This window comes from Sceloporus occidentalis, unplaced genomic scaffold (genome assembly GCF_023333645.1).
Source record: "Sceloporus occidentalis isolate IW3139 unplaced genomic scaffold, rSceOcc1.0.p SCAF_2, whole genome shotgun sequence".
NCBI classification, from domain to species: Eukaryota; Metazoa; Chordata; class Lepidosauria; order Squamata; family Phrynosomatidae; genus Sceloporus; species Sceloporus occidentalis.
This window is the reverse complement of record NW_028316982.1, coordinates 272900939-273041874: the sequence shown is the minus strand read 5'-3', so window position 1 is coordinate 273041874 and position 140936 is coordinate 272900939. Positions and strand designations below refer to the sequence as shown.

At 49.3% G+C, this 140936-nt stretch overlaps 6 protein-coding genes across 13 annotated transcripts in view; 2 read left to right on the top strand and 4 right to left on the bottom strand.

The window, feature by feature from the left end:
* The first annotated feature begins 34563 nt into the window (after positions 1-34563).
* Positions 34564-52771, top strand: SMPD1 (sphingomyelin phosphodiesterase 1). The gene is made up of 6 exons (XM_089508487.1): positions 34564-34776; positions 44983-45755; positions 48302-48473; positions 48707-48783; positions 49471-49616; positions 49820-52771. Exons 1-6 carry the CDS (start codon positions 34564-34566, stop codon positions 50227-50229), a joined length of 1791 nt encoding a protein of 596 aa, XP_089364613.1. The 3' UTR covers positions 50230-52771.
* Positions 52772-52896: 125 nt separating this feature from the next.
* On the bottom strand, positions 52897-70214 carry APBB1 (amyloid beta precursor protein binding family B member 1). Its single transcript, XM_089513152.1, has 14 exons — positions 70170-70214; positions 67198-67881; positions 64770-64945; positions 63564-63620; positions 61767-61858; positions 61085-61145; positions 60604-60741; positions 59911-60038; positions 58554-58668; positions 57294-57378; positions 56888-56971; positions 56223-56338; positions 54752-54928; positions 52897-53579 (listed from the first exon to the last, which is right to left on the bottom strand). The coding sequence occupies exons 2-14, from the start codon at positions 67853-67855 to the stop codon at positions 53412-53414; spliced, it is 2055 nt and encodes a 684-aa protein (XP_089369278.1). The 5' UTR covers positions 67856-67881; positions 70170-70214; the 3' UTR covers positions 52897-53411.
* A 4005-nt stretch (positions 70215-74219) lies between these two features.
* Positions 74220-82970, top strand: LOC149320211 (uncharacterized). Its single transcript, XM_089513151.1, has 2 exons — positions 74220-74246; positions 81004-82970. Exon 2 carries the CDS (start codon positions 81012-81014, stop codon positions 82170-82172), a length of 1161 nt encoding a protein of 386 aa, XP_089369277.1. The 5' UTR covers positions 74220-74246; positions 81004-81011; the 3' UTR covers positions 82173-82970.
* Positions 82971-83258: 288 nt separating this feature from the next.
* Positions 83259-90819, bottom strand: HPX (hemopexin). Of its 2 annotated transcripts, none has more exons than XM_089513149.1 (10): positions 90716-90819; positions 89562-89641; positions 88529-88606; positions 88126-88268; positions 87690-87843; positions 86152-86364; positions 85597-85713; positions 84548-84678; positions 83920-84064; positions 83259-83614 (listed from the first exon to the last, which is right to left on the bottom strand). In XM_089513149.1, the coding sequence occupies exons 1-10, from the start codon at positions 90769-90771 to the stop codon at positions 83340-83342; spliced, it is 1392 nt and encodes a 463-aa protein (XP_089369275.1). In that variant the 5' UTR covers positions 90772-90819; the 3' UTR covers positions 83259-83339. The 2 variants fall into 2 exon arrangements, with proteins under 2 accessions (XP_089369275.1, XP_089369276.1); XM_089513150.1 differs by lacking the exon at positions 90716-90819 and adding an exon at positions 90451-90602.
* Positions 90820-104781: 13962 nt separating this feature from the next.
* On the bottom strand, positions 104782-133392 carry TRIM3 (tripartite motif containing 3). 5 transcript variants are annotated; one of them, XM_089513146.1, is made up of 12 exons: positions 133322-133392; positions 130909-131111; positions 120095-120338; positions 119526-119677; positions 119203-119383; positions 113598-114321; positions 113183-113286; positions 112916-113083; positions 111695-111875; positions 109937-110007; positions 106965-107105; positions 104782-106359 (listed from the first exon to the last, which is right to left on the bottom strand). In XM_089513146.1, the coding sequence occupies exons 2-12, from the start codon at positions 131037-131039 to the stop codon at positions 106207-106209; spliced, it is 2250 nt and encodes a 749-aa protein (XP_089369272.1). In that variant the 5' UTR covers positions 131040-131111; positions 133322-133392; the 3' UTR covers positions 104782-106206. The 5 variants fall into 5 exon arrangements, with proteins under 5 accessions (XP_089369272.1, XP_089369270.1, XP_089369273.1 ...); XM_089513144.1 differs by lacking the exon at positions 133322-133392 and adding an exon at positions 132694-132760; XM_089513147.1 differs by lacking the exon at positions 133322-133392 and adding an exon at positions 132694-132760 and having other exon boundaries at positions 111707-111875.
* A 2561-nt stretch (positions 133393-135953) lies between these two features.
* Positions 135954-140936, bottom strand: part of LOC149320208 (FH2 domain-containing protein 1-like) — an 11064-nt gene continuing 6081 nt past the window's right edge. For 2 of the 3 annotated variants that reach the window (XM_089513140.1, XM_089513141.1), the window contains exons 8-11: positions 140763-140870; positions 138795-138865; positions 138271-138574; positions 135954-136964 (exon numbers count right to left, since the gene is read on the bottom strand). In XM_089513140.1, coding sequence (XP_089369266.1) covers positions 136263-136964; positions 138271-138574; positions 138795-138865; positions 140763-140870 — 1185 coding nt within the window. In that variant the 3' untranslated portion in view covers positions 135954-136262. The remainder of the gene's footprint in view (positions 136965-138270; positions 138575-138794; positions 138866-140762; positions 140871-140936) is intronic. The other variant, XM_089513142.1, reaches the window with a different exon arrangement.

Sequence of the window (140936 nt, the reverse complement as noted above, 5' to 3'; positions counted from 1 at the left end):
CAAGGAGGACTTTGATGGTGTCTTCCTACAAGGCAGAAAAGAGTTAGACTGGATGGCCCTTGGGATTCCTTTCAACTCTATGATTCTATGATTCTAACTGTAGTCCAACACTGCTGTGAAGGCAGCAATGGAGGGATGGATGGAGCAAGCTTGTTTTCTGCTGCTCCAGAGAACAGGACCCGGAACAACGGATGCAAGCTCCAGGAAAAGAGATTCCAGCTCAACATTAGGAGGAACTTCCTGACAGTAAGGGCTGTTCAACAGTGGAACAGACTTCTTCCTCGGAGTGGAGTGGAGTCTCCTTCTTTGGAGGTCTTTAAGCAGAGGCTGGATGGCCATCTGTCAGTGGGGATGCTTTGATTGAGAGTTCCTGCATGGCAGAATGGGGTTGGACTGGATGGCCATTCTTGGGGTCTCTTCCAACTCTATGATTCCATGATTCTATGAATCTATGAAGGAGGTCAGTTTTCCCCACAAAAGAGCCTAGCACCATGGACAGCTGTCACAACCCTACCAAGCAACAAACTCCTCTGTTCAACACCATGGACAGCAACCGAAAGCTCTACTCCTCCCAGGCAGGAAATAGGAAAGGAAACATTTAACGAACCCCCAATTCCCAAAAACAGATGGGACGAGTGGCTTGAAGAAGTGCCTAGTCTATCAAGGGAAGTCATAATGCCGCTCTGTTCTACTTTGGTCAGGCCTCACCTGGAATGATATTGTGTCCAGTTCTGGGCACTACAATTCATAAAGGACATTGAGAAACTGGAGCCATATGTCCAAAGGAGGGCGACCAAAATGGTGAAGGGTCTGGAAAGCATGCATTATGAGGAAAGACTTAGAGAGGGAGGTATGTTTAGCCTGGAGAAGAGAGGGTTAAGAGGTGACATAATAGCCATGTTTAAAAGGATGTCATAGTGAGAGGATGGAGTGAACTTGTTTTCTGCTGCTCCGGAGAACAGGACAATGGATTCAAATGACAGAAAAAGAGATTCTGCCTCAACATCAGGAAGAATGTTCTGACAGTAAGAGCTGCTCGACATGGGAAGACGCTGCTTCCTTGGAGTGTGGTGGAGTCTCCTTCTTTGGAGGTTTTTAAACAGAGGCTGGATACCCATCTGTCACAAGGAGGGCTTCGACTGTGTGTTCCCGCATGGCAGAATAGGGTTGGATTGGATGGCCCCTTGAGCTCTCTTCCAACTCTATGATTCTATGATTCTATGAAAAGGGGCAGCAGGTGAGGGCAGTGGGTTGACCATGGGGAGAGTAGGAAGTTTCAGGGGGGCTGGAGGTCTACGGGGGGAGCAGTGTGATTTTGGGGTGCAGAGTCCTGGGGGACTTTGGAAGGAACCTTGCGGGATGGACGAGAAGGAGGAGTGCTGGGAGGGAAAGTGAGAGAAGGGGTTGAAGTGGGGGCATCCATGGAAATGAAAGTAGAAAGGGCAAGAAAAAGTGATATTGAGAGGAACAATCCTGGAAGAGAAAGGGTGTGAGTGGTTGGAAATGCACACACACATCCACACACGTGGATATATGTGTTCTACTCACATTTCAAAGCATGAGAGCAACAAAGGACCAGGCAGCTGGATGTCTTGGCCATAAGACAGTAGATCAAGCCTGAACTCCCCTTGGAAGCCAGGATGACTCAACTGAGGCTGCAGAGGGGCCTTGTAGCACCACTGAGGCTGAGAGAAAGGATGACGTTAGTAGCAGAAGCTTTCGTAGACTTGAAGAAGTTGACTTAAGTCTACAAAGGCTTATGCTACCAACATCTTTCTTTCTCTCATTCTGTATCAAAGCTGTTACACAATCCTTTTGCATCCTGATCCAGACTAAAAAGGCTATGTCTCTGAAATCAACATGGACTGTCATTTTTTAGCCATATCATGAGATGGCATGGGAAAAGATTATATTGTCTGGCAAGGTAGAAGAAGGCAGTAGGAAAAAAGGATGAGGACTTGACCTGTGGATGCTCTCCATGAATGAATCACAAAATCCATAGAGATGGAAGGGAACCCAAGGGCCACCCAGTCCAACCCCATTCTGCCTTGCAGGAAGACACACTCCAAGACCTGCCTGTGATAGATGGCCATCCAGTCTCTGTTTGAAAACCCACAAGGAAGGAGACTCCACCACATTCCAAGGCAGCATTTTCTGCTTGTGAACAGCTCTTACTGTCAGGAAGTTCCTCCTAATGTTGAGCTGGAATCTCTTTTCCTGCAGCTTGCATCCATTGCTCTGGGTCCTAGTCTCTGGAGCAGCAGAAAACAAGCTTGCTCCATCCTCAATATAATATCCCCTCAAATACTTCAACAGAGCTATCCCCCCTTAATCTTCTCTTCCCCAGGCTAAACATACCCAGCTCCCTAAGTATCTCCTCAAAGGTCTTGGCAGTTTCCAGACCTCATTTTGATTGTCCTCCTCTGGATCCGCTCCAGCTTGTCCTCATCCTTCTTGAATCCTGGTGACCAGATGGCTGGACATAATCAGGGAGGTCACCGACCTGAGTCTACAAGACCTAAGCAGAGCAGTGAGGGATAGGAAGTCTTGGAGATGTCTCCCCTGCATGGTCACCATGAATCAGGGTACACGCAAAGGCAGTTAACAACAATAACTTCAAACAGAATTCGGATGAGTATCTCTCAGGAGTGCTGTACTTGTGCATTCCTGCCTGGGGGAGTTGGACTATATAGCCCCAGAGGGTCCTTTCCAGCTCCAGGATCCTGTAGATCAGAGCCAAGTTCCACTCAGGCGAAATCTCAGCTAAGGCACCCACCTTTGGGTATGGTCTGACTCTGAATGCCCACCTCTTGGGCCGCATCCCCACTTTGATTTAAAGTGAATAGTTGATCAGGTTATATGACCATCGTTTCCATTTGAAACTGGTTCCGCTCCTACTGTGATTGGTTTCAATCGCCATGAAGCGAGGCAAACGCAAAACTCCCATTCTTTCCTGACACTAGTTCTTTGGCGGTTCTTTTGAAAAGAATCGATTCCGGAGCATGTTCAACAAGTGGGAATGACAGATCTGAATTGCATTGTTCTGAAGGGAAGAGACTGATGGCAGAGGGGTGTTTACCATCCCTCCTTGGTTTTTGAGAGATCTACTACCCCCCCCCCTGCCCCACTTTGTGCTTCTGGTGTGACTTATGGATGCATACTTTTTTAAAAAAAAAAATAAAATTGATAGAAGATTCGATTCATTGGTTTTGCAACTACTTGCAATTACCATGGAAATCCAATGGAGCTCATAGCGAGGCAAATAGCTGCAAAACCAATGAATCAAATCTTCTATCAATTTTATACACACACACACACATATATTTCCCAAGCTGGGCTGCCTGGATTGCCGCTTATATCACTGATGATGCACAGATGATTGACATGCATTTTGAAGTGGTGCAAACTAATGGGGATGACAATTGTGCCAAAAAAGAAGTGATGAGAAGGGGATAATGAAAAGATCCGCTTTCATAGTGGGAATGACAGACATTTTGGAATCGATTTACCAACACGGAGCGAAGGCAAATCGCAAACCGGTTTAAATGTAAGTGGGAATGAGCTCCTTGGGATTGCTGGAGCAGTATGTTCCTGCCTGGTGGGCAGGGGTTGAACTAGATGTCCCTTGGGGGTCCCCTTGTACTTCCCTTGAGTTTCTGTACGTTCTCTTCTCCATGGCACCTTCCCTCCTGGCATCTCCCACGGTGCCTTTTGAGGGCCACCGGTTGCTATAGCTCCAGTTTAGTCTCCATGGAGCCTCTGCGCACCGACCTTGGGCTCAAATGTGCTCTGGTTCTGGCTGGGGAGGGAGGGGGAGAGCTGAGGGGGCGATACAGGACCCCTCCCAGGGGGAGGAGGGAAGGGCTTCCATCCCTCCATCCCTCCATCCCTCCATCTCTCCCTCTGTACTGCACCCCCAGGACCAAGAAGACAGGGGCCCGCCACCATCCTTGCAGGGAGACCAGCTCCCTACATGTGCATGGGCATGTGCTGTGGGAGGGGGGCACCTGGGAACTGGGTGAGCCTCATCTCTCCAGGCCCACCCTCTTCATCCACTCCGTATGGAGCCATGGAGGACAAGCTCCCCTTTAACAAAGGGGGCTATGACTGTGAAGTCGAAGGCATTCTCTGAAGATGCCAGCCACAGATGCTGGCGAAAGGTCAGAAACAAACTCTTCTAGAACAAGGCCATGTAGCCCAAAAAACCCACAAAAACTATGGGGCTATGACTGTTGGAATGAGGCAGAAACTTGGCATTTTGTATGTTAAGCATAGCAGCAGCAGCATGTGATCCAACAGTATATAGAATCATAGAATGACAGAGTTGGAAGAGACCCCAAGAAGGGCCATCCAGTCCAACCCCCTTCTGCCATGCAGGAACTCACAATCAAAGCACCCCTGACAGAGGGCCATCCAGCCTCTGTTTAAAGACCTCCAAAGACCTACATTCCAATGCAGCAGCTTCTTCCACTGCCAAAAAGCTTTTATTGCCTGGAAGTTTTTCCTAATGCTGAGGTGGAATTTCTTTTTCTGAATCCATGGCTCCTGGTCCTGTTCTCTGGAGCAGCAGAAAACAAGCTCTCTCCATCCTCAACGTGACATCCCTTCAAATATTTAAATGGTGATACCATATCACCTCTTAACCGTCTCTTTTCCAGCCTAAACATACCCAGTTCACTAAGTCTCTCCTCAGAGGGCTTTATGGGTTTCACCATTTTAGTCACCCTCCTTCAAACACAGTCCAGTTTGTCAACATCCTTTTTGAATTGTGGTTCCCAGAACTGGACACAGGATTATTCCAGGTGAGGCCTGACCAAAGCAGAATAGAGGGGCACTATTACTATGCAAGCCTATGACTAACACTGTCATTTTATCATTCTTTTCTCCTGGGTGATTCTTAACACCTTTGCCTGATGCAGAAGTCATTGGAGCTTTGAAAGCTTGCATCATGCATTTTGTGCATTTTGGTTGGCCCGATAAAGGCATCCCTGTTTTGTGGATTTTGGATGTTATTGCACTTCCCCTTTTACTTAGGAATCCATGGCTCCATGAGCACATCACTCCCTCCTTCCCTGCAAGCATTTGTCTCACTGACCACCACTGCCCCCCAAAAATTCCACCTAGTTCTCCACTCCACAAGGATGCTTGTTGTTGTTGTTGTTGTTGTTGTCTGTCTGTCTGTCTTTGGGCTGTTCCCGATTTATGGCAACATGAAGGTGAACCTATCATAGGGTTTTCTTGGCAAGATTTCTTCCGAGGGGGTTTGCCATTGCCATCCTCTGAGGCTGAGAGAGTGTGACTTGCCCAAGATCACCCAGTGGGTTTCATGCCCAAGCCAGGATTCGAACCCTGGTATCCCAGTGTCCTGGTGCAACATTCAACCATTATACCTTGCGGCCCAGGATGCACTTGGTTTTAATGGGGGGTGGAGTGTCCAGGGACTGCCATGACTTTGGGCAAGTCACATGCTCTCAGCCTCAGGGGAAGGCAATGGCAAACCACCTCTGAACAAATCTTGCCATTAGAGCAAAGTGACCAGACACCCTCCTTTTCCAGGAAGCACCCTCCATTTCAACCTTCTGTCCGAGATGTTTATCACACTATACTCTTAAAGTGCTACTATTCCACTTTGACTCCTCTAGCTGCCTCCTGTTGCATTCTGGGATTGGCAGTTTTAAGGGGGGGTATTTAGAAGCCTGAGAATTCTAAATACCCCTCCTTAAAACTGCCAATCCCAGAATGCAACAGGAGGCAGCTAGAGGAGTCAAAGTGGAATAGTAGTACTTTAAGAGTATAGTGTGATAAACATCCAAGAGGCATTCCAAAATGTCCTCCATTTTGAGCATTGAGCCCATTGAATAGCCCCACATTTGCTATTCCCCTTTGAGAAATGCATCTACTTGGGAGCCTGTCCTGGCTGCAAATAGATGGATAGGATGGATGCTTCTGAAGTTCCTTTTTTCCTAGCAGCAGTAGCGGCCAGCAGCATTCGCACTCAGGGCTCAGGGCAAGTTTGTTTCTCTGGAGGGGAAAGGACAGCAAACATGTTAAGCAATGGGCTGCTTGAGGGCACAATGCAAGTACTGAAAGGGGTTCCCCCCTTCATTTCAGCACAAAAGGCAAATGAAAGGCACAATTTAAATGTAGGCTCTGCCAAAGGGTTGGTTGCTATTTTTTAAGCATTTGCCTTGCTGGGTTCTGTCTGTATACATAGCAAGCCAGCAAGGTGTTTTAATAGGGCTGAGCACATCATAAAAGCCAGGATAGGTAATGTAGCTGTAAAGAAGCCATAGGAAAGGAACTGGTATTTATAGGAGTGTTTTGGGCATTCATTTTGGAATGACCTACATTTCTCTTGCTGGTCCTACATTTTGCAGGGCCTTGTCCTCCTTTGCGCTTAGGAGGACATTTGGTCACCCTCCATGAGGGTCCTAACAAGTCAGAAAGGACTAGAAGGCACACAACAACGAAAGGGTCGGGGGAGCCAGTGGGCCTAGTGGTTTCAGCGTGGACTATGAATCTGGAGAGCAGGGGTCGACTCCCCACTGGGTGACCTTGGGCGAGTGACACTCTCTCAGCCCTAGAAAGCCCACTGATAGAGTTGCTTTAGGGATCCACAAGTCAGAAATGGCTTGAAGGTACACCGCCACAACTAAAAGGGTGCTGGCCGGCCGCCAAAGCCCCAAGGATGCCTCTGGCACCCCTGCCCTGCCAGTGTCCGGCCAGCAGACAATGGCCGGAGTGGCCGGAGTGGCCGAAGCCTGGCCGGCCAGCAAGAAAACACCCAGCCAGCCCTGAGACGGCGCTGCCATCTGGTGGACGGAACGGGCATTGCAAGCAGGTGGGCCTCCTCTGCTGGGTTCCCCAAAGGAAAGAGAGGAAGGAGCCCCAGCCGTCCTCCTTTTTTCCATACATAGCCACCTTTTCAGCAGTCTGTCCAGGAGGAATGCCAAAATGTCCTATTTCTTTCATATAATGTACATATACATATACATATACTCTGTGTGTGTGTGTGTGTTGTTGTTGTTGTTGTTGTTCTTGCCTTCCAGTCAATCTGGACTCATGCCGGCTCTATGGATGAGTCTGTCCTCTATTGCTCTGCTTAATTCCTGAAACCCCATAAAACCCATAGTGACCTCCTTCATAGAGTCCATCCTCCATCTGGCCTGTGGCCTTCCTCTCTCCCTCCTTCCCTCCCTCTTTCCCAGCATTGTGCTCTTTTCCAATGAGTCCTTCCTTCTCGTGATGTGTCTGAAGTACAACAGCCTCAGTTTGGTCATCTTGGCTTCCAGGGAGAGTTCAGGCTTGATTTGTTCTAGGACCCAACTGTTTGTCTTCTTGACCATCCATGGTATCCTCAGTATCCTCAGTACTCACCTCCAGCACCACATCTCAGGGGAATTCGTTTTCTTCCTATCTGCATGAGTCAACAGTGTGATGCGGCAGCTAACAAGGCCAATGCGATTTTAGGCTGCATCAGTAGAAGTATAGTGTCTAAATCAAGGAAAGTAATAGTGCCACTCTACTCTGCTTTGATCTTCTTCTGATTTCCTGACTGCAGCCCCCATTTCTATCAATATTTGCTCCCAGGGATGGGAATTCTTTTACTATTTCTAGTTCTTCTTTGTCTCGGTTGAACTTTTGTAAATTCTCCATGGTCATTATTTTGGTTTTCTTTAGGTTCAACATTAAGCCTGCCTTTGCACTTTCCTCTTTCATCTTCCTTAGTCCTTGTTCCAGGTCTTTGTGCTTTTCTACTAGTATGAAGGTGTCATCTGCGTATCTCAGATATTCCTTCCTCCTATTTTCACTCCTCCTTCTTCTGTGTCCAAGCCTGCTTTTCTTACAATGCGTTCTGCATATAAATTGAACAAGTCGGGTGAGAGGATGCAGCCTTGTTTGAGCCCTTTCCCAATTAGGACCCATTCTGTTTCTCTGTCTTCTCTTCTGACAGTAGCAGCCTCTTGTCCTGAGTTCAGATTCCTCCTTAGGACTATCAGATGTGTTGGCACTCCCATCATATCTTTAAGAGCCTCCCATAGCATTATCATGATCTATGCAATCAAAGGCCTTGCTATAGTCTATAAAGCAGAGGCTGGTTTTCTTTTGGAGCTCCCTGGTGCGCTCCATTAGCCATTGTATGTTTGCAAGGTGGTCCCTGGTGCCTCTTCCTTTTCTGAATCCTGCTCAAACCTCTGGGATTTCTCTCTCCATTTATGGATGAGGTCTATGTTGCAGAATTTTGAGCATGATTTTGCTTGCATGGGAGATCAGTGCTATGGTCCTATAGTTGCTGCAGTCTCTTGTGTCTCCCTTTTTGTGGATGGGGATGTATACTGATTGCTTCTAATCTGTTGGCCACCGTTTATTATTATTATTATTATTATTATTATTAAGAACAATTCTATACAAAGATAAAAATAATATACAGTTTTTATTACCAACTGCATCTGTGGAAGTAGACTTCAGTCTAGGAAAGCTCATGCTGCCAACTTCTTTCTTTCATTTAGCCCCATACTAGGTCTTTCTACATAGTTTTTATTATGTTACCTTATAACATTTCTTTCATCCCCCCCCCCATTTCCCCCATATCAATTGCAGACCTAATCTTGTGGTCTTCATTGAAATGATGCCTGTTCTAAAATAAAAGCATTACGAAATTATGATTTCTTTTTGGTAAACAGCATTGTGCCTTCTTCCGCTCAATTTATTACTGACAGCTTTGTGTAGATCTATTAATATAATGTACCCATAAACGTCTATGTATTCTGCTATGTGTTCTAATCGCAACACGTCCTCCCTTTTGAGCATGACTAAGAAGCACGTGTTTACATTTAATATGAGTGTTTTAGCTCTTATTTGGTCTTGTCCAACATTTTTCTTAAAGGACCTACTTTTTGCAGTGTCTTGTCCTCCTTTGCAGTTAGGACAACTGGAGATCTTGCATCCCTTGGCAGTGATCCTATCTCCTGGGCATAAAGCCAGACTGTACCCATTGGGAACGGGGCAACTGGACAAAAGGCAAAAGTTTTGGAAGGGTCCATCTTCCCAAAAGGCCTTGTGGGGGGCCCTTCTGCAACCCCTCCAGCCCCTCTACAATGGTAAGACCAGCAGACAGGGAAATTGGGAAGGGGGTCTTAGCCAATGCACCAGCCACTCCCTCGGAGTGGAGTGGAGTCTTCTTCCTTAGAGAGCTTTAAACAGAGATTGGATGGCCATCTGTCAATGGGGATGCTATGATTTAGATTTTCTGCATGGCAGAAGAAGGGGGTTGGACTGGATGGCCCTTGGTGTATCTTCCATCTCTAGAAATCTATGATTCTATGTAAGACAGGCCAGGAAAATGGAGGACATGAACAAATAAAAGCTGAAACCACTCATATGAATGTAAAGTCATGCTTCTTAGTCATGCTCCAAAGGGAAAACATTTCGGATAGCCTTGTTTAAATATTTGAAGGGATGTCGCATTGAGGATGGAGCAAGCTTGTTTTCTGCTACTCCAGAGAATAGGACCCAGAGCAATGGATGCAAGCTACATGAAAAGAGATTCCAGCTCAACATTAGGAAGAACCTCATAAAGCGCTGTAAATTTACACAGCGCTGTATATACAATCTTTTAGTCAGATGGTTCCCTGCCCTCAGGCTTACAATCTAAAAAGACACAACACAAAAGGAGAAGGGAGTGGTGGTGGGGAATAGGATCAGGTCCAGCAGATCTTCTCCACCTCCGAGGCCTGGACCAAGGCAGATGGACTAGAGGAAGGGCTTGGCTTCTTAATGGATGGTTAAAAGGAGGCTTCCTGGGTCAGAGAGGGGCTCACCTCTGGGAATGCTTCTCTAAACCTCATGACATTAAAAGCTGTTTGACAGTGGTACACACTCCCTCAATGGAGAGTGGTCTCCTTCTTTGAAGGTCTTTAAGCAGAGGCTGGATGGCCATCTGTCTCAGGGGTGCTTTGATTGAGAGTTCCTGCATGGCAGAATGGGATTGGACTGGATGGGCCTTCTTGGGGTCTCTTCCAACTCTAGGATTCTAGGATTCTATGAATTCCTCCTGGGCAAAAGGGTGAAATGTAGGGCATGTCCTGAAAAGGGAGGATGTCTGGTCATCCTTTCCCCAGGGTGCCAGAATTAAAGTGGAAATAGGAGATGGGGTGTGTTTGACTGCGTACATCTCTTCCTACTGGAAGGGTCAAGGGACCTAGGTGCATGTTTGGCCAGGGGCAGAGATACCAGCATGCTTAGTGGTTTGAGTGCTGCTGTTGTTGTTGTTGTATTTATATCCTGCTCTTTTTCCAAACCTGGGACTCAGGGCAGCTCACAACATTATAAAACAGTACATAGTTCAAACAGTGTTGGAGTATGAGTCTAGAGACCAGGGCTCGAATCCTGGCTTGGCCACGGAAACCCATTGGGCGACTGGGCATGTCACACCCTCTCAGCTTCAGAGGATGGCAATGGCAAACCCCTCTTATGAAACCTGACAAGAAAACCCCATGAATAGGGTCACCAGAAGTTGGAAACAATTTGAAGGCACACACCAAAACAGCGACAACAAAGAGTCTTCAATGCTGGAGGTGACCCATGTGCCAAGGAGCTGGGGGTTGGGTTGGGTGGCCCCTGAGGTTCCCTCCGCCCCCTTCTTCTCCCTTGGGGGCCACTGAAGGCTAGCGCTGGCCTCTCCCCGGCTGAATCACATCATAGCAGCTTGTGCTCTGGGGCCTCCATGAGCAAGTCACACTGGGGGCTCTAGGGATAGGTTCCTCATTGACGGCTTCAGCAGCTTTTTGAGTCACCTCACCTCATGCTCCACCAGTCAGAGAAAGCAATGTGTGTGTGTGTGGGGGGGGCACATGCATGGGGGGCAATTTGAAATGGCCCCAAATAGAATAGGAAACCAATTCAGGAGAGCAAAGTAAGGTGAGTAATAGACCAGTGCTTGGCCAGCAGCCAGAGAGCAAAACAGAGAAGTAAGAAGGGAAAAACTGCAGGGATGCTAACACCACTACACCAGGCAAGCCAGCTCTTCCTTCCTTCCTTCCTTCCTTCCTTCCTTCCTTCCTTCCTTCCTTCCTTCTTTCCTTCCTTCCTTCCTTCCTTCCTTCCTTCCTTCCTTCCTCCCTCACAGGGTGCCATTCTTTGTTGTTGTTAACTGCCCTCAAGCCCACTTCGACTCATGGTGACCCTATGAATAAGACATCTCCAAGACCCCCCTCTGTCCTCCCCTGCTCTGCTTAATCCCTGCAAGCCCAAAAAAACCATTGTGACCTCCTTGATCGAGTCCGTCCTCCATCTGGTCTTTGGCCTTCCTCTTTTCCTCCTTCCCTCTACCTTTCCCAGCGTTATCATCTTTTCCAAGGAGTCCCTCCTTCTCACAATGTGGCCAAAGTATGACAGCCTCGGTTTGGTCATCTTGGCTTCCAGGGAGAGTTCAGGCTTGATTTGTTCTAGGACCCAATTGTTTGTCTTCTTGGCCATCCATGATATCCTAAGTACTCACCTCCAGCACCACATCTCAGGGGAATTTGTTTTCTTCCTATCTGCTTTCTTTACTGTCCAGATCGCACATCCGTACGCGGTGATGGAGGATGCAATGGCTTAGACACGTCTAGTGTTCAGTTGTATACATTTTAGGGTCTCATCTAGTTCTTTCACAGCTACCATTCCCATTCCTAGTGTTCTTCAGATTTCTTGACTGCAGTCTCCATTCTGAACAATGTCTGATCCAAGGTACAGGAACCCTTTCACTATTGGGTTCAGTGACAGGCAGGTTGCAGAGTCCCAGAGGGGCCACTCAGGCCATGGACAGTAAGCCACAAAAGATTTAAAATCTCCCCTTCCTCTTCCCTGCCCACCTCAGTCCCTCCCCGGCCATCAGCCACTTTGCAGGGCTGCATCCTGAGACACCATGCAGACCAGTCACGGAACAGCACTGGGAGCCACCCAGCACCCAGCAAAGGGCCGCGCCGCTTGGGCAAAACAGAGGCCATGAAGAGGCCACACTGCCAGCCAGGCAGGAGGATCCTGGGGAGTGAAAGGAGGTCTTTGAGCAGAGGCTGGATGGCCATCTGTCGGGGTGCTTGGATTGTGAGTTCCTGCATGGCAGAAGAAAGGGGTTGGACTGGATGGCCCTTCTTGGGGTCTCTTCCAACTCTAGGGTTCTATTCTAGTCTATTCTATTCTATTCTGTGGTGGAGAAGAGCTGGTTGAGAGGTGATATAGCAGCTCTGTTTAAGTATCTGAAGGGGTGTCAGATTGAGGATGGCGTGAAACTGTTTTCTCCTGCTCCAGAGAATAAGAGACAATGGAGCAATGGATGCCAGCTCCAGGAGAGAGATTCCAGCTCAGCCTTCATTCACTCCGTCCGCGTCAATCGGGTGAAGAACGTAATGGAAAAAATGTTCTGCATCGCAAACACAGAGGCACACACAGACAGGTGCACACACACTCACACACACACACACACACCCCTGGGAGAGAGGGGGAGCCCCCCTTCGCTTGGCTCCAAGGCAGAGTCAGGAGTGGGGGGGGAGGGTGTGTTTTGGGTGAGGGGGAGCCTTGGTTCCCCCCCCCCCTTTGAGGGTGGGAAGAGGCCCCTTCCTGCAGCTGCCCCCTCCTCCCTGGGCTGCCTGGATGCAATGGCTCCTGGGCCAGGGTCACCCTGACCTTCTTTCTCTCTGCTGGCAAGAGGAGGAGGCACAGGAGGCGGAGAGGGAGAAGGGGAAGAGGCTTAGAGCCATAGGATCCTAGAGTTGGAAGAGACCCCAAGGGCCCTGATCCAGTCCAACCCCCGTCTTCTGCCATGCAGGAACTCTTCATCAAAGCATCCCCATTGACAGCCTCTGCTTCAAGACCTCCAAGGAAGGAGACTCCACTCCACTCCGAGGAAGGAGTGTGTTCCACTGTGGAACAGCCCTTACTCTCAGGAGGTTCCTCCTAATGTTTAAATGGAATCTCTTTCCTGTGTCCATTGCTCCATTGTGTCCTATGCTCTGAAGCATCCCTTCAGAGAATAATCTTCTCTTCTCAAGGCTAAACGTACCCAGTTCATAGAATCATAGAATCAGTTGGAAGAGGCCACAAGGGAGAGGTTTGCAATCATCAGTTCCTTCTCCTGTTTGTCTGATGAAGAAGAAGCCAGTGTGACTCTGAAAGCTTGCAACATGTAATTGTGCATTTCGGTTCGTCCAATAAAGGTATCGCTGGATTTGCTATATGGCCAACACAGTTCCCTATAGATGTTTTTTGTAAAACAAATGGCAGTCCTTGCCTATAGGGAAACTTTGGGGACTATTTGCCTGTAGGAAAATATTGGACGATACTCGCCCATAGCAAAACATTGAATACACATTCCCTCGAAGTTGCAAAGAGTTCCAAAAAGGAAAGTCATAGGAGTTTATCACCTTGGGGACGATTTCGACATTAAAAAGAGATTAAAGCACATTTAAAGCATCCTGCAAATGAAGCCAAACTGGCGAGTAATTGTGCAAATGATTATCACATGGAATTGCACAAATAAAGTGATATCAGAAATGCATTGTTGTTGGAATCCCAAAAATAAAAAGATGCAAGTGAATGCTTCTTTGTGACCACTTTAATGGCTGGTTTTGTGCGACGTCATGTGAAATCGTTAGGAGTAATTGCGGGATTTTTCTGAGATATTCGTGGGATAACCCCCCAATCTCCTTCGTGTGATAAACTCTCGTATAGTTCATTCTGTTGCAGTCAGATGGTCAGTGTCCAAGACATCCTTCCAAAAACCAGCTTAACCTTAGTCTGTTCACCCACATCCAGTTCTTTACTACATCCAGACAATAATTCAGTATTATCACAGCTGCTCTGACATTCATTGTAAAGGAGAAATAGAGCTGGGTATCATCAGCATACTGATGACACCCAACTCCAAAGCTTCTGATGACTTCTCTCAGCTTCATGAAAATGTTGAAAAGAATAGGGGACAGCATTGACCCTTGTGGAGCACCATTGGCCAATGACCAAAAGGCCGAACAACAGTCCCCCAGCACCACCCTCTGAGAATGTTTAGTACTGTATATAAAGACTAGAATCGCTGCAGAGCAATGCTCCCAAGTCCCATATCAGCCAGACAATCCAGAACGATACCATCAGATATCAGTTATTGCTATCAGATGCCGCAGAATGATCCAAGAGGACCAATAGGGACCCACTCTCCCTGTCCAACTCCTGGTGTAGGTTATGTACCAAGGCAACTAAAGCTGTTTCCATCCCATACCCAAGCCTGAACCCAGACAGGAATAGGTCCTGGTAATTGGTTTCATCCAGGCAAGCCTGGAATTGTGTTTCCACCACTCATTCTAGGACCTTCCTTAGAAAGAGGAGATTAGTGACTAGCTGATAGTTACTAGGGAGGTCTAATGAAGGGTTTTTTCCCCACTAAAAGTCAACAATTACTTTTTACACTGCCCCCTCCCAAATTCGTCCCTTCTCGCTTGCTGCCCCTTACTCCTGGAACCTTCTTCCCCCACATGCACACCTCATCACTTCTCTACCCAGTTTCAAAACTGAGTTAAAGACTATATTGTTTAGAGAAGCATTCCCAGAGGTGAGCCCCTCTCTGACCCAGGAAGCCTCCTTTTAACCATCCATCAAGAAGCCAAGCCCTTCCTCCAGTCCATCTGCCTTGGTCCAGGCCTCGGAGGTGGAGACGATCTGCTGGACCTGATCCTATTCCCCACCACCACCCCCTTCTCCTTTTGTGTTGTGTCTTTTTAGATTGTAAGCCTGAGGGCAGGGAACCGTCTGACTAAAAGATTGTATGTACAGCGCTGTGTAAATTTACAGCTTTATAAATAAAGGTTAATAATAAATTAACAACAACAACAACAATAATAAAATATTTATTTGTGTCCTGCCCCTCCCGTTTGAGGATCGAGGCGGGTAACAGCAAGGAAAATCTCAAATACAAAAGCGCAGCAAAAATAACGAAACAGTCTCCAAAACCCCAGCCTTCTGCCCTCCCTCCCTCCCATCAATACAAAATAATAACAATAAAAACATTTCACTGAAATAACATCAGTTAAAACAAGCTTCTCCCTCCTCAATATGATGTGAAGGTGGAACAAAAGGAACCAAATTGGTGTTGACATAATCAATAAGGACAGAGCAATCCTCAATTAATGTGTGTGTCTTTTTTGGTCCAGATCTGTACTTGAAGGAACAAGAAAGGTTTTCTGGCAACCGTGTCTCCCAGACCTTTCCCCACCAATTATCAAGGAGCAAATCTCCCATCTTCCAGCATCTCGCAATTTCCTTTCTAGCTGCAGAGATTAGGAGTATGATAAGTCTCTGGTGATGAATATTGACTGTGCTGAAGATCGATAACAATAATAGGGCGGATGAAATTTCACTGGTTGTTTTGTAGTGTACAATATCTCACTATTGCATTCCAAAAAGCATTGATCCTAGGACATTCTAGGGAACTAATAGTGCCACTATATTCTGCTTCAGTCAGGCCTCACCTGGAATAATCCTGTGTCCAGTTCTGGGCATCACAATCCAAAAATGATGTCTGTGTCCAGTCAGAGGAGGGCAACCAAAATGGCAGAGGGTCTGGGAACCATGGAGCCCAATGAGGAGAGACTTAGGAAGGTGAGTATGTTTAGCCTGGAAAAGAGACGGTTAAGGGGTGATATGATAGCCCTGTTTTAAGTATTTGAAGGGGTGTCACGTTGAAGAAGGAGCAAGCTTGTTTTCTGCTGCTCCAGAGAATAGGACCCAATGGAGCAATGGATGCAAACTGCAGGAAAAGAGATTCCAGCTCAACATTAGGAAGAAGGTCCTGATAGTAAGGGCTGTTTGACAGTGGAACACACTCCTTCCTCGGAGAATGGTGGAGCCCCCTTCTTTGGAGGTCTTTAAACAGAGGCTGGATGGCCATCTGTCAATGGGGATGCTTTGACTGAGAGTTCCTGCATGGCAGAAGAGGGTGGGAATGGATGGCTCTTGGTGTCTCTTCCAACTCTATGCTCCTGATCCTGGGCTTGTCATCCAGGGGACATCAGTCCTCCACTTCTTTGGTCACCCCACCTTCACCTCCACCCCCCAAAAAAACCCCCAATCTGCTTTCTCCTAGACTTTGGACATGAAACAGCTAGTAATCTCCAGCATGCTGCCCATGAGACCTCTGGGGCTGATGAGCCACATGTTGGGAAATACAGCCCTTTGTGTGTTTTGCCCCCCAGGCCTTTGAATTCTGTGCTGTATCTGTTTCTGTGCTGTACCTGTTTTTTTTCTGTGAACACCTTAGTTCACTCAGTGCACCAGAAAACATTCACCTAGGTTTCCCCACAGTGCCTTGAACTCCCCCCCAAAACACACACACACACGGGAATGGTCAGGTAATGCTCCCACCTGAACTCTGGCACCATGTAGGGCAAGGCTGTGCCCCCAGGCCTGTTCAGAGTTTAAAATGGGTGGTGAGCAGAGGCAGCCTCTTCCCCCCACACACACACACCAGTGCCTACCAGATTGATGGCACTATAACACTACAACAAAAGAGGGCTCAGCCATCCCTTCACCCAAGTCCCTCTCCAAATATCCCCCATTCCTCCTCCAGCTCATAACTGGCTTTGGGTGGGAAGGGAAGTGGGGAGGAAGCACGCTTGGCCCATTTCTGCCAATTCAGGAGCAAAGCAAGTGGCCTACATAAAGGCAGCCCTGGCAGAAGGGTCCTCCCACGTTAGTACTGCCCACTCTGAGTGGCAGCAGCAATGATTCTCCCTGGTGATGATGGCAGTTGATGGGCATCTCTCAGTGGTACTTTGGCTGTGTAGTCCTGCGTGGCTTAAGGGGTCCTAGTAGACTACAAGTTGAACATGAGTCAGCAGTGTGATGTGGCAGCTAAAAAAACCAACGCAGTTCTAGGCTGCATCAATAGAAGTATAGTGTCTAGATCACTGGTTTCCAAATTTGGATCCCCAGACACTTTGGACTTCAAGTCCCAGAACTCCTGGCTGTTGGCCAAGCTGGCTAGGGCTTCTGGGAAATGACGCCATTGCTATTCTGGAGGGCTAAAGTTTGGGAACCACTAATCTAGATCCAGGGAAGTAATGGTACCACTCTATTCAGCTCAGCCTCTAAAAGCAGAGAAGCCATCAAGGTGTGATGCTGCTCATAGTGGCACAAGGGCCCACCACCAGCAGGAGGGCACCTGTGGGAAGCATTATCCCTCCCTTTGGTTCTTTCCTACAAGTCTACACCACTTACACACACCCTACAAGTCACCACCTCTCAGAGGCCACAGGGAATCCTGAGTCAGTGGCACCCACATCCTGCGCAGCCTATCCTGGGTGGTGCCAGGTGCTTCCTGTACCAACTGCATGGAATTTGGCTTCAGATCATAGGCACCCCACTCCTTGTGCAAAGAGGAAACACAATTGCACAGGGCAATTCTCAGGAACAGAACGAAATTGGTGAGGCATCCGCAGGAGGAAATGTTGTGGTTTCGAGTGACAGCAATTAGCCTTAAGGAGGCTGGGTAAATGGATGTTCCCATCACACGGGAGAAGTAAAATGGGATTGGGAAATGTGAGAGATTATAGTAAACAAGCTGAGAAAGGGGCTGTACAGATGGGCAGCAAGACGCCACCCTTTTTCGCCCCGGATTGAGGCCATGGCCTCCGCAGTGAGCAAAAAGAAGCCATGGAAAGGGCCTTCTTTTTAGCTCCCTGGAAGGAGTGTATAGCCGCAAAGGGTGGCATGATGACGCCCCTTCTGCGCTGTGCCATTTGGAAGGAATGTCTTCTGCTATCAAATAGATGTCACTGTCAGGGTGTTCCTCCTAATGTTCAGCTGGAATCTCTTTTCCTATAGCTTGCATCCAATGTTCTGTGAGAACAGGACCCGGAACAATGGATGCAAGCTCCAGGAAAAGAGATTCCAGCTCAACATTAGGAGGAACTTCCTGAGAGTAAGGGCTGTTCAACAGTGGAACACACTCCCTCAATGGAGAGTGGTGGGGTCTCCTTCCTTAGAGGTCTTTAAACAGAGGTTGGATGGCCATCTGTCGGGTGCTTTGATTGAGAGTTCCTGCATGGCAAAATGGGGTTGGACTGGATGGCCCTTCTTGGGGTCTCTTCCAACTGTAGAATTCTATGATTCTATGATTCTATTCTCTGGAGCAGCAGAAAATAAGCTTGCTCCATCTTCAATGTGACACCCCTTCAAATGCTTAAACAGGGCTATCATCACCAGCCATCTCTTTTCCAGGCTGAAGATACCCAGCTCCCTAAGTCATTCCTCATAAGGCATGGTTTCTAGACCTTTCACCATCTTAGTCACCCTCCTCTGGACAAGCTCTAGTTTGTCAACATCCTTTTTGAATTGTGGTGCCCAGAACTGGGCAAAATATTCCAGGTGATCATGAAGTTTTCTTGGCAAGATTTATCCAGAGGAGGGTTGCATTGCCTTCTTTTCTTACGCTGAGAAAATGTGACATGGCTAAGTACGCATTTGAACCCTGGCTTCCTGGGCTCCTAGTCCAACACACAGACTACTACACCTCCCTGGTCCTTTCCCATGCTCTCACTGCACCCTTTTACAACCCTGCTCCTCACTGGTGGCAGAAGTTCATGTACAGAGGGACCAGGATCAGAAGTGAGATTAGATGACCTTCTATACCACTTTGCTTCCAGGCTGAAGGAGTGGTGCTTTGTCTAGCTGGCCATGGCTGCCACATGTATGTACACCAGCACAAACACATGCCAACACACACTTACACAGAGAGAGGCATTTCTTCCAAGGAATGAATATTTTGCAGCCTCCTTGCCAGAATACAGAGTGAGAGGCAGGGAGGAATCTGTTGCAAAATCTCAAGATCAGTTTGCTCTGCAGCTCTACAAACATCTTCTCTCATCTGCATCCTGATGAATATGTATGATCGGATTTGCATTTGCCATCTTAGTTATAATCAACAGGGATGCTTTTAAAAGAAAGAGAGAAAGAGATAGAGAAAGGAAGAAAGGCAAGGATATGTTTCCTTCCTGGCTGGAGGCTCCCAGCTCCTACAATCCTACCCTCAAAGAGTTAGGATTCCCAAAGGCTATCTGGTCCAACTCCTGTAACAGAGAGTGACCACATGTCCTCCTTTTCCAGGACATGTCCTACTTTTCAGCTTTCAGGAGGAATTCCAAAATGTCCTCCATTTTGAGCATGACTAAGAAGCATGGATTCATATTTATATTAGTGCTTCCAGCTTTTATTTTGGAACGTCCCACATTTTTCTTGAATGTCCCACATTTTACAGTGCCTCTTCTTCCTTTGTGGATATGACATCTGGCCACCCTGCCCTGTAGCAATGCAAGGAAACTATGGCTATAGCCTCTCTGGGAGGTGGCCATCCAGCACCACCAAAATGTGCTCCTACCGCCTTTGCAAGGCCAAGGGAAACTGGCCCCACTCCCTCCAGCACCTTGCTGAGGATCTATCCCATGTGTGCCAAGGGCCCTGGGTCCTCTTCTAGCTGTGACTCTGTTGTCCCAGGTGATCACTCTTGCCTCTCCCCCTAATAATAGGCAGGGTTGCTTAGTGCAGTAGCATGTCTAGGGGGGTGCAGTGGGGCAGAACGCACCATGTGAGCCCCTCAGAGGGGGTGTCACCTGGTGGGGTGGTACACTGGGGACTGGCTGGCTGGCTTTCAGCTCCTACGCTTGGAAGGCCTTGGAAGGCTTAGGGGCTACTGAAAGGGCTGAGTGCACCCCTCACCTTGCTGCTGTGGTGCCATTCTAGACACCATGGCAGCGAGGTGGGGAGAGTGCCCTTTTCATCCCATCCCCAGAGACCCTGCCCCAGAAGCCCCACCCTGAAAGTTTCCACCTGTCCACACTGGGTGACACCCCAGGCAAGGATGCCACTGGCTCAGTGGTCTTCGGGTGGAACCCCTCCTGCCTGCCTCCCACCTGATCCCCTTTGCAGAACAATGCAGAACAAGGCTGTTTTGGTGCTGTTGGTCCATGGCTGCCTACTGACTGAAGCAGTGAGCGTTCTCCCCATAGGCCACTGCAGGCACACTGAGAGTGCTGGAGAGTCCATCCTGTGACACCCCAACACACTCTCTCCATCCCTGCAAGGGTATCTACTTCTAGGGTTGCCATTTATCCCGGAATACCTGGAAAATCCCAGATTCAAGGTACTAAAAATGTCCTGGCTGGCTGGGCCAGTTGAAGCAGTAAATCTCAGATTTCATAGAATCATAGAATAGAATCATAGAATGATAGAGTTGGAAGAGACCTCAAGGGCCCTCCAGTCCCACCCCATTCTGCCATGCAGGAACTCTCAATCAAAGCATCCCCAATGACAGATGGCCATCCAGCCTCTGCTTAAAGACCTCTAAGGAGGGAGACTCCATCACTCCATTGAGGGAGTGTGTTCCACTTTCTAACAACTCTTGCTGTCAGGAAGTCCCTCCTAATGTTAAAGTGGAATTTCTTTTCCTGTAGCTTGCATCCATTGTTCTATGTCCTAGTTATCTGCAAATTGGATATCTCCTTCATCATAGGCCAGTGGGTAGGTTAAAATGCAACAGTAGGTGCTGAAGCAAAAAGCTATGCAATAAGACCAGTATATCCCACCCTACAGGCTCCGCTTGTTACTGGACTTGCCACCTTATTCTTCCATTCCTTTCCCACTTTCCCCAACAGGCTCTGAAGATGAGAAAAGAAAGGAGGCATGCAGAGATGGTGTTGTGTTGTGTTGTTGTGATGTGTTGTGATTGTGTTGGTGGGTTGAGCCTAGGACTAGGCAGCATGAGAGATTATAGAAAGTCCCTTTAATCTCTGGGGCTGCTTAGAAGCCTCCCTCTCTTCATACTAGTTAGGAGGGAAAGAAGAAGAAGAAGAAGAAGAAGAAGAAGAAGAAGAAGAAGAAGAAGAAGAAGAAGAAGAAGAAGGTGATGATGATGGTGATGATGATGGTGATGATGATGGTGATAATATAATAAATTTTATTTCTTTCCAGTCTCTTTTCAAGGCTCATCATGGGTTACAGCACGTTAAAATATGAAACACAATTAAAAATACATAAACCTACAGTTAAAACACAATACTATAAAATAATCTAAATCAACTCATAAAATTTCATATACAGATTAAAAAGTCGTGATGTTAAATTGACCGGATAGGCGTCCTGCAAGAGATATGTCTTTATTGCTGTTTTAAATGCACTTTTATGTTTAAATGTTTTCAAATGCGCTCTTGTCTTGGTACTGCTAGCAAGACTGAAACGTAATGGTAGAAAAAGTGGAATAATTAATGTGTTGAATTTGCACAATCAGAATGCAAATTAATAATATGCATAATGATTTACATAATATGCAAATGAGGTGCCTGGATAGGAGGAATATGGCAAACCTAGCAGCCGCCCAAAGCCTGGTGCTTCTGTGCAGCTGTCTGCAAAAAAGCCCAGGACAGGGACTCCATTCACCACCTTTTCGTTTATCTACAGGATTTATCAACAGCTCCAAGGCTGCATCTACACGGCAGAATTGAAGGAATGAACGAATGAATCTTTATTTGTATACCGCTATTCCCATGATCACAGTGGTTTACAACAGTAATAAAAACATACCGAAACTACAAAATCCAATAAAAAGAAATCCCCCCACATTAAACAATACAATACAGCAATAAAAATATCCATCATTCAATCACAGTTAAAAGCAGTTAAAAACCAAAGCACCAATTACATCCAATACAATACAGCAACACAAGGGGAGAAGAATGGAATTAGGGAACATGGGGGAAAGCTTGACGAAAGAGGTGAGCAGACCTTGGTTTTGACATCTCCTATAAAGGACACCATTTTACTAGGCCATTGCATTTAATAGGACTTGAGCATTGACACATTTTGGTATCCACAGTTTTGGAACCAGACCCCAAACTTTTTGGGTCTTGGAACCAAACCCCAGTGGATGTCAAGGGCCCACTGTACAGCATTTTGTTATCCTTTTATTATTTTTATTTTACTATATGTTGTGATCATGTCTTACTGCAAAAAGGAGGATAGGTCCTTGGAGCAGCAGTAGAGCTTTGGGTGCCTTTGTTTCTTAAAGGGGAAAAGGAGATCAATAGTGGTGCAATTCAGGTCTACTTGGCAGCCTGTCTGTGCTCAGTGGCGCCAGACTATGCGGTATGTCTGAGGAGCCTTGAAAACTATCTCTGGAGGGATTATCCTCTCCCTACAAGTAGCCCATTGTCTAATGTATTTGCCAATCCTTTTTCCTCCGAGGACTTTATCACACTGGGAAAATTGGAAGGTTAACCAAAGGTTAATCTGGGGTGATCCAAGGTATTTCATGTAATTTCGCAAAAGATTTTCAAACAACGTCGCATGCAGCAGAATGCAACCCAAACACAATTGTGAGACATCGCAGGAATGGCTGAATTTGGGGAAATATCAAATCTATAATTCCTTTTCCACTGCAAATTCGCAGTCAGTTTGCATTTGAGTTAGTATGAAATTCGACTTCAGTTCGGCCATGGGATTACTGTTGGCCATGGGATCCTGTCCTCCCTGCACATGCGCAAACATGCTAATTCGAAATCAGGAAGCCGATGGATACGTACTCATGTGATGAATTCATTCGCATTCTCACTGCTTTCTCTTTCGGATGGACGCTGTGTTTGTCTGTGCATGTGATAAGATACTATGTAATTTCTTGCATTTTGGGATTGCCCCCCCCCCCCACACACACACACCTTTCTTCTTCTTTTGGGACAGTGATACATTCCTCCCTGTGAAATGAGAAACCAACATGCCCCAGTCTCTGGCTGCAGTCTTATCTGCTGCTGCTCCTAAGAAAAAGAGAACTTGAGAAGGATCCCTCCTCCCTGCTCTTTCCAAAAAGGGAAGGCTGCCAAGTAGATGCATTTCTTGAAGGAGAACAGCAAACAAGGTGTTACTCAATGGGCTTCTTAGTCATGCTCAAGTTGCAGGACATTTTGGAACTCCTCCTGGACAGAAAGTTGAAATGTAGGACCTGCCTGGGAAAAGGAGGACCTCTGGTCACCCTGCCTGCAAAGCAAATCTGTTCTTGCAGGGGGCCTCACCGCCCCCCCTCCAAAAAAAGTCTAGCCTAAACTGGAGTGCTGTGGCCCAAGGGGGATACCCCCCCAAAGGTTTTCTGGCAAATGTGCTGGTTTTTCTTTGACTTCTTAAGTACTGCTGTCTTCCTCTCATCCATTTGATCCCCCGCTGTGACTTCCTGCTTTGATTTAAACATGTAAAAAAATTAATTGCAGGCAAAACCTTTTAAACACACACACACACACACACACACACACACACACGCCGCAACATATCCAGAGGCCAGAACAGGGTTATCTGGTCCACCATTTTGTTGCCACAGTGGCCATCCACACACCCCCTTAAAGGGGAACCCCACAAGCAGAACAGGAGGGCAACAGCCCTCTCCCCTTCATGACTGTACCCCACTTTTCACCCAAACCTACTGATATGATAGCCCTCTCCTTCTCCATGAATGTATCTAGGCCCCTTTAAAAATCTGCCCAGGCTGCTAGCCATCACTTTGTGTCCCCCTTCCTATATCTATGCATCTCATGTTTTCTGCCAAAGTACCTTACATTTCTCCCTGTTGAAGTTCATTTTGTTAGTTTGGGCCCACCTTTCTAATCTATTAAGGTCATTTTAAATTTTAATCTTCTTCTCTGGGACACTCCTCCTAATTTGGTGTCATCTGCAAGTTTGATAAGCATGCCCTCTTTTCCTTCATCCAAGTCATTGATAAAGATGTTGAAAAGCACTGGGCCCAGGAGGACGGACCCCAACTGGACACCCCACTGGTCACTTCTCTCTAGGATGAAGAAGGGGAGCCATCGCTGGGCACCAGTTACAAATCCATCTAACAGTTACCTTGCCTAGCCCACATTTTATTAGCTTGTTTGCAAGAATATCACAGGGGACCTTGTTAAAGGCCTTACTGAAATCAAGATATGCTATATCCACAGTATTTTCTTCACCTACCAAGTGTTTTATCAAAAGAGAGAGAGAGAGAGATCAGATTAGTCTGGAATGCCTTGTTTCTCAGAAATCCATGTTGACTTTTTGTGATTATGGCATTCCTCCTTTCTCAATGTCCACAGACTCTCTGTTTCATCATGTGCTGTAGGGCCTTGTGCCATTGAGTTCCCAAGCACAAAGTTTGCCTCATTTCTTTCTTTTCCTCTGTCCACACATACAAGACATTCCAGACCCCTAAGATGCGCCCAGAGGCCCTCCAGCATCCCCTTTCTTTCTGGGCCAGAAAGCCACTGGCAAAGCAAACCAAGATGGCAAAGGAGAGACCCTCACACATGCAGTTGCCCTTTGGGGGCTGTTCAGCAACAGGCCATAGTTCATGGTCCCACAAGGTCCTAAAACCTACTGTAGTCCCAGATAGAGGAGAGCCATTGAATCAATGGGATTTATCTACAGTGCATTGATTGGGTGCGTCTATTCTATTTGGAAGTAGCCCATAGAATCCCAGTCATGCCATCGATGGTATGCAGCCATTTGTCATTGCCTTCAGTGATCCACTTTGGTTCGCTATGATGGCACAGCAGCCCTTGGTCATGATTCCCAATGGCAGAAGGGAACAGCTGGCACAAGATCAGGGACCATGCCTTATGAGGAAAGACTTAGGAAGCTGGGTATGTTTAGCCTGGAGAAAAGATGATGAAGAGGTGAGATGATAGTCGTAGTCTAAATATTTGAAGGGATGTCATGTTGTGGATGGAGCAAGCTTGTTTTCTGGAGGTCTTGAAGCAGAGGCTAGATGGCCATCTATCACAGGGATGGCTTTGATGGTATCTTCCTACATGGCAGAATGGGATTTCACTGGATGGCCTTTCGCATCTCTTCCAACACTACGATTCTATGGTTTACACAGTAGAGTCCATCAAGAAACCTTGAGTTTGCAAGACCTGAGCAGTGTTGAGGGGGGAGGTTCATGGAGCTCTCTCACTCAGAGGGTCTCCATAAGTCAAAGCTGACTTGATGGTGCAGATCCAGAACAAGGAAAGCATGATGTGGGGTTGTTTTGCACTGTGACCCTGACTCACAACAAGGACTGAGAATACACTGTGGATACTGGGAGGGAAGAAGTCTAGGGTTGATTTGGACTGCCAGCCCATTCATTTGACGCTGGCCTTGATCCAGTTCTTTCAACCCAATGACCTCTTGGCAGCCACTGCCAGCCCCACAAGTGGGAACAACCCCATGGCAGGGGCAGAGGAATGGGTTGAATGCCTGGCCCAACACAGCTGCTGCCCAGAGTCCAAAAGTGGAGTGAGAGGAAGAGAAAGGCTGGGTGACTGGAAAAGCTGGCCAGGTTGCCATCTGCAGACTGAAACTGGCACTGGGCACCTGAGCATTGCAGATGTTTGTCAGGAAAAGGATGGGGTGAGGTGGAAAAAGGAAGGGCTTCTAAAGAGATGAGGCTATAATAATAATAATAATAATAATAAACTGTTTATTTATATCCCGCTTTTCCTGGGAGATCAAAGCGGGTTACAACAGAGTACTACACAATGTACAATTTACAAACAGTATTCATATAAAAACCACAACAATACATCAGATTAATTAAAAACAGAGTAAAAATTTACAAGATAAAACCGAACAAACTAGCATAAAGTGCTGGTGCAACGGGGAGAGAGCAGATCTCATAGCATCTGGGGAAAGCCTGTTGGAAGAGGAAAGTTTTAAACTTCTTCCTGAACAGGTCAAGGGAGGTAACCAAGCGGAGCTCACCGGGAAGAGAGTTCCAAAGCTGCGGGGCAGAGCTAGAAAACACCTTCTCTGCAGTCACGGAATATCTCATGTCAGGAACCCTCAAGAGTTGCTTCCCGGCCGACCTGAGTGTGCGGGGCGGATTATATGGGGAGCGGCGGTCCTCCAAGTACCCTGGGCCCAAGCCATTTAAGGCTTTATAGGTAATAACCAACACCTTGTATTGCGCCCGGAAGCGAATGGGCAACCAATGCAGATCGTATAAGACAGGCGTTATATGGCTGGTCCTGGAACATCCAGTGACCAACCTCGCTGCCATATTCTGCAACAATTGAAGCTTCCGGGTTTGGTACAAGGGTTGCCCCATGTAGAGTGTGTTACAGAAATCCAACCAAGAGGTCACCTATGCTAAGGGGGGACACGTTCCCCAGCCTCAACCTGGTTGTAGCTGGTGGGGAGAGATCATTGCTCAAGGGCAGGACTTTAGAATAATTCTCATTTGTGATGCCATGGCCAGATCTTCACCAGGGGTGAGGTTGGGGGCAAAAGCAGCACACTGGTCCTCAAGTCAGAATTCTGCCCCTCCAAAATAACAGTATCCCCTCAAGCTTCCCCCAAATTCTACCATTGCCATAACATCAAACTTCACTTGAGCATTTAGGAAGGCTGTTTAGGCCTCCAAAGAGGAAGGAAAAAAAGCAAATGTGGGGTTTGTTGTTTTTGTTATGTGCCTCCAAGTTGTTTTTTGACTTATGGCAACCCTCAGGTGAACCTATCATGGAGTTTTCTTGGCAACATTGGTTCAGAGGAGATTTACCATGGCCATCCTCTGAGGGCTGAGAGTGTGTGACAGGCCCAAGAATTTGGGGACTGGAGGAAAATGGAATGGGGTCGGAGGAACCTTGGATTTCTTTTGGTGGCCATTGCCCCGATTATTATAGCAGGGGACAATACATTAGCTACACATCCCAGGAAAGCACCGATGGGGCCCTGATGGCCACCACCAAGACCTGAGTAGCCAAGGTGAAGAGTGGATCCAAAAGACCCCTGCCTGCCTTTCAAAAACAAAACAACACTCCAAGCCCCACATGCTTTTGTTTTCAAAGGAGTGACAGCTGACTCTTTGGTCCCAGTTCTGCCCCATGGACCCAGACACTGCTTCCTGGGATCTCATCTGGATCTGATCCCCACCTCTGGCCAGATCCCATCTCCAGGCAACAGCTTCTTAGTCCACCTCTCCAGAAAGAGGTGGGAAGACGGGAGGAAGGGAGCTGGGTGCCATCCATGCACTGGCCACCCCAAGCCCCCAAACCAGTTTCATGGAGCTGTTTAGCATAGGGAGGGGGACCAAGGGGAAGCCTGGGGACCACCGCACTGACCAGGCTGCCCTCCAGCACCACCTGCTCAGAGAGGATGCCCAGGAAAGAGTGAAGGAGCTGCCTCAAAACCATGCTCCATGCCCACCATTACAACCCCCAACCCCAAAAGCCTGTTTTGAAGAACACAATAAGGCTGAAAGACACCCCTTGTCTTGTTCCCAGGCCCTCTTAGTCCCCAATGCATGTCTAAAAGCATCGTGTCCCAGAATTAAAGACTTGGAAGGGGTTCCCAAAGGCCATCTATTCCAGCCCTGCTGTCAGAGCAGGAAATCTAGAGACCTCAGATGCCCACCTAACCTCTGTTGAAGAACCTCTGATGAAGGCAGGTCCACCACTATCCACCCACTCAAACGACTCATATACAAAAAGTTATTTCCAATGTTCGGGGGAAACCTCTTTTTCCTGTAGTTTGCACCCATTGCTCTATGTCCTGGTTTCTGGAGAAGCAGAAAAAAAGCTTCCTTCCTCCTCAATATGACATCTCTTCAGATCACTGAATCATGTCATCTCTCTGTATTTTCCCCTCTTAGCTAAACATACCCAGCTCCACCAGCTGCTCTGAGTCAGAGGGCTTGGTGGTTTCCAGACATTTCACCATTTTGGTGGCCTTCCTTGGAACACGCTCCAGTTTCTCAACATCCTGTTTGAATTGTGGTGCCCAGAACTGGACGCAGTATTATTCCAGATGAGGCCTGACCAAAGCAGAATAGAGCGGCACTGTTACTTCCCTTGATCTAGACACTATACTTCTATTGATGCAGCCTAGAATTGCATTGGCTTTTTAGCTGCCACATCGCACTGTTGACTCATGTACAGCTTGGACTCCTAGATCCCTTTCACTTTGCTCTTATTAAGCCAGGTGTCCCCATAATCCTATATCTGTGCATTTCATTTTTTTACCTAAGTGTCGTACCTTACATTTCCCCCTATTGAAGTTCATTTTGGCCCAGCTTTCTAATCTCTTAAAGTCATTTGAATCCCAATGGGGGAGAAAGGCGGGACACAAATCCTTGAAATAAATAAATTCTGCATTCTGATCCTGTCCTCTGGAGGATAACTACCCCAGTGGTTTGCAAAACCTGTTGCCCTTGTGACTTCCTTTACACCGACATGCAGATGCCACTCCCAGGCTGCACTCAACATAGACTAAAAATATTTGTTTGTTTAGTGTGTGTAGTTTTGTTCACACATTCATGTACATATTTTAACAATTTATAAGGAAGGAAGGCTTGTTGCTAAACATAAAGAAAACAGAAATAATGACCATGGAGGATTTGAATAAATGCAACCTACACAAAGAGGAAACTGAAATCAAGATTTCCTGCGCCTTGGATCAAACATTGATCAGAATGGAGACTCCAGCCAAGAAATCAGAAGAAGACTAGGAATGGGAAGAGCAGCTATGAAAGAACTAAACAAGACCCTAAATAGTAAAGACATACAACTGAGAACTAAAGTTAGGATCGTCCAAGCTATTGTATTCCGCATCGCCATGGACAAACGCGAGAGCTGGACAGTGAAGAAAGCAGATAGGAAGTGTGTGTGTGTGTGTGTATATATAATCTTTATTGACAATATTGCAGAGTTACATTCCAGTACTTTCATAATCTTATTAATTATGACACATTCTGCCTTAAAGTGTCTTTGTAGTGTGTCTACTGAAATCGATCATTCACACCGTCATTCTTTTCTTCAATTAAATTGTCCCCATCCCTTGTCCTTATATGTTATTAAGCGTGATTTGGAACTTTTCTAAGCAGCGTATCTCTGTAATCCCTTAGAACATGTACTGCTGTAATTATTACGTACAAACATTATCTGCACCTTGCTTTTATAAGTGTTCGTGATTTCCCTTGACTAAACCTATATTTCTAACCTAAACATCATTACATTGCCACCGAGAACGGCATGAGGCTGAAAGAGTGTGACTTGCCTGAGAAGACAGGAAGAAAATGAACTCATTGGAGGTGTGGGGCTGGGGAGGAGTGCCGAGGATCCCATGGATGGCCAAAAAGACAAAACAAATGGGTCCTTGAGAAGATCAAGCCAGAAATCTCCCTGGGAGAAGCCAGGATGACAGAACTGAGGCTGTCGTCCTTTGGGCACATCATGAGAAGGAAGGTCTCACTGGAAAAGACAGTAATGCTGGGAAATGTAATGGGCAGCAGAAGGAGAGGAAGGCCCCATGCCAGAGGGATGGACTCCAGGGAGTTTTTGCACAAATAATTATCGCATGCAGTTGTGCAAATAAAGTGATATCGGAAATGCATTGTCGCTGAAATACCAAAACTAAAAAGATGTGCATTAATGTTCTTTGTGACCACTTTAATGGCAGGCTTTGTGTGACGTTGCGTGAAATCGATTTGTATAATTACGTGATTTTTCCGGGATATTCACAGGATAAACTCCCAATCTCCTTCGTGTGATAAACTCCAAAGATTCAGGGAGGTCACAGGCCTGAACCTACAAGACCAAAGCAGAGCAGTGATGGAGAAGGTCTTGAGAGGCCTTTTCACAGGGGGTCCTCATGGGTTGGAGTCCACTCAAGGCAGCTAACAACATCAACAAAGGAAATGGCTCTCCTCCTTTCCTTTCTCCTCTCTCAGGCAGAGGGGCCAAGCGTTTCCTTGCCTTTCTCTTCCCTTCCAGGAGGAAAAGGTTTGGGAGGCAGAGGAAGAGGAAAGATCAGGGCTTCCCAGTTCTGTCTTGTGCCCCCCTGGCACAACCCTTGCCCCACTGTTTGAGAGCCACTGAGCTGCCCTTTTCTATATTTGCGCATGTCAGGTTTCTTTCATTTATCCTTCTTGGAAATTCACTTTGGTTACTTTTGGTCCAGCTCTCCAGAAGAGGAGATCGCCTCGAATCCTGATTCGGTTCTCTGTCCTCCTAGTGACACTCTTCAATTTGATGTCATCGACAAGTTTAATAAAATCATAGAGTTAGAAGATATTACAATAATAATAATAATAATAATAATAATTTATTTTTATCCACCTCTCCGCACGATTGAGGCGGCTTATAACATCCATAAATTACAATATAAAATACATCATACATATAAAATACTTCCCCTTATTTCCTCCTTCCTTCCCAAAACAATACCATAATAAAATACAATTAAAACAATCAGAACAATCAAACAGTCAAAATCAAAACAATGAGCAGCAGAGAGACGGGCAATTTTGGGCATGTTCTGTGTCATAGTTCATATCCATGGGAGACCAAGTGGGTTATTCAGGGAAGGCCTGTCGGAAGAGATCCCTCTTGACTGCCTTTTTAAAGCTTAAAACAAGGGCCATCCAGGCCAAACCCATTCTGCCATGCAGGAACTCCCAGTCAAAGCATCTCAAAGCCCTTGATGAGAATGCCCTCAACATCTTCATCCTGGTCATTAACAAGATGGTTTGGGCGTAGGAACAGAATAGGGCTGTGCAATTGATTTGGTCAAATCCTGAACCACAAGGCAAATCAGGTTGATCCAGACTGGTTTGTGCAAGTGGAACAACACTCTCCAAAAACAAGTGAGAAAAGGCCAGACAGTGTGTCTCCAAGGTACAAAGAGGTCACAAAGGTGGTGCAATGCGCTGGGCGATGGCTATTGATGGCTCTGTTATGAAAACTAGGGCAAGAACCTCATTCGCCAGCAGACTTCGGAGCGGGACGATGCGTCATTCCAATCATATCATCAATTATCTCCTCCCAGCATCAATTCAGTCTGTGCAATAAGTCATGCCTGGGCTCTGGAGAAGGGAGGAAGTTGTTTGTTAACTGGGTCGATCCAAGATGAGTCTTTTAATTTCCTGCTGCCTAGACACGCCTAATCTTCTGCTTGCTTTGCTGTCTGCATTAGTCTTCCTGAAGCCTCTGTGTGCAAGACCTGTACAAAGGCTCCCTTGCTCCAACACAGTTGTCCCAAGTTGCTGTTGTTGTTACTTGGGTGAGACACATAGATTCTCTGACTCACCACAAAAAAGCACCTTTGGACCTGGGACCACTTTGATCTCGAGATTGCTATCTGCAGCAAGTAGACTGGTTTTGGAGGTCTTTTTCTTCTTTAGTTTCTAAAGCCATTGCGCAGCACTTGAAGAAGATTTCTGAACACCAGGCAGCAAAGGCAAGACCCATGATGGCGCAGGGTCACAACGGAGTGATGGCGAACACATGCTCCCGGCCAGAAGAAGCAACAACGGGGAAAGAAAAGGGGAGATTATGGAGCAGGTGAGGGAGGCTGCTCATACCCAGCCAGGTCACAAGACACCTTCCAAAGAAGCCTGCTTGGCTATTTCTTTATTAACTGCACTCTCTCCTAATAGGATCCAAGGCAGATAGTAATATTTCCAAAAAACGTCCAGCTAAAACTTAATGTACAGAAGTTAAAAAGGAATTAAACTACAGCATTATTGAAAACATAACTGGTGGTGTGTGTCTGTGGGTGTGTGTGTGTGTGCTTTCATGTCATTTCTGACTTATGGAAACCCTAAGGCAAATCCTATCAGAACCAGCATAGCACAGTGGTTTGAATGTTGGACTATGACTCTGGGGACCAGAGTTCAATTCCCAGTTCAGCCGTGGAAACACACTGGGTGACCTTGGGCAAGTCACACTCTCTCAGCCTCATGCCAAGAAAACTCCATCATGGGCTCACCTTAGGGTCGCCATAAGTCGGAAATGATTTGAAGGCACACATAGACAAGGCAACCCTATCACAAGGTTTTCTTGGCAAGTTTCTTGAGAGCGAGTTCGCCATTGCCATCCTCTGAGGCTGAGAAAGTGTGGCTTGGCCAAGGTCACCTAGAGGGTTTCCAGGGCTGTCCTGGGATTCGAACCCTGGTCTCCCAATGTCCTGATCCAATGCTCAAACCATTATACCACACTGGCCAAAACAGCTAAAATGCATTTAAAGCATATTTAAAACATCATTTCAAAGAAAAGTTTAGATAGATAGATAGATAGATAGATAGATAGATAGATAGTCAGCCCTCCATTTCCATGGATTTTTCTTAACCACCATTTGGAAATTATATATATATATATATAGTCGCCACTCCTTTTTTGTGGGGGCCCCGTTATGGACCCCCTCATGAAAATGGAGTTTCGCATATATTCAAGCCCCATTGGCTTGAATATAGGCACAGGTGCGTGCCCCATTCATTCTCTCTCCGTTCATCCCTCACGCATAAGCAAGGGATGCGAGTGTCTGAAGACTGCAAGAACAGAGGGAGGATTATACACACACACACACACACACACACACACACACACACACCCAAATGAGCAAACCTTGATTTTGCCATTTTATACAAGGGACACCATTTGACTGCCTCATTGCATGTAATGGGGCGTGAGCATCCATGGAGTTTGGTCTCCATGGGGGTGCTGGAACCAAACCCAGCTGATAGCAAGGGCCCAGTGCCTACGTCTCTCACACCATTTCACACACTGCAGCTGCAGAATCACAATTCAAAAGCAGGGGGACGACGAGGGTGATGCTGGTAGGAACCAATGCAGCACGCTGCCATCCTTATTCCTTCGGCTGCATTACTGGATCTCATCCGTCCATTTGGCGACAGCAGCATACAAAACAGCAGCCGCTCTGTCTGTCTTCAGGCCTGCGGTGGTGCCACTCTTGTTATCTCATCTTAGTTGAACTTTAACAGACTTGGATGACTGATGCGCTGAAGGGACAAGGCCAGGAGAAAAGCAGCATGAAATGAATCACCAAGACCCAGCCGTCAACAACCGCTTTTGAAAACAGGCCCACAAAGCCCACAGAGGCACGTGGCGGAGATTGGGACGTCTTTAGGCAAAGCGGCGTCCTCAGATGTTATGCAGATGGGTCTCCCTGATCCAAACTCCTTGGGCCCAAAAGGGTCTGGGATTCCTGAGTTTTTCGGAGTTTGGAATATTTGGATATCTATCCTGAGATTCCTTGGAGATGGGGCCCAAGTCTAAGCACGAAATTCATTTATGTTTTTAGACCCCTGATATATGTAGCCTGAAGATAGCTTTATTCACAATGTTTTAAATAATTGTGGGCATGAAACAAAATTTGTGTACAGTGTGCCCGCACCGTACGTGGGCATGTCATACACAGCTTCCAGCCAACATGGAAGCTGCGTGGGGAGGAAACATGCACACTGTGCTGTGGGCTTGTGCCCCAATACTTTCAATGGGGCATGAGCATATATGCTTTTTCCCTTACGTGGGGCTGGGGGTGCAGAACGTGTCCCCCGCGTAAGAGAAGGGTCCCTATATATTGAACCATCAGGAAGCAAAGGGGCCACTCTCTCTTCCTGCCATGTCTCCCTCCGTCCTTGCTGTCCATATCGGGGGCGGAGGACAGGATGGAGGACGGAGGACGGGAAAGCTGCTGCCAGTGGGACCCAAGGTGGATTAGTTCCAAACAAATCGGTTCAGCCCCCAAACACCCCATTTTACCACTGTCTTTTTGCCACAGGTTAAATGAGTAAAATGGGTAAAAACCATGGCCCCTTCCTGAATCACTCCTGGATCGCAAACTGTGATGTCCAGAACTGGGCCCAGCATTCTTCCAGCTGGTGAGGCCTGATGACACTATTTAGGCTTCCCTCGATCTGGAGACTATGCTTCTATGGATGCAGCCTAGAATAGGGCCTCCCTTCTATTGTGGCCAAAGGCTTCTTCGATGGGAGTGTCTTCGGGGATGGACTAAAACAAATGGCAGTACTTGCCCAGAAGGAAACCAGACTTGCCCCATAGGGAATCATTGGAGGACACTTGCCCCATAGGGAATCATTGGAGGACACTTGCCCCATAGGGAATCATTGGAGGACACTTGCCCCATAGGGAATCATTGGAGGACACTTGCCCCATAGGGAATCATCGGAGGACACTTGCCCCATAGGGAATCATCGGAGGACACTTGCCCCATAGGGAATCATTGGAGGACACTTGCCCCATAGGGAATCATTGGAGGACACTTGCCCCATAGGGAATCATTGGAGGACACTTGCCCCATAGGGAATCATCGGAGGACGCTTGCCCATAGGGAAGCATGGGGAATATTTGCCCATAGGGAATCATCGGAGGAGACTTGCCCATAGGGAAGGATGGGGATTTCAATCCCTGTGACTCTCTCTGGGCAAGTAACCTCCACGCTTTCTCTAGCCAAGCATCCCCCAGGCATCCCCCATGGCTCTCTGGCCCCGCCCCCGGTCACGTGCTTGTTGCCCCTGGGCCTGGCCCCTCCCTCCCTCCCTCTAGACTCCGCCCCGCGGAGGGAGGGAAGCCGGCGCGGCCATCTTGGAAGCGGGCGGGCGGGCGAGCGAGCGGGCGGGCCTCCTCCTCCTCCTCCTCCTCCTCCTCCTCCTCCTCGTCGTGAGGCTGCTGCAGCCCCAGAGGAAGGAAGGAAGGAGCAGACGGCGGGGCCGGCGCTGGGTCCGAGATGGGGGCTCTGTTCAGGGGCTGCTCGGTGGGGCTGGCGCTGGGGCTGGCGCTGGGGCTGGGCCTCTGGGGCTCCTCGGCGCTGCCCTCCAAGGCGGGGGTCCGGCTTTTGGAGGACGAGGAGCTGTCGGCCTCCGGGCTGCGCTTCGGATGGAGGAACCTCAGCTGCCCGGCCTGCAAGCTCCTCTTCGCCGCCATCGACCTCAGCGTCCAGGTGAGAGAGCCCTTCGGCCCCGGACGCGTCCTCCATAGCCATCCCCAGCCGCCCCGGAGGAAGACCCCGAAGGCTCCTGCCTCCCTCCCTTCCTTCTCAGCCTGGCCGACTAAGAAGCAGGAGCTGACATTGATCGGAGTGTCCTCCTTTTCCCGGACGCGTCCTCCTCCTCCTCCGAGGGCCTGGGCCTCTCTTGGGCCAGTGCCCCCTTTTGCTGGGCCGGAGCCTCCTTCCTCGGAGGCTGGGATGGAGAGTTCCTGCAGGGCAGAAGAGGGCTGGGCTCTATGGCCCTCCGTTGTCCAGTGGAGGCCCCTGGTCCCTCTGGAGCTGTCCGGACAGCAGCCGGACAGTTGACCAGGGAAAGCCAGGCCCCAGTTGCCAAGCCTTCTTGCCCTGCCAGGCTCTGTGCCAGCTGCAGGGAACAGCCCTCTCCCCCAGATGTCCTTTGGTTCAAGTGGAGAGAGGCAGGAAGGCCTAGTGGTCTGAGGGCTGGACACTGCCTTTGGCCGAGTCACACTCTCTCGGCCGCAGGGGATGCCATGGCAAAGCCCTCTGACCCCCATGATAGGGCCACCATAAGTCAGAAGCAAAGGGACCCGAGAGAGTGATTCCAAAATGGGACAGAGCTGGCCTTTGGAAATAGACAAGCTCTAATCAACGCTGGGACTGGTGCCCAGAGAAGGAGGCACATGGCTCCTCATGTGGCGGCTGTGCCCAGAATTAGAGATGCCCACAGCGACTGACAAGACATTTAGAACAGACGATCCACTGAGAGCGGAAATCCATTCACTCAATGGGCCAAATAGGGTCCCATCTCATATAATGGGAAGGAAACACCGGGGAGGGTCTTCGCTTATTTGTAGGATCACAGCGGCAAAAATCATGAAGCGCCTACAATCGATGATTGGCTCTGAAATGATCAGAAAGGATGGGAACAGCTTCCGGTCAAAGAGTTTTGCAAGAAGAGATGGAACTAAACTCCAGGGAATAGGATGAAATAGGATGGAGGGGAAGGAAAACCCCTTCCGCCACCAATGAGAGATAGATGGGAATACCTCATAAAAGAATAAAAGGGCCATAAATCCTAATAGACTGCTCAGGAAGGAAGGATGCCTTGCAAGAGGCACCCGGGAAGTAGCCTTTTAGGGGCAGTGTTTTACGTCAATGAAGTAAAATACTAGGTGCATTATTTGCCAAGTAAATAATTCTATGCATGAATCAAAGCCTAGGGTATGTTACTGGACAGATATGCTTATGTTTGAAGGAAAACAAAGTATTAAAACAATAAAACAACAACAATAATGAAAAGAAATTCAACTCCCCCCCAATAAAGTCAGAATCAAGGTGACCAGACGCGTCCTCCTTTTCCAGGACACGTCCTGCATGTCTGCCTTCTGCCCAGGAGGAATGCCAAAGCGTCCTCCATTTTGAGCGTGACCAAGAAGTGACCATTTCATTTTTACACAGGGTGCTTTTAGCTTTTGTTTTGGAACGGTCAATATTTTTTCCTCCGCTGTCCTACATTTTGCAGTGCCTTGTCCTCCTTTGCAGCAAAGACATCCGGTCAGAAAGGACTCGAAGGCACACAAGAACAAGAACAAGAACAACCAGGTCCAGCGTGTGTTCCTAACACAAAACAAAAGGAGCACACAGTAACATTTATTGAAAGACGGGGATGAACTTGGCAACAAAATACTTAATGACTAAAGGGCAGGGAAAGATTAAAGAATAACAGTTGAAAAGAGGCAAACGTGCCACAAAATGATTGCACTTTACTCTTTTTGTGAGTGATGCTCTTTGATACGAAGCTGGGATAATTCTATTTTATAATTCCATTTCTGGTATATTTTTAACAGTATTGCTTCTTTAATTTGTAAGGCATTTGCATCCCAATTTTGGGGATATTCATCATCTTCATACATATCCATGAATTCTCTATCCACAAACATCCATGGCTTGAAAATACTCCAAAAATATGTAAATTCTAAGAAGCAAACCTTGATTTTGCCCATTTAATAGAAGGGACACCATTTTGTTACTAGGCCATTGTATATAAAATGGTATTTGAGCATCCATGGATTTTGGAATCCACAGTAGTTCCTAGAACCAAACCCCAGCAGAAAGCAAGGGCCCACTATGATGATGATGATGATGATGATGATGATGATGATGATGATGGCTGGGTGGCCATCTGTCAGGGATGCTTTGACTGTGAGTTCCTGCATGGCATGGGGTTGGACTGGTTGGCCATTGTGGTCTCTTCCAATTCTATGATTCTAATAATAATAATAATAATAACAGGAATACCCCATTGTATGTAATAGGACTTGAGCATTCACAGATTTTGGTATCCATGGGGGTCCTGGAACCAAAGCCCAGCAGATACCAAGAGCCCACAACAACAACAACAACAACAATCCTGAGGCAGTCACCAAGTAGGCCCCATCTCTCAAGACAGCGGCATTACTAGGGTTGGGGTCATCCAGTGTGGATACCCATGACACCTTCCCACCATTGACCTTAACCCATTCCACGCCATGCAGAAACCATCAATAATGGGATTTTTTTATTTGTCCTAATGTTTCACTGAATTGTCAAGGCAATAGTTGTGACATACAACAGTGAGCAAAACTGAAATGATACCTTTAAATTGCAATATCATACCCAGAGCCTAAATGTTTTTGCATGTACAGTCAGCCCTCCAGATCCATGGATTTTATTATTCACAAATCCAAGCATCCATGACTTGAAAATAGTCTAAAAATATATAAGGGATACCATTTAACTATGTATTTACTGCAACGTGAGCATCTACGGATTTTGGTATCCATGGGGGGCGTGGGAGTCTTGGAACCAAACCCCAGCAAATAACAAGGGTCATCTATAGTAATAGTAGTAGTAGTAGTAGTAGTAGAATCATAGAATCGTAGAGTTGGAAGAGACCACTAGGGCCATCCAGTCCAACCCCATTCTGCCATGCAGGAAATCCAAATCAAAGCATCCCCAAAAGATGGCCATCCAGCCTCTGTTTAAAGACCTCCAAGGGAGGAGACTCTATCACCCTCCGAGGAAGGAGTGCATTCCACTGCCGAACAGCCCTTACTGTCAGGAAGTTCCTCCTAATGTTCAGGTGGAATCTCTTTTCCTGTAGCTTGCATCCATTGTTCCGGGTCCTGTTCTCTGGAGCAGCAGAAAACAAGCTTGCTCCCTCCTCAATATGACATCCTTTCAAATATTTAAACAGGGCTATCATATCCCCTCTTAACCTTCTCTTCTCCAGGCTAAACATCCTCAGCTCCCTAAGTCGTTCCTCATAGGGCAAGGTTTCCAGACCTTTCACCATTTTTGTCGCCCTCCTTTGGACACACTCCAGTTTCTCAATGTCCTTTCTGAATTGTGGCGCCCAGAACTGGACACAATATTCTAGGTGGGGCCTGACCAAAGCAGAATACAGTGGCACTATTACTTCTCTTGATCTAGACACTATACTTCTATTGATGCAGCCTAAAATAGCATTGGCCTTTTTAGCTGCCGCATCACACTGTTCACTCATGTTCAACTTGTGGTCTACTTGGACTCCTAGATCCCTTTCACACGTAGTTTCATTCAGCCAGGTGTCACCCATCCTATATCTGTGCATTTTATTTTTCCGCCCTAAGTGCAATACCTTACATTTCTCTGTGTTGAATTTCATTTTGTTAGCTTTGGCCCAGCTTTCTAGTCTATTCAGGTCATTTTGAATCTTGATCCTGTCCTCTGGAGTATTAGCTATTCCTCCTAATTTGGTGTCATCTGCAAATTTGATAAGTATGCTCCCAATTCTGTCATCCAGGTCATTGATAAAGATGTTGAATAGCACTGGGCCCAGGACAGAGCCCTGTGGGACCCCACTGGTCACTTCTCTCCAGGATGAAAAGGAGCCATTGTTGAGCACCCTTTGGGTTCGGCCGGTCAACCAATTACAGATCCATGTAACAGTTCCTTTGTCTAGCCCACATTTTACAAGCTTGTTTGCAAGAATGTCATGGGAAACCTTGTCAAAGGCCTTACTGAAATCAAGATCTACTATATCCACAGCATTCACTTCATCTACCAAAATGGTCATTTTGTCAAAGAAAGAGATTAGGTTTGTCTGGCATGACTTCTTTCTCTGAAACCCATGTTGACTTTTTGTGATTATGGCATTGCCTTCTAGATGTTCACAGACTCTCTGTTTAATGATCTGCTCTAGAATCTTTCCTAGAACTGATGTCAGACTAACTGGAGGATAATTGTTGGGATCCTCTTTTTTCCCCTTTTTGAAGATGGGGACAACGTTTGCCCTTCGCCAGTCTGCTGGGATCTCTCCTGTTCTCCAGGAGTTTTCAAATATGATTGCCAATGGCTCCGATATTACTTTTGCCAGTTCTTTTAAGTAGTAGTAGTAATACCCCATTGTACATAATGGGACTTGGACATCCACAGATTTTGGTATGCATGGGGGGAGATATGTGTCTTGGAACCAAATCCCAGCAGGTACCAAGGGCCCACTTTAGTAATAATAATAATAATAATAATGATAATAATAATAATAATAATATCCTGGGGCAGCTACCGAAAAGGCCTATCTCTCTAAACAATGGCATCATTAGGGTTGGCATTGTCCGGTATGCTAACCCATGGCGTCACCCCACCATTGGCCTCCTCCCATACCACACCATGCAGAATGCTAAATCATGGGGGGGGGGGGGTGTTGTTTTTTGTTACTAATGTTACTTCTAAATCATAATCCTTATATATATCATTGGATTGTCATGGCAGTAGTTGTGACATAAAACAGTGAATAAAATTAAGAATTATACCTCTGAATTGCAACATCATGCACACAGGCGCATGGTTGCATGCGGTTAAACTGCAAAATTTGGTAGGAGCCAATATTTAAAGAAAATGTTTAAACGATGACATTTTTTTAAAAAATTAAAATTTACAATTTGTTTTTTTAAAAAGCAACAACGCTGAGGCCTCTCCTTTCTCCTTCCACCAAGTCTAGCCCCGTTCACATACTAGCATGAGCATTTTAAAGGGGCGCAGGTGAATGCCACAGCCTGGCAGATGTTTGGGGAGCAGTGGTCACCTGGTGCAATGTGTACCTCCTGCACCCCCTCAATGATGCCTCTGTGTCTGCAAAGTTGGTATGGGGCATGAGAGAAGCCTCTCCCCTGAACATCTGGGACTCAGACAGGCGCAGGGCAAGAAGGCGCCATAGTCTGTCCCTTGGCATTAGATTTAAGCAGCCCGGTGGGGTCACACCTATTATTATTATTATTATTATTATTAACCTTTATTTATAAAGCGCTGTAAATTTACACAGCGCTGTACCTGCAATCTTTTTAATTGGACAGTTCCCTGCCCTCAGGCTTACAATCTAGAAAGACACGACACAAAAGGAGAAGGGAAAGGTGGTGGGGAAGGGGCCTTTCTAGTAGGATAATACATATAAAATACATAGAAATACAGGAAATGATTCAATAAGACAGACAACAAAAGAGCATCAAATAGCAAGTGACAATTATGCAATGCCTGGGAATGCCTAGATAATTCCAGCCCAGATCCAGGAATGGTGTGCGTGTTTGAGGGTGAGGGTTGTTGGGCTGCGCGACCTGAGGGTCCTTTGGGTGGTCCTGCAAGATGGTTGCAGTCCTTCTTTTCTGTTCTGCTGTTGCAGGGTATGGACTTTTGCGGCAGCTAAAAAGGCCAATGCGATTTTAGCCTGCATCGATAGAAGAATAGTGACTCTCTAGAAAAAAGAAAGTAATAGCGCTACTCTGTTCTGCTTTGGTGAGGCCTCACCTGGAATATTGTGTCCAGTTCTGGGCACTACAGTTGACAGTGGAAGATGCTCCCTTGGAGTGTAGTGGAGTCTCCTTCCTTGGAGGTCTTTAAACCGCGGCTGGGTGGCCATCTGTCAAGAGTGCTTTGAGTCTGTGTTCCTGCATGGCAGAATAGAGTTGGACTGGATGGCCCTTGTGGTCTCGTCCAACTCAATGATACTATGCTTTTATTTTACTATGACTGGTTGGCCGGGGTTGTAGGGTTCTCTTTCCGCTTAACCACCAGTGACTGGCCACATCCTTCCGCTTCCCTGGAACTTCCCTCTGGCTCCTTCTGCTTCTCGGTCCTTCAGTTCCTTTGCAGGAACTGAAAGGGGGACTTTTCTCGCCACAGTCCCCCCACAATATTAATGGGCTCAAAGGGGACAGTTCCCCCTTGGGTCCTCCAACTGAAGTTTGGGCAAAAGTGGAGGGGACCTTGTGGGGAGGGAGCAGTGCCATGTGCACAAGGAGTGGGCTAAGCATGAATGCTTCTTATCAGGTTGGTTGCCAAGCGGGGGCCAAGTGTTGTGGTCTTGTTGTTGTTGTGTGCCTTCAAGTCGTTTCTGACTTACATCAACCCTAAGGCAACCCTATCATGGGTTTCCTTGGCAAGATCTGTTCAGAGGAGGCTTGCCATTGCCTTCCCCTGAGGCTGAGAAGATGTGACTTGCCCAAAGTCATACAGTGGGTTTCTATGACTGAGGGGGATTGAGCCAGTCTGCCCCACCTAAAAAGCAAGACCTCTCCTCTTCATTCCTCTTCAGGCCCAGAGGAAAGGGGCATGGGGGGGGGGGGAATGAGGGTCCCATTTCCCTTCTTCCAGCCTCCCCAAAACTCTCCTTGCAGTGCTTTCCAAATCCACCCCCTCAGATGTTGTTGTGTTCTGAATTCATGTATGTGTGTTGTATGCCTTCATGTTACCTTTGACTTAGGATGACACTAAGGCAAACCTATCCTTGAGTTTTGTTTGTTTTGGCAAGATTTGTTCAGAGGAGGTTTGCTGTGGCCTTCCCCTGAGGCTGAGAGTGTGCGACTTGCCCAAGGGGCTTTCATGGCAGCGCCCTGTAAATAAATGTCAGTAGTAGTAGTAATAATAATAATGGCTGAGTTATGGTGACTCTCAGGCAAACTTATCCTGGGGTTTTCTTGGCAAGATTTGTTCAGAGGAGGTTTGCCATTGCCTTCCCCTGAAGCTGAGATAGTGTCACTGGTCTCCGGAGCCATAAGCCAACATTCAAACCACTACACTGCCCATAGCTGGAAAATACTTCGAAATGAGGGCTGCTTGTGTCCCCTGCAACCCACTTTCCTTCCAGAAGTCCTCTCATGACTGCAGGCGGATGTAGAATGGGCAGGCTGCCTGCCTCAGGCACCAAAGATGGGCACTACCCACCCCTGGCATTGCAGATGTTGTGGCAAGGTGTGCCCACCCCATCTGCCCTGTCTGTCAGTCTTGACAGCATTTGCCAGCAGTGCCAGGCTCTGTGTTAAGAGCCCTCTTAGTTACTTCCCGTCCTTTTTCTCCTTTGTGTGCCCACCCATGCATCCACTCTGGCCTTTGTCCCCCCCCCCCCCAGCAGCCTCAGCCTGGCACATTCCACTGCAATGGGGCAATGTCCCTCTGCCGTCATCCCTCTTCCCCACCCTGCATATTGTGACGCTGGCATGGCATGCAACCATGGAGCCAGCCTGAGCCCCAGCTGCTGTTTTTAATCTCTGGCCTCGAGGGAGTCATGGGACTCTAAGCTCCCCGCCCCAAGGACCTCGAGGAGAGGCTTGGCCAGATCCAGGGTGGGGAGGTTCCACCCGTTCTCACTCGCCCTCATCCCAGGCCTCCTCTGGGCATTCTAGGCAGCTCACCCTGTGCTGCCTTCTGGGGATGATGGGAGTTGTCCTGCAGTTCACTGGGCTGGTACAGGGCTGCCCAGAAGGAGGGCCCCTTCCATGGGACTGGCTAAAGAAAAAGAATGGCCACTGGTCATCGTGCTGTGGCTTAATGTTACTAGCCCCAATAGCCCCAGTTTCTCGGAACCAGTAGATACAAGCAGAGGACCCCTTCTTTTTAGAGTTACTGAAAAGCCTTCTTCCTGTTCCCTTGAGCTAATTGATTAATTCCCCTATCAAAAATATATTTCCACCTTCTGTCCGGAAGGCATTTTGAAATGTCCTCCAGTCGGGATGACCAGACATCTTCCTTTTCCAGGACATTTCTTACATTTCAGTCTTCTGTCCAGAAGGTATTTCAAAATGCCTTCCATTTGGAGCACGACAGCGAAGCATGCATTGATCTTTCCATTAGTGTTTTGAGCTTTTCTTGGGTCCTGTCCTACATTTTTCTAGAAGGTTCCAACACTTTGCAATGCCTTGTCCTCCTTTGTGGTTATTAGGACATGTGGTCTCTCTGGCCTTGCGGGTGCTGCTCTGGGGGTGCATTGGCTGAAGGAAGGGCTGCTTCATCCCTCCACTGTTCTCTGTCCCCTTTGCTGGGGAGAAGAGGGGGTCAGGTCCCTCTCCCCAACCCTCCGAGATTGAGAGGCTTCTCTCTCTCTCTCTACTTTTGTGAGTGGGGGGTTGCTCCTGGCTGCCCAGGAAGGCCTCCTTCTGGTCACTGCCAGCTGATTCCTCTCTCCAGCCACATGGCAGGAGTCTCTCTGCCTCCCTTCTGGAACCGCTTGGCTTCCAAGGCTGCCAGGGCCCCAGGCACATGCCTGACACTATTTGCATGTGTCCCTCCCCAGAGTGTCCTTGAACACCCAGACTCCAGTGTCCAAGCTTTGGCCCTGGCTGGCTGGAAATGTTTGCTTTTGCATCCAGGTGAAGGAGCCTCAAGGACAGTGACCCCCAAAATAAGACACACACTGAGCTTCTGCTGCTCCAGAGAATAGGACCTGGAGCAATGGGTGCAAAATACAGTAAAAGAGATTCCACCTCAACATTAGGAGGAACAAACATCCTGACAGTAAGAGCTGTTTGACAGTGGAAAGCACTGCCTTGGAATGTAATGGAGTCTCCTTCTTTGCAGGTTTTGAAATAGAGGCTGGACAGCAATATTTCTGGGGTGCTTTGGTTGTGTGTTCCTGCATTGCAGAATGGGATTGGGTTGGATGACCCTTGGGGTCTTTTCCAACTCTATGATTCTTCTGGAGGCTGGAGTGGGAAATGGGGGACCAAGGCCAGAGAGGGTCTGGGGTTTCTGGAAATGGAGGAATCATATAAACATGGAAGAGGCCCAAAAGGCCATCCAGTCCAACCCTCTTCTGCCATGTAGGGATACACAACCCAAGCCCTCCTTGTGACAGATGGCCATGCTGCCTCTCTTTAAAAACTGACTTCCAAAGTAGAAGACCGCCACTCTTGGAGGGAGTGTATGACACCCTTCAAATACTTCAACGGGGCTATTATGTTTTCTCTTCACCTTCTCTTCAAGCTAAACATACTGTATTTGAAAAGCTGCAATTTCCCTCTCTCCAGCTGGGTTTGCCTTAGTCTTGGGGGCTGCAATGCTGTCTTTCAGTGGGCAGCTGGGAGAGGGGAGGACAACAGTGGCATTTAACCCCAGCTCACCTGAGGAGGACCTGGCAAGGCAGCTGTTCCCAGGCCCCTAGGCTTCCTCAGGGGATCCATGAGAATCTAGTAGGAGTCTTAGTAGACCACAAGGTGAACATGTGTCAACAGTGTGATGCTGCAGTTGAAAAAGCCAATGCGATTCTAGGCTGCATCAGTATAGTATCTAGATCAAGGGAAGTAATAGTGCCACTCTATTCTGCTTTGGTCAGGCTTAACCTGGAATACTGTGTCCAGTTCTGGGCACCAGAATTAAAAGAGGATGTTGGGAAACGAGCGTGTTCAAAGGAGGGCGACTAAAATGGTGAAAGGTCAAGAAACTACCAAGGAGAGACTTAGGGGGCTGGGGATGCTTAGTCTGGAGAAGAGATGGTGGAAGAAGCTTGTTTTCTGCTGCTTCAGAAAATAGGACAGGGAACAATTGATGCAAGCTACAGGAAAAGTGGTACCAGCTGAATATTAGGAGCCCCTTCCTGACAGTAAGGGCTGTTCAACAGTGGAACATATTCCCTGGCTGAGCCTCCTTTGGAGGTTTTTAAACAGAGGCTGAATGGCCATCTGTCAGGAGTGCTTTCCATGTTCCTGCATGGCAGAAGAGGGTTGGATTGGATGGCCTTTGGGTTGTCTTCCATCTCCATGATTCTATTATTCTATCCCCACCAGCTTTCTTAGCCCTAAGGCCCCTGAGGTGGGGTGGGGTGAGTCAAAGTGGATCAGCTCCTTGCCACCAGGGAGCCTGTCCACCTCCTACCTGGAGCCCTATGACGCCTTTCTTCTCTCCCACTCACAGCTAGACACCGGTGTGGAGCACATCCGACGGCTGGCGGTGGCCACCTGCGAACGGCTCCACTTGGCCCGCCCGGAGGTCTGCCAGGAGATTGTGGGCATCTTTGAACATGACGTCCTGACAGCCTGGATCCGCTCCATCCTGCGCCCAGCAGAGATCTGCGGCCTCCTGGTTGGCTCGAACTGCGGCCACTGGGACATCTTCTCGGACTGGAATGTCACGCTGCCCCAGACTCCCAAGCCCCCTGTCCATCCCCCGGTTCCCCCACGCCCCGGGGCCCCCACTGCTCGGATCCTCTTCCTCACCGACCTCCACTGGGACCGGGGCTATACCCCAGGGAGTAACCCAGCTTGCAAGGACCCCCTCTGCTGCCGGGGGGGCCAGGGCCAGGGGCTAGGAGCTGGCTACTGGGGCAGCTATAGCAATTGTGACCTGCCCCTCCACACCCTCGAGCATCTCCTGGGGCACTTGGCCACAGGGGGGCTGGCCGGTGGGCCCTTTGACCTGGTCTACTGGACAGGGGACATCCCTGCTCACAACGTTTGGGAGCAGAGCCGGGGAGACCAGCTGCAAGCCCTCCACACTGTCACCACCCTCATCCAGAAGTACCTCGGACCACTGCCCGTCTACCCAGCAGTGGGTAACCATGAGTCCGTGCCTGTCAACTCCTTCCCGCCGCCCTACGTGCCAGGTAACCAGTCCTCCAGGTGGCTCTACGATGCCATGGCTGATGCCTGGAGACCATGGCTGACCCCAGAAGCCCTGGACACGCTCAGGTAGGGGGGCAAAAGAAAGGCCCATCCATCCATCTGACTGTCTGTCCATGTGCTTGGAGGGAGGGAGGAGGGGTTGCCACTGCTCCTGGGGCAGAATGTCCCTGGGATCAAGGGGGTGCCACTCAGCTTAGTGACATTCAGAACAGTAGCCACTTTCCTCTGTTTAAATAACCTGGGAAGTCAGACTGCCTGGGAAGAGCAAGGAGAGGAAGAAGACAAAGACATTTCCAGTATGAATCATAGAGCTAGAAGAGACCTCAAGGGCCATCCAGTCCAGTCCCCTTCTGCCATGCAGGAACACACCATCCAAGCCCTCCTTGTGACAGATGGCCATCCAGCCTCTGCTTCAAGATGTCCAAAGAAGGAGACTCCACCACTCTTTCAGGCAGCCTATTAATCTGTCCAACAATTTTTACGATCAGGAAATTCCAATGTTTAGGTGGGATCTCCTTTTCTATAATTTGAATCCATTATTCTGGGTCCTGTTCTCTGGAGCAGCAAAAACCAAGTTTGTTCCATCCTCAATATGACATCCCTTCAAATATTTAAACAAGACCATCATGCCACCACCTCTTTAGACTAAACATACCCAGTTCCTTAAGTCACTCCTTATAGGGCTTGATGGTTTCCAGAACTTTCACCATTTTGGTTGTAGAATCCTAGAGTTAGAAGAAATCCCCAAAGGCCATCCAGTGCAACTCCTTTTTGCCATGCAGGAACTAAGAATCAAAGCACCCCTGACAGATGGCCATCCAGCCTCTGTTTAAAGACTTTCAAAGAAGGAGAGTCCACCACACTCCAAGGGCTTTCATGACATGACCCACTGGTATCTGAGGAAGTGCCTGGAGTCTACAAGGGATTGCACTGGAGATTACTTGTTCCCAGTCAGTCTCCAAGGTGCTTCCGGTTTCCTTTGTGTCTGTTTATGAAATGCATCTTGCCTGGCAAGGTGGGGAGGGATGGAGGGGGGCTGCTGTGACCCAAATCCATCCATTGCCCTGGACACCACAGTAGCTGGAAGTTCTTGGAAGTAGTTTTCTTGGGTCTTTTCTACATGGATCAGTCTACCAGCACAGCCACCACAGACCCCTTGCTCCCAAGATTGTTGTGAGAACTGGGGCATCACCTGTCTGACAATTCAGAAAGGACATTGAGAAACTGGAGCGTGTCCAAAGGAGGGCGACAAAAATGGTGAAGGGTCTGGAAACCATGAAGCCCTATGAGGAACGACTTAGGGAGCTGGGGATGTTTAGCCTGGAGAAAAGAAGGTTAAGAGGTGATATGATAGCCCTGTTTAAATATTTGAAAGGATGTCATGTTGAAGAGGGAGCAAGCTTGTTTTCTGCTGCTCCAGAGAACAGGACCCGGAACAATGGATGCAAGCTACAGGAAAAGAGATTCCACCTCAACATTAGGAGGAACTTCCTGACAGTAAGGGCTGTTCGACAGTGGCATGCACTCCCTCGGAGGGTGATAGAGTCTCCTTCCTTGGAGGTCTTTAAACAGAGGCTGGATGGCCATCTTTTGGGGATGCTTTGATTTGGATTTCCTGCATGGCAGGGGGTTGGACTGGATGGCCCTAGTGGTCTCTTCCAACTCTATGATTCTATGATTCTAACTCTCTCCCTGGAGCAGGTGGAAACCCCTTAGCATGGGGTCCAGGTGTGGGGAAGCAGTCCTTTGCGTGATGGAGATGTTAAGGAAAAAGCAACATGGGACATACAGTGATTGAAATAAAACTTGTATGTGAGAGTCAGGGTGACTCAGCAGAAGCAAATCAGAAACCACACAGGTGTAGAAGGTAATACAATTGACAAGTCCTGAATGCCAAGGACAGAAAAGCAAAGTGGATAATTGGACACACCTGAGAATTGTTAAGTGGTCAAGGCTGAGATGATGAAATCATCAAATTTGGATAGAAACAAGAGAACCAATGAGAGTGGATATACACGCCCACTGGGTGGAAACTGACAAGAGTGGGTGGTATGATCCAAGGACTATAATAATGACTATGATTCCCAATGTATTTTGTGGGTAGTAGTTGGGTAGTATTGGAGTAGTGAGGAGTATTGTTGTGTTGGATAGTTTGGAGCTGTATATAGTAGAATAAAGTAGATCTTTTATATAAGACTACTGAGTTGTCTGGTGTCTTGAGTCAAGATACAAGAACCAGCTGGATCCTGAAGAAGTGGGAAGACTTCTGTGGAAGCAAGAGTGAGAAGGCTTGAAGAGTTTGTCAGGGTCTTCAGCCTATTCTCTGTAACTCTGCTGCTTTAGAGCAAAGCTTTATCCACTGGCCAAAACTGGTCAGCGTCGGTGCGCAACAAGGTGGTGAGTTCGAGCCAGAGGTGAAGAGCTACAACTCCCATCATCCCTGACAAGAGATTGATGCTGCCTACGTGTGTTCTACAGTTTGCTGCTTTTGGGGCAGGAGGCACTTCGGTACTCTGTTCTGACCCAGAGGGACATGGAAGGTCTAGATGCCCACATAGAGACCCTTCTGCAGCCTTCTGTGGTGATGCTACCTTCTGTTTTTTCCACCACAGGTTGGGGGGCTTCTACACCCTCTTGATGAGACCGGGCCTGCGTCTTGTATCCCTCAACATGAACTTCTGCTCTGAAGCCAATTTCTGGCTCCTCATCAATTCCACAGACCCAGCTGGGCAGCTACAGTGGTTGGTGAATGTCCTGCAGAAGGCTGAGGAAAGCGGGGAGAAGGTGAGCACTAGGGACAGAGTGCCAAAGCCTTGGGGTACCCAAGTCTAGTCTCAGAAGGTTAGGGGTGGCCTCCTGAAAGCAAACAGAGCACTTGCTTCCCACTTCCTCCTAGGGCATGGCAAGGAATCGCATGGCAGTGCCTATGTCATCATTGCTGGACTACAATGATCCAGATTCCAACTCCCAGCCCTCTTGCCTTATCCCAGCCTCACTCATGCTCTTCTTTCTCACAGGTCCACATCATTGGGCACATCCCTCCCGCCCACTGCATGCGCTGTTGGGGCTGGAACTACTACCGCATCATCAACAGGTGAGTGAGAGGCCCTCAACCATTCCCTCCTCACCACTGCCTGAAACGTGGGGCACCATGCAGCCTTTCTCTAAGTGAGGATGGACTACAACTCCTATCGGTTTCCAGCACGACCTTCCCTGTGTTACCTAGTTAGGCCATTATTTGGGGCAGCACTGGGGAACAGAGTATGAGGATTCTGAAGAAAAGTGTCACTCTCTCTGCCCCTCCTATATGGGACTGCCCAGAGTTCCCTTGGGGCTGTTCTTGGGAGGCTATGAAATGGGTCCAGCCTCAGGCATGGCTGACCTGAACCCACAACAGCACCACTTCTCCCCCACAATCTGGAATAAATCCCAGAGTGGATTCATGGAAATGGCTAACTGCTCCTGCAGAGTGGCAAATATGATGAGGGTTATTCAGGTATTGAGGGATGTGGGTCATTGGTGATGGGGGAGCATCCCTGTCCCTTATGATGGGCTAGGTTGGCCGAGCCAGTCCCTAATCACAGTTGCCCAAGGGCCAAGCAAGTGTCCAGGTGAGGTTTTCCCAAACTTCCCAGGGAGCAATAGATGGGGAATGTGTTGCAGTTGTTTTTCACCCCTAGGGAGTTAGGTTTAGCCCTCAACAGGTTTTTGCCTGGTCCTGGCCCAAATGGCTCAGGAAGGACTGGCAACCTAATACATCTCTACCCTTCCATCCTTGCAGGTTTGAAGGCACAGTGACCGGTCAGTTCTTTGGCCACACCCACGTGGATGAGTTTGAGATGTTCTATGACGAGGAGACTCTCTCGCGCCCTGTGGGCATTGCCTTCGTGGCCCCCAGCGTCACTACATTCATCAGCCTCAACCCAGGTGAGCTGCTGCCCATGGCGTGCAGAGCGGGGCCCTGTGCCCCATTTCCACCTACTGCTCTCTCCCTCTGTAAAGTAGTGGTGGGGGTGGTGGGAATTGTATTTCACCCATTTAAAGGCTTTCCCCCTTTACCTTGGCGGGATCATAGCGTAACCCAGCAGCTGACATGATCTTCCTTGATGTCCCTCGATCTCCCTCTCCAGGCTACCGGGTCTACCACATGGATGGCATCTACCCAGGCAGCTCCTACATGGTGGTAGACCATGAGACCTTCATCTTGAATTTGACGGAGGCCAACATTCCTGGGGCCAAACCCCAATGGCAACGTCTCTACGGGGCCCGAGAGGCATACAGTTTTCCCGTCGCCTTCCCGGCTGACTGGGATGTTCTGCTGAAACGCTTTGAGGTGGACGAGCAGCTTTTCCAGCGATTCTGGTACCTGATGTACAAGGGCCACCCACCTCGTGAGCCTTGTGAGGACACCTGCAAGGCTGCCCTGCTCTGCGCCCTTCGCACTGGCCGCGCCGACGACCCCCACCTCTGCCCTGCCCAGACTCTCAAACTCCCCTTCCCAGAAATCCAGGCCTGGTGGCAGCGCCGGCAGTTCTGTTAGTCTCAAAGGACACACCAGACGCTGGCTGTGAAGGTCCATGCCCGGTTGTAGAGAGGAGGAATCCACCCAGCATGGAGCTGCATCACTTCTCTGACATCTGCTCCATGATGTTTGTGTTCCCAAAGGAAGGGAGGGACCTTTCGTTTGCCGGACCTTTCGTTTGCAAAGTCATGCAACGTAGAGATGGTTTGGGATGGGACAGCCTCGCCTTGGTCAGAGAAGCCCTCCAGATGAAGAACAGCGTGGTCTTTGAGGACCTTGTGGAAGCCTGATGGTGGCAGCACCAGTTCTGTTAGCCCAGAAGGATGGAGAGCCAGGAGAGGCACTGACATGTTGAAAGACCCTGGTTTGATGGCGCTGGCGAGGTGGGAGTCTCTTTCACCCCAGTTTTGCACCTCCCCAATGACTGCCTTGCATGAGTGAGAGGTGCAAGCCATCATCCAGACCCTCCCAACTGTCTGGGCATGAGAGTGAGATGGGCAATCCTGCCCCTTTTCTTGCACAAAGTAATCCCCACAAAGAGAACCTGAGGAACAAATTGTGGGGCGGCTTCCATCCCCAGCCACCCTGTGATTCTTTCATTTTGTTTTGCTAGACCCCCAGAGGAAAGACTGTTACATCTCACCTTGGTTCATGCCAACCAAGAGACTCACCACCACCATCATCTTCCAGGGGAAGGGGAGAAGCCATCCTCTGGCTCCTGCCCTCTTTACAGCCCCATTCTAGGGTCAGGGGGCTGTTGTGGTTTCCACCTTGGACTATGACTCTGCAGACCAAGGTTCAAATCCTTACTTGGACATAGGAACCCACTGGATGGTCTTGGGAAAGTCCTGCTCTCAGCCTCAGAGATTGGCAATGGCAATGGCAAACCCTCTCTGAACAAACCTTGCCAAGAAAGCGCCCGATAGGGTTGCCATAAGTTGGAGATGACTTGAAGGCTCACAGCAACAGCAACGATTGGACCATGAGGCCAAAGAAGGAAGAGAGAGCATGGTGGCAGAAGGGTGAAAGGGCAATAGGGGGGCTGGTGAAGGGGGGCAGCCTTTGGAGGGCAGGGCTGGTGCACTTCGTCACATGGAATATAGTATATAAGCTTCACACACACACACACCACTCATTTTTGGGGGTGACCAGGAGTTTTCCAATGGGTGAGGCCAGGCCAAGGCAGGCAGAGCCCAGAAGCAGTGTCAGGTGGACACTTCCTTCATGGAGGAGCAACTCAACCACTCCTACTACCTAAGTGGACAACTATACACACACGCACACTGTTTTGGGGGGTGCCACTCGGTGCCCCTGCAGCCCCGTCATTTCTTTCATTGCCCCCCCCCCCCCACCTTCCATCTCTCTCCCTGTTGCCATCCACAGCAGCAGCCTTGTGTTCCTGGAGGGCTGGAAGACTGATACACACATGTGCAATAAATGCCTATGTGATTCTGCTTCAGTGACCAGATTCCCTCTCCTTCATTTTGAGATTTATGGTAGGCAGAAAATTTGTGGAAGGAAGCTGCTCTTGGCTTCAATAATGAGGGGGGCTTCTTGGAGCAGGGTAGAAGAGAGAGCCATGCGTGCCTCAAAACCATAGAATCATGGCATTAGACCCACAAGAGCCTTCCAGTCCAACCCCCATCTGCCATGCAGGAAGACACAGTCATGCACCCCTGAAAAGTGGCCATCCAGCCTCTGTTTAAAAACCTCCAAAGAAGGAGATTTCACCACTTTCCAAGGAAGGAGTGTGTTCCACTGTCGGACAGCTTTTACTGTCATGCGGTTCCTCCTAATGTTAAGGTGGAATATCTTTTCCTGCAGTTTGCATCCACTGTTCTGGGTCCTGTTCTCTGGAGCAGCAAAAAACAACTTTGCTCCATCTTCAATATGACACCCCTTCAAATACTTAAACAGGGCTATCATATCACCTCTTAACCATCTCTTCTCCAGGCTAAACATACCCAGCTCCCTAAGCCTCCCCTCATAAGGCATCCAGACCCTTCACCTTTTTGGTCACCCTCCTCTGGGCATGTTCCAGCTTGTCCACATCCTTTTTGAATTTTGGTACCCAGAACTGGACCCTCAATTCCAGGTGACCCCTGACCAAAGCAGAATAGAGTGGTGCTAATACTTCCGTTGATCTAGACATTAGACTTCTATTGTTGCAGCCTAGAATTGCATTGGGATTTTTGTTTTGTTTTTTGGCTGCAGCATCACACTGTTGACTCATGTTCAAGTTATGGTCTACTAGGCTTCCTAGATCCCTTTCACACATAGTATTGCTAAGCCAGGGTCCCCCCATCCTATATGCATTTCATTTTTTACCCTAAGTGTAGTACTGTACACTTCTCCCTGTTGAAAACGTGCAATTTCAGCTCCTTGTGCTCAGAGGAATGCTGCGGAGCTGCCCCCCGGAAACGTCCAGCACCACCCTCTGACTGGGGCAGCCTCAGATGCCCCCCCCCCCCGGAAGGAGCTCCAGACAGGCTCTTTTTCACCCACAGGTGCCAATAAGGGGCTTTCTCTTGCAGACAGCCTCTCTCTGGCCTGCCCAGTTGCATTCCCATGTGTGACTTCTCAATCCCCCTGCCCCACAGTTACAGAGAAAAGGCTCAATTGCTCCTTATCCCTAGTGCCCAAGCGCTCCCGTTCTGTCTGTCCACAGAAGCCTCACAGTCATGGGAACAGAGTTTATTAATGAATTTAGTACAACACAGAATTCTCTTCTTAAAGCAGAGGCAGCAGCCAGCCCCCCTTCAGCAAGGGCTCAGTCCTAGATTGGGGGAGACTGGCTGGTGGCTGGACCCCTCCATGCACACCTACAATGGTCCCTCCAGAGTGGGGCACACCTGTCTCCCCAGCCCTGCTCATTGTTCTCCCTGTTCAGTTAGAAGCAGCTGATTAAATTGCACACGTGCAACAGGGCAGAGGCAAGGGCATTGCCCTAGCAGAGGTGGCACAAGATGTGCCCTAGATATGGACTTTCCCCGGCTCCCAGCCACCTCCCCCCCACCAGCAGCTCTGAAAAGGTAACACATGCATTCATTCTTCACTTGCGGCAACACACTCATTCCTCATAAATACACACCTTGCATACTTGCTTACATGGGGGGGGGGGGAGCTGCGTGGCTGGTTGGGGGAGGCAAGCCCAGTGGGCAGATGGGTGGTTCCCACATTTCCTAAGGGGATGAAGGGGGTCATGGCGTCTGAGCCCCCTGGCGCTTGGGTTTGAGGGTCCCCAGCAGGGTCTGGACACCCTTCCGGACGGTGGAGCCCACGCGTCGTGCCACAGAGTCGGCTGGAGGAGCTGGCAGGCAGGAGCTGGTGGTCTGAGGCCGAGCGTCCAGACATTTCTGGTATCGGAGCTGCAATAGAGGAAGAAGAGGAGGAGGAATGCAGGCGGGTGAAGGAGGGAGCACCCACGGCAGTACCTCCACTGCCAGCCAACCTTCCTTCACCATTGCATCTTGCATATAAGGGCAGGCAGTGATTCAGGGTCAGGATCCCCACTCTTGGAGACACCCCCTAAAAGCACACAGTGTGCCTGCTGGAAATGTTGCAGGTCCTGCCCAGAATCATTTTGGCTCTGGAAGGGGGCTCTTCCCCCCAAGGCAAAACCCAGCTGCTAACTGGAAACATTCAGGTCAAAAAGTAGGACAGTGGCATTCCTGTGGTTGGTGTCATGGGGGGGGGGGCAGCGAGGAGGCAAGCTGCCCCACCATCCTCCTTCCAAAACACTGGGGTGCTTTGATTGTAAGTTCCTGGATGGCCCTTGTGGTCTCTTCCAGCCCTATAATTCTATCATTCCTGGCCAATGCCCTGGCAAGACTGCTGTTGGGGAGAAGGGTTTGCTGCAGCCTCCAGACACCTGTTTGGAGTCTGGCACAGTTGATCAGGGCAGCAGACATGCTGGACCCCAAATGAAAAGCATGCCCCTTCCAGTAGCACCCACTACTAGAGGGGGCAGAGCTCCGACCTCTGTAGGGCCGTTTGGAGTCTTGCATGGCTGCTGGGCAAGGGAGACAGGGTTGTGACACCCTTTTCACTCACCTAGCAGCCATGCCAGTCCCCCAAGTGTACCACCTCACTGGGTATACGCCCCCCCCCCTTTCTGGGGTGTCATCCGGTGCAGTTTGTATCCATAGAATCACAGAGTTGGAAGAGACCCAAGGGCTATCCAGTTGAATTCCCTGCCATGCAGGAAATCAAAAAGCACCCCTGACATGGCCATTGCACCCCTCTCATGATGCTATGGGAGGAGTGCTCAGCTGGTGCCAAAATGCCAGCCAGAACAACTGGCACCATACCTTTAGTCACCAGAGGCTAACGACCAAACGGCATCCTGCCCAGGGCCATATGGAGGATTCACCCTGACTGGCCACTGTGTCTCCCTTCACCACCCACCCCTGAGATGGCAGCAGGCCAGTTGCCACATCCCACTGGCCCTGTGTCTTCCCCATCACCAATGGTCCACTGGCATGGCCAGGCATCAGTGGACATGGAAGTGGTCCAGGGGGATGTGGGTCTGTCCACTTACCATGCAGGCAGCCTGGACGGCCTCACTCAGCCCAGCTGCATTGGGCTCACACCAGACCATATGGCAGCGGAAGTTTCCAGGGGCAGCAGCCATGATAAAAGCAAAGGAGCGGACGTCCTTCCCGATGCCCATGAAGGAGAGGAACCGAACCCGGCACTCACACAGCACGGCCTCCGTCTGCAGGAGGGAGATTGGAGGGGTCAGCAGAATGCAGGCATGCGCCTTTGCAAATGCACTTCCTGCCCTCCTTCCCCTGCTTCGTTAAATGTTTTAAATCCCTTACTTGCTTTTTAACCTTAATTCTTTCAACTGTATTTTGTTTTAATTTGTGAGCTGCCTTGCATTCCACACTGGGAGAAAGGCCGCATATAAATTTAAGTGCTTTTAAATAAATCAATTCCTGCAAAACATTAGTTCCTGTCCAGGGGATATTTGGGGAAGGGGTGAGTCCCTGGCATGGTGTGGTGGGTGCTTCTCCCTGTGGGTCAAAATGAATTTAAATAAATTCTTGCAAAACATTAGTTCCCATCCAGAGAAGGCTGGGGAGGGGAGTCATTGCCATGGAGTGGTGGGCATTTCTCCCCCAAGGCCAAAATGAATATTAATACATGGTTTTTAGTGGGGTTTTGGGGCTATGTGGCCATGTTCTAGAACAGTTTATTCCTGACATTTCACCAGCATCTGTGGCTGGTGAAACGTCAGGAATAAACTCTTGTAGAACATGGCCACTTAGCCCAAATAACCCACAAAAAACCTATAGATGCTGGCCATGAAAGCCTTCCACTTCACAATATTACTACAGTTCGTCTTCCACAATTGCTGCTTTGACTTTTGTGGCTTTGATTATTTGTGGTTTTGATTCATATGTTCTCTCTAGGAATCTGTAGGTCCTCCAGTGCAACTCTGCCAAAGAGTGGCCATAGAATTGTGCTGGAGAGCCTAGAAGTTCCTTGAGAAAACACTTCTTTAGGCATTTGTAGGTCCTCCCACATGATTCTATGATCAACTTATGACAGATGTTGACCACAGAGTTGCACTGAAGGACCTCGAGATCTCTAGAGAGCTGTTCTCTTTGGTAAAAAGAACAGTGGTTTTTTATTTGCGGTTTTTCCCCATTCACGGGGGTCCTTCACCCCTAACCCCAGCCAATGTGGAGGGACCACTGTAAATAAATTCCTGAAAAACTTTAGTTCCCATCCAGAGTATGTTGTATAGCAGAGTCACTGCCATGGACTGGTGGGTGCTTCTCTCCCAGGGCCAAAACTGGGAAGTAATGCTTAGGAAAGGTATGCCAAGTGTGCCAATGCTGTGTCTCCCAAAAGTGCCAGTGACCTCCCTTGGCAATCCTGCTGGCTGCACGGGTTCTGCCCCACAGCTCTCCTTTGCCAAAAAGAGCCCAGAGAAGACTGTCTGTACGGGTCACCGAGGAACCCACCAAGGGGAGACATTTGGGGAGGTGGGCTGTTCTGACCTGCTGGTGGGTGAGGGTGAGGGTGGCAGGGGCCACGCTGAACTGGGTAGGCGTCCACTGTTCCTTGCTGCCAGCCACCAGTGCTGCTTCAAGGGCTGTGTTGATGACATCCATGCCTGGGGAGCCAAACAGAGAAAGGGAGGATGGCTGGGGCCAACACACCCAAGAACCCACCAAGGCAGGGAGAGGAAAGGTTCATAGCAGCAATGGCTGGGCTAAGATCACCCAGAGGAGCTGCAGAGCTACTAGGCTCATGGAAAGCACTGGTGAAGGGTCAAGGAATCCAAATGTTTGAGAAACATGTTTTGAACTGCTTTGAAGAGGGAGGAAGATATAGCTGTCCCACCCCAGCCCACCCAGTGGAGGATTCATTGAATCATAGAATCCTAGAGTTGGAAGAGACCCCCAAGGGTCATCCAGTCCAATCCCTTTCAGCTACGCAGGAAGACACAATGAAAGCACTCCTGAGAGATGGCCATCCAGCTTCTGTTTAAAAACCTCCAGAGAAGGAGACTTCACCACCCTCCGAGGAAGCATTTTCCACTGCCAAACAGCTCTTACAGTCACAGTCACTTGCACACAAACACACACAGACTGCTCTTGGTTCTCATGCACAGAGCAACCATCCCCCCATCTCCTGCCCTCTCCCAAAAAACTCCACTTACCCACAGGCTTGGCCACAGAGATGCTGCCCAGGTAGTAAACCTGGAATTTCTGGACAGACTCACTTTTCGGGGCTGGGAACTCAACTGGAGGTGAACAGGAAAAGGCAATATATGGCAGAGGGAGGGAAAGCCCACCCAGGCCCACCGCAGCGAACCAAGGTTGGCCACCGCCCTACCCTCTCTCTCTTTCTATGCCCCCTCAATGCCCCCAGAGGTGCCAGTGGGCAGAGAGAAAGGGTGAGCATAGGAGGTTACAGTGGGGAAATAGTGTCATGCCCCACACAGGGGATTGGGCCCCTCCAGAAGACCCTCTCCACCTGCCCGATCCAGGACACAGAAAAGGGACTCATTTGAGCCCCTTCCCTGCCTGCCCCTTCCCTCCCTCCAACCAGGGCATCCTGCCTACCTTGGAAGGGGATCTCCACCAGCTTGGAGTGGTCCAGGAAGAGCCCATTGGCAGGGGTCCGGGAGCTCTGCCGCTCAGCCATGATCTGGGGAGAGCAAGGAGAAGATCAAGGTGAGGCAGGGTCTTCCATATTTCCTAGGTCATCCTGTCTCCTCACCATGACAGCACTACATCTGGGGAAGGCAGGCACTGTCTAATGCCCCAACAATAACATCCCCCCAGACTGCCTCTGAGGGTGGTCTTTAAACAGGGGCCAGGTGGGCATTTTTAGGAAGGACTTGAGCTGGGTTTTCCCATAGGGCCAGAGGGGGACGGACTGGGTGAGGGAGGCAACCTTACAATGGTTGGCAATTCCAGGGCAAAGCCTTGAAAGGAGCCAAGCCTGGCAGCAAATCTAAGTGGAGGGTGCCGTGGGTATCGTTGCTGCCATGCAACCCAATAGCTTCTGGTCCTTGAAGGCCCCCTAACCAGTGCTGCCTGTAAGAGCTCGGTGGGGAAGGGAGTGTGGGGGGCATCTAGGGGGAGGCACCACCATGTCATTCCTCGGGGCAAGGCTAACAGGAGAGACCCGAAGGCTGAACCCTCATTGGTGAAGACAGACAGCTCCAGAGAGCACTTGCAACACAGACATCTGGGCAGGAGTGCCTCTGCGGATGTCCAAAAGTAGACCAGCAGAAGGCTACTTAGGCAAGCAATGCTTCAGCTAGAGGATGTTTTTCCACCATAGTGCCCAGTTCATTCTAGTTTTCCACAACATGGAAGGGCTACCCTCAACACAAACATCATCTTGGGAATCTCCTCTTTGTAACAATGAGGACTAGAAGCTTGCTCCCTCTCAGGGAAGGGAAAGCCAACTCTCAGGATGCTGAATTCCCTCGTGGCAGCAGCTCAAGTGACCACAGCTGTCCCTCCAGGAACCCCACACATAAAAGTGACCCACTGGCCACCCCAGAAGTAGCCTCTCTGGGCCACGGGTGCATCGATTGTGCCCTACCAGCCTGGCTGGCCTCCAAAGGTTACTCTCTGTCTTTCAGGAGCCCCACCAGACATGGTAGTCAAGGCGGGGTGGGGGGAACAGACCTGGAAACTAAAGGAAGACCAAGGCTGGGGAAGGAACTGTTTGGGGGGACAGAAATTGGGAGTGAAGGCAAGATGATGCCAAGGTGGGGGTGCATTCCTCTCCCACTCAAGAGGCAGCTGGGAATGCCCAATCTGGAATGGGGGGGGCACAATGCTATGGGAAAAGAGCCCCCATCTCACCTTGGAGCAGATCTCATGGAGAGCAGTAGCAATGTCCTTGGCTGGTGTGTGGCACCGGAAGACATGGCACTTGAGCATCTGAGCCAACTGGTCACGGGCCACATAGGCAAAGTCTCTGTGGGAGGCACACCAAAGGGAAGGTTGGTGGTGAGCAGTGGGATAGAGCTCCCCAACGCTCATGCAGGAGGGGTCAAGCAAGCCTTCCCCCTGCAGAGCAAGATCCTGGCTCCTAATGAGCCCTTTACACACAAATGCATATTGGGAAGGGCAAGGAGGGTGTGCATGCACATGTGCATGCGTGAGTGAGTGTGTACGTGTAAAACAAAAGGACTCTTCAGGGCCTCTGTCCAACCTTCACAGCCACAGGCTTCCTATGATTCTGGGTTTGTTTGTTTGTTTTTTGGAGGGGTGGGGGCAGTATATCTAGAGGAACTGAAAGTAGGGGTAGGGGGTAAGGGACAGAATTTTGGGCACCTGGACGTACCTCTCCCTGCATCCCAAAGTGAAGCATAAGGGAGGGGGAAGAGAAGAGAAAGTACCAAAGGTTAGCAAGTCAGAGGACAGAAGAGGTCTGCAGCTGGGGTGGCAGTGAGGGGCACAATCATATACAGTGGGTTCTTGGCATCCACCAGGGTTTGCTTCCAGGACCCCCTGTGGATACCAAAACCTGTGGATGCTCAAGTCCCATTCAATATAATGGTGTTGTAAAACAATGTTCCTCATATAAAATGGCAAAATGATTTGCTTTTTGGAATTTATATATATTTTAAAAATATTTTCAAGTGCTTGAATCTGTGGATTAAAGAGAACCCTGGATACAGAGGGCTGGCTGTAAATTACAGTTCAAAGACATAGCCGTGTTAGTCTGTAAAATCAGTATGTAGTGAGATCTTGTAGCACCTCTGAGACTAACAGGAAGACTTTGGCAGCAAGAGCTTTCATAGACGTAGGTCTCAAAATGCTGCAAGTCCAAATGCATCTGAGGAAGTGGAAGTCTATGACAGCTCACGCTGCCAACTTTCTTTCAGTTATGTGCTACAATATTTCTCTACATACTGTAAATTACAATGTTCACTCAAATTGAAAAAAGCATGGGGTGCCTCCCCATTAGAAGCCATTTTGTCAGCAACTGTCCAAAGCACCCCCTATGAAAAGGTCTCGACTCCCATGGAAGGGCTTTCCACTATCTGGGGGTAGCCACTGAGAAGACCCCATCATGCATGCCTTCCCCCCCGAGGCTGGCAGGGCAAAGAGCCCTCTGCCAACCAGCATCTCCTCTGCCCTAAGGGTGCCCACAATACCTAGCACCCACCCATCTACTTCCCTCCCAAACATACAGATGCAAGAGGCAACCTACCTCCCGCTGTCCCGCCCGACACCCCAGACACGAATGCTCGTGATGGGCTGGCTATGTAGCACCGTCCGCTTCTCCGGGTCCAGCAATGCCAGGGTCTCCTTCTCCAGGGTTAGGAGCATGGCCTTGCCCTGTGCAGGGGGGAAGGTGTCAAGAGGCTCAGTGGGCTCAAGAGAAACACCAGCAGCCCCCCATCCTGTTTCTCTTCCATCTTTTCCTTCTGTTTAATCCTGTGCCCCACTGTGCGGGAGGTACAGTCTGCACCAGGTGACACTGCAGAAGAGGGTGGCACCTGGCCAGGTGCTCTCTTACCTCCCTGCCCTGGGCCATCTACTCACAAGCACAGTGGTGTGGGGCAGAAAGGTGGAGGAGTTTTTGGCCCTACTCCAAAAGCTCTGCCCCCAGTAGCCCCACCTCTCGCACCATATGATGCCACTGCATACAACCTCAGGCACAAGGCCTTTAGTGGGTGACCCCCCAATGGTCCTGCAAAGATGGAGGGACAGAGAAGTTTCTTGCCTTTCTTCCTGGGGAAGGGTGATAGTGGGGGGGGGGGGCTCTCAGGTCGCCCCAAGAGAGGACTTTCCTCCTCGTGGAGTCTCCCACCCCCACCCCACCCCTGCTCTCTGCCTTGTCATTCCCTTCAGCCCTGGGGGAGATCTGCAGCCCTTCTCTGATGCCCCCCTGCACACTCACCTCCAACCAGTTTCCCCGGGAGTGGGGTCCCTCTCCAGAGAGCTGCCGGATGCAGCCGTTGACAGCGGCACTGCTCCGTCCCAGGGCCAATTCCTCCTCTGTCATCTCTACCCAGCCCAGCGAGCGCACCAGGAAGCACTGCCGCACAGAATGGTGGCATGGGGGGCATTTGTAGGTGTGAGGAGAGAAGGAATACCTCTGCCCCCTCCTTCTCACTGGCCCCCCTTCCCCAAAACAGGTAGAAAGGGGGGATTGCAATGGGGAGGAAGACACGCCTGGTCAGGAGTTGGAAAATGGGGGGCTCTGGATTAGGCATTAAATGCTTCCTCCACCACCCCACCCACCTCAGTGCCTGCTCCGTCCTAGTCACCTTCTTTGTCTCTGGGCCAAAGTCGCTAAAGCCAGGCTGAGGGTGTCACGTGCCCATGGTGCCAATCCTGGGGAAGTATGCCCCCTGACCCCTCTCCCCATGCAACGTTACCTTAGACCCTTGGGAGACGTCCAAGAAAGGTTCCTCTTCTCCCTCTTCCTCCTCAGGAGACCTGCAAAGGGCAAAGAGGGAGGGAAGGGAAGAGTCAGGGCTCAGCCCCAGCTTGGGAAGCCTCAGAGCATGCACAGAGTGCCTCACTCTCCCTCCCTCCTTCACCCCTGAGCTACAGAAGCCCAGAAGGCTCAAACACACACACATGCATTATGGCAATGAGCCCCTTGAGCCCTCTCTTTCTTTCAGGGGCCATCATCAACAAGAGCTATCCACTGCTCCCTCGCCTCCCATTGCCAGGAGTCTCTCTGGGACCTTCCTTGCCTCAAATGCCTCCCACAAACCACCCAATGGAAGGAGGGGGTCTTAATCCCCCACCCCACCCCAGAAAATTGCCCCTAGGTGTTCCTGGATGCCCCCCTCCCACTGCCAGCAGAGACGCAGAGGAGAGGAAACCACTTGGGGGAACCTGAGAACCCCCAACTTCTCGTTGTGGCAAAAGGGGCACTTTTAGTGGCATGGGGGTTCTTCTGTGCATCTCACACCAACTGGCATATGGGCGCTTGGAAGCCAACACCACCCCATTGGCTTGCTAAGGGACTCCTCTAGGTCTGGATCTGAATGAGCTACAAGTGTTCCTCACTTTCAGGGTCCCCTCTCCCCCATTTCCCATTGCACTCACTGGATGGTGGGGGACCCCAAGCGCAAAGCTGTCTGGCCCTCATCCGACAGGGCCTCAGGGGTGGCCTCCCCTTCTTCCTCCGAGGGGACCTCCTGGGATGAACAAAAAATGGGAGACAAGTGTTATATGTGGTGGACTTGTGAATAAATTTTGGGTTAAAATTCATCATATGTTGAGTTAGATTCTGCAGATAAAAACAGAGTTTAAACCAGAAGTTTTTTATTATTATTATTTAATATGTCAGACACCAAACTGGAACAAAAACATGGCAGAATATTACCTATATGATTTCTGCTGGTAGAATGATAATGGCTAGAGTTTGGAAATCAGAAAAAACACCATTAATAGAAGACTGGTTAGTTAAAAATACTAGATGTGCTTCAAATGGACAAACTAGCAAGATCAATACAGAATAAGCACCTGGAGAAAAGTTCAGATGATTGGAGAAAAGCGTTAAGAGTATCTATCTCAGGAATGGGGAGAAAACTTTCTAGGAGATGTAAGTGTGAGTTGAAGGTAGAGGTAGGAGCAGTATCAGCATGAAAGACTGGTTTGGAAAGTTCAGGTCAGACTGGTGGAAATGTGAAGGTCCACATGTATTCCCTCTGCATATTAATATGGTGGGAGAGCAGGCATGTAGAGATATAGATATATGCAAAATGGGATATTCCATTAAAAATATTATCATAGATGGTTAAGATGAGCATGGCAACAACAAGGGAGATAACAGGGATTTGCAATGAAGATATCTCTGAGATTGTAGAGAGGGAAGTAGTGAATGGTTATTGTATGAGAGTAGTTCATTAAATGCAAGAGGCAAGTTGAATGGGGTGATTGAGTGGGCAATGGGTGAGGTAATAGTTTATATTGTTGTATGTTGAAAAGAATTTGTTTAAATGATCATAAAAATACAACAAAAAATGGGGGACAAATGTAGTAGATATCACCGAAAGAAGCAAGCCATGAGGAGGCGTAAGGTGGCATGTGCCCATTTTCTCTTGTATCTTAGCCCTCCCAAACCTCTGTGCTTTTGCTCCTTGACTGGCCTCGCTCATGTTCTTGGCAGCTGACCACGCTTATGGCTTTGGCATGAGAGGAGCAATGGCTACAGGGCATTTGCCAGGGCACATCCCGGATGGTAAGAGGGCAAACAGTCATTCCTTTATCAATGTGGCATGGATCGTTGAGACACTTAATTAAGTGCACCAGTCTGACATAGTATATAATGGTCCAGTATGGCTTTGCCTATAAAAACCCCAGCAGAACTAGCCAAGGAGGGCACATTGCAGACCAGGATAGCTAGCTGGCATGGGTTTTGATGGCATGGGGAATCTACACTGCTGATTACAAGGGCCCTCAACAGCAAAATGAGGAGATAAGAGAATGCATGTGCAATCTTTATTAGCTTCCTGTAACAATAACTTAAATTATACAGCTAGTGTGGTGCACTGGACTATAAATCTGGAGACTAGGGTTCGATTCCCAGCACGGCCATGTATGCCTGCTGGGTGACTCACTGGGTGACCTTGGGCAAGTCACACTCTCTCAGCTTCAGGCAATAGCAAACTCACTCTAAAGAAACATGCCAAGAAAACCCCGTTCACCTTAGGGTCACCATAAGATGGATATGACTTATAGGCACACTGCAATAATAATGCTTTAAAACTTTCACACAGTTGTGGTTATTGCTCCAAATCCAACAGAACCCTTTGCCTTTGGCAATGCAAGAGGGGAGAGTCTAGTTTGGCCTCCACTAGCCTCTCGATGGTCCTCCTGCCATCCATCCAGCCCCCTCACCTTCCAGAAGTCAGCCTCCTCTGAGGGCTCAGCCTGCCCAAAGTCCATCCAGGTGAGCTGTGGAGGCAGGAAGAAGAGTTGAGCAAAGCGGCCAAGCAGTCCCACCCCCATTTATGGGGCAGTCTACTCCTTCCCCTTCTGTGGGGTTCCCCACACCATAGATTTGCAGGGATCCCAAAGGGAGGGAGGGGGATGACCTAGAACTACATTGGAAGCCACCTTCAAATAGTGGGAGGGGGGAGGAAGAGCGCAAAGAAACTGGCCAACATTTGCCAGACTTTTGGCATCTCTGGATTATTTTTGTAAAACATTCAGTTGCACAAAATACTCTGCTTTTCCACACAAGGCCTCTAGTTTGTTGGTTTTTTGTGCAGAAATGTATTTGTTTTTGTTTTTTCACCAAAAAGCAAGAAAGAGAGATTTTTGTGCAAATGAATTACAGTGGGCCCTTGGTATCTGCTGGGGTTTGGTTCCAGGACCCTCCGTAAATACCAAAATCTGTGGATGTTCAAGTCCCATTAAATATAATGGCATAGTAAAGTGGTGTTCCTTATATAAAATGGCAAAATCAATATTTGCTGATTGGAATTAATATATTTTTAAAATATTTTCAATCCGTGGATGCGTGAATCTGTGGATAAAAAAAATCCATGGATAAGGAGGACCAACTGTATTTGCAAAGGACGTCCTCAAACGTTAAGCCAAAGGCTTTCACGGCTGGCATCCATAGACTTTTTGCGCACTTGAGCACTCCCTAAGCAGTTTGCGATGTGTAAGCTATTGCCCCAACAACCTTTGTACTCATTTTAGCAACCCTAAGGAAGGATGCAAACCTGAGACGAGCTTTAGCCCTCGGCTGGTATTGAACTCACAACCTTGTAGTTATCATTATTATAATCTAACCCACGGATCAGGCTGAGTGGGGATTCTGAAACCAGCTCAAGCTGAGACTTTGGTGGGCATCCAAAGAAGGAAAGTGCCCAGACAGAATGTGGCAGGCAGGCAGGGTAGCTCAGGTGAGGCACCCCCAGGAATTTGGGGTGAAAGAAGGGCCTAGCAAGCCCGTCCCTCTCCCCCAGAAACAGAACCATGACCTTCCACTCCACCTAACCTTCCAGGGTGGCCCCAGCAGCACCAGCAGGCAAGACCTGGCCATGGTGGGAGGAAGGGGGTCCCCACCTGTGCATACCTGCTCCTTGCACTCACCTGCGTCTCCTTGGAAGGGGTGTTTCCTGCTGAGTCTCCGCTCCCCTGAGGTGGCTCCCATTGGGTGGTGCCAGTTGGGATGTGCCAGTAGTAGGTGCCAGAGGTGTCTTGAACTCGCATCCAACCCGCCGGGAGATCAGAGTCCGTCTCCAGGGAATTACAAAGCCAGAAGGAATCTAAGGGATGCAAATGCATATGTATTTGAAGGGGGGCACCCAGCTTCCTTCCATCTTCCCCCCCAACTCCTCACCACCCCCCATGAGCCAGTCCAGTTCCAGCAATAAGAAAATGGATTTGAGAGGGTGAAGAAGAGGCTGTGCAGATGGGGAAGTGTGGGGATGGTCCAAGCCCTCCCCCATGCATTTCTTATCCCAGCTTTAAGCTGCCACGTCGTCCCTCTTCCTGCTCCTGATGTGGGAGAACCAGCTGCCCCATAGCCTCATCCACCCCACACTATCAAGTGGGTCAGTTGCAGAAGTCTGTGGGGTGAGCTACAAAAAACAGCATCCCACCCACCCCACCCTGGGCATCCTGGCATGGCCTAGAATGGGTGTATGGTGGTTGACAGTGAAGGGGTGTCAGGACACACAGCCACACCCTTCTCATCACTCCAGAGTGACATGGGGTTGGGGATCCTGCTTCCACTGCTCCCTTGGCAGCCAGATAGCCAGCAACACCTATAAAACCCTTACGGCTTGGGTCCAGGTTTTTTTTGAAGGATCGTATCTCCCTTTAAGAGCCCATTAGAGTGTTGAGAATGTCTGCAGTGGTCCTTCTCTCTGTCCCACCGCCTTCTCAGGCATGTTTGGTGGGAACAAGAGAGAGGGCCTTCTTTGTGGCTGGTCTTCCCAGCCTTTGCAAATGCTTCATAAGAGAGACCAGGTTGGCCCTGTCCCTGCTCTCCTTTGAGTGGCAGGAAAAGACATTCTTATGCCGTCAGGCCTTTTCAAACTGTGAAGGGCTGGGATTTAAAAGCTGTGCGATTTAAATCTTAAGGTTTGCACTGAGTTTTGAACACATCACATTTTAATTCATAACTGTTTTAACTTTCAAAATGGTTTGTTTTTAAAATTATACATTTTAATGTTTTTCTACTGTTTTTTAAACTGTATTGCTTTAAATTTGCTGTTTGCCGCCTTGAGTCCCCTATATTGGTAGAAAGCTGGAATAAAAGAAAATAATAATAACAACAACAACAACATCTCCAGAAGCCATCCCCTTTATGTTCCCTGCTCTCACTTGGGATCCTCCCATCCATCCACCCAAAAGCACTGTTCAAGGCCTGGTCTCCTCCTGGGGTCACCACCCCCATTGGCTTGCCCTCCAGCTGCTGCCACGACCTGATTTATACCTGGGACAGGCAAGGACGATACACAACTAAACACACCTTCCCTGGGGGATGGCTGCTGGGGGCACACCTTCTGGGGGAAGATGGGGTCATAATGGCAAAGGGACATCCCTCGCCTTCCACACGTGCATGCATGCTCCAGGCCCTTGGAGAAGAGCCATCACCTGGCATCATCCCCAGAGATGTCCCAGGTGGCACCAGGGTGGCATCAGCTGCCAGGGAGGAAACCATAGCCAAGGACCCATCCAAGACCCGCCTGGCACTGCTCCCAGGGAGGAGGTATGGGAAGGAAAAGAGAAGAAGGAGAAAAAGAAAGAAGGAAAGAGGAGGAGAAGAAGGAGGGGAAAGAGGAGATGGAAAAAGATGAGAAGGAAAAGGAGTAGAAAAAGGAGAAAGAGGAGAAAGAGAAGAAGGAGAAGAAAATGGAGAAGGAGGAGATGGAGAAGAAAGAGAAAGAGGAGGAGAAGGAGGAGAGGGAGGAGGAGGAGAAAGAGGAAAGAGAGGATGAGAAGGAAAAAGAGAAGGAGAAGGGGGAGAGGCGGGAACAGGCGCCAAGGGTGTGAAGGAGTCACTCTGTCACTGCCAACCACTCCACCAGCTCCCATGCTCCTACCATGCCACAATGAGGCAATCATTCACTCATTCAGGGAAAAGCTGGTCAGGAACTACAAGGCCTAGGAAACCATGCTACTGCTGCTGCCACCTCTGCCCCACATCAGCCCTCTGTGGTTGTCTCACCCCACCCTGGCTCACAGAAGCATGTGAGGGGCAGATCTAGGCAGGCCGGTTGCCCCCAAGGGCGTCCCTCCCTGCCACAGCGGGACCACACACCTTGGCTCACTTACTCAAGCAGCCTACGTTCTCACAGGCAGACTAGATTGCTCCATCTGGACAACACAAACCTCGGTGCAGGGAAAGGGTCTCCATATGTGCACACTCAACATTGGGGAGCCAAAGGACCCCCTCTGGTCCTCTTCGGACTCTGGAAAGTGAGACCCTTCTAGTCCTGCCACCCCCACCTCAGCACCTCTGACCTTGCCCTGCAATGCCCAGGTGAGGGCACCCTTCCCTACCACACACCTGCTTCCTCGGGGGAGCTACCAGCTGGGCTGCTGTGGCTGAGAGTGGCCCAGCTGGAGTCTTCATCGCTGGCGGTGCCATTGCGCATGCCAAAGAGGAGGCTGGCACTGCGGCCCTGATCCCCACCACTGCTGCTGCCCCGGGGAACGGCCCGCTCTGAGCTCTGCTCCTCAGACTCAGTCACGGGCTCGCTCTGGACCGGCGTAGAGTCTTCTTCCTCCTCTTCTTCCTCTTCTTCCTCTTCTTCTTCCTCCTCCTCTTCCTCTTCGCCGTCTTTCTCCTTTTCTTCCTCCCCTGACATCATAGGCAGGGGAAGGAGGAGGGTGCTGAGCTCCTTCGGTGGCAGTGTCGGGCTCAGCTCATTGCGGTTCTGGTCCCGGCCCCGCTCTGCTGCCTGCCGCAACTGGTTCTGCCCATCCTTCACCCACTTGCTGTTGGCTGGTTCCTCCAGGCAGGACGAGACGGGGGGCGGCTGCTGATGCGACGGTGGTGGCTGCAGCCCCAGTACCACGCTCTGCAGCTCGGCGCAGCTGTAGGCGCAGTGGCCCTTGTGGGGCAGGATCTGGCCCACGGAGGGTGGAGGGACCAGGGAGAGGCTCAGCCCCAGGCAGGCATTGTCATTGGCCAGGTCACCCCGCTTGCTCAGGGAGCCAGACATGGCGCCGGGGCGGGGGGCAGAGGGGCCTGCAGAGGAAGAAAAGACCTTTGTCAGTTGCAGGTTACGGATCAGGTTCTTACCCTCCCACCCCACGTGAACCCACCCTGGGGCTCCTAAAACTGAAAGGCATTCTGTACGTGCTCAGAGGCATCACCTCGCACGTTCCAGAGCTGATCCAGGGCCTCCTCCAAGTCTTCCCACATCAGGCCCAAAATTGCCAAAGGGATGCCAATCATCAGATTCCTCGGAATGCCTTTTTGCCCCTCTGCTAAGCTTTGAACCCGTAATGCTAGTCTAGTGGCAGGCACTGGGGATGGTAAGAAGAGGGGGCGGGGTGTCAGTATAGTGGACCCTTAGCTGGGGTTTGGTTCCAGGATCCTCTGTGGATACCAAAATCTGTAGATGTTCAAGTCCCATCAAATACAATAGGGCATTATTATTATTATTATTATTATTATTATTATTATTATTATTACAATGGGCCCTTGGTATCTGCTGGGGTTTGGTTCCAAGAGCTCCCTTGGATACCAAAATCCATGGATGCTCAAGTTCCATTAAATATAATGGCATAATAAAATGGTGTCCCTTCTATAAAATGGCTAAATCAAGACGGACGGACGGACGGACAGATAGACAGACAAACAGACAGATAGAGATACATACACACACACATACAGTGGGCCCTTGGTATCCACTGCAGTTTGGTTCCAGTGCCCCTTAGATGCTTAAGTCCCATTATATGCAATGAAGTAATAATAATAATAATAATAATAATAATAATAATAATAATACCACTATTACTGTTACTAATACTACAGTGGGCCCTTGGCATCCGCTGGGGTTTGGTTCCAAGATCCTGTGGATACCAAAATCTGTGGATGCTCAAGTCCCATTTGCAATGGATTATCCTTACTACTATTACTACTACTACAAATATTACTACTACTACAGTGAGCCCTTGGTATCCTCTGGGATTTGGTTCCAGGATCCCCATGGATACCAAAATCTATGGATGCTCACATCCCATTAGATACAATGGTATAGTAAAATAGTGCCCCTTATATAAAATGGCAAAAGCATTTATAGTATTTTGGAATATTCTGAAGCCGTGGATGGTTGGATCTGTGGATACGGAGCTCTGGCTGTACATGCTCAGAGCCACCCTTGACTGAGATGCATAGGCTGCTGTTCAGTCATGAAAGAGTGGACTCTTTCTGGGTTTCCTAGTGGCACAGGAGTGGGGTAGGACTACATGGCCCTTGGGGTCCCCTCCAATGCTGGTGTTCTAGGCTGCTGGGGGAGGGCTCCATACCTGTGGGGCTCACCTGGTAGGGGGCAGATGGGCCAGTGGGCAGGTGGGCAACGGAGAGGGCAGATTACAAGTGGGTGGGCATGAAGACCACTACATCCTTTGCAGAGAAAGGGAGGGAAAACAAGGCGGTGGACAGACTCAGCCCCCCACCCCACTGCTAGCCTTGGGCAAGCAAGGGGTCCCCAAGAAGAGAGCCCCCTCCCCAAACCATGGTGGGCGTTAGACTTTGGGGGTGCCTTCTCATCTCCAGCCCTGTCAACTGCAACCTTGGAGGTCTTTAAGCAGAGGCTGGATGGCCATCTATCACTGGGGATGCTTTGATGATGAGTTCCTGCATGGCAGAAGAAGGGGGTTGGACTGGATCAGGGCCCTTCTTGGGGTGTCTTCCATCTCTAGGATTCTATTATTCTATGGGGTGAAAGGGGCAATGCTTTGGGGGTTGCCCCCCATTGGGAGGGGCAAAGACCCACAAGTACCAGAAACCCCCTCCCCCTTTTTTATTCCTGCCCACCCTTGACTTTTAGTCATGGAGGATCCTGGAGTTGGAAGGGGTTCCTCCCTCCCCCCATGGACTGGGGTCTCCTGGGGGTCCCCTGGCATTCCCAGGGGCCACAGAGGGTTCTGGCTAAGGAGAGGGGGTCTCAAGGGGGAGAAAAGGTCCGGGGGGGAGAATGTTGGCTGGGAAGGGGGCCTTGGTGGGATAGGGGCCAGTGCTTGGAGGAGCCCTCCCCAAGCAGCCAGCCAAGGGGCTCCATTAACAGGCTGGCTGCCAGGTGTGCATCACAACCATCCCTCCGCTGGCATCCAGGAGAGGAGAGGGGTGTCTCTGCCCCACTGCAGCCCCCTCCCCAAAAACAGAGGGACATCAGCCCCTCTCCCCCCCCCATCCTCTACCGGACCCCAGCCCTCCCTCCCCCCCTCTCCTTTTTGCATTTCTGCATCCCCCCTTTCCTCCTTCCTTTGCCTCCCATTTGGATGCCTCCCTCTTTTGCATTTCTGTACCTGCGGCTTTTCTGGCCAAAGGATGGAGATGGGGCTGGCGATTGGGGGGGGGGGGGGGCGATGGGGCGGAGAGAGGCGTCGTTTCCGCTTCCGAGACCCAGCAGCCCCTCCCTGCAGAAGAGGGGGGCAGGAAAACGGGGGGGAGGAAAAGAGCAAGAGTCCAGATGCTGCACATCTGGCAGGGAAGGCCAGCTCTTCCTAGTCCCTAAAAAGAGAAGCAGATCTTCTTACCTGCCCCCCCAAAATATAAGGCCTCCGAGGAGGGAAGGAGGGAGGGAGGGAGGGAGGGATAGATGGATAGAGAGATGGATGGAGAGATAGGTGGAGGGGTGGCTAGAGGAGTGGAGGGATGGAACTAGATGTCCAGAGCTGGAAGGGACCCCCAAGGGGCAGCTAAATCAACCCCCTTTCTGCCTTGCAGAAAGACTTCCTGAAAGAATCATGGAAGCATAGAATCCTAGAGCTGGATGAGACCCCAAGAAAGGCCCTGATCCAGTCCAACCCCCTTCTTCTGCCATGCAGGAACTCTCAGTCAAAGCATCCCCATCGAGAGATGGCCCTCCAGCCTCTGCTTAAAGACAGCCTCCAAGGAAGGAGACTCCACCACAATCTCCTTTGAGGGAGTCTGTTCCACTGTCCAAGGGCCCTTCCTGCCAGGAAGTTCCCCCGAAAGTTAAGGTGGAATCTCTTTTCCTGGAGCTTGCTTTTCCCCTTCCCTGCTGCCATTCCCTTCTCCTTTTGTGTCTTGTCTTTTTGAGATTGTAAACCTGAGGGCAGGGAAATGTCTAATTAACAAATGGGAAGCCGCTCTGAGAGCCTTTTGGCTGAAGAGCGGGGCATAAATAAATAAGTAATAATAATAATAATAATAATAATAATAGTAATAATAATATGTTTTATTTATAGACCGCTATTCCGCAATGATCATAGCGGTGTACAGTAAAAATCATAATGCAATACAAAATACAAGGTGACAAAGGAGGGAGAAGTCTCGTCCTTCAGGCAGTCCCTGATGTTGCTGGGTCTGCCTGATCTCTCCCTCTGAGGCCAAGATGACAGTTGAGGAGGGAGGGGCCTCTTCCTTCAGGCAGTCCCTGATGTTGCTGTGTCTGCCTGATGACTCCCTCTGAGGCCAAGATGACAGTTGAGGAGGGAGGAGCCTCTTCCTTCAGGCAGTCCCTGATGTTGCTGGGTCTGCCTGATCGCTCCCTCTGAGGCCGAGATGACAGTTGAGGAGGGAGGGGCCTCTTCCTTCAGGCAGTCCCTGATGTTGCTGTGTCTGCCTGATCGCTCCCTCTGAGGCCGAGATGACAGTTGAGGAGGGAGGGGCCTCTTCCTTCAGGCAGTCCCTGATGTTGCTGTGTCTGCCTGATGACTCCCTCTGAGGCCAAGATGACAGTTGAGGAGGGAGGGACCTCTTCCTTCAGGCAGTCCCTGATGTTGCTGTGTCTGCCTGATCGCTCCCTCTGAGGCCGAGATGACAGTTGAGGAGGGAGGGGCCTCTTCCTTCAGGCAGTCCCTGATGTTGCTGTGTCTGCCTGATGACTCCCTCTGAGGCCAAGATGACAGTTGAGGAGGGAGGGACCTCTTCCTTCAGGCAGTCCCTGATGTTGCTGTGTCTGCCTGATCGCTCCCTCTGAGGCCGAGATGACAGTTGAGGAGGGAGGGGCCTCTTCCTTCAGGCAGTCCCTGATGTTGCTGTGTCTGCCTGATGGCTCCCTCTGAGGCCAAGATGACAGTTGAGGAGGGAGGGACCTCTTCCTTCAGGCAGTCCCTGATGTTGCTGTGTCTGCCTGATCGCTCCCTCTGAGGCCGAGGTGACAGTTGAGGAGGGAGGGGCCTCTTCCTTCAGGCAGTCCCTGATGTTGCTGGGTCTGCCTGATCTAATTTTAATAATTAGCATTATTATTATCCATGTCCTTTTCTCTGGAGCAGCAGAAAACAAGCTTGCTCCCCCCTGAATATGGCATCCCTTCAAGTATTTAAACAGGGCCATCATATCAGCCCTTAACTGTCTCTTCTCCAGGCGAAACATTCCCAGCTCCCTCAGTCTTGCCTCATCATAGGGCTTCATGGTTTCCAGACCCTTCACCATTTTGGTGGCCTCCTCTGGACAAGCTCCAGTTTCACAACCTCCTTCTTGAATTGTGGGGCCCAGAACTGGACCCTTCCTCCAAGGATTCAGCTATTTCCAGCCCATTGAGTGGATGGCCCTTGGGGCCTCTTCCAACGCTACGATTCTATGATTCAACTCTTGGTCAGGTTCAGACCCACAATAGCTGGTTCCCTTGTTTCTTCCTTCTCTTTTTGTACAAAGAAATTGCCTTCTTGTTGTTGTTGTGTACCTTCAAGTTGTTTCCGAATTATGGTGACCCTAAAATGAACCTCTCATGGGCATTTCTTGGCAAGATTTATTCAGAAGAGGTTTGCCATTGCCTTCCCTGGAAGCTGAGAGAATGTGACCTGCCCAAGGTCAGCCAATACGTTTTATGGCCAAGCTGGGACTCGAACCCTGGTCTCCAGAGTTGTAGTCCAACACTCAGACCACTACAACAACTGGCTCTGTTACCTTTATTTATATCCTGCCTTTAATACAAACTTAAGTCTAAACTCAGTGTAAAGCACTTACCTTCCATCTATTTTAGTTTAGCCTTTTATAATGTTGTGTTTTATTGTGTTTGATCGTTCGTTTTTGATTGTATATGTTTGATGTACTGCCCTTTGGAGAAAAGAGGATTGTAAATATATGTTGTTATTGTTGTCATTGTTGTCATCATCATTTAAGGAGGATTTTTTTCCTTTGACAATATCCTTTATTCAGCCATTTCTTATCCACATTTAATACATTTTTATTTGCATTACTTAACACATAAATTCACATCCTTCATTATTCCCTCTTCTTTCTTAACTGCATCCCTTCTCATGTGTCATCCATTCACCACTCCCTCACTTCTTTTATCTGAAGAGATCTAGAGATACCATTTCCTTTCTTTGTTTCCCCCCTCTTTTTACTATCTGTTTTCCTAATTCCTACTCATTATTTGCTATTAGGGTCTTTAATTCCCTTAGCTCCCTTCAACATTCCCCTTCTTCTCTCTTCCCTTCTGTCTTTACTCCTTTCCCAACCTTTCCCTTTAATATCTTTTCTTTCTTTTCCTCCGTTTCTCTCATTATTCTTCCTCCCCCCCCCCCAGTGATCCCATTTCTCCTTCTCTCTCCCTCGCCTTTCCTTTTCATCCTCTGCTTTTCAGTTTCTACCTTTCCTCCTTCACTTCTGTCCATTCCTTCCCTTTGGCCTCTCACTTACCTTTTTACAACCCTCTTGCAGTGGGTCCTTGTTATCTGCTGGGGGTTTGGTTCCAGGATCCCCCGCAGATAACAAAATCCATGGATGCTCAAGTCCCATTAAATAGAATGGAATAGCAAAATGGTGTCCCTTATATAAAATGAAAAACCAAGGTTTGCTATTTGGGAATTTATAATTTTTAAAAAATATTTTTAAGCCATGGATGCTTGAATCTGTGGATAAAAAGTCAGCGGATAAGGAGGGCCAACTGTACACTATTATTATTATAGACTAGCTTTATATACCACCTTCCAGAGCCGCGCGCCATTCTTTTTCTTTAACTCAACAACTCTGCTCAAGTAGCATCAGGTTAGAATCAGATATTGAAACAGAACCTTCCCTTTAAGTGTAAGATAGCAGCCAGTACTTACCTTTAAAGAAGTATTCCCAGTAGATTGACTGTTATATTTATTACTAAAGACTTTGCAGTATGGACAACGAGGGATCTGCCGCAGTCACCTGCAACTCTTGTGGGATGTTTCTCTTCTTGCCTACAGAAGTGGAGAACTTCACATGCACCAAGTGCACGTTGGTAGCACTCTTGGAGGAGAAAGTGCAGCAGCTGGAGTCCAGAGTAGCTACACTTCAGCATATTAGGGAACAAGAGGATTTCCTGGACACAACAGAACTAACAATCCTGGACAAATACCATGCAAAGGAAGATGCTAGAGCCGAGGAGGTCACTTCACATACACAGGAGGCAGACAGCTGGAGGAATGTCACAAAGAGAAGTAAGCCAAGAAGGGATTGTTCTGGGAGCTTGCAGCTAGAGAATCGATTCGAAGCTCTTTCCTTTATCAAGGAGGATGAAGAAGAGCAGCATGGACAGACTTCAGGGACAGAGCAGGGGAGCCTGAGAGTCCCACCCGAGGGAACAGTCGCAGCTAAGCCTCAGAGGAGGTGGTGGTCATAGTGGGGGACTCCTTGCTGAGGGGTACAGAAGCAGTGATTTGTAGGCCTGACAAGATGTCTCGAGAGGTGTGTTGTCTTCCAGGTGCAAAGATCTGTGATGTGACAGAGAGGCTGACAAGACTGGTCAAGCCTACTGACCAATACCCCTTCCTTTTGGTCCATGTGGGAACCAAGGATACTGCAAGACACAGCCTGCAGAACATCAAAAGGGATTACGAGGCGCTTGGTAGGAAGCTGAAAGGAATGGATGTACAGGTTGTCATCTCGTCTCTTCTGCCAGTTGAAGGGCATGGTCCAGGAAGGGAGAGGAAAATAGCGGATGTGAACAACTGGCTTCGCAGATGGTGCCGCCAAGAACAATTTGGATTCTTTGATCATGGGCTGTGGTTCCATGAAGAGGGACTTCTTGCAACGGACAGGTTGCATCTCACGCCAGTTGGAAGAAATGTCTTTGCCAACAGTCTCAAGAACTTGATCAGGAGGACTTTAAACTGAGTTCCGTGGGGAAGGGAGACAATATTAAGGAAGGCGAAAGGGCTGGAGAAAATAGTCAAACAGACATAGAGGAAAGTGCAAGGACCCAACAGTTGGAGGCAAAAAAACTTGCACAGGCAGCAAGTAAAAGGGAACCATGGTCTGCGATGTCTCTACACTAATGCACAGAGCATGGGAAATAAGCAAGATGAACTCGAACTCCTAGTGCAACAAAGCAAATATGATATAATAGGCATCACTGAAACCTGGTGGGATGAGTCTCATGATTGGAATGTGGAAATAGAGGGGTATAACCTTATTAAGAGAAATAGGCCAAACAGGAAAGGAGGAGGAATAGCACTATATGTCAGAGATATTTACACCAGTAAAGAAGAGATCCAGGACATCAATCATGGAAGCCAGGAGGAGAGCATCTGGATAAGAATCAAAGGGGAGGGAAACAAGAAGGATGTTATGGTGGGAGTCTACTACAGACCCCCAAGTCAGACTGAGGAATTGGATGATGCCTTTCTAGAACAGATGACCACACAGTCAGAAAAGAGAGATGTAGTAGTGATGGGCGACTTCAACTATCCTGATATTTGCTGGAAGTCAAACTCAGCCAAATCCTCAAGGTCTAGCAAATTCCTCACTTGCCTGGAAGACTATTTCATGGTCCAAAAGGTGGAAGAGGCAACAAGGGGGTCAGCTATTTTAGATCTGATCCTAACCAACAAGGATGACTTGGTTAATGAGGTGCAAGTGGTGGGATCATTAGGTGGAAGTGACCATGTTCTCCTGGAGTTTGTAATACAGTGGAAAGGAGAAGCCAGGCAGAGTCAGACACGCATCCTAGACTTTAGGAGAGCGGATTTCAGTAAACTTAGAGAAGTATTGAGGGCGATTCCATGGTCAGAAATACTAAAAGATAAAGGAGTTCAGGATGGATGGGAGTTTCTCAAAAGGGAGATACTGAAGGCACAATTTCAAACAGTTCCAGTGAGAAAGAAAAACGGGAGGTGTCTCAAGAAACCAGGATGGATGACTAAGGAACTTTCAACGGAGCTAAGTTTGAAACGGAACATGTATAAGAAATGGAAAAAGGGGGAAATCACAAAAAAGGAATTCAAAGAAATAGCAGGCATGTGTAGGGGTAAAGTCGGAAAAGCTAAAGCGCAGAATGAACTCAGGCTTGCTAGAGAGGTTAAGAACAACAAAAAGGGCTTTTTTGGATATGTCCGCAGCAAAAGGAAGAAGGAGGAAACGGTAGGGTCACTGCGTGGAGAAGATGGCAAAATGCTAACAGAAGACAGAGAAAAGGCAGAATTACTCAACACCTTCTTTGCCTCAGTCTTCTCAGAAAAGGCAAAGGCTGCTCAACCTGAGGATAATGGAGCAGAGGACAGAACAGGGGAATTTCAGCACAGAAGAAGTAAAGAGATAGTAGAGGAATACCTTGTTAATCTAAATGAATTTAAGTCTCCAGGACCAGACGAACTACATCCAAGGTTATTAAAAGAGCTGGCAAATGTAATATCGGAGCCATTGGCAATCATATTTGAAAACTCCTGGAGAAGAGGAGAGATCCCAGCAGACTGGAGGAGGGCAAACGTTGTCCCCATCTTCAAAAAGGGGAAGAAAGAGGATCCAAACAACTATCCTCCAGTTAGTCTGACATCAATCCCAGGAAAGATTCTGGAGCAGATCATTAAACAGAGAATCTGTGAACATCTAGAAGGCAATGCCATAATCACAAAAACTCAACATTGGTTTCAGAGAAACAAGTCATGCCAGACAAATCTAATCTCTTTCTTTGATAAAATTACCATCTTGGTAGATGAAGGGAATGCTGTGGATATAGTATATCTTGATTTCAGAAAGGCCTTTGACAAGGTTTCCCATGACATTCTTGCAAACAAGCTTGTAAAATGTGGGCTAGACAAAGTAACTGTTAAATGGATCTGTAATTGGTTGACCGGCCGAACCCAAAGGGTGCTCAACAATGGCTCCTTTTCATCCTGGAGAGAAGTGACCAGTGGGGTCCCACAGGGCTCTGTCCTGGGCCCAGTGCTATTCAACATCTTTATCAATGACCTGGATGACAGAATTGGGAGCATACTTATCAAATTTGCAGATGACACCAAATTAGGGGGAATAGCTAATACCCCAGAGGACAGGAGCAAGATCCAATATGACCTGAATAGACTAGAAAGCTGGGCCAAAGCTAACAAAATGAAATTCAACACAGAGAAATGTAAGGTATTGCACTTAGGGCAGAAAAATAAAATGCACAGATATAGGATGGGTGACACCTGGCTGAATGAAACTACGTGTGAAAGGGATCTAGGAGTCCAAGTAGACCACAAGTTGAACATGAGTGAACAGTGTGATGCGGCAGCTAAAAAGGCCAATGCTATTTTAGGCTGCATCAATAGAAGTATAGTGTCTAGATCAAGAGAAGTAATAGTGCCACTCTATTCTGCTTTGGTCAGGCCCCACCTAGAATATTGTGTCCAGTTCTGGGCGCCACAATTCAAAAAGGACATTGAGAAACTGGAGCCATGTGTCCAAAGGAGGGCGACAAAAATGGTGAAGGGTCTGGAAACCATGCCCTATGAGGAACGACTTAGGGAGCTGGGGATGTTTAGCCTGGAGAAGAGAAGGTTAAGAGGTGATATGATAGCCCTGTTTAAATATTTGAAAGGATGTCATATTGAGGAGGGAGCAAGCTTGTTTTCTGCTGTTCCAGAGAACAGGACCCGGAACAATGGATGCAAGCTACAGGAAAAGAGATTCCACCTGAACATTAGGAGGAACTTCCTGACAGTAAGGGCTGTTCGACAGTGGAATGCACTCCCTCGGAGGGTGATAGAGTCTCCTTCCTTGGAGGTCTTTAAACAGAGGCTGGATGGCCATCTTTTGGGGATGCTTTGATTTGGATTTCCTGCATGGCAGAATGGGGTTGGACTGGATGGCCCTAGTGGTCTCTTCCAACTCTACGATTCTATGATTCTATTATTATTATTATTATTATTATTATTATTATTATTATTATTATTATCTTATATCCAGCCTTTCTCCCAATAGAGGGACTCTAGGTGGCGAACAAGTATAAAACAATACAATTTAAAACCGATACAGAATACTAAAATACACTCATCCCTTGAAATTCACTGGGGTTAGGGTCACAGGACCCCCGTGAATGTGGAAAAACTGCACACAACAAAAACACTATGTTTTTACCTGAGAGAACACCTCTCTAGGAATCTCTAGGTCCTCCAGGGCAACTCTGTGGCCAACGTCCAACAGACACTGACCATAGAACTGCAATGGAGGAGCTACCAAAGGCCTAGTAGAGTGTTCTCTCTAGGAATCTCTAGGTCCTCCAGGGCAACTCTGTGGCCAACGTCTGACAGACACTGACCATAGAACTGCAATGGAGGAGCTACAAAGGCCTAGTAGAGTGTTCTCTCTAGGAATCTCTAGGTCCTCCAGGGCAACTCTGTGGTCAACGTCTGACACTGACCATAGAACTGTGCTGGAGGAGCTACAAAGGCCTAGTGGAGTCTTCTCTCTAAGAATAATCTCTAGGTCTTTCAGTGCAACTTTTAGTTAAAGTAGACCTTAGAGTTGCACTGGAGGACCAGATATTCCTAGAGAGAACACATTAATAAAATCAGTGAATAATCAAAGCCTCAAAAGTCAAAGCCGCAAATGTGAAGAGACAAATTTCATAAATTTATTTAAAAAAAAAACAACAGTTTACTTCTTTTAAGGGGTTTGGTGGAGATTTGCCCTTTTCTTGGTGGTAGGTCAAGGCAACTGTGGACAGTTCTCTCTTACACAAACACACACACAGGACACAGAGGGTGGGACTGGCCATGCCCAAGGCAGAACAGATGCCCACGTGCCACAGGTGGGGCAGAGATAAGGTGGGGGGATTATCAAGGGACGGAGAAGCCGGCAGACAGGCACCTCAGTCTAGCCAGAGGATTTGACCAAGGCAGCTGCTCCCTGGATCCAGGTACAAGGAATGCCAAGGGGGGCACCATGTGGGCAGGCAGGTGCCATTGTCAGGGGAGGGGGCACAGACCCTACAGTCCACTCTGGGACCCAAACCCAGTCTCTCTTGCTAGCTGGTGGGGAGAGGAGTGTGTACTATCCCTTGTCTTGGAAACAGGAAAGTAGGGAAGGAAAGGTCATGCCCCCCACACCTTTTCACTCTCCTTTTGCCCCCCCCCCAGGAAAAGAAGCCAAGCTGGGACCCACACACCTACAAATTTTATGGGTAGAATGCAAAGATATAGTTATGTTAGTCTGTAGAATCAGTATGTAGGCTGAAGTCTACGAAAGCTCGTGCTACCAGTATTCTTTCTTTGAGTCTCCAAGATGCTACAAGATCCCTTTGCGGAAGGAATAAAGTAGAATTCAAAGACATAGCCATGGAAAATCAATCTGCAAAGGGATCTTGCACCACCTTTGAGACTAAGTGAAAGAAAGAGGCTGGCAGCATGAGCTTTCATAGACTTGAGCCTACTTTCTCAGATGCATTGAGTTTAGAAAAGTTCCTGCTACCAACTTCTTTCTTTCAAGGTGTTACAAGATCACTGTGCTTCTTGGGGTGGCCTTTGTTGCCACCATGCCAGGAGGCCAGAGAGGCTTCAGGGACGGTGATGCCCAGGTAGCAGCGATGGTGGTGGTGTGAGGCTGGCACACTCAGTGCCTGGTGCTGCCACCCTCAACTGCACCATACCTGTTCTGTTCAGTGCCCTTGAGGAGGAGAGTCACGTTGCACCTGAGCCAGGGAGGGCAGCCCAAGGGCACAGTGCAGCCTCAGCTATGAATCATAGAATCATAGAGTTGGAAGAGACCGCAAGGGCCATCCAGTCCAACCCCCTGCCATGCAGGAAATCCAAATCAAAGCATCCCCAACAGATGGCCATCTAGCCTCTGCTTAATGGGGAGAGACCAGGAAGGGGCAGAAGCTGGCACCAACCATTGCCATCCCTGAAGCTTCTCTGGCCTCCTGGCCGCCCTACCAAGCAATGGGGCAAGTGCCAGGGTGACCAGATGTCATCACCACAAAGGAGGGAAAGGCACTACAAAATGCAGGGCATTCCAGAAAAGTGTAGGTCATTATCAAATAAAAGCTAAAAACACTCACATAAATTTAAATTCATTTCATAAGGCTTATTTACAGCTATATTACATATACTGTATTTTGTCATGCACTCAACCATAGCTTTTCCTGATGAACTTATCTTTGTTAAAATGCCAAGTTGCCTTGCAACATACTTATAGAATTGTGAGCAAGACAAAGGCTTAAACCTATACTCTGTTAGCAACAAATCCTTAACTAAGGCTGCGTCCACACTGCAGAAAGCGGTTTGATACCGCTTTAACTGACATGGCTCATTGCTGTGGAATCCTAGGAACTGTAGTTTGTTGTGCCACCAGTAAGAAGTGCAAAACTCTCCCAAAAGTACAATTCCCAGAATTCTACAGCACTAATCCATGGCAGTTAAAGCGGTGTCAAAGTGGATTATTTCTGCAGTATGGATGCAGCCTGAATGTACATTTGAATTGTTCATTTCATTTGTCCATTGTGCTGAAATTAAGTGGGAAATTCTTCCAGTATTTGCACTGTGCCCTCTAGCAGCCCATTGCCAAACACGTTTGTTGCCCTTTTCCTCTCCGACTGAAGGGGGGGGGGGAATAATTTTAGAAGTATCCATCCTTTCCTCCTGTTTGTAGCAAAATCAGGTTGCCAAGTAGATGCATTTCTCGAAGGGGAACACCAAATGTGGTGTTACTCAGTGGGCTTCTCAGTCATGCTAATAAGGGAAGAAATTTTGGAATTCCTTTTGGAAAGAAGGTTGAAATGTGGGTCACGTCCTGGAAAAGAAGGATGTCTCGTCACCCTGCTGATGCTTCCAACCTTTGGCACCTGGAAAGGGAGGAGGGGTCTCACTCTGGTTGAAGGATAGCCTTGTTTGGTGGCAGGAGTGGGATCTTTTTGGGAAAGGTGGGTAGGTGAGTAGGTGGGTGATGAGATGGGCTACTGCCCACTGACCCTGCCTCCCTGCCCTCTTCCTGTTGCAGGACCAGGAATGGCACTCTTCTCCCAGTGTCTGGAGCCAGTGGGCTTCCTACAGTCGCTGCGCTCACTGGCCCTGGGCATAGTGGCCCACCTACAAGGGTCAGCCACCCCTGAGGAGTTGGCCTTCGTCCGCCGGGAACTGGAACTGCTCGAGCAAGAACTGGCTGGGGGCCCAGGGCTGCTGGAAGATGGGGGGCTGGAGACCCTGGAGGACTGTGTGGCTGCCGCCTACAGCCACCTCTGCCTTGCGGTCCGGGCAGGTGCCCCCCATGCCCCCAAGGAAACGGAGCTTTTCCTCCAGTGCTGCATCCAGGAGAAGCTGGAGCGTCGCCTGCTGGGCCTCTGGCGCCGGGTGCAGGGCAATGGTGTGGTGGCCCACCAGCGTCCTATGCTGGAGCAGGCTGTGGAGCGCCACCGGCCCCGCCGGCCCCAGATGGCTCGGCTCTGCCAGAAGCTCAATGCAGTCCTGGGTGCCGGACTGCTCTGCCTGCTCTGCGAGGCGGACTTGACCAAGCGTGACCCGGCCCTGCTGCTGGGGGTGTGGGACGAGAGGGTGGCTGCTCTCCACAAGCGTGCCAAGGAGGCCCTGGCACACTGTGCCAGCTACTTCCGCCAGCAAGCCCAGGAGGATGTGGAGCAAGCCCTGGAGCAGCAGGCCCAGGGGCCACAGAGCCTGACCGATCTGGCTGCCGGCCTCTTGAGGAAGCTGGAGCAGAATTATGACTGGCTTTGCTGGGCAGTGATGGTCTGGCAAGAGGAGGAAACCAAGGAGGAGACCAGGGAGGAAGCCGCAGAGGGGGATGTCTTGGCCTGGGGTGACTTTGTGGCTGGACAGGCCCCGGGAGGTGGTCTCCGGGCCGTGGCCTGCTTCAGGGAGAGCCCCTCTGCCCTCGATCGTGCCCGCACCCACCAGTTGATTGGGGAGCTGGAGTGGAAACTGCCCAACCCACCACCCGAGGTCTACGCCAGCCTGGAGGCTGAGCCAGCCCGTGCCCGGGGCTACCTGGCCCGCCGCATGCTGCAGAAGCTGGCTGAAGGGCTGGGGCCCACTGTCACCCTCCTTGTGGTGCCTGGCAAGCTGGAGCAGAAGAGCAACTTCCCTGCAGCCGCCAGCCTGCTCCATGAGTATCGCCACAGGCTGGCCTCGGGCACCGTCTGCATTTTTGGCTGAGAGAAGGGGACACGGCAGAGCAGCCATTCCCCCCCACCCCCCTCATTCCACAATAAGGTCTGAATAAAAGCCACGCAGTAGAAAACCCAGTGCCTGCCTGTCAGAAATCCCCTTCATTCATTTATTCATTTGGGATTTCTGTCATGGGGATTATAAGTTTAGGGGTTTGTTTGAATATTATTAGATTAAGTTAGTAGTTGGTTTAAGGCTAGATTTTATAATGGGTTAATAGAATGTACTAGAAAGAGATAGACACACTGTTAGAATATGTGCTCACTTGTTAAGGTTGGAATGTGGAGGGAGTTACCCTGCTAGCACAGGCCTGGTCTTCAAAGAGCTAGAGATGGGTCTCTGTGATGGGAGGGGGAACTGAAACATAAAGTGCCTATGGTTTATATGATGTTATGTTAATATGTTCATTATATTTTAAGATGCTGCTATATATGTTGGGTTGTGGGATGATGGGGTTTATAGTTCTGCTTAATAATACATATAAACTGTTAAGGTTTAATATTACTTAGTTTAGTTGTGGCTTAAGGTTTATACTTCAAGGTCCCAGGTGCAGTGGGGAGATAACGCTGTGTGAAAATTTAATTGTTTTGAGAGTTTGCCAAAGATCCCGGACTGGAGGACATGACATCATTGGGGAGGAGATCCATTGCTGCGCGGGAAAGAGTTATCCAATTAATTTGCTTTATTGCTTGAGGGGGTGGGTTTGCTTTCTGGGGTTATATAAACCATATGTTAATGTACCCTTTCATTCCTGACAAAAAAGTCACTTCTGTTGTATGTATCACTTTTTTCAATAAAGCTGTTACTTTCAAAGCACAGTCTTTTGTTGGAAGAGGGGGGCTACAAGCAGGAGCCTGACACTGCCTCATTCATTCCTGCAGGACCCCCATCCCTAGGCACACATTGGCTAGCTTCACTGGCCACTGGGTCCAGCCAATCAATCTGGGATGGTAATGAAAGGACATCTGCACTGGGTAGAAAGCCAGGACAGGAACTCTGCACTCCTCACATACAATGGAGACACCCCCTTGCCTGCCCACCCTTCCCCAGAAAAGGAGAAGGCAAGCCACATGGTAAAAAAAGGCAAAAGGTTTATTAACCATGGGGGAAATGGCCACAGAGCACAGGGTGGCCCTCCAGTTATCACCAGGCTCCTCAGTGAGGAGGGCGCTTCAGACCCCCATGCACCCCTGTACTTTTTGGGGCCATGGGACACTTGAGAAAGGTGGTGGCAACGTTCTGGGCTGGAGCAGGGGCCTTGGCGGCACGTAGCTGAGCAACATCAGTGTAATGGTAGACATCAGCTTCATAGAAAAGGAAGAGCCCCTTATTGGTGCACAGGGCGCTGTCCACCCGATCATGGGGGATGAGGATGGGGGAGTCTGGACGACGGGGGCTCTGTGTCAGGTCCACATGGTGAAGATGGTTATCTGTAAATGAGGAAGGGGCTCATGTCAGGACCAGAGAAGAGTGAGGGGGGAATCCCATCTCATGTGCCAGCCTCCACATACACCATGCATCCCCCCTACCAGGAGTCCCCCCAGGTCTCTTGCAAGGCCCCAGGGACTCCAGAAAAGACCCCCACACACACACCACTCTCCTGTTCTTTAAACCAACCAGCCCCTCTCCTGCTCCTTCTGCCTTTGGAAAGCACCCTCAGGGGCCTTCTCAGCTCTCAGGAGGATGACTGAATTAGGGGTCCCCCTCCCTCCCCCTCCCCTCCTTGAGCACCTACCTTGAATGACATAGAGGTCCTTGGAGTGGGGGCACGTGAAGGTGGCATCAGCCCCGGAGACTCCCAGCTCCTCCTGGACAGGTCGAGGGTAGTCCTCCACGCGGCGGTAGCCCTGCTCAGCCAGGTAGATGGACACCTGGGAGCCCTGCAGGAAACACAGAGATGTTGGGGGGGGAGCAATGCTAGTGGTAATTCAGCTGAGAAGCCATGGGTAGTCCCACCCTCCTGCAGCCGAAGGTCCATCCATCCAATGCTGGATGCTCCCACTGTGTTTAAAATTTGAAACCTGGGGCCTCTCCTTTCTCCTTCCACTTAGCCTCACTCCACTCACACCATCTCGTCAGCATTTTAAAGGGACACAGGTGAATCCCACAGCCCATTTCTGCCCAAAGGCAGGGAACAGTGGTGTCAACCCCTCCTTAGGGCATCACGTGGTGCAGTCCACATCCCCCGTACCCGCTTAGTGATGCTACTGCTGGGAGGCACTGCCCGTCAGGCATCTGGGAATCAAGAGGTTCCTTCCCCACTTTGTCCCCACATTCCCACCATGCCCCCTCTGTCCTGCCACCAGAGCCGCCTCTCCTCTGGGCCCCTACTTCTCAAGTCCCCCACCATCACATACACACACCTGGATCAGATAGAGCTTGTTCTCCCAACTGAAAGCCGCATCCACCTCTCCCTCCAGCTCCTTCCAGGTGTGGCTGAGGGGCCAAGCATGCCAGCCATCCCGGGCAGAGTCCACACGGAAGTAGTGGCCCTCTGTGGGCAGAGAGAAGAGATGGGCGGCTGAGGCACCCTCTGGGGTCTCAAAGGTGGGGGGCATGAGTGTCTTTCACCCTCAACCCCCCCATGTGACTTGGATTTAGCCTGAAGGAAGCCAGCTAAATGCAGACCCTCTGCCCCCCAAATTGCAACAGGTCAGCTGAGGCCTCACTCCTGCCACCATTATGCCCCACAGCGAGGGGTGGGTTGGAGGTGTCTGTCTGGGTCCCATTGCAATTCTTCTTTTTTGTTCTGCCCCAATCCTTCTGGAAAGGCCCTTTTCCAGAATTTTTGTTTTTAATCAAACATACATACTAAAGATATATACACAAAACGACAAGGGGACAAAAAGGTGTATCAAAGCAAAATAATACAAATACATGAACAAACTCTCTCTCTCTCTCTCTCTCTCTCTCTCTATATATATATATATATATATATATATATATATATATCCGTACTCTATATGATCTAAATAAATCTCTATAAATTAATCCATATCCATATCTATTTCTCTATCTAAATATTGAATCATATACAAACCTTACTAAATTTTACTACCAGGACTAACCCTTTTTCTGCCAGTGTCTTCATTTTTTTCCTTATCTTTTTCTTTCTTTTCCTTTTTTCTCTTTCCTTTTCTTTCTGTCCGCCTTCTGTTCCTCTTTCCCCCCTCTTCGACCCATTCTCTCGCATTTCTATATCCCTCATCCATAACCTTCATCATTCACTCCTTCTTCTCCCCTCTACTCATTCCTTCCTCTTAATCCTTCCTCTAAACTTCACAGAGGCTACCACCCTGAACTATGGCCATGCCACCCTGAACGTGCCCGATCTCATCTTTTCCAGAATTGAGGTGCCTCACATCCTCCCCCCACAACTGCCACAAATCAAAGCGCATCTCCCATGTCTTACCTCGGAAGGCATAGAGCCGTCCGGCATCATCAGAGGAGAAGGCCCGGAAGGGGTAGCCACTGCAAGGGTCTAAGATGGCCTGGAGAGTGGCATTTCTCCGAGCTTCATGTCCATGGCCTGCCAGCATTCAAAGCGTGGGGGGGCAGAGAGAACATTTCAGAATGGAGGAACAACTCCCTCCCCACTCTTCCCTCCTCCCATGGTCAAAGCTGAGCAGGCACTATTCTAGCTAGTGAAGCAGCCCCAGGGCCAGCTGGACTGATACCAGCAGACCTTTCATCCTTTCATTGCATCCATTCATTAAGTGCGCGTGCGCACACGCACGCACACAGACACAGACACACACACACTGTATATACTCATGCATAAGTTTAGACATTTTAGTCAAAAAAAAAAAAAAAAAAAAACCAAAAACCTAAGTCTACCAGGCATCAGGGGAGGAAATGAAGCTGGCAGGCACACAAAGATGACATACACACACATACATGAACAGAGGAGCCATAGGAATGAGCAGAGTTGGGCCCTCAGGTGTGTGGAAAGGGGAGAGCTACTCACCTCTGCCAGGGCAACGCATGAAATAGTCCCTGGCATCCCGTGGATAGTTGGGGGGCACGTGGCCTGTAACCGGGTCAAAGCGCAGGAAGCGGACACCCTGGAAGCAGTAGTAGCGCTCCTGCCAGCGGACGGCCGCAGAGCAGTTGGCCACGGCCGGCCAGTTCCGCTGCTTCACCTGCTTGGTCTTCAAGTCATAGGCCAGGATGGTGGAGCCTAAAGGAGAAAAGAACAGAGGAGAACAAGTGTAGGGGTCAGGGACTGCCAACTCTTTCAGGATAGACCCCACAAAGAGGGTATGCTGAAGTCATACACACACACACACACACACACACACACACTCAAATCAACAGTGGAATATACTCCCTTGGAGTGTAGTGGAATCTCCTTCCCTGGAGGTCTTTAAACAGAGGCTGGATGGCCATCTGTCGGGGATGCTTTGATTTGGATTTCCTGCAAGGCAGAATGGGGTTGGACTGGATGGCCCGTGCGGTCTCTTCCAACTCTATGATTCTAGGTTTGTCAACAGAGGCTGGATGGTCATCTGTCATAGTGTGTCTTCCTACATGGCAAAAGAGGGCTGAATTGGATGGCCTTTGGAATCTCTATCAACTCCAATGATTCTATGAAATTAGAGAAGCAATGAACAATGACTGGAGGGGACTTGGGCCACGGGGGAACTCAATGACAGGGAGCTTCCAGGGTGGTTGGCGGAGCACTGCTGTTTAGAATTGGCATGGGGAAAAGAGGGTAAGATTTCTCCAAAGTCAGGCCAGTTTCCGTCCCCCTTGCCCTGGATGGAAGGGTGAGTGTTAAGGCTCAGGACTGGGCTGGGGTCTCACTGTCCTCCCAGTCCCAGAGGAAGAAAGGCTTCCACACTATGCAGCAGACTGGGCTGGGTTCTCATCAGCTGTGTCCTGCAACTGAAGATCACCCTCTTTACAAGTTGGGGCTAACAGTGGCCCTGCTATCTTGGGGTTCAGCAGGGGAGCCAGGAAGGGGAGGAAGAGACAATCCAAACAACAACCGAAACAACAACCCAAAGGAGCCTCTCAGGAAGGAAAGGATGCAACATTGGGGGCTTTTGGGCGGAGGAAAAAGAGGGAGGAGATGCGTAGAGAATTTTCTGCAGCATGGAGGAAACGACACATTGCACCTCATCTTGTTACAGCCTGGTCACTGTTCCTAGAAAAAGACCTGGATGGACAAAGCCACATCCATAGGCCCAGAGGGTGGCACTCTAGATCACAAAGTTAGGAGGATGGCTACCAATGCGGATTGCTTTGAAAGGCTATCAGAGGAGTTTGGTGCATCTCCTTCAGAATGAGAGGCATAGCGGTACAGGCTTCCCAGAGGCTGCTGGCCATCCACTGTGGGGAGAAGATGTCCCCACCTACAATGATCCTGTCCAGTCTGTGGCCCCACTCCACCACCTGAGCGGCAGAGGGCCTGGTCCAGACTGAGTGCCACATTCCTTCCTTGGCATGTTCAAGGTTGTGCCTGCTGCTGCTGTCTGCCATAGGCACAATCCAACATCTCACCCTTGAAGAAGAGGAGAGTCTCATCTGCACACTCCTTGGAGTGGCACTCCACAGCCGCGTCCAGGTCCCTGGGCACCCCTTTGAACTCATCCTCAATCTGCCGCGGGTAGTTGGGCTTCAGCTTGCCGTTGGTATAGGCCCAGAGGCGTTGGCCCTATGGACGAAAAGCACAGCTGCCAACTCTTTTGGGACCCTTTCTTTGGGGAACCCAAAGCTCTGGGTACAGCTCTGCCAGGGAGCAAAAGCACAATGTCTGACAGCCTCCCTTCTACCCAATCCACCCCTTCCACCAAGGTGTCAATGAGTGTACATGATGATAAAGAGAGGGGGACCCTCTGGAAACACAGTTCCTGCACCAATGGGGAGGGTTATGGTGGTAGAACAGCCCCCCCCCACTGTGTCAAGAAGCTTTCTCTGCCCCCACATACCCACACACCTGGAAGAGGTAGACGTTGTCATGAATGTCCGGATGATCCAGGTGGTGAATCCTCAGGGCGGCATCAATCGGGCCCTGAATCTCTGGCCAGGAGGTATTGATGGGCTCGGCTGCCTGGTGGAACCCCTTCCAGACCAAATCCCCTGGGAAAGAATGGGAATAATCAGTGGTGGGGTCAGTCCATGAGGATGCTGGGAAGCATGGCTAGACCCCCAGGGGAGGGATGGCAGGTGGGTGGGCAAAGCCCCTTCCCTTCCCCATCAGCTCTGAGGGCCACTGGGGACCCTTCCCCACCTCACCTGTCATGAGGGGGAGTTGCTCTAGGAAAAGGGTGTTGTATGTCAGAGATTCCCACCCCCAATGGACACATGCATGCCCATGCACACACCCAGAGGCTCCGTACCTTGGAAGAAGAGCATGGCCCCGTTTTCATCCAGCGTGATGGCATCAAAGCCCTCCTCGCCACAGCGTCGCCCAAGCTCTGCAAAGAGGGGCAGCCAAGTCAGAAAGGAGGAGGGACTGCCCCACCATTCCCCACCCTTTGCACAGAGAGTGCACTGCAACCTCGCTTTTTCAAAATATTTCAACAAGTCCCAGGTTTTACCCACACAAGGGATCTACCCCAACTGCAGAGAGAAGTATCCCTGCTCCAGTTTGACCCCATTACTACCTACCACACACTCCTGTTTTAATCCAAACCCAAACCAGTCTTGAAAGCCACATGGGACCCCATCATGAAGTCACTTAGCTACAAGAGGGCATTTCTCCCAGCTGCAGAGGGAGAAGTGCACCATGCATGTCCATGTTCACAAGTTTCTTACCATCCCGCTGTGTTCCCACTGAATCGTGCAATTCCCTTAGCCCTCACACATGTTCCTCCTGACTCCTTATAATGGCAGATGATCTAATTGCCCTGAATATCTTTGGACACATTCACTGCTTCTTTCTGGAGATGGAAGTGGAGATCCCACTGGACCTAGTCTTGTCGGTTTTTGCCGGGCTCCAAAAAACTATTGTGGAGTGTGAGCAGCCGGACCTTGTTCTCAGTAGGCAAGCAAGTGGGCCCTTCATCCCATTGCATTGGCCTACCCTGCCCCAGTACTGCCTGTTCTGGCTGGCAGCAGCTCTGGAGGAAGCAGCCCAGATAAAGGCCTCCCCAGCATCTGCATTCCCCCTTTAGAGGGTCCCATTGAGAGGGGACCAGGGAACCCCCTCCCCTCCCTGTACACCCCTCTGGACTCTCCCTGTGCCACCCATCCTGCCCAGGGAACAAGGAGCCCTGCCGGTTCTGGGGTAGAAGCCTCCAAGTCGGCTGAATGAAAACGTCAGAGAGAAGGGGTTCAGGGGACAGGGGACCCCTACATTGTGGACTGAGGGCAGAAAGAGGGGGACACCCTCCACCCTACAGACACACCTTCGAAGACACCACTACCTACCTGGGTCACTGGACGAAGGATGAGAGCCCATATGGTGCCAACTGTTGCCTGTGTGGTTGAACTTGCTGTCACCATGGCCCCTGCCAGAATAAATACCCCTGGTTAGTGCTTGGCCTTCCACTCCTACCTGGCTGTGCCAACCCCAACAAAGCAGCCCCAAATGCCCCTACAGGTAAGACAAAACCCTCGAGTCAAACAGGACACCCAATAATAATAATATCTAATTTTATTTCTACCCTGCTTTTCTGTAGCAAGACGATCAAAGCGGCTACCAACTAAATCTTCCATATACAATTTTATACATAAAATTACAATCCCCACCTTAAAAAAGAATTAAATATATTATGAATTAAAAGAGTTATCAAATCTATTAATAATAAGCATAACGTGGGCAGGGTGGTGGTAAATACATGGTGTGAGGGGGTATCATTCTGTGGCTGAGGAGTTTGATTCAGGAAAGGCCTACCAAAAGAGATCCGTCTTGACAGCTTTTTTGAAGCTGTCTAAATTGGTAATTTGATGGATCTCATCGGCCGGCCGTTCCATAGTCTGGGAGCAATTGCATAAAAGGTCCTCTGGGAGGTTGCAGTTAATATGGTCTTTAAAGGCTGCAAAAGATTCCTTCCAGAGGACCTGAGGGTGCGGGATGGATTGTATGGATGTAGGCGATCCCTGAAATAGGTTGGACCCAAGCCATGTAGGCTTTAAAGGTAATAACCAACACCTTGTACTGCACCCGAAAACTAATAGGCAGCCAAGGGCTCAGGCACCCAAGCCCACCCCACCAAACATCATTGCCCCAACAGAAAACCAGTGGGACTTTCCACACATGACCACACCACAGAAAGAGATGGACCAGCAGGTGAGCTGGCATGCAGCATATTCTTACCAATGGTCTTGCCAGTCCTGAGTGGTTGCACACACTCTGCGTGTGTGTGTGTGTGTGTGTGTGTCTCAGTCCTTGCACACCCACCCACTTGCCCAGGTAGGCATCCATAGTCCTCCCAGCTCCCTTTCACAGAGCACTTGGTATGTGTTCCCAAAGCTCTTTCGCCTCAGTCCCTGGCACACACTTTGGCATGAGAAGCCCACCCTCCCCCAGAGCAAGGAGGAGGTCACATCCTCTTCTCCCCCACCACCCCTGGCATACTCACAAGGGGTATGCCAGAGTCAGGGCCAGGGCCCAGCTGAGGCACAGGATTCTCAGCATGATGCAAATGACGATGCTGCTGAATATGGCAGTGGACAGGAGAGACCCAGTGCAAAACCCAGCCTCTTATAGAAGGGGCAGCTGGAGGCCCTTCCCAACCCATTGCACAATCTGCCCCTGCCTGTTAACCCTTTGCTCTGCAGCTGAAGGACTGAGGCTGATCCCTGTCCGCCCCCCCCCCCCCAGCCCAAGGACAGGCACATGGGATACATGTGGCCCAGGACTGTTAGGTCAGCTTTCCCCACAAGTGCCAGTTCTTTCGCAGGGGAAATTCCCAGATGCCCTTCCTGGCCTGCAGGTGAACCTAGCCAGGATTTCTCGCATGCCTGCCTATTCCCATCCCCAGCACAGAGGAGGAGGACGACAAATATTTGATCAAGACAGGACACCAAGAATAAACAAGCACACACACAATTCCCCAATGACAGTCACTTGTTTCAGTGAAGGGATGGGCTGAGGCCTGAGAATGCGAGTGCTTTGGCATGGGACACTCAGTAGGTAGTTTTGCAGACATACTTGCGAAATACAAACCTCCAGAGCCAGACATCAAGAATGAGGCCAGCCCTCCTGCTCAATCAGCTAGCCAACCCATCTGTCCTGGAGCTCTATGACAAAGAGGTTGGGGACAGGGGCATCACTAGGGGGATGTGGTACACACCAGGTGACAATCACAGAGGGGGTGACACCTAGTTGCACCCTCTGCCCATTCCAGCTTGCCTGCTGTCCTGGCTCTCTCTGCCAAAGGAGCCAGGGCAGCAAGGAAGCCCAAACAAGAAGCCCTGGTATGCTGAGCTCATCCAGTCTGACCCCAACCAACTAGGGTTGGTATCACCTTGTGTGGGTGTCCAGTAGGGGGCATGGCAGACCACCCCCTTCCATCCCTCTCTCCCTCCCTCCTGCTACCTTGCTTGTCCATCCATCCAAACCCCCGCAGGCAGCCCTTTCCAGGTCTCACCAGCCAGTCAGCAGACCGATGAACAAGGCAGCAGGAGTGAGAGGGAAGCCTGCCACTGCCTTCCAATGACACCTGGATGAGCTTAGGATGCCTTCCAGGTACAGGGTGCTTCTAGGGGGAGGGCTCCTAGACTTACTGGCCAAAAGGTATTATCCCCAGTCCATTTCTCCCTCCTCCATAGAATCCTAGAGTTCTAAGAGACCGCAAGGGCTGTCCAGTCTAATCCCCTGCCATGCAGGAACTCTCAATCAAGGCATAACCGACAGATGGCCATCTAGCCTCCATGGGTCCAATAGAAGACTGAAGCAGCAGTGGGTGGCATGGAAAACAAGTCTTGACCCCTTCCAACTTGCACATGGAAAACCATATATATTTCTACAGGTGACAGTTCAGGCAATTGCAAGACAGAAGCCTCGCTGGAAGGAGCATCCTACCACCCTCCTGCTGGATCACCATATTTCCATGGTGCAGTTGACTGGTGGTCCCTTCCTTGGGCAAGCCCAGCCATTATGCCAAGTCCACAGCTGCTCAGGCTGCTGGTTTGGGATATCACATCATGCAGGAAATAGTTGTTGGCCACACTGTGACTGCCCAGGAAAGGCCCTTATGAGATCAGATGCCTCTGGGGCCAAAGCAACTTGACCAGCTTGCAGCCTTCTGTGTTTTGACCAGAGATGGGGGGACGCACATGCTATTCCACCACAAGTGGCCAGGTAGAATGGCCCTTGCAGAGTAGAAAAGCCCTGCAGGTCCACAATTGCCTGGACACGTCAAACAAAAATCCAGATGTGTTAAACAAGGCTTCCCCTCCCAACCTGAAGAACGAGAAGGACAGAAGTCTAACCAGGTTAGCCAAAAATGAATCCTGTTGACCTTTCATGTGTTATCAGGGGCTGTGAGGTCCTTTGGCAAAGCAGGTATTGAAGAATTTCCCGGATTTGGTGTGAATAGTTGGGAAGACCTTCAAAGGTAGGCTGGCTGACTGGGGAGATCATTTGCATTCCTAAGGATCTGTCACTTTGCCAGGACCAAGTCTCCACAGAACCAGCATGTCCTCCAAAAAAGTCATAAATATTCTCCTCTCCCAAACAATCCTGACATTGGAAGAGACCCCCAAGGACCCCCTTCTCCCATGCAGGAAGACACTATCAAAGCACTCTCCATGACAGATGGCCATCCAGCCTCTGTTTGAAAGCCTTCAAAGGAGAAGCCCCCATCTTCCAAGACAGCAACATCTTCCACTGTCAAACAGCTCTCAAGGTCAGGAAGATCTTCTTAATATTTAGGTAGAATCTCTTCTACTTTTGCGTGAACACTGGGACGGGGTGACCAGAGTTCATCCCCTCAAAGGAGGACAAGGCACAGCAAAATGTAGGACATTTCAAAATAAAAGCTAAAAACACCACACTAAATTCATTTCATATGGTTTATTTACAGCTGTATTACATATATGGTATTTTATTATGTACGTACTCATATTTTTCTGATGACTTTGCCTTTGTTGAAATGCTTTGTTGGCTTGCAATATACTTATAGACCTCTGAGCAAGAGAAATGCTTAAAATTGTACTTTACTAGCAACAAACCCTTGACTGAATTTGAATTATTCCTTTCGTTTGTTCATTGTGCAGCAATCCTTTCAATATTTGCATTGTGTCCTCGTACAGTCCATTGCCTAACATGTTTGCTGACCTTTTCCTCTACAAGAAACAAATGCAGCCCAAGCTCTGGGAGCAAGTAGAATCATAGAATCATAGAATCGTAGAGTTGGAAGAGACCCCAAGAATGGCCATCCAGTCCAACCCCCTTCTGCCATGCAGGAACTCTCAATCAAAGCATTCCTGATAGATGGCCATCCAGCCTCTGTTTAAAGATCTCCAAGGAAAGAGATTCCACTACACTCCGAGGAAGGAGTGTCTTCCACTGTCGAACAGCCCTTACTGTCAGGAAGTTCCTCCTAATGTTGAGCAGGAATCTCTTTTCCTGTAGCTTGCATCCATTGCTCCTTTGTGTCATATTCTCTGGAGCAGCAGAAAACAAGCTTGCTCCCTCCTCAATATGACCTCCCTTCAAGTATTTAAACAGGGCTATCATATCACCTCTTAACCTTCTTTTCTCCAGGCTAAACATCCCCAGCTCCCTGAGTCTTTACTCAGAGGGCTTCATGGTTTCCAGACCCTTCACCATTTTAGTCGCCTTCCTTTGGACACATGGCTCCAGTTTCTCAATGTCCTTTTTGAATTGTGGTGCCAGAACTGGACACAATATTCCAGGTGGGGCCTGACCAGAGCAGAATACAGTGGGACTATTACTTCACTTGATCTGGACACTATACTTTTATTGATGCAGCCTAAAATTGCATTGGCCTTTTTAGCTGCCGCATCGCACTGTTGACTCATGTTCAACTTGTGGTCTACTTGGACTCCTAGATCCCTTTGACATGTACTTTCATTCAGCCATGTGTCATCCATCCTATATCTGTGCATTTTATTTTTCCACCCTAAGTGCAGTACCTTTCTCCGTGTTGCATTTCATTTTGTTAGCTTTGGCCCAGCTTTCAAGTCTATTCAGGTCATTTTGAATTTTGATCCTGTCCTCTGGAGTATTAGCTGTTCCTCCTAATTTGGTGCCATCTGCAAATTTGATAAGTATGCTCCCAATTCTGTCATCCAGGTCATTAATGAAGATGTTGAGTAACACCGGCCCCAGGACAGAGCCCTGTGGGACCCCACTGGTCACTTCTCTCCAGGATGAAGAAGAGAGCCATTGTTGAGCACCCTTTGGGTATTGTCTGTTGCTGCTCCTAGGAAAAAAGAAATTCAGAAGGACCCATCCAATCTGCCTCTTTACAGCAAGGATAGGTTGCAAAGTACTGTAAACACTTTCTAGAAGGGGCAAGTAAACATGGTGTTAGTCAATGGGCTTATTAAGTCATGCTCAAACTGTAGGACATTTTGGAATTCTTCCTGGACAGAAAGTTGAAATGTAGGGTGTGTCCTGGAAAAGGTGGACATCTGGTCACCCTGCACTGAGAGCATCACTCCACACTCTGAGAGCAATGTGTTATTAACACAAAACTTCTGTCTCACCTCATTGTTGCTATGACAGTTATTATGATTGTTTTACAAAAGTACAATGTAAAAATGAAAGCAGCAAAACTGAAAAATGAAAGCAACAAAACTCATCTTAGAGCTGGCTCATTACAATACCAAAAAGGCTAAGCCTCTTACACAGTTGCATGCTTCCTAAAATGATAACTCTGCAGCATCACTGCTCACAAAGGAAGGGGCTCAAATGGGGAGCCTCCTTGTTTTTAGGGCTTCCTTACAAGTCAGATCGCAATTTGGAGGACTGGGAGGGCCTTCCTTCCTTGGCCGGTCTGCAAAAATCCCTCCTCTCCTGTTAGAGGTTCTTGAGCAACTGCAGCTCTTGGGGAGTTTTGTGCCAGCATGAAATGCCAAGGAAGGGATGGAGTGGACTTCCTCATAGCTGTGTGTGTGGGAGAACAAAGCCCCTCTGTCTCTGCCCTGCCCCAGCCACATTCTTCTCGTACCTGAGCCCAGTTTCCACTTGGCCAGACCCTGGGGGACAAAACCGGCTGCCCTTCCATATCTTCCAGAGCTTATAATTTCAAAACATGAACCTGCGAGTTCAGCTTCAGTTTCCTGAGCCACATAACAACAGAAACAACAACAACATAGAATCACAGAGTTGGAAGAGATCCCAGGGGCCATCCAGTCCAACTCCCCTTTGCCATGCAGGAAATCCAAATCAAAGCATCCCTGACAGATGGCCATCCAGCCTCTGCTTAAAGACCTCCAAGGAAGGAGACACCACCACTTTCCATTGAGGGAGTGTGTTCCACTGTCGAACAGCCCTTACTGTCAGGAAGTTCCTCCTAATATTGAGGTGGAATCTCTTTTCCTGTAGCTTGCATCCATTGCTCCATTGGGTCCTGTTCTCTGGAGCAGCAGAAAAAAGCTTGCTCCCTCCTCAATATGACTTCCTTTCAAATATTTAAACAGGGCCATCATATCACCTCTTAACCTTCTCTTCTCCAGGCTAAACATCCCCAGCTCTCTGAGTCATTCCTCATAGGGCAAGGTTTCCAGACCTTTCACCATTTTAGTCGCCTTCCTTTGGACACGCTCCAGTTTCTCAATGTCCTTTTTGAATTGTGGTGCCCAGAACTGGACACAATATTCCAGGTGGGGCCTGACCAGAGCAGAATAGAGTGGCACTATTACTTCTCTTGATCTAGACACTATACTTCTATTGATGCAGCCTAAAATTGCATTGGCCTTTTTAGCTGCCGCATCACACTCTTGACTCATGTTCAACTTATGGTCTACTTGGACTCCCAGATTCTTTTCACACATAGTTTCAGAAGGCTGAACTGGAGGACATGTCTTGGAAAAGGAAGGTGTCTGGTCACCCTGACTGTGCTACATTCTGTTATGAATATCTCCAGGCCTTTGAGCCCAAGGAAAAGTAAATAATGATCTTTTCAAAGGGGAATTGTTGGGACGTGGCAAAACCAATAGGAACTGGATAGTAGGAGATACAGAGTGTTCTCGTTTCCCCTTGAACTGAGGAGTTTCCAGATCTTTAACCAGCAAAGTTAAGCATGATAGGTTTGTCTTTCTGGGGTGTTTGAGGGACTCCGTGCAGCACATAGAAGCCTTTTTGGCATGGGACAAGTGGGATGCCAGGTCCTGGAGGCTCTATTTCAGAGGAAGGAACCAGCAAAACCACCTCTGACTATTTCTTGCCACAGAAAACCCTGTGAAAATGGGGTTGTCATAAGTCGGCAGGTGACTTGGATGGACATAACGCATACAGGTGGATACAGCAGGCTTTTGTGAGGAATGTGCGTTCCAGAAACTGTTGGTCACAAACTGTGGGTTGGTCTTCTCTATAGGGACAGATGGGTGTCGCTGCTCTGCCTCCTCCAGCTGGTAATTTTTCTGCCCTCTTGGTTGGAAGGTGGTTTGTCTCTCTGTGTGTAATTTACTTTTATGCATGATGGCTGCTTTTCCACCAGTCGCCAGAAGGTGGAAGTCACAGAATCCAATAGTTTTGTCTTACAGCCACAGAGGAAGTACACCAGCCCCATTTCAGAAAGGGGCCAAAACTGTTCAGCCAGACCAGGGGTCGGCAACCTACGGCCCGCGGCCCAGATCCGGCCCGGCAAGGCCTTGGGACCAGCCCCAGCCCAGTCCTGCCAACGATTGCCGCCCCCGCCGCAGCTTCCGCACCGCTCCGGGCGCCATTTTGAGTTCGGCCCCCCAGTTGTCTGAGGGACAGCAACCCGGTCCCCGGCTCAAAAAGGTTGCCTACCCCTGAGGCCGACCATACCTCCCAGCAAACAGACCAGAACGATGGCAGTCAACGGGGAGATATGGGTTGTGGGTTTGGGGTTTGTTTTTTCAAAATTTTAGAAGTTTTCTCTTTGGAGGAAAACTTAAGGCGCCTTGACACAATTCAGACGTATATATAAAACATATATACAGGTATAAATGATACAAATAACATGTTGTTGTTGTGATCTGCCTGCCAGTTGGCCCCCACCCATGGCAACCCTCTATCCTCTACCTCTCTGTTCAGGTCCTGTATATTCAGGCAGGAGCAGGTGCATAAATGTACCTTACATCTGTACATGTACCATATTGAAATTCATTTTCTTAGCCTTGGCTCAACTTTCTAATCTTTTAAGGTCAACTTGAATTCTGATCCTGCCCTCTGGGGCATTAGCTATTCCACCTAATTTGGTGTCATCTGCAAATTTGATAAGCATGCCCTCATGCCACAGGAATGAACCTAAGCAGATATGAGGAGGGTAGTGGGGGTTCGGGGATGTCTTATTCACAGAGTAGATGCAAGTAAGGATTTGACTCGAGGGCAGCTAACAAAGCGACACCTTGGTGCAATTGCTTGAGCATTGGACTACAACTCTGGGAGACCAGAGGTCTTTAAGCAGATGCTGGATAAATAATAAATAATAATAAAATTTTTATTTATATACCGCCCTTCCAACAGATCAGGGCGGTTTACAACAGGTTAAAAACAATACAATAAAACAATAAATCCATACAATAATTCCATAAAAACAAAGACAGAAAAGCCCCGGATTAGCCGATCCCTTTGCCAGTGCGGAGGAAGGAGGCCTAGAGGACTTTAATCAGGGAATGCGATCCCAAACAGGAAGGTCTTTAAATCCCGTGTAAATTGGGCCGGGAGGTGGCTGAGCGGAGCTCTATGGGCAGCGTGTTCCAAAGGGCCGGGGCGGCGATGGAAAATGTCCTCCTAGTAGTGGAGACAAACCTCGCCCCGGGAACCCTAAGTAATTGCTGCCCAGATGTTCTGAGGGTGCGGGGCGGAATGTATGGGGAGAGGCGGTCCTTCAGGTATCCTGGGCCCAAGCCATTTAGGGCTTTATAGGTCATCACCAACACCTTATATTGCGCCCGGAAGCGAATGGGCAGCCAATGGAGATCTTTTAGCACCAGAGTTATATGGCTGGCCCTGGAAGTACCAGTGACCAGCCTGGCTGCCATGTTCTGCACCATTTGTAGCTTCCGGGTTTGGTATAAGGGTTGCCCCATGTAGAGTACATTGCAGAAGTCCAGTCTTGAGGTTACCAGAGCATGTACCACAGTTTCAAGGTCCCTCTGGGCCAGGTATGGGCGCAGCTGGCGAATAAGCCGAAGCTGATGACAGGTGCTCTTGACCGTCGCATTCACCTGAGCAGTCAGGTGAAGGGACGAGTCAAGGAGCACCCCCAGACTGCGCACTGAGTCCTTCACGGGAAGCGTGATCCCGTTCAGGACAGGTGGAACCACCGCCATTCCTGGACCAGGGGAACCTATCACAAGTACCTCCGTTTTCTCTGGATTCAGCTTGAGTCGGTTTTCCCTCATCCAGCCCATTACTGACTCCAGACAGGCCACGAGAGGAGAGACGCCATCCTCAGTCACTGCATCAGTCGGAGACATAGAGAAGACTATTTGGGTGTCATCAGCGTACTGATAACCCCGCGCCCCATGTCTCCGGATGATCTCTCCCAGCGGTTTCATGTAAATGTTAAATAGCATGGGAGACAGAATGGCTCCTTGAGGGACCCCAGTTTTAAGGGCCCTCTCATCGGAGCACACGTCTCCCAGCTGCACCATCTGGGACCTTCCAGAGAGATAGGAGCGGAACCACTGGAGCGCAGTGCCACCGACTCCTACCTCTGCTAGACGCCCCAGAAGGATACCATGGTCTATGGTATCGAAAGCCGCTGAGATACCCAAGAGCACCAGCAGGGACACGCTTCCCCTGTCGATGCCCAGACGGAGATCATCGACCAAGGCGACCATGGCCGTCTCAACCCCGTAACCCGCCCGAAAGCCAGTTTGAAATGGGTCCAGATAATCCGTATCATCCAAGACCGCCTGAAGCTGGAGTGCAACCGCCCTCTCGATCACCTTCCCTAGAAATGGCAGCAGTGAAACTGGCCGATAATTATTATGTACCAGGGGGTCGAGGGAGGGCTTTTTTAATAAAGGTTTTACGATGGCCAATTTAAGATCAGATGGAAATTGCCCTTCCCTCAAAGATGTATTAATAATCCGGCGTAACAATGAAGTCACAGCCGGTCCCCCCTGGGCTGCTAGCCACGAGGGACAGGGATCGAGAGAGCAGGTTGTCTTCCGAACACTTCCGAGGATCTTGTCCACATCATCGGTACTTACCAACTCAAACCGATCCAGTTTAATATAGTCCACGGAGGCCCTGGATGCCTCTACCCTAGGTTCTGCTTGAATGTCGGCGTTAAGACCTTCGCTTATCCGAGAAGTTTTATCCGCAAAGAAGTTGTTAAATTGGTCACAGCAGGCCTTAGAAGGTTCAAGGATCTGGTTCAGGGCAGGAGGGAGCTGAGTTAGCTCCCTGACTACCCTAAACAACTCTGCTGGACGCGACTCTGCAGATGCGATACGAGCACCATAGAACGAATTCTTTGCTGCTCGTATCACCATCTGTCATTGGGGATGCTTTGATGGAAAGTTCCTGCATGGCAGAATGGGGTTGGACTGGATGGCCCTTCTTGGGTTCTCTTCCAACTCTACAATGCTATGATTCTATGACCATGGTTCAAATCCCTGCACAACCATGGGCACCCATGCTTCCTCTATTGCAACACCAAGCCGTGTTACTCATTCCAATTTCTTTTACTCCTGATTTTTAATTATCTGTTATTCACAGATCAGTGTCCCTTCTCCTGGACCCTCCTGAGGTCATCAGAAACCACAATTATTTGGAGGGGCTTCAGATTTTCTTTTGAGAGCCAGGGTAGCATAGTAGTTTTGAGCGTTGAACTATGACTGAAGCCATGAAACCCAAATCACACTCTCTCAACCTCAGGGGAAGGCAATGGCAAACCTCTGAACAAAGTCTTATCAGTCTGAACATGACATATATATATATATATTATAAGAAGCAGCAGAAAGATGACATTGGAGAATCATATTATATACGATTACAACAGCAAGGTTGCTCTATGCCTAGAAATGGAAATTGGAACGGACTCCTACGGATGATGAAAGGATGATCAAACTCAAAGCTATGAAAGAAATGGACGGACTGCCTAGAATAGATGCATTCAGTGGAATATGACAGACGGCTTGGGAAAAGACTGGACTTTGTGTGAGGTTTAGTTTTAAAACTACACCTCGCACTTTGTTTGAAGAATATAAATGGAGGGAGTGAATAAATTATAACATTATACAGAGTATGAGAGGAAAGAGGGAGAAGGTCAGAAAGACTGAACTATTATTGTTTAATAGGCATTCTTCTATATAGAAAAGAGATATTGCACGCAAACACTAAGAAGAGGGCGAACAAAAGCAACTGAGGAAAAAGAAGGGATAGAAGAAATTGTATGAGAATAAGAATCTATGTAAACAACTATGGACTGGTGTGAAGTCGAAGGCTTTCATGGCCGGCAGCCGTAGGTTTTTGTGGGCTTTTCAGGCCATGTTCTAGAAGACTTTGGCGAAACGTCGGGAACAAACTAATCTAGAACATAGCCAGACAGCCCGAAAAACCCACAAGAAACTAAGTATGGACTATAGGTTTGAGAAATAAACGGCCAAGAAAGATCACTGGCAGCTTAGGCTTTTAGTGGCTTCAGTTATAGATGAGGGGGAAATATAGATTACATTATTTTAATGTCACTGAAGGTGATCGATGATGATTGTAGTAGTAATTTTGTGTCAAAAAGTATAAAAGGCCAATATGATAAGAAAAGTTGGTGTTGTTTGTGGGGTTTTAATGTTAATTTTGTGTAATATATATAATATTATATGGTATTATTATACATTATATAATAATATAATATAATAATAAATTTATATATATATATATATATATATATATATATATATATATATATATATATATATAAATCCTTTAAACAAAACCCCATAATAGGCTCGCATTAGGGTCGCCATAAGCCAAAAAATGACTTGAAGGTACTCAACAATAACATATTTTTTCGGCCTACAACTCCCATCAGCCCCCGCCATGTAGTCAGCAATGAGGGACGATGGGAGATGCAGTCCCAAAGCTTGGAAGTCAGACTGAGCGCCATTTTGTCTCTGGCGGGGGAGAAAATGATAAAACGAGGAGCGGCACATCCGTCGCCTTTTCCTTCATCCTCACTACTGCTGTCGTCATCACTTATCCGGGCCAATCGCGCCGCTGTTGCTAAGGTCAAGCGGGAGAGGAAAAAGGTCTGCGTCGTACCACGTGACCGCCTTCTCCTTGGCCGCCCCTTTTCAGGTGCGCTGAGGAGATGTGAGAGAAACGTTCGGTATGGAATGAGTGACAGGGCTGCCGGCCAATCACAAGCAAGTGTGGGGAGCATCGGCCATTCTTATTGGCTGAGCTACGCGGGGCGGAGGCGCTGTATTGCATTCTCCTTCACCATTGGCTGAGAGCACCCGAAGGGCGGGGCAAAGCCCAGCTGGCCTCTCCCCCAGAAGCAGTGTCTCTGGGCGTGTGCAGAGTGCCTCCTCAGTATTCTAGAGGGAGCCACTGGCGCTTTATTGGTGTAATATGAGGATCCTAAACCAAAGGATTTTCCTGACAGGATTTCTCAGAGGGTGTTTTGCCACCATGGCCTTCCTCTGAGGCTGAGAGAGTGTGAAGGGATGGGACAGTAGGAAGGAAGCAGCACCCATCCTTGAAACAAATATGTATATAGCCTTTGCTAGGAGCTCAGTCACACTGGAAGCAATGCCACTGCACACTCAGCACATCAGAAACAGTTGCTTAACATCTTTATCAGTGGCTTGGATGAAGGATAGGAGGCCTCCTTATCAGATTTGCAGATGGCACCAAATTAGGAGGAGTAGCCAATGCCCCAGAGGACAGGATCAAGATTCAAAACGACCTGAATAGACTAGAAAGCTGGGCCACAGCTAACAAAAAGGAATTCAACACAGAGAAATGTAAGGTATTGCACTTAGGGCAGAAAAATGAAAAGCACAGATACAGGATCATGGGGGACATAGTGTCTAGATCAAGGGAAGTGATAGTGCCACTCTATTCTGCTCTGGTCAGGCCCCAAATGGAATAAGACTGTGTCCAGTTCTGAGCCCCACAATTTAAAAAGGATGTTGAGAAACTGGAGCCATGTGTCCAAAGGAGGGCAACTAAATGGTGAAGGGTCTGGAAACCATGAAGCCCTATGAGGAATGTCTTAGGGATCTGGGGATGTTTAGCCTGGAGAAGAGAAGGTTAAGAGGTGATATGAGAGCCCTCTTTAAATATTTGAAGGGATGTCATACTGAGGAGGGAGCAAGCTTGTTTTCTGCTGCCCCAGAGAATAGGAGACAGAGCAATGGATGCAAGCTACAGGAAAAGACATTTCAATTAAACATTAGGAAAAGCTTCCTAATAGTAAGAGCTTTTTGACAGTGGGAGACGCTTCCTCAGAATGTGGTGGAGTCTCCTTTTTGGAGGCCTCTAAACAGAGGCTGGATGGCTGTCACAGGGATGCTTTGGTTTCCTGCATGGAAGAAAGGGATTAAATCTGATGTCATTTCAGGTCTCTTCCAACTTTATGGTTCTATAAAGTTTATCACATGGGACAGATCCTGTGCAGGAACTTGATTTAAAGTGAAAAAACTCTGCAAATGCAGGTTGGTTTTTATACGATGTTTGGGGTTAACCCAAACATTAAAAAGCAGGTAATTTTTCAGACGATGTTTGCATCAGTGAGAAATAACGTGACATTAATCCGAACACAAAGTCGACAAAACCCGTTCCTTTTTAGGTCCAGGAACGTCCCAAAAGTAAAAAGGAGTGGTTTTTTTTTTACCTTGCGTTCAGATTAATGTTGCATTATTTCTCACTGACACCAATGCATCTGAAAAACAAACCGTGAAAACAGGTTTTAAAATCCTATTTCTGCATGGGATTTAACCAATTTACCTCCGTGTGATAAAGTCCCATGACTATTCCCCCAAGGTTCCATGGGGCTTTTCATGGGCTCCTAATGCCCTCATCCAATTCTCAAACCCTACACCCCACTGGCTCTCCTGGCTGGCAGCAATGCATTTATTTAATCCAGTGATCCCCAAACTCTGGTCCTCCAGGTATTTGGTACTTCAGCTCCCAGAAGCCTTAGCTGTCTTGGCCAATTGTCTGGTATTCTGGGAGCCAAAGGCGCCAATTTTTAGGACTTTTTAATATAGGAGAAAGGTAAATGGGTGCAGGGAAGGATAAATGGTATATAAAACCTAGCATGTCAGTATTTACAAGGAAGCTTTTCTCTCATAATACTAGGAACCAGAGGCAAGGGAGGACACTCAGTGCAGCCAAACAGCTGGAGATCCTGGAAAGAAGATGCTTCATCCCACACAGAAGCAGCCACAGAAAGGTGTGAAGCTTGGAATCTGCCATTGCAAGATAGATTTGCCAATGTGGATAGCTTTGCAGCTACAGAGATTAGGACCTGGAGCAATGGATTCAAACTATCAGAAAAGAGATTACACCTCATTAGGAAACACTTCTTGATGGTAAGAGCTGTTTGACAGTGGAACACGCAGCCTTGTGGTGGAGTCTCCTTCTTTGGAGTTTTTTTCAACAGAGGCTGGATGGTCATCTGTCGGTGGTGCTCTGACTGTGGATGCCTGAATGGCAGAATGGGGTTGGAATTGATGGCCCTTGAGGTCTCTTCCCACTCTTACTGTATGATTCTGTGACCAGCAGAGTAGCATGCCTGAGTGCCAGCTGCTGTCAATGCACTCAGCAAGAGAAAGTGGACTCCTTCTTTCCTACTTTTCTTCCAGACACATGCCAGAGGCAGTGTGCTGGAAAGAGAGGCATCTTCTGCAGCTGGTCTGGTCTGGTGTACTCTAAATATTTGGTGTTGTTGGGCAAGAGTGGCAGTGAGAAGGAGCCACCATACCTGGCCTTTCCCCCAAAGTTGGGACCTAAGTTCCCATCCACGGCCTCAGACAAAAACAAAAACAAACTCTAAGTGAACCTTAGGCCCTTATCACACAAGCAAAATTTAAAGTTATCCCAGGGTCAACGTGAAGGCAATGCAGGGGCAGTCATGGGGTTTCAAGTTTGTTTATCACATGACGCCAAACACAATCAGGAGCCATCCTAAACACAATCGGGGGTCCTTCCAGGGTTAGGTAAATTTGGGGGAAAATAGGATTTACCTAACCCTGGAATGACCCCCGATTGTGTTTAAGATGGCTCCTGATTGAAACCCCATGATTGCCCCTGCATTGCCTTCACATTGACCCTGGGATAACTTCAAATTTTGCTCATGTGATAAGGGCCCCAGAGGCCTAGTTTTAGAGAGGCAGAGTTTTGCACATTAAGTCCCTTTGTCTTTCTAGCATCATAAAGTGCCTTGGCTGCTTTAAAAATAAAATAAAGAGGGCAACAAAGCAACTGGCAGATTTTGCCTGATAAGTGTGGCACAGCTGCCACCCTTGGCCCCAACCCAGCACTGCCACCTGGAGAAATAAGCAACAGAATTATTTTCAGAATACTTTATTTTTTACATACATTTTTGTTTGTTAGCACATGGCTGCCTCAGTTCAGCCCAACCAAACAGGAGTGTGTGCAGAAGGCCTGGGGAGCAGAGGGGACGCAGGAGTCACCAGGGAATGGCGCCACCAGTCTCTTGGCAGCCTGGCCTATTTGAGGCCTGAGGCTGGAACTGCTGCTTGCCACTAGCTGAAGGCTGGCTTATTGGGGTGACAAGAAGGAAGACAGGCTGGCAGAGACCCACAGAAGTGATCCTGCAGGAGGGACAGGAGACTGCAGAAAAGAAGCATCTCCAGGGTGGTGGAAAGCACGCACAAGCTGCTCCCTCTCCCCCCACTGCTGCCCGGCATATTCTCAAAAGTAGTTGGGACTCCACTGCCACAGGACAGGATGCTAGGAGGCCAGCCACAGCCATATTTTATGTGGTCTTGGCTGATACCCAGCTTTCCAGAACCTGCTGTCAGGGAGGCAAGATGGGGATGTAGGAGACAAGTCCAAAGTAAGAGAGCAAAAGCACCTTTTCAGAGGGGAGCCAGTGGAAAATAGCAGCTCTGTCCAACAGGAATTGCAACAAAACACACCCCACCCACATTTCGCCAAAGGCCATGGAAGGGATTCACGCAGGCCAAGGTGAGATAAAAGGTGGCCGAAGACATAGCAAACTCTGGACCTCTCAGCAAAACCAGACTCTCGCCCCCTCCTTGACACACACACACACATACAGACACACACATGGTTGTGCAACTCCTAGTAGAAGGCAGCATCTCCTCTCCTGGTGAAGCTGGTTGGCAGAACAAGGGAAGCTCTGCTCCCCCTGCTCCCCGAAGTGCAACTCTCCCCAAGCATCCATCTGCTGAAACCTGTGCTTCTGACACCCAGCTACCCAGGAATCATAGAGCCAGAAAGTGAAGCAGTAAGGGTATAGCCTCAGCCCTTTCCCTGGACAGAGATAAAGTGCAGAGAGAACCCAGGGAAGGGAATGAGAAAGATGGTGGGCAGAGGGGCAGGAGGACAAAACAAGGGCCCAGTTCCTGGGGTTCCAGGCACCCACAGTGACTGAGCAGGAATGGCAAGAGCTTCTAAGCAGGCAACAAGCAAGAACTGCTATAATGCCCACGCAAGAGTCAGCTCCCCACCCGCAGAAGAGGCCAGAGATTTATGGTGGCCTTCTTAGAGAAGCTGAGCGGACAACACTCCTTCACACACTCCAGGAAACATCCTGAACTCGAACGCATAGCTGCCTTGGTTGCAATTGGCACCGTCACACACAGCTGCCAGAGCCCCCAACCCAGTGTAGGGAGGAGGTCCCACTGAAGGGCCAGCCCTCCCCAAGCCCATCACCACCTTCCAGGCCAGCAGGTGGGACGAAGGAAATTTTGGGAACATCCCAGCCCCCCCTCCACCCAGCCTGCCTCCCCAGGGTTACTGCAGGTATCGGTAGGCCTTGAAACAGTGGTTGCCGGAGTCCGCCACCACCACGTGTCCATCAGAGGTGAGAGCCAGGCCCTGAGGACCATACAGCGGATCTGCTGTGGTGTTGATATAGGAGAGGAAGGAGCCCGAGCTGTCAAAAACCTGCAACAAGAGGAACAGCAGCCGTGAAACCTAAGATGAAGCAGCAGGGACAAGCAGAAGCTATAGCCTGGAGCAACTTGCAATGGTCAGCAAGGACTGCCAACCCCCAGGGTTTTGGCAAGAGCAGAAACAGAATTATTCCCCCACTTCATCTACAATTATACTGGTAAACTGAAGGAAGTTTTAGGAGTCCAAGACATCTGGAAGGCCCAAGTTTCCCTGCCTGTTCCGCAGCAGTTTGGAGGAGAAGGAAGCACAGCAGCCCAAAGAGGAGATGCTGCCAAATCGAAGGAACAAAGCTCAACCCCAGGATGCTGTCCTTTATAGCAAGTTTTGCCCCAAAACAGGTAGCCAGGAGGAGGGTGGCAGCAACTTGCCCACACCTGGGAGTGACAGCTGCCCACCAGTACACATCATAAAAGAGGGAGGAGTCCTCCTGGAGCTCAAGCCTGATGCATCTCTCCATGGAAGGTCACCTGTAGTTTGGGCACAGATAACCCTCCGACATACCCAGCTCATTACCCCTCCTCCTCCATGAAGGGCAACTCTGCCAAACGTAAATGAGCCAAACTTCCCCAGTCAGCACAACCTAATCCCCCGAATACCTGGATCCGGCTGTTGCCCCAATCTGCCACAATGATATTTCCATTGGAGTCCACAGCTACTCCAGTCGGGGCGTTGAACTGCCCATTACCCTCACCATGGGATCCAAACTTGAAGAGGAATTCTCCATCAGCACTGTACACCTAGGGAAAAAGGCACACACACAATGGACAAGCTGTTGCAGGCCCAGCATTTCTGCCTTGATGTTTCTTGACGTTTGGACTGTAGCATGGGACATCCTGAGTGGCCTGGCTGGCTATCACTTGCCTGAGGCAGCAGCACTCACCATCCCCGTTCCTGCAAGGGATTCTTAGTCTGCCCCTTAATGTGTAAGTGATTGGCATCAGGTGCTAATAGAAAGGCTGCCAACAGCTATAACAAGGTCCCTAATCTTACAAATGGGAGTGCACATAGCCATCTAGGGAGGTCCCAGAAAAAGATGTTCTACGCAATGAGGGTTGGTTCTGCACACTTCTGTGCACTTGGCCACTAAATCTGCCAGTTCTGCTTTGCCTGGGTTCTGTGGGACTTTCCTTTGTCAGCTCAGTCACTTTGTTGTTTCCCTTTAAACAGCCTCCTTAATATTCAGCCATAATTTTTGGCCTTGTCCAAATGTTTTACTGCCACCAGCCTCATGCATCAGCTCGGCCAGTTAGGTCAGCTAGTTTGATCTTAAGTCCTCTGTCATTTCCACGGAGCAGGTCTTCCCATAGCTTTATAACAAATGCTTTTCTCATTGTCACTTGTTTGCATGGGCCCCTCATATGACCAAGTGTTTGTGTCATCAAGGAGGTTCTCCTGTGTCTCAGAATAAAGGAAACATTTAACCCAGACGCACCCAGACCAGTTCTAAGGGGAAAGGGTGCTAGTGTCACTGTTGGTAATTCTGTGGTGCTTTCCTAGCTACAGTATGAAGTTGGGGTGCAACCAGCTTTATACCAGCCCATCTCTTCTGGGTGGCACTGGCTCCCCAACAACAGAGGAAACCCTTCAGCTGGACCTGCTGTGGGGAGTGACCCAGACCCCCTACCAAGCCTGGAAAAGTCGTGCTCTGCTACAGAGCTGTAGTGCTTTTGCCTCCCAGCAGCCAAGACTGAATGGGGCAAGGCCAGTGGAAGGGGAGAGATGGCACAAGCAAAGTATAGAATCATATAGTTGGAAGAGACCACAAGGGCCATCCAGTCCAACCCCCTGCCATGCAGGAAATCTAAATCAAAGCGTCCCCGACAGATGGCCATCCAGCCTCTGCTTAAAGACCTCCAAGGAGGGAGACTCCACTACACTCCAAGGAAGGAGTGTCTTCCACTGTCAAACATCCTTCTCTGTCAGGAAGTTCCTCCTAATGCTGAGCTGGAATCTCTTTTCCTGCAGCTTGCATCCATTGCTCCGGGTCCTGTTCTCTGGAGCAGCAGAAAAAAAGCTTGCTCCCTCCTCAATATGACATCCCTTCAAGTATTTAAATAGGGCTATCATATCACCTCTTAACCTTCTCTTTTCCAGACTAAACATCCCTAGCTCCCTGCGTCTTTCCTCATAGGGCATGGTTTTCAGACCCTTCACCATTTTAGTTGCCCTTCTTTGGACATGCTCTAGTTTCTCAATGTCTTTTTTGAATTGTGGTGCCCAGAATTGGACACAGTATTCCATTTGGGGCCTGTCCAGAGCAGAATAGAATGACACTATTACTTCCCTCAATCTAGACGCTATACTTCTACTGATGCAGCCTAAAATCACATTGGCCTTGATAGCTGCCACATCACACTGTTGACTCATGTTCAACTTGTGTATGCTTCAGGCTGGGCATTGCTGCTGACCCCCATAACTCAGAAGGGCTGCGCTCAGAGGAGCACTTGCAATGTAACAGGACTGCTGGGACAACTGAGCCACTTCCTCACCAGCCCTTGAAAAATACAGCAACTACTTGGCTGGTTGGTGCTGCTTTCTGGGTCTGGCACACTAAAGCTCTTCTTGGCTACATAGGGATTTTATCCTGGAGGACTCACATCCAAACCTCCCTACAATGGGCACTGGCTGCTGGATGGAGTAAGCTTGGGCCTGTTACAGACTGCCCAAATAAAGCTGCTTCGGGTCTCTTTGGGGGTATGCTATTTAAATGATGCATGGGTCCTAAGAGTCCGGAGGTCATGCCAAACCCACACTCCATTCCTAAGCACTGGAATGCAGCTTTGGTGCAGCTTCTGGATTCTTAGGATGCATGCATCATTTAAACAGCATACCTCCAAAGAGACCCGAAGCAGCTTTATTTTGGCAGTCTGTAACAGGCCTTTGTTTCTGCTGCTCCAGAGATTGGGACATGGAACAGTGGGTTCAAACTACAAGTAAAGAGATTCCACCTAAACATTAGGAAGAATTTCCTGACAGTAAGAGCTGTTCAACAGTGGAAGATGCTGCCTTGGAGTGTGGTAGAGTTTCCTCCTTTGGGGGTCTTTAAACAGAGGCAGGATGGCCATCTGTCACAGGGAGGACTCTATGTTTTCCTGTATGGTTGAACTGGGTTGGACTCCAGGGCCCTTTTGTTCTCTTCCAACTCTATGATTCTGTAATTCTCGTACATAGGTGTAATGCTGGCAAGAGTGTACTCTATCCAGTCCTGCCATTGGGGGGGGGGGGGGGGGGGCGGGCAACATTATCCATAAGTACTCCACTGTTCCAGACCAAAAGTGATTGCCCACATGTGCGCGGACACCCACCTCTTTTCTTCTAGAAAATTCAGTCGAGAATTCAAGAGCAGCCCTTTTGGGTTCTATTATGAATATCTCCCCTATTCATTCCCCTTTTCACAAGTGGACCCGAAAAAGAGAGCCACAGCCTCACATCCACACTATTACCAAGCCAGGGTAGAGGCTTTCACAGCTTTAATGGATCAACCAGTGTAAATCTTTCCACAGCATCAGTTATGAAGGGAATGCTGACCCAATTCTTTGCGGGTAGGGTGGGGCAGCTCAGTCCTCACCTTCACGGAATGGTTGTGGAAGTCAGTCACCACGATCTCATTCTTGTTGTTGACAGCAACAAAATGTGGTCCTGAGAACAGAAAAGTAGGAGGTTATGAAGCCTTTGCACACCGTGGGTGAGGGATGTGAGGAGGAAGCTACAGGCAGCTGGAAAAGATTCAACCCTTGCTGCAGAGCTTGGCAGATTGGGACCCCACTGACTGGAAGATCACAAGGAGATTGTAGTGGTTTCTCCCATCATTCTCACAGATCCACTTTTGGGACAGAAGGCCTCCTAGGAAAGTTACAGCAACTTTACACCAAAGGGCAGCATGGGAGCTCTTGCTTGGAGGACTCTGAGCAAGGGGCTGATGGTTATGGTTTGTCCTCCAACCCCACAATCACATGAATATTCCATATAGAGCCAAACAATGTGACCTAGATGTACTTTCCACCTTGCCATATAGACCTGCAAACACCTCTGTTTTGGGAGGAGTAGGGGATTTAGCCTTTAATCAAGAGAAACAGCTCTCAAAGTGGGCTCTCCACAGTTGCTGGGGTTAGGGGCACAGGGCCCCTGTGGAAGTGGAAAAATCACAAGGGAAAAAATCTGGGTTTTTTTACCTGAGCAACCACTTCTTTGGATATCTAGGTTCTCCAGCGTAACTGTATGGTCAACGTCTGCCAGATGTTGCCCATAGAATTGCACTGGAGGATCTACAAATGCCTAGAGAAGTGTTCTTTCTTCTAAATTTCTGGGGGACATTGACGCTGGTGGACCTAGAGATTCCTAAAGAGAACTTATTAAATCAAAGCCGTGAATAATCAAAGCCGCAAATGTGGAGGGCCAACTGTAATGGTTTCTCTTCATCTTTTGTGGCACCAGAAAATGCTAGTTTTTCTACAGCTAAGACGTCTTTAAAAGAGGGAGCTCACTGAGGTTTGCCTGGCTTCCAGCTCAAAGCAAAGAAAGAATGTAAGCTCATTGGGAAACATGGGGCATCAGTCACCCCAGCTCCCTTCACAAAGACTGTCAAGGGAACTGATGGCTCTACAAAGTTTAAAGAAAACCTTAATCATTCACACTATTACACTCTGCCATTAGTGCACTCAACTTGGGAAATAAGATGTCAAGGTCATCCCTCTAGGCTTAATTTTCTTAAATGTCAAAATGGTCCCAAGGGATATGATCCAGATTGGGACCACTGCATCCGGCGGAAGGACTGACCCTTTCTTCCAGCTCTTCTTTCCCACTGAAATGGGACCCTTCCTCCCATAGAAGCTACTGTTCACCCCCCACCATCCCTCCAAAGGTGTCATTTGCTGGCCAGGCCCTGGTGATTACAAGTGGAAGATTTTCAAACAGTTGTGTCTCCAGCACATGAGGGCATCTTCATTTACAAGAATTAGTAAACCCCAGAAGAATTAATTACAAAAGTTTGGCAGCAGTTCTCTATCAAGAATGCATGTGTAAAACAACCAGAGAGCAATACTGACTGCGAAAGAGAGAAGGGCGGTGAAAGACCAGTGTTAGTATCCACACCAGCTGCCAGAATGTTAATGGAGAAGTGGAAGAAACGGCCCTTCTGGCAACAGGCCCAGGCAACAAAGCAGAAAGCGAGACAAGAGCCTTCCAGATGCCCCAATATCCTGGAGTAGGCAGTGCCCAGGGTTTCTGATTCTGCAGATGGGGCAGCCCCAGAGAAAGTACTCACCAGCCCAGCCCCGGCAGAAGCCAAAGGCATGCAGTAACAAGAGGAAACCTGTCTCTGTATTACCATCAAGGGTACCTGCAAACTGGCGCTCCGATGTGCCACGGCTACCAAACTTGGTCACAAGCTTCCCATTGGATTGGAAGATGAAGACACAGCAAGCTTTGTTGTCCACCACTATGATATGCCCGTTGCGATCCACAGCCACACCCTTCGGGCCCATCAAGCGGCCGGCCCCAATCTTGGTCTAAGAGACAAAATGTCAGTGAAGAACCTCATGGACCCAGCCATTCATGAAGGAAGATAAGAGAGGAGGTGAACTGGTCCACAAATACATCCTCTGCAGTCCCTCCTCTTAGCACAAATGAATCCAAGGAAGAAAACATTGCTTGCTTATAGACTATATAGGTTTTGAACACAGAAGGATTCAAGAGTAGTTAAACTGTGTAATTAAAAATAATAATAATTGTAAGCCGCTCTGAGAGCCTTTAGGGCTGAAGGGTGGGGTATAAATACTGTAAATGATAATAATAAGAGTAACCTCTGGCAGTGGCAGAAGCAGGGTTTGCAAAGACCTTTCTTTCCCAAACCCTGGAAATGCACTGCAAAATGTCAAACGAGACTGGCCAGGGGCCACCCTGGTGCCCTTCAGACAGGTTGAGCATCCTCCTCTGCCAACTAGAGAATTATAGAAATAATATTCCAATCCATCTGGAGGAGACCAGATTGGAGAAGGAGGAGTAAGCCATATTAAACTAGATGAACCAATCAGGCCAGTCTGAGCAGCTATACGTATTTCCAGGTGTGACCTACAATTAAACAAGAAAAGGTTTGGAGCCAGGCCAGTAAACATGCATTTTGTTCCAGTCACATCTTGTACAGTTCCCAAAATAGTTTCCTTCTCTTTTCTCTTGTGTGCTACATGAGTAAGATTAAAACACTTCTCTCTCAGAATTAGGATACCAATAGCACTGTCATGTGGCATCACCCAGTTAAACCAACCAGCAGGCCCTAAAGCGGGCAGCCGTATCCCAAATGCTCCAGAATATCACATATCCATTGGGCATATCTTGTGCTTGGCCTGTGACTGGATTTGCATGTTGCAATTCATGAGGTCAGTTGAGCTGGCTGGCTGGCTGGAATCTGCTGGGGTGGTGTGAGATAGGAAGCTAGTTTGACCCATTGCAGACTGGCTAGAAGCCATCTCTCTCCTGCCCAACCAGTGATTCCTTAGCGCACCGTCCTTGCAACCACCCATATTGCCTCCTGTCTCCTTGGAGCTCTTACCTTGAACTTGCCTTCGGGGGAGAAGATGCTGACCCAGCGATTGTCATAGTCTGCAATGATAATGTCCCCATTGAGGTCCACGGTGACCCCGGTGGGGCGCTGCAGTTGCCCTGGGGAACGGCCCCGCACACCAAAGCGCAGGCGGAACAGCCCCTCATTGGAGAAGATCTGACATGGAAGCAGCAAGAGGGAGAAAGCAAGAGCATCAGAACATGAATCAGGTAGCTGTGGTGCACAGCTGAAAGGGGACAGACAGGTACTCCCTACCTGTACGCACTGGTTATTGCTGTCAGCCACCACAATGCGGCCACTGCTGGAGGTGGAAATGCCCTGCAGATTAGTGAATTCGCCCTTTTCCCGACCCCGACTGCCTGTGAGAAAAGGGTGCATTTCAGCTGAAAGTGGTACAAGAAAACTCACGGCACCTGGCGCTTCAGCCACTCCCACCGCCATCCCCTCTGTCTCGCCTCCATACCCTGGCCCCTTAACTTCCAGCCATCTCAAGGAAATCGCTCTGTGCACTGTCTGATACACAACTGGAGCATTGTTAAGCAGCAGCCACATCCATGACCCAAGGGAAAGTGGCAGATCTCAAGGGTGTCTCCAAGTGCAGCAAGCCAACCTCTTCCCTATCTCCTACAGCTCACTTGCAACACCACCCTTGCGCCTTCCCCAGACTGACCGACTCGGAAGATGAGCTCATCCTCAATGGGGTTCTCTTTCTTTTTGCCACTGCTGTACATGCTGGAGGGTCGGCGCACGGCTTTTTGGCGGATGTGGCCACTGCTGGGGGACTTGACACGGCGCTTGACATCATCTGGAGAGGGAGGCACATCAGAGGCCTTGACAGCCTTGACACGGAAGGGGCTGCCTCGGATCGGCTGCCCATAGAGTTGGATGGAGAGGAGGTGGTCACCCTCATGTCGCGGTGTATAGAGCAGTTCATATGTGCCATTCTTGTTGTCTAGCACTTCGTGGTCCATGGCAGAGCCATCAGGTGCCACCACCTCTGCCTGAAGGCAGGCGCTTCCGCTGCGCACCAGCTCACCATCCTTATCCTTGGTAGTAATGGTGAGTGAGGCAGCCTGACCCACCACAGCGTGACGGAGCCCTTCCCCTGTGGCCACTGTCTTGTGGGCAATGGCACTAGTGGTAAGCAGCACACCCAGGTTGAGGATGGACTTGCGCACACCCTCTGTCTCCACCACATAGTCCACCTGGGCATTCTCGTGGGGCTGCTCAGGGAACTCGCGACTCGCCAGCTCACTCAGCCTCTCACTCATCTGTTTCTTCACCAATAGCACCTCTGTCTCCGAGCCATGGTCCAGCGCCTGCTCTGTGAAGCTGCAGCTGCTGAGGATGTTCTCCTGGCCTTGGCGCAAAGTGTCCAGCTGGGCTTGAAGCACCTGTGGGCGAGAGAATGACCTGGTAGAGCCACCATCTCTGCTGGACAGCAAGCACTCCTGGCTAGTTGGGGGCAGCAGTGGCAGAACATGTCAGCGCCATGTGAAGAGCTGCCAGCACCAGCACAGTGAACCTTCTGACTCAGGCATAGGCCATGCAGACCAGAAAGGCACCATAGTCCCTCTGCCCACTCAGGAAAGCCCATTGCCTGGGATCCCCAAGGCCTTCAGATCTGCTCTTTTGCTGCTGTTGCTGAGGCTTAAGTGGGTTTGCTCCCTGTAACCTGCAATGCCCCACATGCAGGTCCCAAGCCTCCTGCCTCCTACTAAGGTTCAGCTCCCTACATTTTCATAAATTATAGAGTTGGGAGAGACCAGAAGATCCAGCCACTCCCACCCTATTCTGCCATTCAGGAAGATCCTATCAAAGGACTCCTGAGAGATAGCCATCCAACCTGTTTAAAAACCTTCAGAGAAGGAGACTCCGCCACGATCTCCAAGGGAGTGTGTTCCACTGTCAAACAGCCCTTACTCTCAGGAAGTACCTCCTAATGTTGAGGTGGAATCTCCTTTCCTGTACTTTGAATCCATTGCTCCGGGTCCTATTTTCTGGAGCAGCAGAAAGCAAGCTCCCTCCCTCCTCAATATGAACATAATTTAAAATATTTAAACATAGCTATCATGTCACCTCTTGCCCTCCTCTTTCTCAGGCTAAACAAGCCCAGCTCTCTTAAGTTGCTCCTCATAGGGCTTGATTTCCAGACTCTTCACCATTTTAGTTGCCCTCCTCTGAACACACTCAGTTTATCAACATCCTTTTTGAATTGTAGTGCCCAGAACTGGACTCAGTATTATTCCAGGTGAGGCCTAACCAAAGCAGAATATAGTGGCACTATTACTTCCCTCGATCTAGACAGCATGCTCCTACTGATGCAGCCTAGAATCGCACTGGCTTTTTTAGCTGCTGCTTCACACTGTTGACCCATGTTCAGCTTATGATCCACTAAGACTCCTACATCCTTGTTGCATGTACTGTTTTCAAGTCAGGTATGTCCCATTCTATAACTGAGCCTTACTTTTCTTTCTTGCTTAAGTGTAATACCTTACATTTCTCCCAGATGAAATTAATTTTGTTAGTTTTGGCTGAACTCTCTAATCTGTTACGATCATTTTGAAGTCTGATCCTGTCCTCTGGGGTATTAGCTAGCCCTCCTAATCTAATGTCATTTGCAAATTTGATAATAATGCCCTCTATGCCATGGACACGAATGCCAGCAGTGTTCTGGAGTGAAAGAGGATGAGTCCACAACTTTCAAAGTCCAGCAAGGACTCCATACAGCTGGATGTATGTTCAGCCAGCAAGCAAAAGAAAACCAAAGGAGGTCACTAACCGGCTGGAAGAACTGGGAAGATGAAGGCAGCCCTGGAACATGGAACCTGGTTATTATCTGGTAGCTACAACTGTATTTCTTCTAAGGCTGAAATCTGACAACAACCCAGTTGCAGTCACTTTGAGCCACAAGGTGGCCAGAGTGCAACTGCAGCCACATTATGGGACATCGCCAGATCTCTGGGATATGGCTCCTCCCCAGAAGGAGCTGGATGGAAAGGATCGTCACTACAAGGAGGCCAGTTCCCCTCCCTCTGAAGCACAGCTTCCAGCCAGTCCTTATTTAAACAGCAGAATGCATCAGATGATCTGAATCAAATGGGGATGACGTGGAGCCTCTCTTGGAACGAACCAATCAAATTAAACAGCAGTCACTGAGGTTGGAAAGCAGCCGCTTGTGGGTTCTTAAGAAATCCATTTGTGGAACCAATAAACTGTAAATGGTATTGTGGAAACTATGCTAGAGAAATCTTCCTTATTTTGGCTACCTTCCAACAACATTGTTTTTTACAAGAGCCCCCAAGATGGTAGAGGATCAAGCAGTGTCCATTGCAAGAGGACTCGCTCCATCCTCCCACTCACCCTGTGTTCCTTGTCTTCAAGGGGATCATTAGGAAAGCAACTGAGAAAACTGGTGAAATCAAAATGCATTATTTGAATTCCACACCTGGAATACTGGATACAATAGTTTCTCATAACACAACTCAGAGAAATGATCAGCTGAGCTAAATGGTGGGAGACCAATGGCAGATAAAAGACTAGCTTCTTCACACAACACCTATTTAAACTATTCAGCACTTCCTTAAGATATAAGGCCAGCAGGCTAGACAGTTTTAAAAGGAGATAAGACACAGTGATTATTTCTTATAATATTCTTTCCCTTCATTTAGAAACTACACTCCTATTGATGCAGCAAAGAATCGTATTGGCTTTTTTAGCTGTCACATCACACTGCACTCATTTTCAGCTTGTGGTCCACTAAGACTCCTAGATCCCTTTTGCATGCACTTTAGTCAAGCCAGGTGTCACCCATACTATATCTGTGCATTTCATTTTTCTGCCGAATGGTAGTACCTTACATTTCTCCCTGCTGAAATTCAACAGGAGAAGACAGATCGTTTTAGGTTCATGAAGAGATAGAAGTTGGTTGCCTAGTTGGAGTAACAGCAGCTTGAAACCCATGTATCTGCACTTCCAGCTTATAAAGAGAGGTGAAGCTTTTTTGTAACAATTGGAGCAGACTCTCATAGAAGGACAAGAAGTGGAGGGTGCCTCTATGGAGGGCAACAATTCCAAAAACACAGCAGGAAGATGTTTGGAATAATGTGACACAGAAGCAGAACTATCAAGAACCATGCTTAATGCTTGGAACTATACATCTGATTCTGCTGCCCCCTTGATCCTCAATTATGAGGAACAGGGACAAGAGCCTCACAATTGAAGCCATAGGTCAAACAAGAAATAGGTGGAGTAACATATGTCAAGGATGTGTACATCTGTGAGCAGATCCATGATTCAAAGAATGGAAAACAGGCGAGAGTCTTTGAATAAAAATTAAAGGGGAGACAAACAACAGTCACCTCATGGTGGGTTTCTACTCTAAGCCCCCTGCCCTACCAGACTGAAGATTTGGATAATGCCTTCCTAAAACAAATGACCAACTTGTCAAAAAGGAGAGATATAATAGTAATGGGATCCTTCAGGTACCCTAATATTTATTGGGATTCCTATCCCTTTCAACATTTCTGACCATGGGATTTCACTTAGTCTGCAAAGACTATAAAGTCCAATACATTCCTCACTAGCTTGCAGTCAGATTCATTGTACAAAAGCAACAAGGGGATCAGCTAATTTGGATGTGATCCTAACCAACAGAGATCAACTGGTCAGTGGGGTGAAAATAGTGAAACCTTTAAATGGGAATGACTATGCCCTCTTCAAATTTGTTATACAGATGAAAGGGGAACCCAAACATAGAGTGAATGACACGAACTGATTTTAGTAAGCTTAGGGAAAGACAGGGTGAAATTCCATGGTCAGAAATGCTCAAGGGGAAGGGAATTCATGGTGCATGGGAGCTTCTTGTATCAAAGGCACAGTTGCAAACACTTCAAGAAGGAAAAAAAGTTGGAGGTGTCTAAAGAAACCAAGATGGATGGATAAAGAACTTTCAGATGAGCTGAGATTTAAAAGAGACAAGTATAAGAAGTGGAAGAAGGGGGAAACTATCAAAGAGGAATGCAAACGAATAGCCAGTTCTGTGCACCACATTTCAAGAAGGATATGTACAAGCTAAAACACATCCAGAGAAAGGCGACCCAAGTGATCTGGAAACCTGAGGGTGTTGGATTTGTTTAGCCTGGAGAAGACGGAGGTGAAATGATAGCCATCTTTAAACATCTGAAAAGATGTCATGTAGAACATGGAGCAAACTTGTTTTCTGGTGCTCCAGAGGATAGGACACAAACCCTGATGGGTTGGAGTTAGAAGAAAAGAGATTCCTCCTAAACTTTAGGAAGAAGTTTTTTTACTGCAATAGCTGTTTGACAGTGGCATAGACTACCTTGGAGAGTAGTGTTCTCTTCTTCTTCTAACTGCAGTTAGTATAAAACAAGAAACAGGGTGGAAAGGAGCACACAAACAGGGGAGTGAACAGTCCTACAGCTTAGTTTTCACTTCCAGAAAAACAAGATTGGAGGATTGTCTGAATATTGAACTTTCCCAAAATCCTGATGTCTCAAAAAGGATGTGTTGCAGCACAGAAAAGGCACAAAAGGAGCAACAGAAACCAACAGAGGTGGATTTGTCCCCCGCCCCATCCTTTGCAAGACTAGAAGAAAAGGTCTGGAACTGTTTGGCTTAAGAAGAAAGTTTTGGGAGGGTAGCATAACACACAACAGAATACTATAAAAGGATATTTGCAATATTATCCCAAGATGTGGAAGCTGGTGGCCAAGGTGCCTTTCCTGGCCTTAAAATGGTGCTGGTGGGCAAATGTCCAGGTAATGATTCATTTTCAGTCGTGATCATCCAGTGGAGCCTCCATATTCCAAAAGCATTCTACTTCTAAATGCAAAGTGTTGATGGACAGGTACAAGAAGACCCAATGTCATGTTTTCCTCAATTTTTCCCAAAGCAGTAGGCTACCCTTGACTCCAAACGATGTACTGGACCATACGCTGGTCCACTGTGGCAAGTCGTATGTTTTTTTTAGAGGCATTATTTCAAAGAACACTTCAAGCTGACAGCAAAAGGTTTTGGGAGCACCAGGCAGATGGAGTTGAAAGCAAGAGGACCATCTTCTTCTTCCCCACCCCTAGTTTCCAAATGACTGAGGGCACGAAACATAAAATCATAGAGTTGGAAGAGACCTCAAGGGCCATCCGGTCCAGTGCCGTGCCTTGCCTTGCAGGAACACACAATGCTGACAAGAGAAAATTTCTCTGTTGGGTATGAAAAGCGAGGACTTTTCCCACCAGCACCGAGGGACTTACCTTCTGCTTCGCTCCACAGAGGGCTTCCAGGTCCCGGACTAGCAGCCCCTTCCTCTGGTGGAGAGCCTTCTCCAGCTCAGCAAAGGTGCTTCCGATTTCAGCCACGGCATCATTCTTGCGCTCCACTAGCTGCTGGCTAATATCAGACACCAGCCCAATAGCTGCAGTCAGATGGGGCAGCCTGAAAGAGCAGAAGAGAGCCTTGGCAGGGTAGCCCCGTATCCTCTGGACTTCAGCACAGCAGTCCTCCTCTCCAGCACTCTCACAGCTCTTTGGTTGCTGCGGTACCACCCACCCCACCCACCACTGGGCCAGGGCCATACCTGCTCTTGATGGCGTCCAACTGCTGCCGCAGAGAAGCCTTGTGCTGCTCCACCACATCCCGCAAGGGGACAGTCATGTGTTCTCGGTGCTCAGCGGCTGTGCATTCGTGGCACATGGCTGTCTCGCAGGACTCACAGTAGTACTCCATCATCTGGGGAGAGAAGTGGCATGTTGGCTCCCACATCCTGGCTGTGGGTCAGCCGACCCTGGACAGACCAGGGGCCAGGAGAGAGAGCCCTCCCTCCTTGCCACCTGCCCTCTCTGCCAAGTTGCTACAGCTACTACTCAGGGGCCAAGCAGCCCTGTTGCCAGAGCCAGTGTTCACCAGTGGCAGCATCTTCAGGCCCAGAGGAACAGCTGGCAGGAAAAGGAGAGGACCAAGCCTCATGGATTCCAGAGCTCCATGACCACCTGGGCTTGCAATATCCATCTGGCCTGGAATTTAGAGCAGCTCTGCACATTCTTCTGCATTTTCCTGGGAGCCCTAGTGGCTCTATCCAGAGATGTCAGTCTGTCATCCCTCAACTGAGCATCCTCCTCCTTCTTAACGCTGATGGAGTACACTCACCTTGCCTTCATGGTTGGGGCAGGAGAGTGGTTTGCCAGGCACAGCGCTGACTGAGTCCAGCATGGCAGCAGCGGCATCCTCATGGCTGGCACTGTCGGGCTGGCGCTGAAGTACCTCCATGAGGTTGGTGATGAAGAAGTTGTTCTGGAGAGCAGCCACACCCTTCTCTGGGAGGATGGAGGTCTGGCGACACACGGGGCAGGAGAGGGTCAGGCTCTGGGGCGGGATATAATTCTGGAGACACCTGGGGGGCAGAGCAGGCAAGACAAGATGGGAGGGTCAGGTGGCCTAGTGCCCATTCCAGGGGGAGTGAGCATGGAGGACTGACATGGGGAAGAAGGAACGGAGACAAAGCCAGGGGATAGCTGGGCAGGCAGAGGACGGGAAATGGAGGCAGCCTTACCAATGAAGGGAAAAGGAGAGAGAGGGATGGGAAAGGGGAGACAGACATGGAAGTGAGATGGCCCCACAGCTGGGCAGGGGCAGAGAATAGTGGACACAGGCACTGAGCACTGTTCTGCATGCCCCAGTGCAGAATCATCCTGGAGGGCCAGGTACCCAAAGCAATCCTGTCTGGCATCTCTCCCAGCTGCCCTGTTGCCAACAGGTACCACCCAGAAACCCTTTTTCCAGATGTGGGTCCTTTCTTTCCCTGCATTCACAGCTTTAGATTTCCAGCTGGAGGGTGGCAGGGCAAGCACTCCAGGCCTTCAGAGGCAGAGGAAGCAAACACCCTTTGGCCCACCTCCATCCTCTGCCCTAACATCCAGCCTCACCCAACACTTCTTTGGCCCTCACACTGCAGGGTCTACTCCAACACAAGGTGGACCCCCATCCTACCCCTCGCAATAGCTGGCGACCTCTCTAGGCCCCGAATGTCACAAGCAGGTGCAAGTGGCCATAGCAATTGCAGCAGAGCTGGATGATGCTGGCTCTTCTTCCAAGTATGAAGCAGGAGGGAAGCTGGTTCCAATACCTCTTGTTCCACACTGGCGGTCCTCCCTGCCTTAGTCCCTGAGTCATCATCCTCACCCTCTGCGCAGCCGCTGCAGCCGCCACTGCCTCCAGTGAGGTCACTGCTTTGGCTGCCAAGGCAGGTGGTTCTCCGGGGAACCACTCCATCTGCAAATGGTGCCTAATGCTGAACACAGTATCCAGTACCAGCCAAAAGTCTGTGCAAGCAGACAATGCTTGCCAAGCATGTCCAGAGGTGGTCAACCAAAATGATGAAGAGTCTGGAAGGCATACCCTATGAGGAGAGACTTAGGGAGCTGGGTACACTTAGCCTGGAGAAGAGAGGGTTAAGAGGTGATGAGATAGCTCTGTTTAAATACTTGAGTTGGGGTGTCATATTGAGGATGAAGCAAGCTTGTTTTCTGCTGCTCCAGGGATTAGGACATGAAGCAATGAATGGAAGCTACAGGAAAAGAGATTCCACCTCAACATTAGAAAGAACTTTCTGAGGGTAAGAGCTGTTCCACAGTGGAAGACTCTGCTTCAGAAAGTGCTGGAATCTCCTTCTTTGGGTTTTTTTTTAAACAGAGGCTGGATGGCCATCTGTCACTGGGAGGGCTTGGATAGTGCCATCCTGCATGGCAGAAGGGGGCTTTGCTGGATGGCTGTTGGATTCTTTCCAGCTCTATGATACTATGACTCTATGAGTGCCAGCCATCACCATCCATCCCCAAGGTGAGGAAATGTTGAAGGAGCTGGGCATACTTCCAGGGCTGCCACAGGGAAAAAAGCAGGCTTGTTCTCTGCTGTCCCTGAAGATAGGACCAGCTCTAATGGTTTGAGGTTACAGGACAGTAGATTCCAACTGACTGTTAGGAGGAACTTCTTGACAGTCAGAGCAGTTGGGCAATGGAGCCAATTGCCTAGAGATGTGACAGGGTCTCCTTCTCTGGACATCTTAAAAAGGAGGCTGGACAGTTGTCTGCTAGGTATGCTCTTAGCTGGAGATCCTACACTGAATGGGTGGTTGGATCCCCTTCCAACTCTATGATACTATGGTAAGGCAGGTGGTCCTCCAACCTCGCTAGGTTCCCCTTACCCTTGTTCTTACACTTGGAATGGTAAGGAACAAGGGCCATGTGGGGGAAGAATCCTAAAAGCTCATTTACACAGCCTTCTGTAACGCCTTCCTCCCAGTTGCCAAATCCTAGAGGGTTCAGCTCCTCATTGTTTGTAAGTGAGGAGCAGCAAAGGAGGAATCGGATTAACATGGAGTCACCATTGTGGCCAGGTAAACAAGCCAAGAAAGTCAACAAGCCCTGGTCCCTCCCCAAAATGTGTTGTAAAGCAAAATGCACCTGGATTGTATTCACATTGCACTAAGATTCCACTTGGACTGCCATGTCTCTCTCATCCCGGAGCATCCTGGGCTTTGCAGTTATGAGGAGTACTTAAAATTCTCAGCCAGGGAGCTCTAGTGTTTATCCACAGGATGAAAAAGCCATGGCAATTGAAGTAGAATTGTAGTGTTCTAATTGTGTATGAGTATACCTCAGATAATGAAGTAGAATCATAGAATCATAGAGTTGGAAGAGACCACAAGGGCCATCCAGTCCAACCCCCTGCCATGCAGGAAATCCAAATCAAAGCATCCCCAAAAGATGGCCATCCAGCCTCTGCTTAAAGACCTCCAAGGAGGGAGACTCCACTACACTCCGGGGGAGTTTGTTCCACTGTCGAACAGCCCTTACTGTCAGGAAGTTCCTCCTAATGTTGAGGTGGAATCTCTTTTCCTGTAGCTTGCATCCATTGTTCTGGGTCCTGTTCTCTGGAGCAGCAGAAAACAAGCTTGCTCCCTCCTCAATGTGACATCCTTTCAAATATTTAAACAGGGCTATCATATCACCTCTTAACCTTCTCTTCTCCAGGCTAAACATCCCCAGCTCCCTGAGTCGTTCCTCATAGGGCAAGGTTTCCAGACCCTTCACCATTTTAGTCGCCCTCCTCTGGACACGCTCCAGTTTCTCAATGTCCTTTCTGAATTGTGGTGCCCAGAATTGGACACAATATTCCAGGTGGGGCCTGACCAGAGCAGAATAGAGTGGCACTATTACTTCTCTTGATCTAGACACTATACTTTTATTGATGCAGCCTAAAATTGCATTGGCCTTTTTAGCTGCCACATCGCACTGTTGACTCATGTTCAACTTGTGGTCTACTTGGACTCCTAGATCCCTTTCACATGTAGTTTCATTCAGCCAGGTGTCCCCATAATCCTATATCTGTGCATTTCATTTTTCTGCCCTAAGTGCAGTACCTTACATTTCTCTGTGTTGAATTTCATTTTGTTAGCTTTGGCCCAGCTTTCCAGAAAGTAGATGCATTCCTGGACATTACTTGGTACCAGAGGCAGAAATGCAAGGATATAACAGGAATAGAAGGCATGCGATCCTCCAAAGCTGTGAGAGAGTGGCTTGCCCAGGGTCACCCAGTGGTTTTCCATGGTCATGCTGAGATTTGAACCCTGGTCTCTAGAGTCATAGTTCAACACTCAAACCACTACACCACACTGGCTCTCACCTCCCCATACAAAACCCCTGGAGAACCACAGTGGTGGATTGTGCCAAGAATGTGACCTAGTCCAACGCCTTGTTTCTTCCTGTATGGTCGCTTCTGTTCCAGCCAAACAGGAAACAGTTACACACACACACACACACACACACACACACACACAAACAAACAACAAACCCAGAAAGAATGCTGGGGGCTTTATTGCTACTCTGCCCAAATTTCTGGATATCCCCCCAGGACACACTGACCTTGGGTCAGGCACACATACCCCCCTCTCTCACAGAGTTGCAATAGGGATTTGCAATAGGCATCCCACTTTGAGTTCTCTTGGTATCCACTGGGGTTTGGTTCCAGGACCCCCCCCCCCCCCATGGATACCAAAATCCATGGATGCTCCAGTCCCATTACGTACAGTGGGGAGGTGGTGGTGATAATAGTTGTAGTAGTAGTAGTAGTAGTAGTAGATGATGATGATGATGATGATTGGACTCTTGTTATCTACTGGGGTTTGATTCCAGGACCCACTGTGGATACCTAAATCCATGGATGCTCAAGTCCCATTAAATACAATGGGGTAGTAAAATAGTATCTCTTATATGAAACAGAAAACTAACGGTTTGCTTTTTTGGAATTTAGGGAGCCACCATAGTGGATTTGAGTGATTTGAGCACTGGACCATGACTCTGGAGACCAGGGTTCAAATCCTGGCTTTTCCATGGAAACCCACTGGGTGACCTTAGACAAGTCATACTCTCTCACCCTCAGTGGATAGCAATGGCAAACCCTCTCTGAACAAATCTTGCCAAGGAAAATATTTTCCCCTTAGTGTTGCCATAACTTGGAAAAACTTGGAAGGTGCACAGCAACAACATTTTTGGAATTTAAAAAATATTTTCAAGCTATGGATATTTAAATAATAATAATAATAATAATAATAATAATAATAATAATTATTATTATTATTATTATTATTATTATTATTTTACCCCGCCTTTCCAAAAAAATTCCATGGACACAGAGGGCTGACTGCAAACAATTAAAATGATGGTAGAATTCAAAGATATAGCCATGTTAGTCTGCAGAATCAGTATGTGGAGAGATCTTGTAGCCCCTTTGAGACTAACTGGAAGAAAGAAATTGGCAGCACGAGCTTTTTCGTAGACTTCAGTCTAATTCCTCAGATGCATTTATGCACCTCAAATGCATCTGAGGAAGTAAACGGAAGTCTGCAAAAGCTCATGCTGCCAATTTCTTTCTTCCAGTTAGTCTCAAAGGTGCTACAAGATCTCTCCACAATTAAAATGATGGCCATCCTTCAAGGCACAACCTCCACTGCCCTGGAGAAATACCCACAGCGGGACCGAAAGGCTTGAGACTCATGTTTACTTGTGCGTTCAGGGAATTAACTTTTGCCACACAACACAACACAGAGACCCCTTTCCTGGCAGCCTGTCTTGTGGTCACCCACACACCACATATTCCCACTTCCAGCATCCCATGCGGTTCACCCTCCTGGCTTCTTTTCAAGCTGTGAAAGAGTCCTGTTCCTTTCACAGGGAATGTGCTCCTTGCATCCTATGCCAACCACTCCAGGAAGGCAGAGCATGGTTAGGCTTAAAATGTATGAAGAAGGTAAGAACAGTAGAAGGTACTGTCAATCTGAGACACTCTTCTCTCCCAAATCACTAATAATAACCATGCACAGGACACAGCTGCAGTCCCATCTCCAGGCTGGAATTTTGTTGTTGTTGTGTGCCTTCAAATCATTTCCAAGTTATGGCAACCCTAAGGCAAACCTGTCATGGGGGTTTCATGGCAAAATCTTTTTCAGAAGAGATTTGACATTGCCTTCCCCTGAAGCTGGGTGAGTGTGACTTGCCCAAAGTCACCCAGCAAGTTTCATGGCCAAGCTTGGAATTGAATCCTGGTCTCCAGAGTCATGATCCAGTGTGTTATGCCATGCTGGCTCAAATCTAGAAAGACTGGTGCAGTCTTCCAAGGTTGCCTGCCTTTCAGGCATAAGGCAGATGCCCAATTAGCACTTCCATGGCTGGAGAGCAAGAAAACAGCTGCCACTTTCATGGCCAATGCTAGACAAGTAGGGCTTGGAGTCCAAAGAAGCCAGGCCACCAGCAGCCCTAGTGTAGCTCCGGCCCAACCTCTCCACTGTTTTGGCCATGTCCCTGCAAATGAACCAAAGCTCTTTGTGAGAAGGTGTGGCTGAATCTCCCTAGAATTCATTCTGGAGGAACCCCCTTCTTGCCATAGTCAGCCAGTCTTGGTGGGCATCCTTGCCCACCCACCAGGGGCAATAATAGCCAACCTCAGAGCAACGTGGGGAAGAGTTTTAAAGTGCGTATCCTACAGGATCCATGCTTAGCCTCTGTACCCACAGCATTCTTACTTAGGAGTAGGAATGGGGTGGAGACTTTTAAGCTGCTTGTCCCCAGAAATTTTCTGGAAAAAAATCAATGTCCAAGTGGCGAATTAGGCTAAATGTGAGCTCTGGCATGAGGCAGCAGCAAACAGGACAAACACCATTACTCGCCTGCATTCAAGAGCAACGACAGCAAAGTACCATGGAGGGTGAAGGAATAGAAGGCATGCTTATCAAATTTGCAGATGACACCAAATTAGGAGGAGTAGCTAATACTCCAAAGGGCAGGATCAAAATTCAAAATGACCTGAATAGACTAGAAAGCTGGGCCAAAGCGAACAAAATGAAATTCAACACGGAGAAATGTAAGGTACTGCACTTAGGCAGAAAAAATGAAATGCATAGATATAGGATTATGGGGGACACCTGGCTGAACAAGAGACTTCTACGTGTGAAATCTAGGAGTCCAAGTAGACCACAAATATAAAATGAGTCAACAGTGTGATGTGGCGGCTAACAAAGCCAATGCGATTCTAGGCTGCATCAATAGAAGTATAGTGTCTAGCTCAAGAGAAGTAATAGTGTCACTATATTCTGCTCTATTCTGCTCTGGAACTTGGAATATTATGTCCAGGTCTGGGCACCACAATTCAAAAAGGACACTGAGAAACTGGAGCCATGTGTCCAAAGGAGGGCGACTAAAATGGTGAAAGGTCTGGAAACCATGAAGCCCTATGAGGAATGACTGAGGGAGCTGGGGATGTTTAGCCTGGAGAAGAGAAGGTTAAGAGGTGATATGATAGCCCTGTTTAAATACTTGAAGGAATGTCATACTGAGGAGGGAGCTAACTTATTTTCTGCTGCTCCAGAGAACAGGTCCCGGAGCAATGGATACAAGCTCCAGGAAAAGAGATTCCAGCTCAACATTGGGAAGAACTTACTGACAGAAAGGGCTGTTCGACAGTGGAACACACTCCCTCAATGGAGAGTGGTGTAGTCTCCTTCCTTAGAGGTCTTTAAACAGAGGCAGTATGGCCATCTGTCAGGGATGCTTTGATTGTGAGTTCCTGCATGGCAGAAGGGGGGGTTGGATTGGATGGCCCTTGGGTTCTCTTCCAAATCTATGATTCTATGGAGTATCAAATGCTTTCCACTCCAGACAAACAAAGCAGTAGGGAGGCGGGAGAAGTAAGAGGATCAGGATCCAGAGGCTGAAAGAAAGGGGATAGCCAGGCTCTGTAGCTACCAAGAACCAAGACCCAAAGGGTGGCGTCAGGCTGTGTCAGCAACTTCTGAGGAGAGAGGTTTCATGCCTCAAAGGATGAGATAGGAAGGTTGTATATATCCAGGAGTAGTTATGTTGACCATATAGCACAGTACAATATCATCCAAAATCCACAAAACAGTCATACATTTATTGGGCCAATCAAAATGCACAAAATACATGTTGCAATCTTTTGCAGCTCCACTGACTTCTTCATCAGGCAAAGGTATTAAAAATCACACAGGAGGGGGAAAATAGTGCATGGGTGTGACACATGGTACAGGTCTTATGGCAAAGGATGTTGTAATGACTTCAACTTAGAGGTGACTATGCTCTCCTGATGGCTGTAACCTGACCTATGAAAGCTAAGAAGAAATCTGTACAAGATGCTGATGACAAGACAAAGTGGCAAAGAGTGGCTGTGTTCTCCATTTCCCCTGACTGGGAGCTTCCTGGGAAAGGCAGCAAGGAGAGACTGCAGCCCAAACTGTGAATTTGGCCTAGAAGGGCACTCTTTTAGTATGGATGAAGACAAAAGCCAAGGTTTCAGCTGACTGGACTTATGGGCAGGGGAAAGGACTGGTCTGGATGGAAGGGTTGAGCATGTCCAGAGGAGAGCAACCAAAATGGTGAAGGGTCTGGAAACCATAAAGCCCTATGAGGAAAGACTTGGGGAGCTGGGGATGTTTAGCCTGAAGAAGAGAAGTTTAAGAGGTGACATGATAGCTCTATTTCAGTATTTGAAGGGCTATCATATTGAGGAGGGAGCCAGCTTGTTTTCTGCTGCTCCAGAGACTAGGACACAGAACAGTGGATGCAAAATGCAGGCAAAGAGATTCCACCTTAACATTAGGAGGAACTTTCTGACAGTAAGAGAAGGCACTGTCTTGGAAAGTGATGGAGGTGCTTTGATTGTGAGTTCCTGCATGGCAGAATGGGGTTGGCTCTAGTGGTCTCTTCCAACTCCAGCAATGGATTGAAGTTACAAGAAAAGAGATTCTACCTAAACATTAGGAGGAACTTCCTGACAGGAAGAGCTGTTTGACAGGATGACGCTGCCTTGGAAAGTGGTGGAATCTCCTCCTTTGCAGGTTTTTAAACAGAGGCTGGATGGCCATCTTCCTGGACTGCTTGGATGGTGTTTTCCTGCATAGCGGAATAGGGTTGGGCTGGATGGTCCTTGGGGTCTCTTCCAACTCTATGAACCAATGTTAGGCAGCTCTGCTGTTCCAAAGAGGCAAAATAAAAATAACCCGCCCGTACGTCTCCTCCTGGGGTCAGCCCTCTCTATGAGAGACAGAAGAGATCCTCCCATCCACTCGGATGGAGTCCTCAGATGTGATCCAACCAGGATGCAGCAGAATGTGTCTCGGCTGCTCATGCCAGGATGCTTCTGGACTAGACTACTGTAATATGCTCTTCGTGGAGCTGCCTTTGATAACAGCTCAGAAGCGTCCTCCAGTGCAAAATGCAGTTGCCAGGATGCTTGTGGGGGACAAGTGTTGAGAACCCATGATGCCACTTCTGCATCCACTGCACCAGCTGCCTACTCGGTTCTGAGCCCAATTCAAAGCGCGAGCATTGACCTTGAAAGTGCTGGAGGGCCTGGGATCCAAGTTGCTTGAAGGACCACTTGCACCCATACAACAAATCTGTGCTAAGATGGGCTGCAGAGACCCCCTTCCCCACAGGCCAGGCGACAGGATTGTTCAGACCGGCCAATATGAAAGACGGAGCCTTTTCCATGGTGTCCCCACATAGCTTGGGTTCCCTCCCTTTTCGCCTTCTAGATAGGTCCCTAAAGATGTCAATTGCCATCTACCTTTAATTTAAAAAGGTAGAGTTCTCAGGTCCAAAACGCACTGCAGAAATAATCCAGATTGAGACCGCTTTCACTGCCCTGGTTCAGTGGTAGGGAATCCTGGGAATTACTGTCTAGCTTATTGTGGCCCCAGAGCTCTCTGGCAGTGTGTTTTGGACTCTAGTCAGCTTTACGTGTGTTAAATCATTTTAAGCCTTTGGTGCTGCAGTTTTCTAGCCTCCTCAATTTTACTATTTAAGCTATTTTTAACTCTTTTTTGTATTGACTGCACACCTGGCTTGGAAAAGACTACGTTCTGGCAGCCAGCACAGAAACTCTTGAATCAGACAGATCAATTAATAAAATCTGGTTCTAGCCTTGTATTAGGCCTCCATCCCTCCTGCTCCCAAGGCTGACTTGCTTACTGTGGGCAGTAACTTGAAATCCATTTAATTAGGTTTCCAAAGTCTGTGCAGAGGCCTCAAGGAGAGAGCAATGCAAACCCCAAGTCAAGCTATTTCTGCAAACAATTGAAAGACTCCAGCATACAACTCTTAAAGCAGAACAGCACAGTTTCTATGGGACCCTGAAAATCTCAGACCCCTTTCTTCTAGTCCTCATAGAACCATAAGAGATGGAAGGCACCTCAAGGGTCACCTAGTCCCACCCTTGCCAGGCTCAAATACACACTTAAATCATGAGTGGAGGACCAATGTGGTTTGAGCATTGAACTAGGACACTAGGAGACCAGGGTTCGAATCCCGTCTCAGTCATGGAAACCCACTGCATGACCTTGGGCAAGTCACATTCTCTCAGCCGCAAAGGATGGCAATGCCAGACCCCCTTCTGAAGAAACGTGCCAATAAAACCCTGTGATTGGTTCACCTTAGGGTCACTATAAGTCGGAAATGACTTGGAAGCAAACAACAACAACAACGAGGAGGAGTGGGGAAAAGATGTGGAGATCTTAAATTGCTTTGGCATAGTGTAAACATCTATCTATCCAGAGTACCAGCTTAGTGCAACATACCTGGGACAATGTGTGTTTACACACCACGCTGCATACTTTAATGCGCTACAGCACTCACACCATTTGCATGTACAACTGCATTTCTTTTGCCAACAACTACTATGCTTGCAATCACAAAAGTCGCTGTGTACACATAGGTCAATAGCACAATACACTGCTGTAGCACTGTTATTTGCCTTTAATGGCTATGGCTGCCTCCTGTGGAACTATGGGATTTGTAGTTTAGAGAAGTCCAAGAGCTCTCTGAGTGAGACTTCTATATATGCCCTTCCCGAAACTGCAAATCCCAGGATGCCACAGGAGCCAGCCATAGCAATTAAAAGTGGAATAATAGCACTTTAACAATGCGGTGTGATGTTGTCCTTAGTGCCACATCCCGCTGTTGCCCATCTCTTAACGGCATGCTGCCCACAGCCTGCCAGCACCTGCAGACACAACACACAACACACAAATTGGATGCTCTCGAGCTGACCCACTACGTTTTGCTGCCTGAGACTGAGCTGTAAATACCACATATACATGCCCAAGCAAGGCTCATGGCACCCAAAGCCAACCCAGTTGTTTTGGGCACTTGAGACACAAAAACCCACACAGCCCTGGCAACACCGCCACCAACAAAGCCAAGCCCCAGAGACCGGCTACCTGACCCCAGGCAAACAGATGGACCAATGGACAGGCAAGGAAGGCTGCCCTTTCCCTGCAAGGCCAGATGACCAGTAAAAGGCTGGGCCTCCTGGGCAGAGGGGCTGCAGCCAGGCCACGCACCCCTTGGCAGTCCCTCTCCCAGCGCTGACCACTGACCCACGGCTGCTCTCACCTCTCGCAGAAGGTGTGGAGACAGGGCAGCACCTTGGGGTTGTGGTAGCGGTCCAGGCAGATGCTGCACACCAGGAACTGCTTGTCGATCTGCCGCACCACTGGGCTAGAACTGGACTCCCGCTTTGCCATGGTGCCGGGTGGGTGGTGCTGGTGCTGGCCCCCTGAACGGCGGTGCTGGTGGCAGCACCCTCTGCCTCAGGCCTGTCAGAGATGGAGGAAAGGGGAGAAGAGAGAGAGAGAGAGAGAGAGAGAGAGAGAAGAGAAAGCCCACACAGCTCAGCCAGAGGGGCGGCATCCTTTGGGCACTGGTCCATCCAACCCACCTATCCTCACCCCCTCCCCATTGCTGACCGCTCCTCTCACCAACCCTTCTGGCCACTTGACATACTCCTCCATAAATACACAGCAGATGCTGACACAACACCATCCATACCCCTTAACTGACAAGCAAGGGGGTGCCAGGCAGTGTGCAGTGCATATGTCAGGCAGTGTGTCCAACATGTGCCAAGGGGGTACCAGACAGTGTGCACTGCGTGTGCCAAGGGGGTGCCAGGGTATATTCACTGCATGTGCCAAGAGGTTGCCAAGAAGCGTGCCCCACATGTGCCAAGGTTGTGTGAGGCAGTATGCACCACATGTACCAAGGGGGTGCCAGGGCATATGCACTGCATGTGCAAAGGGGGTGCCAGGCAGCATGCACCATAAATGCCTAGGGAGTGCCAGGTATTGTGCACCACAAATGCCAAGGGGGTGCCAGGAGGTAGGCGCTGTATGTGCCAAGGGGGTGCCAAGCAGCATGCACCACAAGTGCCAAGGGTGTGACAGGGAGTTTGCACCAGATATGCCAAGGGGGTGCCATGCAGCGTGGTCAGCTTCTCCTGCCGGGCCGCTCCGCCGCCCTCCCTCCTGGCTTCCTTCTCTGCCAAGCGGGCGCTGGAGAGTCTGCCAGGCGCCTGGCAGCCGAGAAGGGGTCGTGCCCGGGGCTGCCCGGCTGTCGGCTGCCCAGCCAACCCTGCCCTGGCCTGTCCGGAGCCCAGCCTGAGGCCTCCCGCCCCGCCCCACCGGCCCTCCAGTCCAGCCGGGACCCTCCTGGCAGTGGGCCTCACCCTCCCTGGGGCCAGCCCTGGGCGACGGGGCCGGCTGGGTCGGGGTCTGCCCTTCCGGGTGCCCCCCGGGCTCCGTCCTGTCCTGCCCCCCCGCCGCCGCCGCCGCCGCCGCCTCCTCCTCTCCTTCCCCAGAAGGAAGGCAGCGCGGGGCGGGGCCCAGGAAGGAGCCCGGGCGGAGGGAGGGAGAGAGGAGAGGGGCAGGGCAAGGGAAGGGAAGGGGCAGGCAGCTGGGCAAGGCAGGGCAAGGAAGGCAAAGGAAGGCAGAGATGTGCCAGGCTGAGAGCCCAGAGAGGAGGGAGAGGCAGGCAGTGGGCTGCCAGGCAGCTGGGCAGGGCAGAGCAGCCAAGGAAAGAGGGCAGTGGGGTGCCAGGCAAAGCAGAGAAGCCGATGGGGGTGGGGGCAAGGAGGGCCATGGGGTGCTATGCAGCTGGACAAGAGAGAGAAAAAAGGGCAAGGGAGGCAGAGCAAGCAGAGCTGGGCCAGGCAGCTGGGCAGGGCAGAGGAGCCAAAGGCGGAGGGCAAAGCGTTGTGCCAGGCAGCTGGGCCGGATTCGGGGATTGGGCGAGGCCCCCTCCCCTGCCCCCCCCCCCCGGGATCCGCATCCTCTTTCGGGGGTCTCGTGGGGTCAGGGCCTCCCCCTTGAGTCCTGCTGCCGGGGGCTGGCCAGGGAGACTCACCGGGGCCGGGGGTCCCATCCGGGCGGGTGCCTGGGGGTCCCTCATCCCTTCCCCGGAGGAGGAGGAGGAGGAGGAGGAGAGGCTGCTGCAGCGGGCGGCGGGGGCTGCCTGGGCCCCGGATCACCGCATCCTCCCCCTTCGCTGCTGCTGCTGCCGCTTTGGCTGCTGTGGGGCCGGAGCGAACCACTGCGGAGCCCCGGGGGGGGGGGGGGAGAGGGACACGGCCTTGGCCCAGAAACCCCTCGGATTGAGGCCCCCGGGGGCTTGGCTTCCTCAGAGCCCCCCTTCCAGGCCCCTTCCTCGGAAGCCCCCCGTTGGGCTCGATCCCCGGCTGCCCTGAGAGGGAGGCCGCCCTCCCCGCCCCTTCCCCCCCGGCCTGGCAATGGTTTCGCCCGCGACGGAGCTGCTGCGGCAGCAGGGCTTGGAGGGAGGGGGGCCTCCGTCCGCAGTGCCCGGGGGGGGGCGAGAGAGGGAGGGAGCCAAGGAGGAAGGGATGGGGGAAGAAAGGGCGAGGGCAGGGTTGCCATGGCAACTGCATCCTCGCACAGGGTAGCCGAGGGGTACCAGCTGCCAGGGAGGGATGCTCCGCCGCCCAGGCTGCCAGCACCCCCGGCCCCCAGGGACTCACCGCCACCGGAGGCTCTGCGGGGGGCTCTCTCCGGGAAAAGGGACCAGGCAGCTCCCATCAGCCCCTGCCCAGGAGAGGGATGCTGGGAGATGCAGTCCAGCCACATCAAGAGGGAGGGAGAGAGGGAAGATAGGAAGACAGGAAGGAAAGGAGGAAGGAGGGCGCCACCGCTGCTGCTGCTGCTGCTGCTGCTCCAGAAACTCCTCCAAAAGGCGCGTCACAAGTCACTCTCTCTCAGCCTCAGGGATGGCCATGGCAAACCCCCTCTGAACAAAGCTTGCCGAGAAAAACCCATGCTAGGGCCGCCCAAGAATCCTAGGATTCTCGAGTTGGAAGAGACCCCAAGAATGGCCCTCCAGGCCAAGGCCCTTCTTCTGCCATGCAGGCCATCTCAAGGCCTCCCCAGGAAGAGAGGGCCATCCAAAGAAGGAGACTCCACTGCTCTCCGAGGGAAATGTGTCCCACTCTTCAAGGCCTCTTCTCATGGAAGTCCTCCTCATGCTGAGCTGGACGCTCTTTTGCTGGGCTTCTTGCCTCCATTGCCCTGGGCCCAATTCACTGGAGCGCTGCTCAGCAAGGATGACAGAAGGCTAGCAACCACAATGACAAAGCTGAAGGCCTGTTTTGCTTGGGCTTCCCCACCCCAAAAGAGGACTCTGGGTTTCCATGGAGAGGCAGAGACCTTGGCAAGGGATTGATAAAAGAGTTAGTCCAGAATCACCTAGTTAGCCTAAATGAAGTCATAGAATCATAGAGTTGGAAAAGACCCCAAGAAGGGCCCTGATCCAGTCCAAGCCCTTCTTCTGCCATGCAGGAACTCACAATCCAAGCACTCCGGACAGATGGCCATCCAGCCTCTGCTTAAAGGCCTCCAGAGAAGGAGGCTGCACCACACTCCGCAGTTCAACTCTGCAGGGCCAGATGGACTGCATCCCAGGGTATGGAAGGTGCTTGCTGGCGTACTTGCAGAACCACTCATTTGGAAACTTCTGTGGGTTTAAAATGCTGCAGCCGGAACACCAACCAAGGCCCCCACCCACAACTCCCAGGTTGCAACAGCTCCACTGGCTGCCAGTTGGTTTCCAGGCATGGTCCAAAAGGTGGTTTTGGACTTGTTAAGCCCAGGTGATGCAGGTCTAGGGCTTGGAAGTGCACTTGGACGCCAAAAGCTCATGGCTATCCTGCATTCAAGGAGGTGGCCTCAAATGCCCCCCAAGTATCCCTCTGCCACCACTGTACCCACATCCTGGCCTGGAAACCACAGCAAGCCTGGTCTCTCCTGGGCAGCTGGGCATGCAAAGCCATTCCTCCTGGCAGATCCTGTTTGTCCAGTTCTGGAGGAGTGAGTGGGTGAGGGGAGGCCACAGAGGCCAGGCCTGGCCAGGATGGGGCAAACGGAGCAGCAAGGAGAATGGCAGGCAAGGGATGCTTTGTGTTGGAAGATCTCAGCATTCGCTCTCCCCTTCCTCAGATAGGATTTCCTGCATGCAAACATCCCATTTGCTTCTGCTAAACCACAGGGTAAAAAATACCTTTGTAGCCCAATAAACAAACCATATGATTCAGCTCACTTCCTTTAGGAAGCTTCTCTCACACAAAGAGAGTCTCCCTTTGCTTCTTCTGCCTGGTCCCCCATCTTCCTTCTCTCTCAACTTTTGTGTTTTTTAAAGATGATGAGATAAAAACTTCTTCTACCTAAAATATCCATTAGCCAATGTTAGAACATAGCATTGATGCATATGTAGATTCAAACCATTGGTAAACTTTTGCTTGACCTGCAAGCTACTTGTGCTTGTTGCTTTTGAGGCAGTATCCATCCTTAGAGACACACTTCCGGACAAGGACATGTTTCTGCTACTCTGCTGATATAAAGCTAGACCCTAACCGACTTGGCTTTGATGGTTTGGGTGTTAAAAATATTGGATGTTTAAATATGTTTAAATATTTTTGTTTCCTAATCCAAGGCTGAAACCTTAGGAAACCTGAGCTGCCCACACTTTGTACCATAAGGAGATGCCACCTCTAACTAGGGGCATCGCAAGGGGGATGTGGAGGATGCGGACCACACCAGGGGACACTTTAAGGGGGGTGAGCCCACTGCTCCCCAGATATCTGCCTTTTGGGCTGTGGGGTTCCCCTGCATCCCTTTAAAATGCTTAAGAGACGGGATGAGAAAAGAAAGGCCACGGGTGTTTTAAAATTAGTTTCTTTTATGCTTTTCCATTTTTCTTTCTTTCTTTCTTTTAAATCACATTACCAAATTTTCACTTTAACCACCTGAAACAATGTACATGTAAATCCATTTAGGTAGTGTGATATTGTAATTTAAAGGTATAATTTTGCTAGTTGTTTATGCCACACCTATTGCCATGACATTCAGTGATATAAGGCAATTACAACTTAGGAGTAATGTTAGTACAAAGAAATCATGACTAAGGATTCTGCATGGTGTGGTATCAGAGGAGGTCAAGGGATGCCGACACCAACCTAGTGACGCCACTGCCTTTCACCCCGAGCATCATGGCAGTGAAGTCTTTGGGGGGAATCCCCACTTCTCACAATTCCCCCCCATCCACCGGCAACATACACACTCCATCCAGGTGACCTTCCAAAACCTCAAGCAGACAAGAAGTGTCTCCAGAAAGGTTTATTAAGAATGAACAACACAAGTTTTAAAAATGGGCAGGGAGGGAAACAGAAAGAAGTGGGAGGAAGAGGCTAAAAATGGCTCCAAAGGCCATATATATCTAGTGCAGAACGTACGGGGAAAGAGGGCTGCATAAAGGGGACAAGTGAGGTCATCCAACCCCCCCCCCCAACAGAAGGGCACCAGCGCATACTAATCAAAGGTTGGAACTGGAAAGCCCAAATTGGGGTGTGTTCAACCCTTGGCCAAAAATGTTTAGGAATGAGTGGGTGGGTGGGCTTCCCTGTCAGAGGCTCAGGACTGGGAGGGGCGGCGGGACTTTTCGCCAAGGCTGAGGCGGCGGAAAAAGCCCACCAGGGCTGAGGTGTCCTTGGGGGAGGCCTGGGGGGAGATGGGGTACTCTGTCCTCTCCGGAAGGGTCTTCTTGGAGGAGAAAAGGCTGGAGAGGCGGAATTTGACAGGGCCCCCTGGGGACATAGAGACTCCAGATGGAGGCAAGGGGGTGGTGAGAGGCATGGACGTGGCCGGAGGGGACTCCAAAATGGCTGTAACAAGCCCCTCTCCAAAAAGCCTGGCTTTCTTGCCCCCGTGGCTGGGGGTGGCCAAGAGGAGAAGGTCAGGAGTGGCCCCCGCCTGGAGTGGGGTGCTGGGGGCAGCCTCAGTCAGGATTGGGGCTCCGGGGATGGTCTCTATCTGAAATGGAAGGCGGCTGGGTGCGTCTTCTGGATGTGGGGAGTGCAGGACGGCGAGTGTGTGGCGCCGGCTGAGGGGCTGCGGGGGAGTGCGCTCCCTGGCAGGGGGGCTCTTGATGCGGTGTGGGCCCCGCAGAGTCCGTCCACGCTGTCCAGAGCAAAAGGGGTCACGGTGGAAGAGGGCATCCAGCTCCACGTCCTCCAAGCCGGGGTCGCGCGTGGAGCAGGTGGCAATGGAGCGCCGCTTGTGCTTCTCCTGGCGCTCCCGCTGTCTGCGTGCAGCTGCCTCCTGGGCCCGGTTCTCCTGGGGAGGAAGACAGCAAGCTGGTCAGTTGGGAGCAAGAACCGAGGATGTGGCGGGGAAGAGCCAGCCATGCCAATTGTGAGATCCTGCAAAGACGGAGCAAGAGGTGGCACTTGAGTACTCCAGTAAGTGCTGGGGCCTCTCAAAATTGTCTGGGATGCTTTGGCCATTGGCCATCTTGCCACCAAGTGCACATATAGCTGTAGAGTAATTTAAGTTTCCTAAGGCTTCAGCATTTAATAAGGAAACAAAAATATTTAAATATCAAAAATATCAAAGCCAAGCCTGTTAGGGTCTAGCTTTAAATCATCAAAGTAGCAAAAATGTGCCTTTGTCTAACTATGCTTCCCTAAGAACTGACTCCAAAAACAACACAAGTAGCTTGTAGTTCTAACGTAAGTTTACTAATGGCTTTAATCTATATTTACACACAGAGGCTATATGCTAACCTAGCTAGTGAATAGTTCCAGTGAAAGAAATCTTTATCTCACCATCTTTCCAAAGTAAGCTGAAAAAGGAGGAAGATAGAGGAGCAACAGTTCAGTTGAAAATCTTGAGAGAGAGTCACACAATATATATATCCAACTCCTTTCCAGGCAAGCATTCTCTGAAGATGCCAGCCACAGATGCTTCCTGGTGAAACGCCAGGAAGAAACTCTTCTAGAACATGGCCACACAGCCCAAAAACCCCACAAAAAACCACTGAGAGAGAATGTTTGTTATTCCCAAAACAGGAGTGACCTAAGTCATATGGTTAGTTTGAATGAGAGAGAGAGAGAGCAGTTTGCATACAGGAAATCCCTATCTATCTAAGGGGGGGGGGGGGGGGGGCAATGCAAAAATCTTCCAATAAGAGCAAGGCCACTTAACGCACAACATTCACTGGTGTGTTGACCCCCAACAATTCTCCTAGGGATTCGTGGGGTCACTCTGCCTAGGGCTCACCCATAGCACCCCAACTGCAGCTGTCAGCGCAGTAAATGGGGGTGCAGACAGGGTGATGATCACATGTCTTAGCCAAAAAGGAGGGCAAGGCACCGTAAAATGTAGGACACTCAAGAAAAAATATAGGACATTACAAAATAAAAGTTGAAAATACTAATATAAATGTAAATCATGCTTCTTGGTCGTGCTCAAAATGGAGGACCTTTTGGAATTCCTCCTGGACAGATGGTCGAAATGTAGGGCATGTCTTGGGAAAGGAGGACACCCAGTCATCCTGGGTGTAGGGAGTGAGAGGAGGGGCTCCAGACCCTCCCTCTCCTGTGGCCACAATCCCCACGACACACTTCTGAGTCCTGGTTACCTGAACGGCCGCTAGGAAACTCTCCGCAAAGGTCTGGAAGACGCCACAGGTGTCAGGCAACCTGAAGCTCTGGGGTTCCTCACAGAGGAAGTCAGCCAGGGTGGCTGTGGCCTGGCACAGACCCTCCCAGGATGTCCTCGCTGCCCCCAGCTCCGCCTCGGCCACTTCTAGGAAGGGCCCCATTTGGCTCTCCCAACCAAGGGTCCAGAGCTCCCCACGGGCCCCTTGCAGGCGCTCCCCCAAGTTCCGTAACTCCACCAGCAGCTCTGTGTCCACAATCCTGGAAGGAAGAAGCCCAGAGACTCTGGTGGGGACAATAATCAAGAACCAGCCCACTGCCCAACCTTCCACCACCCAGGACTGGTTGTGGCCCCTCATGAGAATGAGCAGGAAGCCACCAGCCCAGATGGGCCACTGCAGGCAGGAAGGCAGGAGGAGCTGTGGTCAGCATCTGTGGAGACCAGCGGTCCAAGGGAGTTCTCAGCCTTGGAAAGGGTCCCGGCACCACCAGCCACCTCACTTACCGTGACGCTGGCCCAACGTGCTGGAGTTTTCTTGGAAAATGGAGGAGAGACGGGTCCTTTCTCTCAGCCTCCTGCAGGGAGAAGGAGAAAGCCAGAGTGGCCTCAGTCATCCTTTGACCTCCACCACCCAGCCTTTCACATTCACACAATGAGGGCAGAGGAGGCAAGGAGCGAGAGACACCGGTCAAGCCCTGTTCTGCCACATACTGGGCCCAGATGCCTCTTGCCTGGACATCTTCTCTAGTCCTCCAGTGGAGGAATCTCAGGGCCAGAGTGTAGCCTTGGAAGGAGTGTGGGCTCACAGTGAAGGGAGTCAGATTCCCTTTGGGACCCCTACCACACAGATCCTCAGCCAGGCTATCTGGCTAACAGGGAGGGAAGAGAACGGTGGCAAGACAGGGCAAGGCACAAGCTGTCATGCCCTGCTTCCAGAACATGGAAATGGACTCTGATTCAGAGACTGAAGCCATTGACCTTTTGGGATCTGGTTCTGAAAGAGAGGAGGAGGAGGTTCCAGAGCCACAAATTTCAGAGGCAGACCAGGTTGCAGGACCAGCTCTTGCAGAAAGTCCTGCTGCCCATTCAGACAGAAGGAGACAACTTACCCCTACCTTCCTTCATCAAGCAAAGACAACAAAAAAGGGCTTGAGGAGGATTTAGAAGTAACAGCAAGTAACTAAGCAGCAGGAGTGTTGAGCTGTTGATCAATAAATCCCCAGCCCTGCCCTCCAGGAGTGATTGGAGATTACCTGACCTATCTGGCTCCCCATCATGGTCCTGAATGCTGTGCTTGACCTGGACTGTGTGTCTTGACTCTGGGTGCCATTACCTGACTTGGACTTTGCTTAACTCTGATTGGGGCTCAAGGCTTGTATTTACTAAAGTAAGGGCTAACTGTAAGCTACTCTGTGACTGTGCTTGTATCAGTTGGGTCTCTTGAATGCCTGCTAAAGGATTGTGCGTGAGTGTTTTTCCTTTGCGGCTTCCAAAGGCTTTTGAAAGCCTCTGTTATCACCTACTATGGCTATTAGCACAACTAGGCAAAGCTTCCCTGGGAAAGAAGGAAAAAACAACTAAAGAACCAACTGTTTTGAGAAACGTGAAATGTTTAAGCCCACCAATTTTGTGGGTTGGAGCTAATGTTTTTAATTGATGTATGTGCCCTCGCTTTTTAATTACGTCCAAATATGTCTTACTAGCCATTTTTGTTCCTCCATGACTGCAGAAATAAACACCTTACTGATTTGGAGTCAAAAGCTCCAAATCCTGGGCATAAAATGCTGTTTGAAAACACTGAAATCCTGGACCATGCCAACAACTCCCATGTCAGGATGCATAGGGAAGCCATTGAAATCCCCAAACACCTGGGCAATTTCAACAGGAAAGAGGAAACCCCAAAAGTAAACAAGGTTTGGCTGCCAGTCCTGAAAGATAGCAAGATAAAGACTCAACAAATGCAAATGAGAAATCTTCCAGGGTCAGGGATTTCCCAGCAGACAATGAGCCCGAATCAAGCAGACACTCATGCTTCTCTTTTGCATAACCTCCCACCTGAGGACTGCCATTAGCAACAGAACAAGACACAGGCAAATCACTCCTGCCTTCCTAGGTCACACCATATATATACCCAACTCCTTTCCAGGTAAGCATTCTCTGAAGATGCCAGCCACAAATGCTGGCGAAACGTCAGGAAGAAACTCTCCTGGAACATGGCCACAAAGCCCGAAAAACCCACAAAAACCTTACTATCTACAGAAACCTTATTTACTGTATCTGCAGGGGAGAGTTCAACTAGTTCTGAAATTGGGACAAGAGGGGAGCATCAGTCAAGAGTTGTTTCTCAGTGGAATGGAGCGGGCACTATGGGGCAAACACAGGAGAGACTAAGTAAGTATTGCCATCCACCTACCCACCCACCCCCGTGCCAGGCACAGGGCATCTTTTCCATTCCCCTTCCCCTAAACTCACCAAGGCCACAAAGTGGAGGAGGTCCATGCCAGGCCGGCATGCTTTTGTGTCTGCCAGCCGGAGCAGCGAGGGCACCCGAAAGCCCAGGGCACAGCCTGCGTAGCCTCCCTGGGAAGGAAGAGGAAGAACAGGAGAAGTTGGCAGACCCCAGGGAAGCCCACTGCCGTCCAGAAC

Coding starts and splice junctions, on each gene's coding strand:
- SMPD1 (XM_089508487.1), top strand. CDS start 34,564: ATGGGGGCTCTGTTCAGGGGCTGCTCGGTGGGGCTGGCGCTGGGGCTG. Junction 34,777..44,982: donor CCATCGACCTCAGCGTCCAG/GTGAGAGAGCCC, acceptor TCCCACTCACAG/CTAGACACCGGTGTGGAGCA. Junction 48,474..48,706: donor CTGAGGAAAGCGGGGAGAAG/GTGAGCACTAGG, acceptor TCTTTCTCACAG/GTCCACATCATTGGGCACAT.
- APBB1 (XM_089513152.1), bottom strand. CDS start 67,855: ATGTCTGGCTCCCTGAGCAAGCGGGGTGACCTGGCCAATGACAATGCC. Junction 60,742..61,084: donor ACGTCTCCCAAGGGTCTAAG/GTAACGTTGCAT, acceptor TCTGTGCGGCAG/TGCTTCCTGGTGCGCTCGCT. Junction 54,929..56,222: donor TCACCCTCACCCACCAGCAG/GTCAGAACAGCC, acceptor TCCCTCCTGCAG/ACGGAGGCCGTGCTGTGTGA.
- LOC149320211 (XM_089513151.1), top strand. CDS start 81,012: ATGGCACTCTTCTCCCAGTGTCTGGAGCCAGTGGGCTTCCTACAGTCG.
- HPX (XM_089513149.1), bottom strand. CDS start 90,771: ATGCTGAGAATCCTGTGCCTCAGCTGGGCCCTGGCCCTGACTCTGGCA. Junction 88,269..88,528: donor GGCCATGCTCTTCTTCCAAG/GTACGGAGCCTC, acceptor ATTCTTTCCCAG/GGGATTTGGTCTGGAAGGGG. Junction 86,365..87,689: donor GACTCTCCTCTTCTTCAAGG/GTGAGATGTTGG, acceptor TTTCTCCTTTAG/GCTCCACCATCCTGGCCTAT.
- TRIM3 (XM_089513146.1), bottom strand. CDS start 131,039: ATGGCAAAGCGGGAGTCCAGTTCTAGCCCAGTGGTGCGGCAGATCGAC. Junction 120,339..130,908: donor CTCCACACCTTCTGCGAGAG/GTGAGAGCAGCC, acceptor TCTGCCCCCCAG/GTGTCTCCAGAATTATATCC. Junction 119,678..120,094: donor GCCCCAACCATGAAGGCAAG/GTGAGTGTACTC, acceptor TTCTCTCCCCAG/ATGATGGAGTACTACTGTGA.